The sequence below is a fragment of the Protopterus annectens genome, chromosome 2.part0, assembly GCF_019279795.1.
Source record: "Protopterus annectens isolate FY-2018-M chromosome 2.part0, PAN1.0, whole genome shotgun sequence".
Lineage (NCBI taxonomy): Eukaryota > Metazoa > Chordata > Ceratodontiformes > Protopteridae > Protopterus > Protopterus annectens.
In genome coordinates, this window is record NC_056728.1 from 514,341,926 (window position 1) to 514,486,104 (window position 144,179).

The window sequence follows — 144,179 nt, forward strand, 5'->3', positions numbered from 1 at the left end:
GTAACCATATTGCTTATTATAGCACATCAGTCTTCCTTACCTTACATTTCTGTGGATAGTGAACTGCAAAGAATTAAATAATTTGCATGCTCATGTGTGTATATATCTATATGTATATATCTATACACATACACACACACACACACACACACACACACACACACACACACACACACACACACACACACACACACACACAAACAGGTCTACTTTATTCCCGCAAAAGCTGAATCAGTCGAATACAATTCGCCTGACACATAACAAGCGAAACGAAAGTACGTCGAATGCACTAAACCGCAAAAGTGAAAAAATCGAATTTGCATAGTTGGCCCGTCCACGGAATAGCTCCATAAGGTAAGTATGCGATAGTTATGGACCTTAGGGTTAGGATGCGGGTTAAAGTAAGTGCATAGATAGGTAATGTATGTAAGGTTTAGTGTAGGGTTTTGTTAAGTGTACGTGTGTGGAATATTTAGCTAGTTTGGTTATAGCTCAGTAGGGTAAGTGTGCGGTAGTTACGGACCTTAGGGTTAGGGAGGGATTAAGGATAGTGCATAGCTAGTTGTGTATGTAGGGTTTAGTGTAGCGTTAAAGACTGTTGCTTTCCTCCATTTGCCAAAACATAGCCTGTTTGGAGGCTGATATTGAATCATTTTTGCAGGGGATTATTACAGGCCCTGTTTTAGGCTAGCCAGTAGACATCCGGTCATACCTCTCAATTGTCCAGCTTTTTACAGAATGGCCAGATTTATGCCTCATATTTTGATCTATTCCTCATAAATTCTGTGGTTTTCTGACTAATCACTGCGATGATTTCAGGACTGAAGTCACTAAATGGATGGCGCAGTAGTGCAGCGGTAGCATTGTTGCCTCACAGCAAGAGGTTCTCCAGTTTGGTTCTCAGCTGGAGTGCCTTCTGTGTGGAGTCTTGCATGTCCTCCTTGCATCCATGTGGGTTTTCTCCAGGTACTCTGGTTTCCTCCCAGGTTACAAAAACATGAATCTGGAGGTTTTCTCCCCGGATCTCTGCTGAAAATTGCCTTTGTTCCAAGTTGGACTTTCCCAGTAAATAAATGTTAAATAATAACATACTTTGAGTTTCAGACTTCAAATCCTTCAGAAAATGTATGTCAACACAAACTCTGTTACCATACCTCTCCAATGTACAGATCTTTGCAAAATACAAATTTATGCCTCAAATTTTTTGTCCATTTTTCATAAAATTATGTTTTTTCTGGCAAATTATTGGCAAATCATTAAAGATTGAAGTTAGAAAATAATGACAGACATTTGAGTTTCAGATGTCATACCCTTCAGAAAATTAATGCTAATGCAAAACCTGCTATTCTATCAAATTTCTAAGATTGTTAGAGCAATATTTAAAAATTGTCCCTATTTTTTTTAGTTTGTCCTAATTTTATTTATGGCTTTGTCCAGATTTCTTTCTCTAAGAGGTTGAGAGATATGCCTGTTACTCTATCAACTTTCTAAATTTCTAAGAGCAATATATAAAATCTGTCCCTGTTTTGGGGCCTTTGTCCCACCATTTTGTCAGGCTTTGTCCAGATTTCTTGAACTAAGAGGTTGAGAGGTATAATCCTGGTAAGTTACCTTGCTCAACAGAAGCAGTGCTCTTAGCCTTAGATAATGCCCTGGGTACTTCTTTTTGGGAGACTTGGGGGTGGCAGTGTAGATGCAGGTATGTGATCTGAAAATGTTGGGCGAGGAGGTGAAGTTTAAGCAAAATGTGTCTGAATAGGTGGCATTATTAATTCTTTGCAGTGCCAGGCATTGTTTTTGAGGTTTCTGACATAGTAAAAGAATGGTTAGTGGTTGTTTTTAACCTGGATGGCTATTTTTACCTCATGCCTAGCTTTGTTTGATTTGATCAAGGACCAGAGTTACCCGCTATGTTCAGCAAGAGCATTTTTGTAATGCTGTCAAATACATTTATTTTAATATGCACTGATTTTTTCCTCCTCTTGTAAAGCCTGTTTATATTTAGGTTTCACCACAGGGGTTTATTTAAAATTTAGCGTTGTATTTATTTAGGGGTGGGAGATGCCTTTATGCAGCTATTTACATGAGTGTAGAATTCGACAGTAAATGAGTCAGTATATGCAATGGGGGCTACAGGGGGAGATGGGTTACTGAATTTAGACAGGGCATTACTCAGTTTAAGCAGATTAGTCTTACCATAATCTTAGAATGCTGTGTTACTTGAAGGTGATTTTGGCTTCAATCTTATGGTGACTATGACTGATTTGTGGTCAGATTTAACAAGAGAGGATTTTACAGCTGGTACTGAGCACAGTTGTCCACAGTGGTAAGATCCAATTCCAGGATTCTGTTACCACTAGTTAGAGTTTCCAAGAATAACTAATAACTATATACAGTGTTCAAATAGACACACCTTAACAATTAAGTCTTTAACAATTGAAGCAATTAATTGAACCAATTAAAAATTTTTCTTTAAGAAGAAAGAACCTAAAAAATACCCTCATGTATATATCTCCTGTACCTATGTATAAAATAACAATAAAAACACATATAAATGTGGCAAGAGATGTATTCAAAAATCTGTATACAATATATATATATATATATATATATATATATATATATATATATAAAAAATGCATCATTAAATCTTTTATACTCTTAAAATAATTAAAAAACAAACTAATGCTTATAAAAACGAGCAGCTAAGAAGGGTTTTAAAGTGACCCTTTCATTTAGACCATGCCCCTTAAAACTTTGTAGTCTTATTATCCATTTATTCTCTCTTTCTTCAGTATAATTCTTAATGACTTAATTGTTAAAGTGTGTCTATTTGAACACTATATATAGTTATTCATTTTGTATAGTAGTCATTGAAGTCTGAAGAAGCGTTCTGGCAACGTGAAAGCGCTTACTTTTACTGCAGTGGAATAAAGAACAGTATTTTTAATTGATCGTGGTGAGCCTCTTTTGTTTCTTGGATACTGACTTATGCTAATGTGAAGAGGCTCTTTACCTGGTGCTGCTTTGTTTTTTCTACAACTAGTTAGAGTTTGTATTAATGAAATGTAGAAATCTCTGGGCTTACATATTAAGGAATGTGTATGTCTTCCAATTTATAGAGGAGTAGCTGAAGTCTCCTAGAAGAATGGTGTTTGGTTTGTTGCATAGGAACTCCATTTTCATCATGTCAGATATATGGGCCAGAGGGGATACACAGGAAGTACTACAGTTGGCTATGGTGTGATACTAGGTTGTATTAATGGAAAGTTGAATTTGGACCAGTTTCAGGTCATTGACCTGTCAAAAGTGTCTGGACATGGCACTTTGTTTAACAAATGTAGAGAGACACTTGCCCTTCGTGCCCTCATCTGGTGCAGTAGACCTGAATATGTGGTAAGAATAAAAGCCTTAAATGGATGTAGTACTTTCTATGGACTTGAACCACGTCTCTGTGCCAATGTATATACTGAGGTTTTCCAGAGTAAGAAGTACCTATAGGGAGTGAAATACAAGAGAAGAAGAAAGAATTTACTTGTCCGCACTACCCACAGTGTGAAAACAACTACCTTGGTGCTGCACTCAGTGTAGCTCTGTGCAGTAAGTATTAACCAAGATAAACAGACACATGCAAAATAAGTGAAATCTGTATCCCAAGTGTTCTAAGCTGCCCAGAACCTACAGCAAATTGTCTAATTCCGTACTTAGCTAAGTCACTGCACAGTCCAATATGGCATTTATACTAGACAAAACAGATTTGCACAATGCAGAAAATGAAATGCAGATTTACGAAGAAATAGAAAATAAAATATGGAAACGGTATCAGGCAATAAAGAAAGTGCATCTAAACTGGTAGATCAGTTAGCTTAAGTGCAGACAGAAAATTAACTTTCCTTGCTATTTACCCTATTTTAAAATCAGCAGTTAGTCAATCACTGGTGGCACATGGTACAGACTTCTGCAGTCTTATCAGACAGACAATGTTTTCATGCACTATGTTCTTCTTCTTTCAGCTGCTCCCATTAGGGGTCGCCACAGCGGATCAACTGTTTCCATTTCTTACTATCCTCTGCATCTTGCTCTGTCACACCAACCACCTGCATGTCCTCTCTCACAACATCCATAAACCTTATCTTAGGCCTTCCTCTTTTCCTGTTACCTGGCAGCTTCATCGTTAGCATCATTTTCCCAATATACTCAGCATCCCTCCTCAGCACATGCCCAAACCAACATAATCTTGCCTCTCTGGCTTTGTCTCCAAACCTTCCAACCTGGGCTGACCCTCATATATTTATTCCTAATCCTGCCCATCCTCGTCACACCCAATGCAAATCTTAACATCTTCAGCTCTGCCACACCAAGCTCTGACTCCTGCCTTTTTGTCAATGCCACTGTCTCCAACCCATATAACATAGCTGGTCTCACTATCCTCTTGTAGACCTTCCCTTTCACTCTTACTGGTACTCGTCTGTCACAAATCACTCCTGACACTCCTGACACTCTTCTCCACCCACTCCATCCTGCCTGTACTCTCTTCTTCACCTCTCTTCCACACTAACCATTGCTCTGAACTATTGATCCCAAATATTTAAACTCATCCACCTTCACCACCTCTACTCCCTGCATCATCACCATTCCTCTATCCTCCCTCTCATTCACACACACATATTCTGTCTTAATCCTGCTGACCTTCATTCCTCTTCTCTCTAGAGCATATCTCCACCTGTCCAGGGTCTCCTCCACCTGTTTCCTACTCTCACTACAGATCACAATGTCATCTGCAAACATCATAGTCCACTGGGACTCCTGTCTGATCTCATCTGTCAACCTGTCCATCACCATTGCAAATAAGAAAGGGTTCAGAGCTGATCCTTGATGTAATCCCACCTCCACCTTAAATGCATCCATCACTCCCACTGCAGATCTCACCGCTGTCACACTACCCTCGTACATATCCTGTACCACTCTTACATACTTTTCTGACACTCTCGACTTCCTCATACAATACCACAACTCCTCTCTAGGCACCCTGTTATATGCTTTCTCTAAGTCCACAAAGACACAATGCAACTCCTTCTGACCTTCTCTATATTTCTCCAACAATACTCTCAGAGCAAACATTGCATCTGTAGTGCTCTTCCTTGGCATGAAACCATACTGCTGATGACTAATCATCACCTCTCTTCTTAAACTAGCTTCCACTACTCTTTCCCATAACTTCATGCTGTGACTGATCAAGTTAATCCCTCTGTAGTTACTACAGCTCTGCACATCATCCTTATTCTTAAAAATCGATACCAAAACACTTTTGCTCCATTCCTCAGGCATCCTCTCACTTTCCAAGATTTCATTAAACAATCTAGTTAAAAACTCCACTGCCATTTCACCTAAACACCTCCATGCTTCCACAGGTATGTCATCTGGACTAACAGCCTTTCCATTCTTCATCCTCTTCATAGCTATCCTTACTTCCTCCTTGCTAATCCACTGCACTTCATGATTCACTATCCGCACATCATCCAACCTTCTCTCCCTCTCATTCTCTTCATTCATCAGCTCCTCAAAGTACTCTTTCCATCTGCTCAACACACTTTCCTCGCTTGTGAGTACATTTCCCTCATTATACTTTATCACCCTTACCTGCTGCACATCTTTCCTAGCTCGGTCGCTCTGTCTAGCCAATCGGTATAGGTACTTTTCTCCCTCCTTAGTGTCCAACTTTTCATACAACTCTTCATACGCCTTATCCTTAGCCTTTGCCACCTCTCTCTTTGTCATGCACCTCATCTCCTTATACTCCTGTCTACTTTCTTCATCTCTCTGACAATCCCACTTCTTCTTCACCAACCTCTTTCTCTGTATACTCTCCTGTACTTCTTCATTCCACCACCAGGTCTCCTTGTCCTCCTTCCTCTTTCCAGATGTCACACCAATCACCTTTCTAGCCATCTCTCTTACTAGCTCTGCTGTAGTTACCCAGCTATTCGGTAACTCTTCACTGCCACCCAGTGCCTGCCTTAACTCTTCCCTGAACTCCAGCTCACAATTACCATTTTTCAATTTCCACTATTTGATCCTTGGTACTGCCCTCACACTCATCCTCCTCTTGTTGATCACCAATGCCATCCTACAAACCACCATCCTATGCTGCCTTCCCTTCCCCTGCCACCACTTTACAGACTCCAATCTCCTTCAGACTGGCCCTTCTACATAAGATATAATCCACCTGTGTGCATCTTCCTCCACTCTTGTATGTCACCCTATGCTCCTCCCTCTTGTTAAAATATGTATTCACCACAGCCATGTCCATCCTTTTTGCAAAATCCACTACCATCTGACCTTCTGCATTCCTTTGCTTAACACCATACCTACCCATCACTTCCTCATCCCCTCTGTTCCCTTCACTAACATGCCCATTGAAATCTGCTCCAATCATGCCAACTATTGAAGAAATGAAGATGGATGGGATATCATGATAAGATAGATGTTATGCCTATACTACCTGTTAAAATCCAGCATTTGGAATTTTCATTTTGTACAGCACTATACCTATGGTTTTTCTTTTCTTTTCTGGTACATATTGACACGTATGTATATAGGTTATGATTTTTTTTTTTTTTTTTTTTTTTTTTTTAACCATTGATGTATTAAGGCTCGATCATAGCTTAATATTTGTGGTATTTGAATACTCTCTTTTTATTATTTCTGTTATACTTATCAAAATAAATAAAATGTGTTTTGAAAAAAAAGAAATCTGCTCCAATCATAAGTCTCTCACCCTTGGGTACAGTTATCACCAGTAAGCATTAATCAAGAAGACAAGAAAAGCAATGAAAAGCAAGTGAAATCTGAAGTTCAGTTGCTCTAAACTATCCAGGACCTTCATCAATTAAGTCTAACTCTTACTAAAATCAATCACTAGTTAATCCAAGATGGTCTCCACTCCAGGCTAAATAGATTTACTCAAAGCAGAAAATGCAATGCAAATTTAATCAACGTAGAAAATAAAATGCAGGTAATACAGAAACCAGCTCTAAATGGCTAGATCAGTTAGACAACTTAAGTGCAGGCACAAAAACTAATTTCCTGCTTTTTTTTCTCCAATTTTAAAATCTGATGGTTATATAAACAGTGAGAACACCCGATATAGGCCTCAGCAGTGTTATCAAAAAGAGAATGTTAAGCCATGCAGTGCTCAGTTAGTATTAACTAATAAAACAAAAGAACCAATGAAAAACAAGAGAAATTTGAAGCCCAAGGGCTCTAAGCTACCCAGGACTTGCAGCAATTAGTCTATCTTTCACTTAGAGCCATCAGTACTTAAGATGGCCCTTATAGTAGAGCAAACAGATTTACTAAAAGCAAAAAATAAAGTTTCAGACACTGAAGAGGGCAACTCTAAATGGCTAGATTAGTTAAGCAGCTTAATTGCAGACAAAAAATAGTACTTTCCTGGATTTTTCTCTGATTTTAAAATCCATCAGATAGTCAAACAGTGAGCACTCATGGTGCAGGCCTCTGTTGTATTATCAACAATATCAATATGGTATGCTTCTGTTATTAATTTTGCCAATTATATTTCAAGTCTCTTCTCATGTGTTGTTAAATAGTTAGTATATGGTAGGATTAACTGGAATATATAAATTCAAGAATGAGTGGTGATAGACAAGATAGTAATTTTAGCAAGAAGGACTGCAAACTGATTTAAAACACAGAAAAGAAAGTAATTATTAAGAGACATCAGTAGTTACTATTTGTACTCATAAGAGACACACTGACTGTCAAAGGAAATTAATATGCAAGTAATTTATTGCATGTGCAATATTTACAGTTTTGTGTTAGCATGTATGTTATTATTAGGTGACATTTTACAATATAGTTGAAGTACAGACAGTAAATAGAATAGGGTGAGTGAATCAGATAATGGGGTAATGCTGGTAACAGCAGCATATCGTCTGTTATTTTGGAGATGTGGTAGAAGTTTGCTTTTAAATTCTGGGAGTTTAGATTTGAAAAAAAATGTCTGGTGGTATGTTGTACCATACACTGGGGATCGAAAACTGAAAAGGCATGGCGGGAAAGTATTTAATGATGTCACTGGATAATGAAGAATAAGAGCATTGTTTGTTTGAGAATGAAAATGATAGGTGGTATTAGTGATAGTTCAGAGGATGTGTGTGTGTGGAGAACCTGCTTTGTACAATTTTCTTAATTACAATAATGAATAAGAGATCTGATGTTTTCTAAACTGGCAGACATTCTGTAAGTGATAGACACAGGCATTGGCATTCATATAACACAGAGATAGGAAGATAAATGTACAGATTCTGTTTGGTGGTGTTAGTAGGTCATCTAGGTTATTTTTTTAGGAAAGTGAAAGTAATACTAAAACATGTTTAAGATTGGAATGGAGCATGACCTTAGAAAATGGTGGCTCTACTTTCTGTAGTAAGGAATCTGGAAATGTGCTAATAGGCATTGATTGCTTTATCTTTGATTTTAGAAAGTGGATATAAGAAGATGTTAAAGTGCAGCATTAAAATAAATAACAAAGAGATTTACCTGTTAGTCTTGAGTCAAGAATAACACTTCAGGATGTGCAAGGTACACCTTTTATTATAATCAAACAAACCACAGTGATGGGAAACTGCCTTCACAAAATTTCCAAATCAGTCTCCCAGAGTAGAAGAAACATACAGTTTATATGCTATTTCTCATCAGTTACATTCATGTAGATTTCTGACATTACATATTGCTTAACAAATCAATAAACTAAAAAATATTTTATGCCCTCATGATTTTTGCTTTGAGCTTCATGTGGACACTTGACAATTAGGCTTCTCTAAAACATAGACCATCTGGATTTAGGAATCTGCTATCCAACTTTGTACCATTTAGTACCAACATACATTATCTTTACACTCATCCTTGCAATGACTCATCCCCCAGCCTGTGGAGGCCAGAACTTAAAAAACGATTTCCGGACACAATGTTTTCTTTTCTTCCCTTCCTTCATTAACATTTGTACCAGTCGCTTCAAAACATAGTAAACATCCCTTAACTCCTTCAGCACTTAGTTTTCCTGTCAGTATATTATAAAGTGACACACAGTTGTAAAACACTTGAAATATATAACTACAGCGTAAGTGAACTGTGATTCTGCATTGCATTTGATTTTTAACCTAAACATATTATAAACATTTTATTTAACTCATTTGTAAAGAAAACTGGAAGTTACTATATACTATGTGAAGAATAATGATAAGAGAATACATTTTCCCTAACAATTACCCCATTTGACACTATCAGTGTCACACAATACACATAATTACATGTTGATTCTTCTTAATAAAATAGGCTTCAGCATCATAGTATTCATCATCTGCAGTGATCGAGTTTTCATTGCCATATACTTTCATAAATAACATTTCAAGCGCAGTTGAGTTTAGATATTTTGCAATTACAGCCTTTAAAACAGAAAACATCAAAACAAAAGAATAATACCAATTATTGTAATGATACCTTGTAATATACTAGTTCCTAGTTTACCAAATACACTGCCCAACCATCCAAAAAGTGTCCATTGCTTAGATGTGCACTAATATAAGAACAACTACAACTTCTTATGAGGGCACATTAACCCCCCCCCCCATTTGCAGCAAGCATTATATCAAGTGCCGGTTGATTTTGTAACACCACAGTTTACATTTCAGTCATTTTTCAATTTGCCATCTTGATGTGATGTGAAGTATGGGTAGCTACCCCCTGAAGAATTTGAGTAAGCATGGTAATTTCAAACTTTGTCCTTTGTACTCCATACACAAGAACAAAGGCTGAAACTAGTTGCTCTGCCCAGTGGATTGCTCACTTATTTCTCAGTCTACCTGCTGGAGGGTCTCCAAAATGCTGAATATCAGGAGTAATATAGCCCACAAAGCAATATCCTGACCAGTTTGTGGGCAACCAGTGGTAGGCACAATCACAGCAAATGTAGTAACAATTCTCTATCATGCCCATGCCACATCTCCAGTCACAGCTTTTTAACTGTAAAGAGTTCAACACACTTTAATGTCTAGTGCTGTTACATTTGCTGGTACACTGGTACAGTCCCATTTCTAGCATAGCATGTGTCTCCACAATTTGTGGTTGCAAGCTAACAAGACAAAACTTTTGAATAATTAGTCATGTTACACTAAGTTAGATTAATGTCACTAAGATCTTTTTCAAATGTAACCTGTGATACAGGGATTGGAATCATGGAAATCCATGCCCTAGAACGATGAGGTATATGTGAGCACATCCATCAGTTTGTCACATTTAAGTTCACTACATATTGTTGAAAAAACAACAGGAAGCTATTTTTTCTCGACCAGTTTAAAAAAGAAAACAGCAAGAAAAATAAAACAAAAGTACCTATTGTCACAGGATTAATCATGAATTGCTGTTTGAATTGATCTTTTCTTAGTCCTTCATGGGGGCAGATGATTCATCCTTTACACTTCAGTCTTTCTTCACTGGTAATGGTGATTCATCTGGGAGCCCCTCACAACAGGGGGAGCAGCCTAAAGAGCCATGGATCTCCCCATTTATATCTCATAGGGACTCAGTTTCCTTGTAGTATTTAATGTACTTCTCATACTCATTAATGTTAAGGGGAGTGCCTCTGGCCATTTAAGGTTTGTTTAAAGGTCCTGTTAACATTCTCTACTAATCAAGATGATTGTGGATGGTTGGAACAGTGAAGACTCAACTATTATCAATAATTTTGCATAGTTCCTTTACAAGGGAATTGTTAAAATGGGTTCCCTGGTCACTTTTAATAATACAAGATACACCAGATCTAGGAATAAAATCATACATAAGCTTTTTTACAACAGTTGTTGCATCTGCTCTATGACATGGGTAACCTTCCACCCATGCAGAAAACCACCAGGATATATTGTAATTTATGTACTTTCGGCATCTAGATAAAGTCCAGCTGCACATTAACAAAAGGTCCCCAATGTGGTGGTAAACACGTAGCCTTAATGTCTGCATTTTTGCTAACATTATACTCTAAGTATATTTCACATTTATTAACATATTGAAGTATCAAAGAGGAGACATGAGGGGCATACCAACTTTGGGTAATTTAATTAAAAAAGGCTGTCTTACCTGCACAGGCCTGTTAATGATATGCCTCTACCAGGTATGGTAGCAAGAAGGCAGGTGCTACCAGTCGGCTGTTCGGATGTTGCCATAAGTCATCAACGGATTTGTTACATTCATCCTTGAGCCACCTCTGAACTTCTCCCTATGATGCTTCAGCTTGGTAAACTGACACTTTCTTAAAATCAGATGCATCATCACTGTTAAGAGTTTTGCAATAACATTACATAAAAGTCTGCCCAAAATCCTTCTATAACTTGTTTAGCAGCTTGATCTGCCAAATTATTTCTTTTGTAATCCTATCTATACCCTCTTGATGGGCACTACATTTGATTATGGCCAGCTGTCTGGGCAGTAGAAAAGACTCTAATAGATCATTCACATACACATCATTTTTAGTTTTAGTAACTAATGAAGTTAAGAAACCTCTTTGCTTCCAGACTTGCCCAAAATCCTGCACAACTCCAAAGGCATAATGATTTTCCCTTTAAATGTTGGCAAATTTGTCCTAGGCTTTGCAGATCCACCAATTCAGCTATATGGGCAAAATGAACACCTTCTAATCTTTGTTGAAGTAATATTTCATCTTCAGTACAAACAGCTATCTCTGTTATTGAATGTCCCTTTTGATTTCTTCCACTGGAACCATCCACAAATAGGTTCAATTCAGCATCGTGTATAGGAGTGTCCTTTAAGCCATTTTTAGGAGAAAGCAGATAGTCACACACACACAATCATGCTCTTCACCATCTTCAATAGTATGTAATAAAGATGCAGGATTCAGGGCAGCACAGAGTAGTAGAGAAATAGGTAGATCTGAATGTAATGTGTGCTCATATTTAGTCAGACATGCAATCAAGAGTGGTGGAGTTTTCATTCTAAGTAAGAGAGATGAAACAGAATGGGGGACGGCTACTGTAATTTCATGCCTGAGCACCAGTGATTGTGCTAAATTGATTAGAATGATGGTAGCACCAACTGCCTTTAGATGTGGTGGGAATCCCTTTGCAACAGAATCAAGTGCTGTATTATAATAAGCTACTGGACAGTAGTTGTCCCCATGTTTCTGTGCAAGCACACCCTGAGCAAATCCATTTCTTTCATGACAAAATAAAATGAAAGTATTTCCATAATCCAGTAACCCAAAAGCTGGAGCAGTAGCTAAAGCTTGCTTTAAATTCTGAAATGAATTTTCTTCTTCACTATCACAAGGGAGGAACTCTGGCATATCTTGTTTTAAAAGATTTGTCAAGGGGTTAGCAATTTCTGCATAATTAGAATTCCACTGTCTGCAATACCCTGTCATACCTAAGAAAGATCTAAGCTGACGTTGAGTAGTTTGATGTGGCACCTTAGCTATTGCCTCAATATGAGATGGCAATGTGTCTACTACCCTGGGATATCAAATGAGCAACATAATGTACCCGAGGTGAACCATAGCTGTAATTGTTCTCTAGATACCTTGTATCGTTTTTCCACATAAATAGTCAGAAGATGTAGGGTATCCTTCTGACAATGCTGAAAAGAGTCAGATGCTATTAGTAAATCATCTACATATTGTTCTAACACAGACCCTCCTGGAAATGTCACATCTTCCAAATCCTTTTTTAGAATTTGAGAAAATAATGAAAGAGATTCGGTGTATCCTTGTGGTAATCATGTCCATGTATGATGCAGTCCCTGATAAGTAAAGCCAAACATAAACTGACTTTCACAGTGGATAGGTATATAAAAGAATGCTGAATAGAGATCTATTAGAGAAAAATGTGTTACTGTAGGTGGTATGCAACTAAGTATCATTGCTGGATTTGGAACCATAGGAAAAGTTGGTAATACTAAATTCTTTACAGCCCTCAACTCTTGCAGAAACCTATAAATATCATTCCCTGGCTTTTTCACAGGGAGAATAGGAGTATTACAAGGGCTTTTAGCTGGCACTATTATTCCTTGTTATATCAAGGACTAAATTACAGGTACGATTCCCTACTCTGCTTCTGGTTTCAGTGGTTACTGCAGAGCTCTAGGGAGAGGTTTTGATCGATTTAATGTTATTTTTACCAGTTCTGCAGATTTTAATATACCTAATTTATTAGCGTGTTTAGCTCATACATTAGCAAGTATCTGCTGCAGCAGTTTTTTAGTTGTCTGTATGCCTTCAAAAGACTGTTCCTCAGCTTCTGCTAAGACTGATAATACTTCCACCTCTGATTCTGTTGAAATATCCAAATACACCCCTTCTGGTTTACAGTAAATATTACAACCTGGTTTGTATAACAGGTCTCTTCCTAGCAAATTTACTGGTGCAGTAGTACTTAAAAGAATGGAATGCCTTTTTTCAATCAGACCTAAAGAAATGGGTATAGGTTCTGAAACAGGATACATAGCAGTTGCATTTGTTATTCCAACTGCCTTAACTTTATATTTTAATACTGGTACCTGACTATCTGAGGTCATTTTTATTTCATACCTAGTGGCTCCAGTGTCCACCAGGAATGGAATTTTCTTTGAATTTATTTCTATCTTAACAAAGGGTCTCTTTTGATCTATTGGCAACAAAGGATCAAGATTTATTTCTGTCTCATTACCTTGAGATACTCGGTGCGGTGATTCCTGACTCCTCCCAGTGTGAAGAGATGGTTGAGGAAATGCAGCATTATTATAATTTGGCTGCCATTCAGTCCAGGTATCTTGGACTCTCTGTATTTGCCTGTGTGGACATTCCCCTCTCCCATGTCCTGCTTCTCCACAATTGAAGCAAAATTCATCAGATGAGGCAGGAGGTGCAATGCCAGCTCATTGTCGCCAACCAATTTCACTTTGTTCCCTTTGTCTAGCACTCTTACTAAATGGTCTAGCAATTCTTTTCCCCCTTCCCCTGCCTCTGCCCCATCCCCTTGGGGCTTCAAGCTGCCTTATCTGCAAAGTTAACAGGTTATCCTCAGTATCCTTTTTCTGTTTTTCCCGATACTCAGTACAGTGATTAGCAACACTTAATAAAGACTCCAAATATTTTCCCTGCTTTATTTGATTTTGTACAGGGGTTTACAGACCCTGTACAAAAGCTGCTGCAATAGCTGGATTAGCTTGTTCTTCTAGATCTGGTATCCCTGAGTGTCTAGGAAACAATGCTTTAAGATGACGGAAGCAGTCTGCAGATGCTTACCCGACCAATCAGTCCTAACTTAACACACTTCTGTAATTTTATTTAACAATGTTGTTCTTTTATCTATTAGTGCATTCCCTGTGAGAATAAAATCTGTTATTTTAGCCTACTCACTATTTTCTTATTTCCTCTGAAGTAACTAGCCTGAACAGCTGATTTAAACCTGTCAAGGTAGGATTATAACATTCTGTTATAGTTTTAATTTCTCCCTAAACCTTAAGAGATATTCTCTAATATTTGGAAAACTTTAAGACATAGTATGCAAATAAGCAGGGGTCCAAGGACAATGAACAAGCTCTGTATTATAAGCCCCCAGAATTTCCCTAAGAGGTGCTAAAATATCTACAGAGGCCATAACCTCCTCTCCTACCCTATCATGTGACCACATGTGATGAGCTACAGGAGTGCCAAATACTAATGCCCCCATTAGAAAAGTAGAATTTGTTTAAGAAAAATAGGAAAAAGAACCTCCAAGGTGAAGGTTGAACAGGGGAGCTAGTCTGAGATGTAACAGAATCATGCTTACTTGGTGTCCAGTGGACAGGTGACTGAAATATAGGGGTCTGGGAAACAGCAGAATCTAGTACAAGAGCCAACAGTACTGGTACATATGGGGGTGGGGGTACAATAGTTGCTGGAGGATTACCATCCTCTTCAAAAGTTTCTGCTTTTTGGCCATCCTCAGTTTGTTCCAAATCTGCTAAGGCAGGGTAAAGGGATCACTTTTTACTGGTCTGTACTGCTTTTTTAACTTCTTTTACCTGTTGCAGCAATTTCTTATTTGCATCCTGTAACCTCATTAATGCTGACTCATTTTCCCTTTTAAGGTCTTCAGTATACCAAGAATAAAATACTGACATTTGTTCTCTACTTACTTTGTTTTTCTTTTAATCTAAAATATTCTTCAGTTTCATTAATTTATCCTTATCATAAGTTCCATTTAATGGAAATACTGCACCAGAACAATTTTAAGTAAGCTGAAACCACTCATTCAAATGTTTACAACTTTCTTTACCATAACTGTGATACATAAAAGTGCAGGTGTTCCCTTTTTAGGGATTTGATCCTGCTTGCTTACTTTTGTTCCCATTTTTCCTGTTAAGACTTACCCTATAGATCCTGGATTCTGGTAATTCACAGGAAAGAAATTACTATATGAATCCACACACCATTCAGGGAGGGAAAGGTAGGGATTTTGTCATCATGTAATGTATTACAGAGGAAAGGTTTCAATTAGCCTTTTCCCACAGCACACCCTCGCTTTTTTCCCATCATGAGCTCAAAATTTACAGCTCCAGCATTGTGATCAAGATAACAGGGTTGATATGTACTGTGTCCAGAACTGACCACTCTTTTGGAAACTCTGAGGGTAGTTTCACGCAGTCACACCTATATCCCAATGTACTATGGGCTTATGAACTTGATTAAACAATATACACCTATGAAGCTATGGGCTCATGAATTTGATTTAACTTTGCACACACACACACACACACACACACACACACACACCTATGTCCCAACATGCTAATATAGCTCATGAATTTGATTTAACTTTGACAGATCTATGTCCCAACATGCTACAGGCTCATGAATTTGATTTAACTTTTCTTTTAAATTGTCTTTTTGTCTCTCTCTTTAATCATACATTGCACAACAATAAAACATTAATCATATATTAAACAATACAAAGCAACAGTCATACATCTTACCTTTTTGTCCTGAGGTTACCATCCTGGACAAAAAGGTGTCTCCTTGTGTTAAATTCCCTTTTTGTTGTATGCACATACACATTAATAAATGTTTCCTTATTTCCTGTGGGGTTCTTCCGCTTTACATATACCTAACAAGCAAAATTCTATCATTCAACAAAACAGTAAACACCATTACCTAACAAGCAGTCATTCAACAGTAAACACTATATACTTAAGCAAATTTAGTCATTCAACAAAAGCAAGTTATTCACTCATGTCATACCTTTTAACTGTAATTATCTAAAAGAGATAAAAGGGAAAAAAAATCCACACATTCTTTTTCCCCATTAAGTCTGGCAGCAATTTGCACAGCTTGAATAGTTAATTATTTGAAGCTCTGACTATTCCATGCAAAACAGTGTGGAGTTCACAGAAGAATTTTCTGTGCTGGGCTCTTGTAATTTATCCCATACTGCCCTACAGCAATACCAAAGTTCAGATCCCGAGCTCAGCACTAAATGTTAAAGTGCAGCATTAAAATAAATAATAAAAAGATTTACCTGTTAGTCTTGAGTCAAGAATAACACTTCAGGATGTGCAATGTACACCTTTTATTATAACCAAACAAACCACAGCACTGGTAGACTGCCTTCACAAAATTTCCAAATCAGTCTTCCTGAGTAGAAGAGACATAGAGAGTATATACTATTTCTTATCAGTTACATTCATGCAGACTTCTGAGGTTACATATTGGGCAACAAATCAATAAATTTGAAAATATTTTATGCCTTCATAGTTCTCACTTAGAGCTTCATGTGAACACTTGACAATTAAGCATCTCTAAAACATAGACCATCTGGATTTAGGAATCGCCCTCCGACCTTGTGCCAACATACATTATCTATACAGACATCCTTGCAATGACTCATCCCCCAGTCTATGCAGGCCAAAACTTAAAAAAGATTTATTGACACAATGTTTTCTTTTCTTCCCTTCCTTCATTAACATTTGAACCAAATACTTCAAAACATACAAAGCATCCCTTAACGCCTTCAGCACTTATTTTTTCTGTCAGTATACTTTAATGTGACATTAAAGACAATGCAGCTGTAAAACACTTGAAATATATGACTACAACTTAAAAGCAGAAATCCACCAGGTAGCTCAGAAAGAATCCACCAACAATTTGAAATAAGCCAGACCTTTAGCATAGAACCTTTTTATTCACTTTCATCACAACAGATTTCTTCAGAACAACTCAACAACTACTTTATATACAAAAAACAATTAAATACATTAAACAATTAACCAGTAAAACATAGAAAATGTATAGTACCACCTCTCTACTTCACCTGCACTGTGTTTCTTAAAAAAACCCTGACATAGAAAATATGTACTATGTCATTTAACCTATGCCAATATTCACAATTTCAGTCTTTGCCCTTTTAAAAAAAACACTTTATATTTACAGTGTCATTTAAACCTGGGAAAGTATCTGCTCCTAGTTTTAACTGCCACATGGTCTCTTTTTGTTCTTCTCTAACGTTATAGTCTCTAACCCCTCCTGTCCTTGGGTACATGTTCTAAGACAGCAAATAAAAATGTTTACTTTCTAAAAAGATCTTTCGTGTTTATATAAGGCGTTGTTCATATCCCTTTTCTTTATTGCATGCAAATGTTCACTGATTCTCATTTTAAGGTTCTAACAGTCATTCCAATATAAAAGCAGTCACAATCTCCACAGGCTGCAATATAAATAATACCCTCAGAAAGGCAATTAAATACTCCACTAACAGCAATAGTTCTATCTAAGTGCTTTAAATGTATAAACAAACCCACTAAAATAAACATACAGACTGTACAGGACCCATACTTATGCATTCCTTTATTCTTATTAGAGGTCATTCAAATTGGTGAAATAAAGTTAGAATCATGTAACTTATTTGGAGATGTCAAAGAGTCCTGACATGGGTGATAATTCTAATAATAATAATAATAATAATAATAATAATAATAATGGTAATATAAAGTTAATTAGATATGTAACAAAATATGATGTCAAAACCAATGGAATACTAAAAATTATTAAAGATAATTGTCATATTTTATCTGCCCAGCCAGGGATAAACAGGTTTATAGGTGATGTACCTCATTTTGCATTTAGAAATTGCCTGAATTTAAAACAACAATTTTGTTATAAGGAAATGAATTCCAAGCAAGAATTTGGGCATAGCAGGAAAAAAGGAACTTTTCCTTGCAATAATTGTACATGTCGCAAATATATTCTGAAATATAGATAGACAGCTAGATAGATAGATATTAACTCTGAGATCATCAATGGCCATCTTGAAGTTAACACATGTATGTCTGTTTTTTTCTGCCATTCAGCCTCCACATTATGGGGCTCACTATAGCAGGAGCAGACATTTCAAATGGTTACACTGCAAGTGGTTTTATTAGATCTCTTCCAGGTAGCTGAAGCTGAAAAAAAAAATAAGAATTACGATTATCCTGTGCTTTTCTTAAATCAGCAGATAGTGGGAAAGTGTTTGGAATTAGTCATAGTGGTTTATTGGTTTGGAAGGAGAAGGCTAAATCAGGGTCATTGATAGAGTAAAATTCAGCCAGTCAATATTTTGCAGTTCATTATTGAGAGAATAAATACTATCAGCTAATATTGATCATACTGTATAAAGAAAGATGGATAAATGATAAAAAATTTAAAAAGTGCCTAAATACAAATGAATAACCTAAGAATAAGGCACTGGAGGGTTTACCAGCTAGCAAAAACAACTTTAATAAGCACACAAGCACATATAAAGAAAGATGGATGCTTGGCCTTTTTATGGCCCACTCGAAGGCATTAGAGCACTGTACACTAAGATCTGGTGGATAGGCAATATGATATGATTTTCTGGGTTTATTAGAGAACATGATATTGAGGTATAGTGGTTAGCAGTAATACAGTTGGGTCAGGTGGGCTTGGACATAATTTGAATTAGCTGGAATTTGTTAAGGAGACCAAAGATGTCTTTTAATGTTTCACAAAATTTATACTGAAGTGATTTAATGTTAAGATTTTTTTGGAACTCAATTGGTTAAGTTGGTTGAACAGAGAGGTAAAGAATGAAGCTAGTTACTGGTGGTATATAACTGCCAAGGTGAATATAGAGTGCTGAGTGAGGCAGATTTCCATGAATAGTCATTTTGTCATAAATTCATCTACATCAGAAAATGTAATGATTATAGAACATATAAGATGCTCTTTTGAAGGCAGCCTCGCCACCACAGAATATGGGGTAGTCCATACAGATGAGTTTATAATTGGGGAACTGGTTGCCATTGTTTATGGCTTGGGATATGAACTACAGCAAAGTTGTGATAGCAAGTAAAAGAGTGCTTTCAAGCAGCAGTTGCAGGACCTACTAGATTAAACAGGGCATGAGCAGGTGTTTATTGCAGGACACTTAAATATTCATATCGGAACAGACAAAACAGAATATGAGGACTGCCTGGTTCCAAACAGGTGGGGCAACAGGAATAATGAAGGAGAGGGCAGGTTAGACCTCTATCTGACAAATGGCTTAATAGTTGGAATCTCATGAAGCTGGGTCTTACATTCTCATGGTAGTTTTTTTAGCCCTTGTATTTTGTATATAAATGACCTAGAGGTGGGTTAATAAAGGGTATGTTCTGACATTTACTTGTTGCCCCTTTCCATACCAGACTTGGTGCTAAGACTGGGGTGAATTTAAAATTCCTCATCCACTCATCCAAATTTCATTTGAAGAGACTAAGAGAAGTACTTTGTTTTAAGCTGAGTAGAAGACGATTTGATGATTCTATAGGAGTAATATTCTCTGTGATATATATCTATTGCTCCAACATGTCTTGTTTATGTTGGAAAAGAGAATGAGCTCCCTTGCATGTTTTTGCTTCTACTGGACATGTGAAAGTGCAATAAGTTTGACAGAATATGTCTTTGAAGGGAAGGCTGATTTCAGGAGCCAAGTATCACATCTTAGTAGGCTGTATGTTACCTGGAAGAAAGAGAAAGCCTTGAGATGGCCTGCATAGTTTTTTTATTTAGTCCCTAAAATTGCTTAGTGAGAAAGCATTGTGGTCATTACAGTTGTGCCAAGTGCATGGACAAGTACACACCAAAAGGGGCTTTATATTCAATGATCAGCCTAATCAAAACCTATTACAATCAAAAGATTATATGCCTTGATCTGATACTATATCTTGAAATATATGCTGTATGATGAAAAAGGACTTCCTTACAACAGTGGATATTTGATGATCAAAGGAGAGTTAATAGTCAACATAGGTTCCCAGATCCTTCACTAAAGGATCAATTTTAGAAGTATGTTGTTAATGTGATACTTGCAAGGGTTGTTATTCTTCCAAAGGATACTGTTATACATTTCTTGGCCTTTAGTTTTAGTCCATGGTTTCCATACCAACTATTTGTTCATGAAAGTTCCTCTTGGATGATCTTGTTGCCCTCTGCGGAGTTTATAATCATCTACAAAACTTGTCAGCCATAAGCCCTTAACTTTTACTTTGGCCTCTGAGAAGTAATTACCCAAGAAGAGTGACCCCGGGGTCCACCACTAAAGACAGGTCTTTTGGGGGAGGTGCAGCCACCCATCATAATTTCCTGGGTTTAGTTTATGAGCCAATTTGTTATCCAGTAAGTTACATAGGGGCTTACATTTAACTGGGAAAGTTTATCTGTGATACCTAAATGTGGGATGTTGGGATGGAGCCTAGATGGCCAACTGAGAGCAGTGAATTTTGCGAGCTCCATAAACTAGTATAATAATATAGGAAAATTTTATTATTTTCAAGTTTAAAACATCAGAAATCTATAGCTAAACTACTAAACTACATAAATATCAATTTTGGTCGAGGTATACAAAAATGTTCCTGTCAAGTAAACATATTGAGTCACTGAATATGAACTCAAGGAATTCTCATCCAGATGCTGCTTTCAAAAAAGAACTGCAGTTGATGGTATCTACCTTATTGGAACTATCTTTGAAGATGGATGGCTTTAAAAATGACTTAGAAAACCTCAAATTAAATTCTCAAAAACAGACTGATACTCTTAAGGAACTATTACAACAACACCATATAAAAATAACAAATATAGAGACTTCTCTAAATGACATTGAAAGGAGACTCAAAGAGGAAGAATTCCAAAAAGAATTTCTGCTTAAACAGAATACATGGCTGCTTAACAAAATATATGACTTAGAAAACAGGGAAAGGAGAAACAACATACGGATCTTTGGTCTGCCTGAAAACACTGAAGGAGAAGACATCATTTCATTCTTAACAACCTGGATTCCTGAATTTTTAGACTTGAAAGAGGCCCTTACATTTGGAATTGAAAAGGTGCATAGAGCACTGAGGAAACCCACTTCTAGCTCAACAAATACTCAACCTAGATCCATAGTTTTAAAATTTCTTTCATTTCTGTACAAGGAACTACTATTAAAATCTGCTTGGAGAAAATCACCCTTATAATACCATCAAAGCCTGATAAGGTTTGACAATGATTATTCTTCCAGAATACTAGAGCAAAGGAAAAAATTCTGTCCAACAATAAAACTGTTGAAACAAAACAACATTAAAGCACAGCTGGCCTTTTCAGCCAAGATAAAAATACTTTTTGCCAATGAGATGAGAACTTTTAATGACTTAGAAGAAGATACTATATTCATCAAAAACAACAACTTAGTGTATATCCCAGAAGAAATGGAATGGATGGCCCCTAATCTTAAAAGAATAAAAGAAACAAATCCTTGGAGTGATTCTAGAAAGAAGAAAAAAAATGATTCCAAGATAGCGGTCCCAAAAAATAATTCTTACAACTACATCTCTCAAAGTATCAACAGATATGGTATATCACTTGTCATCTGTTTTTATTATTTACTGAGAAACAGTAATGATTTATTCAGAATGTTCAGAGTCCAGTAATTCTTCACAAACAAAAGTAGGTCAAGATGGGTTACTATTTACATTATATATAAGCCAAACAAAGCAACATATAATATAAACATAGAAGTTTCTATTCCCCTACTTGAACTCAATGAATACTTATCTTGCTCATTTTTCATAGTTTTACCTATAATAATTTAAGTAATTAATTAACTAATTCAACAAGGTACCATTCATCAGAGTTCAGACTCAACTGTAACAAATTAACATCATATATAATAGCAGTAACAGTAGAGTGTTTTGAAAAAAAAATGCTGTCATGGAGACTAATACCTTCTTCAGTTAAAGTATGATTTAGACATGTCACGTATATAGGTTCATAGGTTCATAGGTTTATACTAGGCTATCTGCCCTAAGGCATTTATAAGCCTAGCCCAGAGTTTTGTGGCTTACGCCACCCCTTATGTTAAAAAATACTGTGCCCATTAGTTTGTTGTGCCTCTGTCCAGCAGTGACACAGAGATGATCCTGGTTAAATAATAGTAGCAAGCTCTTAGTACAAATGTCATCATTATTCTGTCTAAATATAGTTAATATCAATTATGGCAGGTATCACAGCTATGAGTGCTGTTTGATCAATCCTGATATGGTGTGCGTGGATGCAGCTCTGTCTGGCAGCTAGTACAAATGTCATCATTATTCTGTCTAAATATAGTTAATATCAATTATGGCAGATATCATAGCTATGAGTGCTATTTGATCAATCCTGATATGGTGTGCATGGATGCAGCTATGTCTGGCAGCTAGTACAAATGTCATTATTCTGTCTAAACATTGTTAATATCAGTTATGGCAGGTATAACTTTGAGTGCTGTTTGATTAAGCCTGACATGGTGTGTGTGTGGATGCAACTGTATCTGGCAACTGTTGTATGTTGCTGTTTTCATCTCTGGGAAGCTGTGGGTTGTGGCTTGTGATCGAGGTTTACTGATGCTTGTGCATTAGGAAGAGACAGTTGATGTTTTTGCCTGTATCCAGGGGAAGGGGGTGGATAAAACTGTGATTCGGGATATTTGGCAGAGAATAGTGTGTTTATACATCTGCTGAGTGAGAGGTGGGAAGGCTTCAAGAATGTTTAAGAATCGCTTGTTGGGAGGTTCTATTTTTTTTTTTTTTTATCTGTTTGCTCGCCGTTCTTTTCCTGGATGCTGCCTCACTGAAAGGGAGGGAATTTAGGCTTGAAGTTGCATTGAAGTGAAGCTTTGCTTCAGGTGCATCGTAAGCCTCTGGTATGCAGTACACAGACACATTAACAGAAACAGATGCTCCCAGGTTGCTATGGTAATGGAGACAGAGTGACGATAATGCTTAATGGCTCTGAGGAGCCTCTGAGATGATTCTCAGCAATGTTTTGGGTTTTTTAAAAAAAAAATATATATATATATATATATATATATATATATATATATATATATATATATATATATAAAATAAAAGGGCTCTTTTAAACCACATGTACACATATTGATGGTCTCCCAACACTTTGTTTAGCTCATTAAGTTGATTCTTGATAAAAAAATAAAACAATAATAAGCACAATTTTATATTTAAAATGTATTTTGGTCCAAACACATTAAGGAATTGCATAAGAGTTGAAGTCTGAGTTATTGTGAAAGACTAAGAGCACTTAGTCTTGTGCAGAACCCTTTGCAGTGGTCTGGGAGGTGTGTTTGCTTGGACATGTAGGGCATATGGGGATAGCTGATGCTGGGGGTGTTTGGGGTTTCCAGGTAATGCTAGAGAGTCATCGGATTTCCTTCGTGGAAATATCTGTGGGAATGGAAGGTGTGTTGAGTGGTTCACTGGCAGAGTGGCCACTGCATGGAACAGGCTGGTAAAATGGAACAGAACAAATATTGGTTTGGATATTTTAAGAACAGCGTGGAAACACACCACATGAACTAGTGAATGATATTCTAGCAAAACTGGATGGTTATTGTTGCCCATTCTTGAAGTACTGATATGTGTGTATGTAAGGATGGAAATATACTTAGAACAAATAAGAAACTAGAAGGGTCTCATAATTTAAAGTTTATGGACTGTATAAACATGTTTGGGAGGAGCTAATAATAAGAATAAGCATTGCAGCTTGTGGTCTCTCAAACAGCTAAGCAACAGCCAAAAAATAAAACCACACACACAATAGTTATGTAACGTATGATTTTAATAAATCTAGACATAAAATATATAATTGTCATATAAGATGAAGCAGTCTGTTGAATTTAGATATTAAAGACAGGATTTAATAGCATGGGCTTGTGTATAATAACACTACTGTCTTAACTTGTTATAAATGACATACACTACATTGAACATCAAGGGGAATCGTGATAATTTTCTTATGTAAATATGCATAACAAGTCATGTAATTCCTTTAACTTGAATTGTAGTTTTTGTAAACCATCTTGACCATATATAATACAAGTGGTTACCAAGGTAACTAATATTTATACATTACATCAAACTGACAAAGTTGTTCAATAGAAGCCTGAACTTGTAATGTCACAGAATGTAACAATCATATTCTGAACAAATAGTATTAAATTGGCAATAGACACTCAGTTTAATAACATGGCTTATGTATAATAACACTACTGTTTTAACTTGTCATAAATGATATGCACTATATTGAACATCAAGGGGTAGCAGGATGATTTTCTCAGATAAGTAAATGTGCATAACAAGTCATATAATTGCTTTAACTTAAATTGTGGTTTTGTAACCCATCTTGACCATGCATAATACTTAAGCTGTTACCAAGGTAACTAATGTTTTATATATGACATCAAACTGACAAAGTTGTTCAAGGGAAACAATAGCAGCCTGAACTAGGAATGTCACAAAATGTAACAATCACATTCTGAACAAATAGTATTAGATTGACAATAATCACTCAGTTTAACCTTTGCTGATTATACAAAATAGAATGTTGCCATTTAAGTCTAAAAACTTTCAGTATATGCCATAGAATGGCAATTTATGAATATGGAAAGGGAACTTGTAATCATTAATCATAATAAGTGAATTTGTTGTTTTTAAACTATAATTTCACTCATTGTATAATAAGAAATGACAGATATGAAAATCCTTTTGTGTAGGAAATGGGGGGGAAGAGGGATGCACTGATAATTTAAATTCACTAACTTTCATCAACGTTCAAATAAAACAAACTTGATGCTTTAAGTAAGTTTGCAACAAACAAAGTGATTGTTTAAATGCTGGCAAACAATAAAATATAACTTCTGATATAGCCAGTAAAATACATTGCATTATAAACATTATATATATATTATTACCATCTATTTATATTAAGTAGTAAGTTTTTAAAGACTTCATCAATAAGGGTGAATATGTTAAATAACTGTGTGTTATAATCATTTACTGAGGCTTTATATATGATACATCCTACTTTACTATGATTGAATTGCTTGTCATGTATCTTTCATGTAAATATTAATTGTTTATGTCATAAGTAGACATTTATATTGTATTAGAATTATGTCTAATCTACAATAGCACTATATCTGTTTACAATAATATAAATATTGCTTATTCCAATTACAAATGTTCTCCATATGATAATTCAATTTTTGGAGCGCAGATGTTCTGGGTTGTCAAGGTATGAGTGATAATCTGATGGATTTAGGCTTATCCATCAGATTAGGAATGATTTTCATTCCATGGCTAGTGTGGATCTTAGTTTTCTTAACATTTATTAATTTAAATTTATCATTTCACAAAAATATTTTAGTATGCCTGACCAAAAAATTACTTTATTGGTAAACAATCAAAGTATAAAACTGATAATTTCCTTAAAAAACTCAAATATATACTTTATAGTTATCAGAGGAAAATGTTTAATAGTCACAATAAAACAAAAAATACATAGTCTAAATAACCTAAGATGGATTTAACTTTATTAACTTTAAATACCATTGGCTTAAATAATCCTAGCAAGAGATCACATGTACTGAAATATTTAAAATTGAACAAAGCACAAATTGTCTTCCTTCAAGAAACTCATTTCAAAACAAATGACAATTACAAATGGAATGCTAAGCAATATATGATATTGGCACAATCCACTTATAAGACAAAGACAAAAGGGGTTACAATTTTATGGAAAACAAATGTGATTAACCTAGAAATCATTTATAAGTATGAAGATAAAGAAGGCCTTATGGCATTATTAATAGTTAAATATAATAACAGAATATGGACCCTAGCCCATCTACACTGGTTTCCAGGTATTGGAACAGGAACTGTTAAAAAAGCACTTGGATTTCATTTCCAATAATTATGAAGGCAACTTAATATTTGGAGGAGATTTTAACTGTATATTTGATATTTCTGAAACTACAAATAAAATACCACTACATACATCTGCTGTATCAAATGCTTTAAACAAGTGGGTAGACACCTTTCATCCCGTAGATACTTTCAAATTTAAATAAGATAAATCTTTGTTGTTTTCTCATCAAGATCACAGATTTGGTACCCAAACTAGAATATATAAAATATTTGCTGCCCATGACTTACACTCTAAAATCATTAATTTCTCAATCACTCCCTGCCCCTTTTCAGACCATAATTTATTGATACTAAAACTTCAAAATGGGTACAAACCATTAATCTTTAACTCCAGAATTCCAGCATATATAACTAAAATTAAAGAGTTCAAACCCTGGTTATTATCTGAATTACAGTTCTTCTTAAATATTAATTACACCACAAAGGTAAATAAAATAATAATATGGGACTTATTAAAAGCTTACATATATGGTAAAACCCTAACTTGGTATAAAAAAATCAGAGAATGGGATTCTGGATTTCTAGATCTATAATCCAAACTTTTGTGACTAAAAGCTGAAAAAAATCAAAATAATTTGGAGATGAAAAAGAAAGTAGAAGTATTAAACAATAAATACAATGAAATTCTAACACATAAAACTAGTTTAGCTTTAGAAAAACTAAAGATTAATACCTTGGCCACTTCTCCCAAATATCTACATAATTTATCCACAAGAATCAAAATGCAGTCAAAATCCAATAACATTAAAAGTATCTTCCACGAAAAGAAAGGGAAAAATGTGTCGGATATAGGTGACATTCTTGAGTCCTATAAAATCACTATATGGAACATTTCCAAAAAGAAAATATACATATCGATCAATTAAATCTAGATGAAAAGTGTTCTAATATAAAAAAAATACTAGAAAAATTAAAACTAGATCTGCAAGCACCCATATCCTACAAATAAGTTACAGATACAATAAAAGAGGGTCATCATCATCTTCTTTTGGCTGTTCTCGTTAGGGGTCACCACAGCAGATCATCTACTTCCATTTCTTCCTGTCCTTTGCATCTTGCTCTGTCACGCCATGGTTAAGGTGTTTGCCTTATAAACACAAAGTGCAGGGTTTGAGTCTCACAGAGGATAATTGGCTAGGCTTGAAATGGCTCACAAGGGCAGTTAGCCTAGTACTAATCGATGAACCAACCACCTGCATGTCCTCTCTCACCACATCCATAAACCTTATCTTAGGCCTTCCTCTTTTCCTGTTTCCTGGTAGCTTCATCCTTAGCATCTTTTTCCCAATATACTCAGCATCTCTCCTCAGCACATATCCAAACCAACGTAATCTTGCCTTTCTGGCTCCAAAGCTTCCAACCTGGGATGACCCTCTAATATATTTATTCCTAAACCTGTCCACCCTCGTCACACCCAGTGCAAATCTTAACATCTTTAACTCTGCCACATCCAGCTCAAACTCCTGCCTTTTTGTCAATGCCACTGTCTCCAACCCATATAACATAGCTGGTCTCACTACCCTCTTGTAGACCTTCCCGTTCACTCTTACTGGTACTCATCTGTCACAAATCACTCCTGACACTCTTCTCCACCCACTCCATCCTGTCTGTATTCTCTTCTTCACCTCTCTTCCACACTCACTGTTACTCTAAACTATTGATCCCAAGTATTTAAACTCATCCACCTTTGCCACCTCTACTCCTTGCATCCTCACCATTCCTTTATCCTCCCTCTCATTCACACACATATATTCTGTCTTAGTCCTGCTGTCCTTAATTCCTCTTCTCTCTAGAGCATATCTCCATCGTTCCAGGGTCTCCTCCCCCTGTTCCCTACTCTCACTACAGATCACAATGTCATCTGCAAACATCATAGTCAACGGGGAATCCTTTCTGATCTTGTTTGTCAACCTGTCCATCACCATTGCAAATAAGAAAGGGCTCAGAGCTGATTCTTGATGTAACCCCACCTCCACCTTAAACACTTTCGTCACTCCCACCGCAGACCTCACCACTGTCACACTACCTTCATAATATCCTGTACCACTCTTACATACTTCTCTGACACTCCTGACTTCCTCATACAATACCACAACTCCTCTCTAGGCACAGTCATGTGCTTTTTCTAAGTCTACAAAAACACAGTGAAACTCCTTCTGATCTTCTCTGTACTTCCCCATCAACACTCTCAGAGCAAACATTGCATCTGTAGTGCTCTTTCCTGGCATGAAACCATACTGCTGATTACTAGTCATCATGTCCCTTCTTAACCTAGCTTCCACTACTCTTTCGCATAACTTCATGCTGTGACTGATCAGTTAAATCGCTTTATAGTTACTGCACCCTTATTCTTAAAAATTGGTACCAAAACACTTTTTCTCCATTCCTCAGGCATCCTCTCACTTTCCAAGATTTCATTAAAGAATCTGGTTAAAAACTCCACTGCCATTTCACCTAAACACCTACATGCTTCCACGGGTATGTCATCTGGACCAACAGCCTTTCCATTCTTCATCCTCTTCATAGCTATCCTTACTTCCTCTTTGCTGGCTTAACCTAGCCACTGGGGATGCACAAGCCAGTGCATTTCTTTGTGCCAGTCCCAAGCCCAGATAAATGGGGAGGGTTGCATCAGGAAGGGCATCCGGCATAAAACTTCACCAAATAATTCATGCGGACACCAGTAAATATTTCCATACAATAAAATAGGGTAAAAATAATAAAACTTCTGGTATAGATAGCATAATTATGGAAATATATAAACTTTTTCCTTCAAAAATAATATCCCTCTTCCATAAAATTATATTAGAAATTCAGTCACAAGCTTTAATACCACCCTCTTGGAGATATTCCTTAATCACACCAATCATAAAGGAAAACAAATCCCCAAACCTCTGTACTAGTTTACTATCAAAAGGTTGAAATTAATTTGGTCTAATGTTCAGTTGGTCGACACATTTAGTTGCCTAATTAATATTAAGTAGTTAATTTGGTCGACAGACAGTGCTGTCGACCTTCTGTCAACCTTATGTTGACAACAGACAAGGATTTATCCTTGTCAGGACTGTTGTGTGATCCTGGAGTTGTAATATATAAGTAGCAAGGGGTGTGGGGGGTGCAGGGAGGCACAGCCCCCCTGCAAAAACACTAGTGTTAGTTTGAGGTGTGTGTTGACCATTTAAATGTAGACATTTTGGCATTGATATTATGACCTGTTGATGCAATGATTTTGACCAAATGAACGTTGACCAAATGAATTTCAATCTTTTGATAGTAAACTCTCTGTACCTCATATAGACCTATATCATTATTAAATAATGACTATAAGATATTTATGACAATATTAACTAACATAATGAAAATGCCCACTATCCAAAACAATAAATAATGATCAAACTGGATTTATATATCATAGACACACACATGATAATATTGAAAGGATCACTTCTCTTATAGATTATGTTAATAAAGAAAATAAAGAAACATTCATAATTGGGTTAGATATATAGAAAGCCTTTGATTCCTTGAATTGGGACTATTTATTCAAAATCCTAATGCTGTTTAAATTTCCTGTATCCTTTGTTCATCTCCTAAAGAATATATATACAAATAAATTAGCATATGTCAAGCTAGGTCCTTTCACCTCTGAATTTATACATATATCAAAAGGCACTAAACAAGGATTTCCCATGTCACCAGTTCTATTTGCTCTGGCTATTGAAATATTGGCACATTCAATTCGTAACAATATGAAAATCAAAGGAATAGATTTTTATGAACAATACAATTCTAAAGTAATGCTATTTACTGATGACATATTACTAACATTATCTAATACAAAAGAGACATTAGAAGAATTAGATATATTAATTGACACATTTCACATGACTTCAGGGCGCCATTTTAATAAATCAAAATCAAAATTTTTATTTTAAAATTAAAAAAGAACTGCAGACTAAGGAGGATCACATCATAGGGAAACAAGAATCTACCTTAAAATATCAAGGAACTGAGTTATGCAAGGATAATAATGAATTAGTCTCAAAAAACTATAATAATATCATCAATACAATTAAAATCTCTGTGGAAAAATGAAACAAAATAATATTAACATTTGAATAGACTACAGTTAATAAAAATGGTTTTACTGCCCAAGATCCTATATATAGCCTTGGCAATACAATTGTTACCAGAAAGAAATATACTTAAAGAAATAAATTCATGCCTAATAAATTTTTTATGGTTTCCCAAAAGAAACAGAATAGCTTTGATACATCATATCAGACCATGGAAACGGGGATGATTAAACTTTCCTGATATAGAAACATATATAAAAGCATCAATATCTAAAACAATCTCAGAATGGATAAGTCCAAATTACTCTGCAAACTGGAAAGAATTACTAACTGTAATATCAATAAATGAATTTGATTTACAAAAAAAATTTCAAATACCAGATAAAAACAATTTGCCATGGCACATATTATGTAGTAGTATGCAATATAATATAACTAAACCCATTAAAACTCGTATGATTAATTATTACATTGACTCATTAAGGAAAATTATTAATGCAAATATAGATTTAAAAATCTGGTTTGATCTTTTAACATAATTTATAGTCACAAAAAAGTTCCACATAAAATATATAGAGAAATGATTAATTCCTGGAAACAGAAAATATTTGTTTGTTGGCTCCAATGTATCAAAGAACTAAAAGCTTTAGATATGCAAGTAATAAAAACAACATAAAAAAATCCACAACAGGACTGGCTAACTTTACAGAGTATTCTGTCATATTCGCAAGATTTAAGTAGAATAATTAACAATTCTTCATTTAAAGAAATACCTAAATTTACAAAATACATATATGACTTTGACATGGGAAACAGTATTTCAAAATTTTACAAAATATTGATAAACTATAAAACAACACCCAAAACCTCATATTGGAAATATATAACAAAAGGACACTCAATACAGTTAACTGAAGATATTAAAGCAAATATCTTATTCGCGATAAAATATACATCCTTTACACAATACTGGAAAGTTTTTAATTGGAAATGCTTGCACAGAGCATTCTTAACCCCAGATAGAATCAGTAAAATTAGTTCTTCCATAAAAGGAATATGTGAGCAAGTACACAGAGCAGATTGGAACCACATTTCCTTTGATTGTGTTAAAAATTAAGCCACTTTGCAATGATATTAATAACTTTCTACAAGCTTTATTTAATGAATTATTTTATTTAACTAAAGCTCTTGTATTATTACATGTGAACAAAGATTCTCATTTGAATAGGTCAAACATGTATCTAGTATGGACTATGATTGCAATTTCAAGGAAGTGTATAACAAGAAGAAAGAATGCAAACACAATACCAATTTTGGAAGACTTCTACAGCCTATTGAATCCACAGCATTATAGGAAATTAAAACTAAAGAACTAAGAATTTATCCAAAGCCATTTATCAACAACCCTTGGGGAAAAGTCTTATTGTTAATTGACACTGCACAATGATTAATCAGACACTCTGATAATGGAATGGACTTACTTATGAAGTAACTGTATACATTAAGATATGTTATAGTGTCTGGCTAATGTAAATAGTGTACATAGTTATTTAATATGTTATGTATAAATACTATCAAATTCATTCAAATGTGTTTGAAAAATAAAAAAAAGTTTTGAAAAACTAAATGTGGGATGGTGCGGAATGCCTTTGCAAAGCCCAGATATAGTTATGCACTAATATGCCCTCATCCATTACTTCAGTAAACTTTTCAAATAAGTTGAGTAGGTTAAGTAGGTAGGATCCCCCTTTACAAATCTGAAATGGCTTGGGTTAAGAGTTTGTAGGTTGTCCATGCCCTTATTTATTAATTCCATAATGATCCTTTCCCTGGCTTTGCAGGTGAGGTTGATCAGGCTTATGGGTCTATAATTACCTAGGTCAGTTGTTGTCGAAACTTTGTGCAAATGGATGCTTGTTGCTGTTCTCCATTTTTCAGGCATGAAGTGTGTTTGCAGAATAATATGCAATAGACTTTTTAGGGGGTCTGGAAAGTCCAGTTTCAGGCTGATAAGAAGTGTTCCTTGTATCTTATGTCTTTGACCATTGACAGTACCTTGATGACTTTTCCTGGAAGATTTGTGGGCGAGTGTACAGGTGGGTGTATGATCAGAAAATATAAGACCTTTGAGCAAAATATGTTTGCTAGTAGACTGTCTATGTTCTCTGGAGCCAACTATGTGATATAATTTACTTTTAGCTCTGTGCAATGTTGTGCATTGTTTATGAGGTTTCTAATTAAGTTAAAGAAGGCTTTGTAGTTAACCTTTGCCTAGGTAGCTTTTTTACTTCATATCCAGCTTTGGTTGATTTTATCAGGGTTCAGAGTTCCCTGTTATGTTTAAGAAGAGCATTTATAGCATCTTGAGAATCAAATTTGTAATTGCATTCAATGATTTTTTTTTCTTTCACTATAGTCTATTTATATTTGAGTTCAAACATACATCTTAAATTTGGAGTTGCATTTACTATAGAGGTGGACAGATGCATCTGTGCAGTTGTTTACATGTACATAGAATTTGGTGATAAAGGATTCCACATAAGTAGTGGGATGATAAGGTTGGAATAGAATTTTGATTTTAGTCAAATCATTGTTCAGTTCTAGAAGATAAGCATTTGCATAATGTCTGAATATCGAGGTACTAGAGAATGCTTCTGGCTTTAGTTTTATGGTGAATGAGACTGACTTGTGGCCCAATTTGACAATGGAAAACGTATAACTTGGTAGCGAGTAAAGCTGTCTCACATTGTTAAGGATTAAGCCCAGTATTTTATCAGCTGTTGTTGGGATATGGACTAGCTTCTACAGCGAGTTTGCATTGATGAAGTCCAGAAATTTCTGGGTATACATGCTTGAGGTTGTAAAAGTCTCAGCTAATTGATGGATTTAAGAATCCAAGGAGAATGGTGTTTGTGTTAAGACATAGGGACTCCATAATGGTTAGGCAGGAAGTAAGAGCCGAAGGGAACATAGAGGGGGTCCTACAGGTAGCTATGATATGGAGTTTTGTTGATAATACTATGAATGTGGAGAAGTACCACATCATTATCATGTGCAATGAGTTTGGAAGTTACATTTTTTGAGAATATGGAGACACCTTTTTAATGTCTTTGTCTACTGTGGTGAATCTGAACTTGTAGTAGGCACTGAAATTTTACAAGAATGGAATCCTTTCATTGGTCTTGAATCAGCTCTTCGTGAGAATGCATATATCAGTGTTTTCCAGAGTTAGGATTTGTAGGTAGTGAAGAGTTTTGTTTAGGCTCCTGTTATTGAGCAGCAATATGTTTATGTTATCCAGATTCTGTTTTGTTGTGTTACAAGCTTTTGAAGACTATTGTTACCTAAAAAAAGAAACTATGTGGGAGGAAAGGATTTAGCCAGTATACAAATCCCTTGAGGAATAGGTGCAAGTCATACTTGGCAAAGCAGTTAGGACTGCCTACCATCTCTTCCCAGGCAGATATAAATTGCACCCCCTTAGAATGACAACAGAATTTAAGCCAGTTGTTGAGTTCCATAATTTTTGTTCATTTTATAGCATCATTCTTGGTGATACCAGAATGCTGCTCAAGGCTAGGTTCATACTTGCCTGGGACACACATTCCAAGAACTCTACCATATCCATCTTCATATGGTCCAGGGATGCATGTCTCAAATCGCTTATACCCACAAGCACTGTGACTGTGTCATATGTGTACTTGCGGTGCAGGGATTTGAGTGTGTGGGTGATGCAGGGAAACCTGGCACATGATAGGCAACTGATGTGACCTTTTCCTTGCATAGTCTTGACAGTGGTGAATCAGCTACTCTTAATATGGAGTCACCTATGACTAGGATATTGCACAGTTTGGAGGTTTGCCTTATGGGTTTTTGATTTGAAACAATGTGACTCATAGATGTATATTTCATGGTGTGTGTTTGTGAGGTTGCTGAGGGTACTTATTTCTTACATTGCATTTAGGAGACCTCTGTGGTTTAGGTAGGTTACTTTTAAGTGCCTCAGTATATAAAGGGTTACATTGTTTGATCTTAGCTGCATTGATTGGTTTAGTGTAATTTTGTGTGGTAGTGGCAACTTGCTTCTTGTCTGTAGTGGCTTTGTGTGAAAGTTTTACCTCCAGTAAAATTATGTAAGTAATCTCTCACACACAGTGTCAGTTTGTTTAAGTAGCAGGTGGTTATCAGTAAACATCACTCAACTGGTAAATTGTCTCAGAATACCAATTTCTGCCAAGATGGCTACAGAGACGGTTGGAAAGTGCAAATTCATGGTTGCAGATGCTTACAAATGTGGCTAAAAGAGGAATAGCACCTATGAGGTTTGGATTTTCTTTACTGGAGAGCTATCTTTCCTAAAAAATAAGCTGAGTCTACACAGGCAGAACAACATGCCTCTTAGCACAAACCAGTGCCACTTCACTCATCTACTGAAGAAAGCATTTTGGCATGTAATTAAGGTCAATATTTACATATGCCTGCATTATCTGTTTAATTAATTTGTTTATTTGTTGGCATTTGGTTTCTAAAAAGGTCCAGATATGTTATGTCGGCCATCTTTTCAGTGGAGGCCTAAACAGAAAACCTTCAAAAACATAATTAGTGAGAGAAAAGCATACAAAGAGATTATGGTAGACCCCTTGTGAGCGCAAACAATATTTGAAGTAAAGTGATTACACATTCAACATAGAATAGGTGTCTATGTCTGTGTGATAAGTGTCTGTTATCAAAGAAAGAAAAGTAAAAAAAGAGGGCATTGCAGTGAAAAAGGAAGGAGGTGGGGTAAGCCAGTTGTAGAATAGTGTGAATAGGAGTATAAGAAAGGAAAGAGATCAAGAGTTCAATGTTGACAGAGATCCAAAAATATTAAGATCTGCAAAATCTGGAGGACAGAGTGTAAAAGTGAATAGGGGAGGATTGCATTGTTAATTGCCTGATGAAAGCTACAGAAAAATGGTATTGATATGGGGTATGTTAGTAAGTGTGGATAGAAAAAAATCTGGTCTGAGTACCAACACTGGGTATTTAGTAAATAATTTATATAGACAAGTGATTAGATCGGCTTTAGATGTGCAATGATGTACTGCAGCCTAGCTATGCATTTTATACAGCTATAACTGTGAGGTGGAATTAACTAAGGTTCCTAAGAGGAATTGAAAATGAAACTGCCTATATCTGTCAGATATAGCTTTGTGCAGTGCTGTATGGGGAACAACCCACCACTGTTAAGCTGAGGAGCTAAAGGGAAAGAAGCAACAGAAAAAGCAAATAGGACTCCAGTCAGTAATTTCTACACCTCAGAAACAGCAGAATATTCATCCTCCTAAATGAGTAAATTATTTATTTATTTATTCAGCAAGGAATTATACAAAATAGAAGTGGGTAGCATACGCATAAGGTGATTTATACAGATTTGGTTTCCCACAGTTATCAATATAACCAGTAATTGCATATTAATAGCAGTAACTCAAGAATGGTTCCTTTGGCATTACCTAGAATGCTGGCATGTAGATGATGTCATGATTTGACACATGTACCCAGTGAATCTTTATCTGTGCAATGTACAGATATTGTCTAATTGAAGGTTTGCATAAGGTTTCAAAAATTATGAAATTTCCATATTTTAATTGATAACACAAACACTAAGCACGACAATGTCGTGTTAGGGAGTCTTGTCCAAAATAAACACTCAGAGAAATAACTATTTCTTATAGGTACAAGTAATTAATACTAGTAATATTCTAATATCAGGACCAATATCCTATGAACAGTATAGGTATGCACTCATGCGCACTCACAAAAAAATGCCATAAAAACGAATTGGTTAACAAGCACACCTTGAGTTGTTAGCTGTATTTCCCTCACAGTTATTAATATTTTTAAAACACCATTATTGAATTATCACTTGTGACACAAACACACTTATATTTATAATTAAAAAGACATATTAACTTCTTTGCAGTTACAAACATTATACATTACATCACATATCTTCTTTTGTACAATATAACCAGTCCAGCATTATTATATAAATTCAGTCTCGGACCATCTTAAAACTCATTCCTCCTCCAAAGCATGTTTCTGCATGCATTGGCAGAGTTATTAATATTAGTCATATTAGTATTAATAGCAGTATCTGAGTAATGGCCCCCTTTGACATTAGCTAGCAAGATGGCATGTAGGAATTGATATAAGTTGGTGTACATACACAATGAAATCATTACAGTGGGATGTACAGGTGTTAAATCATTGAAAAAAAGTGTTTGTAGATGGTTACAAAAATTATGAAATATTTTCTATATTTTCATGTATAATGCAAACATGGAAAGTAATTATGTCATGTTTGGGGACTATTCAAGCAGTAGGTGTTAGAAAAAAATTACACTAAGATAACTTGTGTAAGATAAAAGCATTCAACAATGCAACTGTTTGTTTTAGGTAGAAACAAACAGTACTCCTAAACCAAGACTAATTTGCCAGTAATGGTAGGGCTTGAATTAGTGATTAAGATGGTACCTTCAGGTAACATGATTTGAAAGGCATGCACAGTGAAACCATAACTCTGACACATACAGGACTTGGGTTATTGAAGAATGTTTACAAAAAGCTATGAAATATATTACATATTTTCCACATTTTGCAGAAATGGAGTCTGATGCAGTCATGTTAATGATGACACATATAAGCCGTGGTTGTTAGTTAACATTAGACATTATAATGTGGTGGATAATATAAAGTCATCTAGAGATGCAATGTTTGTTTAATAATGCAGTAATGAATGTTACCTATATTTCATATTAGAATTAAAATTATAAAAGCTATGTGGCTTACATGTGGACAAATACTGTCATCTTATACAGAATGTTAAGGCACACAATTTTGCCAGTCATAGTTGCACTCTTAACATGTATGGTTTTGTAGATTAATATTGCTGTGTTGAAATACTATGAAAATATGATATGAATATTTTGCATTAACTATGCAATATCACAGAATAGAGGTGTGCTACTCAGTTATGTACATCATGGGAAAGCTTTTAAATAGACAAACAATTCACTGACTGATATATTGGGTTTATCTTGCAGAAATGTAACCATTTGTTTGACCATAATACTAACAAATTTCATGAGGTACAATACCACTTTTTTTAATAAATTTCAGTGTCACTAGATAGACTTTTGTTACTAACACCAGTGGACTGGATTCCGAAAAGCTTCCAGAATCTAACGTATTTCACTGATATCAGTACAAAACTTGTGGATAATATTGTAATATCAAAATGCACCTCTAGAAATTCTGAATAGTTCAGAGCACAAATGAGCATCACAGTAGCAAAGGCATACAAAACAAATCCAAAAGTAAACTGTAAGTAATGAGAAATGGGTGCCAAAGTTATACAGACATATATAAAACAAAATATGTCCAGTAAGGTTAAAACCAACAATGGAATATAACTGACTCTATTATGATACAATAGAAAAGAATAGAATGCCTATTATGCCGATGAAAGCTGCATGGCATTTGCAATACATTTGTGAAAAGGTTGCCCAGAAACATTACAGACAACTATAGTTATTTCTGTAATTCGTTCATTAACAAAAAATACTTGCTTCAAAGCTCCAGTAATATCACCAATCTTTGCAGTAAGCTTAGAGACAACTATGGACATTTCCTTAAATCATGTACTAATATAATATGCCTACTTGCACTTTCAGATTCCAACTAAAGCCATACATTTTCTAATAAAAAAATTAAAGGTGAAGGGCGACCATGGCCACTTTGCCACAACTAATATTTGCTAACAATCAGTTTGTAACTTATATGTGGAGCACAAGTATCTCACATGCCCAAGGAAAGTGGGGGATAGAAAAGAAGATGTGAGGTATGGGTGAAAAAGAGGGATGCACAAAAGGGATGCTGGAAATGGAAAATCTGAGGCAAGTAGAGGGACATGGGCAAGTTTTCTTTTTTTTTACCCAGAGAACAAATATCACAACACAAGATAGACAAAGGTTGGAAAAAAAACAATAACAACACAGATGGCACACTGCACAATTTGGGCAAAGGAAAGGTATCAGACAGGGTGGAAATGCATACCAGCCATGGTGTAATGGAGAGAAACCTATCTACCTATGCACTATCATGTTACAACATGTTGAAAAATGTGTTGCAGTCATACATGGGATTGTAAGACCAATCGTAGATGTGTGTTGGAGGATAATAAATTAAGATCACAGTACAAATTGAATAGATAAACACATCTCCAAGTAGTCCATCAGCAGAGCAGATGTAAGCCAAGCTACATCACAGATGAGCAAATGCAGGTTCAATAATAGTAGATAACTCCAGCAGATGAGGGAACTAAACCTACAACCATACATGTGAAAGACAAACAACCAGCACAGAGAAAAATAGAAGTACTGCAGAAAAAAACAGGAAAATGTCTGGTACACAAGTAGGTGTACCTAACTCAAACAACAGTGTCATATAATGCATATATGTTGCAAACAAATGCCATATCAAAGGTAGCACACAGGTGTAAATGTGATTGTATGACTGTCACTGGCATAAATTGAACATACATGAAATCAAGGTAAATGTACATACACACCAATGACATGTGAGACTACAAAAAAATAACACTACAGCTTAATAAATACAGCAGGTTGTGCACATGGATGTCAACAAAGTACAGTAGTTAACACACACACATATAATGAGAACAAGGATGTATTGTAAGCAGTAGCCAGCGACTTGTTTGCAGATGTCCTGCATCATAAAATGGCTGTCCAGTTGACACATGTTAACCGTGTCAAAGGTAATACATGTCAATGATCAATAATTGCAACAAAGTCAGACATGTCTGTAAAATATAAAAGGGAAATATACAGGTGGAATGGAGATGGGCAGCCTGGGCCCATATAAGGGAAAAGCAGGACAATAAGTTGGCACACTGGAAATGCATGTGTATAGTACACAGGGTACTGTAGAAGACAAAGCAAAACACATTTAACCACTTGGAAAATGCATATCACAGGGACAGAATGACTGCTGATGTCCACGTAACTGGCCATGTATAAAGCACACATCCACAGTACTGTGTAATCATGTCACATCAACATGCATAAATAAGCAAGCTAAGAATTTCAAGCACATACACATATACTGTCATGCAAATGTCAAATAAACAAACACAAGAATATGTCACACAACCTGCTCATTACTGAACAGAGGACACTCCTGTGAGCATCATTATAGCACATCAATAGTTTGCCTCAGTAAAAAAAAACACCTGTTTACAGGCTATGTCTTGCAGCACTAGCTGCAGGTTAACTGCCAGAGTGCATGGACAAGTGAATATCAGAGGAAAGCAACGTATTGATGTGTGTCATGCACACATTGAAACAGAAGTAAATGCCACAAGACAATAGCACATAAACATCACAGCTATATGGTATGCATGCACAAGAGTGCATATACAGTCAAATCAATTATATGGCAATCAGCATGTTGGCAGCATACTATAAGGGGAGCACACAGACAATGCTTACAGACCAGAGGGCCCAGGCTGATGGAGCTAAGACTCCCAAATGACTTCACAAACTATATGTCTGAATGAATCTCGCATAGTCCATGCTATATCCTGAAAGTCCCCATCATGTCCCTCATCTGTATTTGGAACACATAGGTCATAACCTCCCAGATCTCCTCCCAGTAATCACCTCAGTTCTGGTCATGTCATTTCTCCAGCTGCAGACATGATGGCTTGGTCAGCGGACGGTCTGGCTTCCTCCTCTTCATCATCATCATCATCATCACCATCATTATCAGAAGACTCTGGCAGTGGCCTAGCATATGCTCGTTGCCGTCTGATAGGGATAACATCGATAGATACCATACTCTGTCAAGATTAATTGCAAAACACAACAGAAAAGGAAAGCAAATGTGTATTATGTCGAACATCCTCATGAACAGTGTGATGATGCGAGGTAGTGCTAGCTAGGCCAGAGAGAGAGTACGGCAGTGCATGTGCAACATATTTTAGCACAGCTAGCTGGAGTTTTGCAAAGAATTATATGCCATTTGTATATCACACTGATTTTTACAGATGCTTGTGTTGAAAAATGTATTTGTAATGCTGCTTGTGTTACAAATGTACCAATCAATGTCCTGCTGGACAGAAACGAAATGCACCTGTATGCCAAACTGTTGAAATAAATATATTGTAACAGTGGATACTGGAAGAAAAGGGATTAATCTTGGTCAACCTATCTTTGAAAAATAGTCTGAAATTAAATTGCCTGGTTTAGGCCATAAATATTGAGTCTTACAGTTTTGATTGCAGCCAGAGATGAAATATCTGTAAAAATCAGGACTAGAAATCCTACTGTCTTGTCCTTAGGGATGAACTAATTGCTAGTGTGGAAGGGTGAAAGTCTTTGAAATGGTTTTATAGCTTAGAGATGCTATAATACATCTTAACAAAGCTCTTTGTGTGAGTATTATGACACATATGTGCTAGTTTCTGCTTCAGGTTCTAGTAAAGGGGTAGTGTGGGAAATAGAAATCAGGTGACTAGATGTATGTGAGGTCATTCTGTAATCCACTACTGAAATTATATTTTAATACTAGATGAGACAGAAGTCTGAGGGCAGTTTCGTTTGGAAACCTGACAAAGAAGGATTACTCACCCACTTCATCTTGTCTTGCTTTACTAAGTAACCAGGGAATAGTCATTTTTTTAGATCAGTCCGGAAAATATATTGATATTAGTTAAGTACTGTTTTTTTTTCTATATCTGTGTGACTCTATCCATCTGTATTATTTTTAATATTTCCTGTGATTGAAACTCTGGCATTTACTGTAAATAGATATTTTAGTATGTTCATGTTCTTTTATTATTTGTTATTAAATATATTTAAACTTTTCATTGTGGCTGGTCTTTTAGAGAATATTTTAACCTTTGAGAGTATTTATATTTATTTGATGACACTGTGGCTGCTCTTGAAAGACTGGCTGTATTGGCCAAACACCACCATTTGTGTTAGTATTAATTTTACTCAGTATAGCTGGGTACCCTTGTAAGAGCCGTAGAGTAGCTGGCTTTGGAGTGTTCTGGTGGCAGCACCTACCTTATAGTCTGGGCAGAGAGACATAGCCAGTAAATCAGTGCCAACCTTTCCCAGATGTGTGCGTGTATGTGTGTGTGTGTGTGTGTGTGTGTGTGTGTGTGTGTGTGTGTGTGTGTGTGTGTGTGTGTGTGTGTGTGTGTGAAAATCAAATCTCAAACAGTGTGTGTCAGCTACTTGAAGCAGGGACACAGACCACTGGTTTCACAGAGAGGGTGGTAGAGGAATAGGCTTGGAACACTCGGCCGAGGACTCAACTCTACAGCTATGTCTGTCAAGAGTCTTATTTGGAGGTCTGGAGAGAGCGAAGGAATCCCAGCTTCAAGACAGCAGTGTGCTCCCTATATGCTTGTAAGGGAAATTGTGCTTGGTACAGAGAACTTAATCTGCAAGTACTGTGTGTATCTATTTTTTCCCAAGTGAGCATCCCTCACCAGTGTCCATGGTGAGTATTAAGACTCCTTGATCACTTGTCCAGAGGAGGTACATCACAAACAGCATAGCAGAACTTAATATAATAATGATGAAGATTTACACAGGGAGTGACACACGTCCATTATGGACAGAGGTAGCTTATAAATGCCTGCCATTCGATGTCCTACTCATAAACAGGATGTCAGCATTCTTTTATGAAAACCTGTATAGGCTTACAGATGCACACCAGGGACATTAGTGGTGTAAAAATGTATAAATGTTCAAATCTAGACATTGCACAGCCTGTAGGCAATAATTTATATAAACAGCCACCAAGTGTCATTGTTAAAATGAGGAAAAAGTGATATGACAATATTGTGGTCAATAGGCAAACCATATGACAAACATCTGAGCCAGGAAGCAACATTGGCTGAAAATATATCAAGATAATGAATACAACAGTAACAAATAATTTCTATATTCAATCACTACAGTTTGTGACATATGATAATATAATATATATTGTAATAACAGTATTGTATGTGTACAAATGTATACATTATCTACCTACAATTGGTAACAATCAGTAGCCTGCAAAATGCAAACATTGTGATGTTGCTTGTTGATTATGAACTACTGCCAGACAGCTTAAAATAGAAAATGGATACATTTAATTCAGAGTACTGGGCATTGAGCAAACCCGGTAAGGGAAGCTGTGCTAAGCTAATACAGTCAAATTAATAATGAATAGTGATACAGGAGATCTTATGTAAATAATTGTGTGGTGACAGCTGTTAAGCGTAGGAATGGAGTGCAGGTAGTTCCAGGGCCTAGTACAGGCTATGGAACCTTTGCTTATACTGGTATCACATTGCAGCATATAGTTGAGGTGTAAGTATAACAGTGGTGTGCAAGTGGTCATTAGTTTGAATACTGTGTATTCCATGCACATTTTATTCCTCCTCCTCGTTAAATTCTATTTACTACTGAGTCCTCAAGCAGGTTTTCAAAGCATGCTAATTGTAATTTAAGCAGGTGAATTGCATGTTAATTAGCCAATTCCATGCTGGACGCACTCCAGAAATGTGCATGCATTCAGCCTACATTCTGGTTTTCCCTTAATACTTGAAGACCACTGGAGTAGAGACTTGGAAATTTTAACTGAGATTATGCTAGGGACTGCTGCAGCTATTCTATATCTGCATGTGCTAGAGGCTGAAGTCAATGCTGCTGGTACTGCTGACCTTAGTCCTAGGCTGAGAAGGAGAAGAGTGTTCTGGCCCAAGGTAACCATTCAGCAGCTACATGAGCTGAAGATTGTAGAGTGATACAAGGTGGACAGGGACATATTACAAGAGATATGTGATCTCTGCCACCCTCAACTCAGAGCCTCAGCCAACTGAGGGGAGCTCATCCCAGTGGAAACTAAGATATGTGTAGCCCTTAGGATATTATCTACAGGTACTATTCAAAGACCAACTGGAAACATGATAGGGGTGTCACAAGCATCAGCATCCAGGGTACTCCACCAGTTTCTGGATACTGTGCTCATACATACCAGTGAGCATATATCTTTTCTCTTTTCCCATAAGGAGAGGGCCAACAATATGCACCAGTTCTACCATGTAGCACATTACCCTGAAGTACTGAGTGCCACAGATTGCACTGATGTACACATCAAGGCACCACCTGGTGAGCACGGTAGATCTACATTAACCACAAGGGCTACCACTCCATCAACTGCCAAGTTGTTTGCAATGACCAGGATTTTATCTTGAATGTGTGTGCTGGCAACCCTGGCAGTTACCATGACTCCCATATCTGGCACTCATTACAGCTAGCTGTACCAGATGTTTTCTAGGGGTGACATCTCACAGGGCCATTTACTGGGGGATGCAAGCTATTCCCTGGAACTGTGGATTATGACACCTATCAGACATGGACATGCACCCACTGAAGAAGCCCATAATAAGGCACAAACACAAACTAGAAACATCATACAGTATGTGTTTGGGCTTCTGAATTCATGGTTCTGGTGCATATATATAGCTGGTGGAGTCTTGCACTATACTCTACGCACATGTACACAAATATTCACAGTATGTGCTATGCTCCACACTCTGATCCTGTAGAAACAGCTGCAGCAGGATCAGCAAGGGGAAGAGACATACATCCCCCCACCAACAGCTAGGTCACCATAGCCACAGTCACAGGAGGACTTGAAGGAGGAAACCCCAGTTGCTGTCCCTGTAGCCATATGTAGGTGTGCTCAGTATGCCCTTGCTTTGGCTATGAGACAATGCATAGCACATTCACTGACCACTTAGGGACCTAGGGACTAATATCTTTCTCCTACAGAATGTGCATATATTACAACCTGTACCTATCCATATATAGACTGTGTACTGCTTGCATCAGACAGAGTCAGCACTAAAATGAAATTGTGTCAACTGCTGCATTTGCAAGGTAGGTCCTTAACCTACAATGTATTCCTGTGCAGTATTATAACATATCCTGTATATCTATGAACTCGGTGCATAATGCAAGTAACTAGTGGTGTACTTGTATAGTAAATAAATTAACATGTGACTACCAGACACAATTGTAATATTACGTGTCCATTTGTAAGCAGTAGGCCTCATGTGTGAAACATTCATACAGTCCTACTGCAGCAAATCACTGGTTTATCTTTCAAGAGAGAAGTTAAAAAGTGAGGCAACGCATTGCAGTGTCAAACTTCAGACATTTTTGTATCCTAGCAGTAAATGTGGTTTGATCGCCCACTCCCCAGGAAAGGGGTGTCCCTTTGTAACTGTCATAACATTAAGTGATATATGCTACCAACCAACCCATGATAGATGGGTATGTGTCACAGTTATTCTACACCATAGCTGAAGAAAAAAAAAATAGATATGATTATAAATTGTGAGTGTTAGGTAAGTGATGAATAGCAGTGTACATTTCTATGCATGTGGTTGTGTGATGAATGACCTAGCCCTGTCAAGCTGCTTCTCTGGCCAAAATAACTAAGGCAGCTATCCTTTCTGATGAAGCTGTAATGCTGCTGAGGGTTCTAATCCTGATATAAGCAGATGTTTTTGCAGTACACTTGCAATGGTTTGTGTTTTACAGACTGTCAGTCTACGTCCCATACTGCTATCAACTTTGTCTTGTTTAAATTCCACATTTGCATGTTGTGCTGCATGTATAAAACATTTTTGATAATGCTAAGCCATTTTGTGTGGCACGCAGCAGTACAGAAACAATGAAAGAGGAAATAGGATTTATGCTAGACTGGCAACCACAGACACTGGATACATTCAGTTATTGCTGTTAGTAATTTGGAATTCCCGGCCTGGAGTAGAAACAGGAGTGGGCTGTAGTAGCATGTTTACATTACATAGTAGAAAATCTCATATGTGAGCAATGCGCCTCACATTTATCCACTATTTACCTATGCGCAAACAGGTAAAAAAGGCAAAATGCGCATGCATGTACACTTAGTTAACCATAGCAAAAATCAGAGGCCTCTTGCGCTATTGCTATAGCTATCTATCATTTATCTGTGTGTGTGTGTGTGTGTGTGTGTGTGTGTGTGTGTGTGTGTGTGTATATATATATATATATATATATATATATATATATATATATATATATATATATATATATATATATATATATATATATATATATATATATATATATATATATATATATATATATATATATATATATATATATATATATATATATATATAGAGTTAGGTATAGAGATAAATGCACACATGCCCTTAGTGCCCAAAATAGCTGTCAAGCTCTTAGGCAAGAAATCTGGACAAAGACATTAATAATGGGGGAAAAAAGGCCCAAAAATAGGGAAAATGTCAAATATTGCTCTTAATTAGACAGCTGCTAGAATAGCAGGTGTTGCATTTCATGAATGTTTTGAAGGATATGACATGTCAAATTAATATGTCTGCCACTATTTACAGATATCATCTCTCAATGATTTGCCATCAATTTTCCAGAAAACCACAAGTTTGTGTGAAACAGATCACATATTTGAGTCAAACCTCTGGACATTCTGCAAGCATCTGGACAGTTGAGAGCTTTGTTTCCCTATCATTCTCAGAACCCATGTCTCCCCTAAGAGTACATGTGGAAACAATGCAAAGTGAGGGCACAATATAAGTATATATACATATACTGACAAGCCATCCATGTGTATCCCCACCAGCAACAACACCAACAATCACAATAATACTGGGTCACCCTGATTTTTCAACACATATATCAACAAGTGTACAAGTTGTAATATATACATTGTATACTCCCTCATGGGAAGGGCCAATTGATGGTGCTCACAGCCTTGCTCATTCAAATGCAAACAAAAACATAACCAAAAAGGGTATTGTAGTTACACATCTAGGCTAATAAACTGTATTTGTCTGCTAGGCTAATAGCCTAAAATGACACTATGGAGCAATGTGACTATACAGGCCTCCCAAACTGTTGCTCAATACATGTCTTGGTTATGTCATCTAGTACAATTTCACCTGCCATCCTAATTAAATCAGACTTGTGCTGTAGAACACGTGTTAAGTACTATGAAATGTAGTTCATCAACTTAGATAGGTAGGGGTTCTAATCTCACTGCAGACAAATGTGTGTGTTTGTAATCAAAAGTGGACATGTGTATTCCAATCTAACTTCACAAATGGCATGGTTTTCCACTGCTTTCCTACTTCCACAAACATCCAGTCTAAGCAGTCCTACAATATGTTGTCCCCCACATGGCCTGCTGATGTCACCTACCATAAGATTACATGAAACACCATTTAAAGCACACTTCTGCTGTAGAGCATACATTAAGTACTGTGATCTGTATTTTGCAAGTTTAAATATGTAGGGGTTCTATTCTCACTGCAGCCAATTTGGTGTGTGTGTCTCCCTAAAGAATGGTGTATGTAGGTATCCCACACTAACTAACCAAATGGCATGGTTCTGCACTGTTTTCTTGCTTCCACAAACAGCCAGTCTAAGCAGTCTTACAAACTCTTGTACCGCATGTGGCCTGCTGATATCATCTACCATACATTCACCTGAAGCCCCAGGTAAAACATACTTCTACTGTGGTGTGTGCATTTAGTACTGTGGTCTATAGTCTGTAAGTTTAGATAGGCAGGGATTCTCTTCTCACTGCAGTCAACTTGGTGTGTGTGTGTGTGTGTGTGTGTGTGTGTGTGTGTGTGTGTGTGTGTGTGTGTGTGTGTGTGTGTGTGTGTGTGTGTGGGCGAGCAGTTGGTAGATGTTACACAGAGCATTTTGCAGCAGCCTGTGGGATAATATCCACTTGTCTCCAAAATACAGTTTTATACAAATGCATTGTTTTGCCTAGCTACACATTTGCCTTTGTATAATGGTGTACATTACTAACTGATTGCATTTTACATTGTTTGTCCTTCAGAGATGCTAATTACAGCATACACAGCTGAATTATGTGCTAACCAAGCAGTCCTGTGGAACTAATCAACAAGATATAAGGCATCAATGTAGAAACCATTCCCTTTCTTATATGTGGCATGAGAAAATACTGGAGTACAGATACAATGTGAGGACTGACAGATTGTAAGTAGGAGCTACATTTATCATAAATTTGTGTGCACTACAGGCTGAAACCAATGCTGCTGCTGCAAATAGCCAGACAAACAGAGAGGGTGAGGACTAAGCAAGCAAACAACACAGTAGAGGAGGTTTGGGACCACTGTCTGCCTTCAGTCAGATACAGAGAAAAATGCAGGGAAGCCATCCCAGTGGAATGTAATGTATGTGCTGAAATTATTCTGTTAGTCACCGGTACCCTTAACAGACTACCAAGTGACATGCTTGGTGTGTCATAAGCATCGGCACTCAGGATCTGCCAAACTTCCTGCATGCAATGCTCAACAAGTCAAAGAGCACATATATTGTAACACCCAGTATTACTGCTGCACAGGTTAAAACAGCACTGTCCAAGGTCAAGAATACAGTCTTTATGGGACCTGACAGTATCCCTGGCTGTGTTCTACAGGAACTAAAGAGTGAACTGGCACCTCACCTGTGTGCCCTGTTCAATCACAGCCACACCTTAGGCTTTGTCCCCACCAAATGGCAAGGTGGTTTATACAGCCTACCTTGATCTGGCCAAGGCCTTTGATACCATTCCCCACTCAGGAATCATACAAAAACTTGCTAAACTAGGCATCAACCCCTATATCACTAGGTGGGTTGCAAACTGGCTCATAGATAGAACACACAGTGTGAAAGTAGCTGACTCCAAGTCAGACTGCCAACTAGTCATGAGTGGAATCCCACAGGGTTCAGTCCTGGGTCCTCTCCTGTTTGGTATCTACTTCTCTGAAGTCCAGGCCAACACAAAGGGACTCTGGCTGACAAAGTTCGCAGATGATTGCAAGTTGGGAGCTATTATTAACTTCCCAAGTGATGCTGACATCCTACAGAAAGGCCTCAATGAGACCAATGACTGGTGTCAGAACCATGGCCTTAAGCTCAATGCCAAAAAAAGTGTCTTCATCCCCTTTGGAAAAAACCTGGTTCCCTTGAATTACCACATTGATTGTAATCCACTGAACACAGAAGGCATTATAAGAGATCTGGGAACACAGGTTGACAGCTATCTCTCTTTTGACCACGACATTGCCATTGTGGTCAGAAAGTCCTTTTATGTGGCACATCTCATTACTAAGGGTTTTGCATCCAGGAAGAAAGAGGTCATTGTCTCCTTCTACTCTTCCCTCATTAGGCCAATCATCAAGTACAATGCCCCAGTTGGCATGTACCTCGCTAGATACCTGCAACAACTGGAGAGGCCACAAAAGTAGCTCACAAAGAGGATCCTAGGTCTTAAACACTTGTCCTATATGGACAGACTGAAAAAACTCCAACTATTCTCTGTCTCATATTGCTTACTTAGAGGCAATCTCTGCTTGACTTACAAAGCCCTGTCTGACCCAGCTCTGTTAGAAATGCTACATCTAAAGAAATCACAATCCCTCCACACCACATGCTCCAGAGACCCCAACCTCACTACCACAAAAAACAGAACATGTTGGAGGGACAGGTTCAGAATCCAGAGACTGCCGATGCTATGGAATAGACTTCACATACATGTCAAGCAGAGCACCTCTCTGGCCCTCTTTAAGAGAAATCTTGATGAGTGGATAGGAAATAGAAAATTCATCCCATGGATCACTTCAGTGGCTCTACTCGACAGAGGCACTAGGAACTAAGGTTGGGTGGCACGATGCCAGGCTAATCCTATGGGCTAGGCTTGCAAAGACTCCAGGGCCATTAGCCTAGTACACACCTATGAACCTATAAGTTCTGATGAGAGGGTCAGACATCTGCCACAATTGTATCACAGCAATCTCCAATAATGTCTGCTGTACATCACAGTCATGTACACATGAGAACAACACCTGGGTAACATAGTAGATTCTCGATTAACCATAAGGTCTACCACTTGAAAAACTGAAAAGTCATGTGTAATGTCATGGCAATCATTTGGAAGGTATGTGCTGCAAACCCTTGCATTTAGCACCATATATATATATATATATATATATATATATATATATATATATATATATATATATATATATATAAAACACATTCCCCAAATGCACCAGAGTTGTGCTATGGGTTATATCTCCAAGGTTAATTTGGTTGTGGATGTATGCTATGTGCTGGAGTCATGGCCAAGGGAAACCATCAGAGATGCACAGAGGAACACCTTAATGAGACACACAGTCCAACCAGAAATGCCATAGATCATCTTTTCCAGCTACCACACTCAGAGTGGCAGTCATACATACTCATGGCCAAGGACATTTTTAATATCCACTGACATGTCGCTCAATGCTCATTGTATGTGCCATGCTACCCAAGTTAATGTAGTGTGAACAGCTGCAGCAGGATCATGAAGAGGATGGGGTACACATCCTACCAACAAGACCAATGTAACCACAGCCACTGGACAATGATGACTCATAGGAAGGACCAGCAGCAGGTGTGTTTGTAGGCACACATAGCCATACTCAGTAAGTTTTTGTCTTGGTTATGAGACAAGCCATAACACAGACTCTGCACCTAGGAAATTAAAACCATATTCATAAATCACTTCTTCTCATAAAATTGTGGCTTTCTGAAAAATCACTGGGAAATCGTTGTGAAATGATGTCAAGAAATAATGACACACAACTGAGTGAGAGACATCATATCCTGCAAAATACTTATACTAATGCATATCTTGTTATTCTATCCACTTCCTAAGTATGTAAGACCAATATTTATAGTGTCCCTTTCTTAAGCCTATATCACCCCATTCCTTGTGCCTTTGTACAAATAGTCCTTGCTCTGACGGGTGGAGAGGTATTGTGTTGGCTGCCTGTTGATGCTTGCAACAAAGATGTATGTTTGAAACACAGGGTTAAAGAACTCATCCTGTGTTTGGCATGTGCATTGTATGGTGGATTGGATTTTAGAACTATGTGTGAATATTTCCTGTGTAGTAACATAGTCTAGCAGTGTATGTGATTCATGTTTTTGTTTTTAATATTCTGCCTATTCTCGCTTGTATTATGGTAATATTTGAAGTGTGTAACAGTGATGTCCCCAGGATAAATAATAATGCAGTAGACTTTTTTTGTAACCTCTCCTGTAGCTGAAGATGTTACGTGCTGGACTGAAGTTCACCTTGTCCTAGGTTCTAATGCAAGGATCGCCACTTGTATTTTACTAATGTTTCCATACATTATATTGCAATGTAATGAAACATACAGGTGTATTCTTGAAACCTTCTACTGGCAACAGCTTTGAGTGTAGGACTACCGTGATTAAGATCCTGGGTTCTAATGCAGCTCCTTCCTTTTTCAATGGTGTCCCACTTCCCATTATCACCCTCCATTATATCTGTTGACCTACTTTGTCTTATATCTTAGGTATATTACAGATGGATGACACACTAATACTGTCATTTATGTACTAATATGATAATAGCTGTAATGATTCCCGTAGCACAAACATGTTGCCTGTGTTTTCGCAATGCTGAGATCACCATTTTCAAATGTTGTAGATTGCAATGCTCTGCATTCTCAGTATCTGTCATAACTGTACATGGAGGGGAAAGTCATTTGACATTGTTTTTTAGCTGCATTAGACATGGCTGGCATTCAGATTGAAGTTCTCAGATTTTTTTCTCAAAGGTGGGGTGTGCAGGAGTCCAAGGTGCTTGTTGGACTCCTAGTAAATGATTATGATCCCTGGCTATTGCAGGAGCACTATCATGGATCAGATTAAAAAATGGATGCATGGAATAGTTTGGCCTGGGACTTGCCCAGTGTTACCGGTATCCCATGCACTGGCAAACAGTGTACAAATCACTATCAAGGCCTCAGGTTGAGGAAGAGGGACACCCTCTGTCATTAGCTCTATGAATGCAGGACTGATGGCATTGCACAAATGTGTAAGTATCTCTTACAGGCAATGCTCGAATGATGAAGCAGCTACATCTGTTTATGGTTGCTGTTCTTAATAAGTTTTTTTTTTCTTTTCACAAAGCTAATGCAGAACAAAGACTGAATATGTAAGCTTATGAAGGAAAATTGAGACGGATGAGAGATGCAAGTGGTATGTATGCTTCCAAACAGTACTCTTATTTTTGCATTAGGAGTAAATACAGCTTATTGTGTTAAACACTTGTATCACATTGAGTATGCATTTGTCCATTTTAAAGAAAAAATATGAGTATGTTTAGTAAAACAACAGTCCAGTGTTACAAAGTAGACAGGGGTTGTCATTTAGAAAACCACAAGTCAAACTATACAGTATATATTTAAGTGGAAATATATATTTCAATGTAAATCATGACCTATAAATGAGGGACACCAAGAGCATGCTGTAGATTATCAGTATAACAGTCAACCTGTATCTATAAAGTGTGAAAGAGAATAGTGTGGCATTATTCACCTTCATATAAGATCACAACTTCAGTGATAAAGAACACTATAAATGCATCATTGTATGTTGATCTTCTATACTCTGTCCATTGATCTCTAGTATTTTCTTTCTTAGGTTTATGTGTGACCTTAGTACCTATTAATATAAACTAATAGTTGTATCTAGTTTAGTCTTATATTAAGTTTTCTTTCCGTAATAGAATACATAATACAAAATCCTAGGCTTCTAATATGTTATAAAGATTTGTAATGCACCATTTCTAATGCAAATGTCTTAGTCTTGTTCATCTATTCGTAGATAAATATTTCTTTCCCTACTGAAATATAAAATATATAATCTTAGGCTTGTAATATTTTTTAAAACTTCTTATGTACCAAATTCTACTGTTAATGTCTTTGTCTTGACCTTTTATGTTGTTGTAACTTGTAGTGCTTTTCTCCCTGGGCCTCCACTGAAAATGGACATATATCCAGCTAGACTAGCCCGGTCAAAAAATGTAAAATAAAATAAATAAAATAAATAATTATGCTGTATTCCAAATGGAAATTACAGTTTTGCATTAGTCATTGCCTGTGAGTTCGAATAACACACTCCCCAAATTTAAGGCCAGTACTGTTTCAGCCTGTCATCATTAAATTTCAGTAGTGCTACATATTCATAATGATAGCAGTGGAAGTGCAGAACTCTATACCTGTGCTTCAGATGGCCTGCTGTCAACTTTAAACATTGTGCATGCAACATGCATATGTTCAGTATAGGCAAGCATGGATGATTGCTGGATGCATTCTGATCTGTAGTATAGTGTGTCTATGTTAGCAATAGGGTAGTATTCAGCGTAATAAAGGTATTTATTAGCATTTGTTATTGTTATAAGTAAAATGTAACAGAATATAGTAAATTATTTGTAGAAAGCTTTGTATATTATCTGTGCAGTTACTAATATTCTTTCTTTTTTTTTCTCTCACCCCACCCCTTCTCTTTTTTATTATGTATATAATCATATTTCCTATTATAATAATTATTTTTAATTACTTATGCTCTGTTTAATATGTATAAATTTATATTGTTTTGCTGTTAAAAGCATATTAATTTCTTATTGTGTATCATTGTTTGTAATTATATTTTGTAGTTTTATATTAATTTGTTATATCTTAAAATTATATGGAATGTTATTTTTGTACATTATTTTGTGTTATGTTTATTTCATTATTGAATTGCAATGTTTTTTATTATTACTACAGCACAGCAGGGTAGGACAGTTCCCTGTGGAACACTTACACTCCCTCTACCAGCTACAGCACCAAGGCCCAACACTTCTAGGCTGCAGCCTGGCAGCACCACCCTGCTGCCCCTGCCCTATGTGGACATTCAGGTAGTTCTGCTCCAGAGGACAGGCCTGTGGTTCTCTGTGGGAGCAGAGGTGGGGGGTAATTCATCCTTAATAACACAAGAAGACACAGACATCAGACACATTAGTCACTGGCACAGTGAGGTGACAGTGATGATAGTCTGGTAGGTGGGGATTTGATTCTCACTGTCACCAAACATGATGTCCATAGGCTCACGATTCCCAAACCCCACACAAACCAAGGTTTTCACCCTAGTTGTGTCCTTCACTGATCTTGTCCTTGTCTTGTATGTCTTGACTGCCTGCAAATATTTCCTCACTTTCCCAACTTGCCTGCCCCAGACTTGCCTATGTTCCTTCCCTAAAATTCCACTCTCTCCTTTAAAAACAAAAGGGCACCTGCCCACCAAAATTATTGTCCCATAAATAGCTCTCCATTTTGCACATGTGTCTACCTGACACATATAATATGGCCCAGTTGGCTTCACAATGCAATTCTGTTGTTGTCACCCCTCTCTCCGGAGGTGACAGTCCACATTCAGTTAAAAATCTGTACATGTGCCCAGTTGCTAGTGTTGAAGAAATGGATAGCTATGTTTTTACCTACCCCTTCCTGTACATCCCTGCCTTGTTTTCACTTTGTCCCCCCCCCTGCTTGCTCCCCATTTCACCACTTTCCTATCTTCCCATTTTCTTTTCTTTAAAGAATTACTGTGTGATGGTGCATGATGTGCAACATCGTGTAGCAATGGTAAACAGGAGCTTATTCATTTTTATTGGATATTAATACCATGTAGTACCACACATTTCATCATTATTGCATTGAGTGCATATACAGCTGATGTGGAAAATTCATAAACTGCAGAATTTATAATCTGGATGTACACAGACAAGTATCTGGCATGATACACCTGTATCTGAACCCAGTACCATCTGGACCAAAAGAAAATAGCAGTGCATTTAAAAGGTTATGCTACAGATTCAGTTGAGTAACAGGTGTCTTGCACACATGTTCATGATAATTGCTCAGTAGACTGCTGTTGCATACACCTGCTACTTAACTCATTACATCTGAGTGACACCTCCAGGTGCATATGCAGTTACCTCCTACTGCCACCTCCAGGCATCAAATATTGCATGTTGATATTTGCATCAATACTTCCAAAACTATGCCATGTTCAAGTTTTTAAAATATTTCATGTTAAAACTTACACAATGGCAAATAAAACTGCATTAATATTTGACCTCTGTCTGGTGCAGGTAAAGAGATATTAACTGTTGTTTTTATGATATTAAATTATATAGATATAATTTTCACATTTATCTAAATATCTCAAAAACCAAGTAACACAGGCAAAACTCCTTAGCCTCACATGAAACCTCTCAGCTAGATGAATAAAATGCTGCTGACAATATGTGTGCAACATGAGAGGTTGCTGAGATATTGTACGTTGGTTACAAAATATTACAAACATAATAGTTACTGGCTGGGATTCACTAATCCTCCGTGTAAGACTAACTAAGTCTTACACGGAAACTGCAGTCTAAGAGTATGATGTCAGTGAGTCATGCATATTCATGAGGGTGCGCTGACTCAACTCTAAGGCTTACACAGAGCGTGCACCAGTGCAGGGGGTGTGTCAGACTGCCGAGCAGTCCAAATATCCATGCCCCTGCAAGTGCCTAAACTGCAAATGTCAACTGAAATGAGCGAGTCTGCTCAAATGTCCACATACCCAACACTACAATCCACCACATTCTAAATCCTTGTACAAGTTTATAATGTAAAGGTTTCCTTTTTTTTATTATTCCCAATGTAGCTGCTTGTATTTGCGCGTGTATGCGTGGGTTTGCCCATTGCTTAGCTACAGTTAGCAGTGTAGACATCGAAGAGGATAATAAGCTATTTATATGCAAATTAAGCCAAATAACAATAGTGTAGTGGTAGAGCCCTCGCACAAAAAGGAGGCATTCCCGGTTCGTGTCCCACCACTCCCCTACCTATTTTCTGTAGGAAATGTGTGTATAAAAAGAATTCCTGACATTTAACTTTTAAATGTCAGTAAAATGCATTGAAATTGCCTATGTGGTAGTGAATGATATTTTATATATATATAAGAAGGTGGAATGGTCATGCATACTGATAAATGCATACGTAACGTATCTTAAGCAATGTGAAGCACTACTAAGCAAAGTTTACTAGTATTAAGCACAGTTAAGTACAATTGCTCATAGCTTAGCACTGCTATAACTAGCGCAATAGTTTTGCACGGAGCTGCGCATCGCGCCAACTAGCACAAACAAAACATGTTCACACAGAGCTGGACACCACGCTAACTAGCACAACATCAGGCAACGTCGGGCAACGTCAGGCAGCATAGAGCAATGTAGAGCAACGTCGAGCAACTTTGGGCAAAGTTGAGCAAAGTCGGCTAAACACAGCCACACCTCCTAGCTGGTCTGGCCAGTAGTAAAATAAAAAGCAATGGCAGGCCTCAAACCCATGATACTGTACACCATAATCACAGTACTAAACCACTAAGCCATGACAGTTTTAAATATGGATGCATTTCCAACACACTCATATATATCAATGGAAGTCTACCCATTGCTAAGCAGGTTTGCTTTTTGCTTTTAGCTGAGATTTTTCAAAACTGGCTAATCACAAATAAGTGTAAGAAATGAGGTATATTTAAGCTCCATAGGTGGGAATAATTGTCATAACTGTAGTTGTAGCTCCCATCTGCAGACAGTATGGCCGGTGTTGGAGAGGGCTCTCATTTTCGAGCGCAACGGTGGGGCATTGAGGAGTCAAAAGTAATGGTTTGGCTCCTCATCCATCATCATGATGTAAGACTCCTGCAGGGCCAGTTTCTGGGCACTGAGTACAAAGCGGAAGCCTGGAACCATCTAGCACATGATCTCACCAGTGCCACAGGCGTCCCTCGGACTGGTGAGCAGGTTAGACACCACTTCTCAGACCTGAAGAGATGCAAGGAGGACTGACTGAACCAGTGGATACAGGAGGCCCGTGAAATGGAAAATGCCCCACTACTGAGTATGTAGCCATGGAATGAAGTATGTAAGAATTGCTATTGTTGTCTATGTTATAGATAGGTATGTCTCAATATCCCTTAATTTACTTCACAGCTGCAGATGTCCATGCTGCGAATCAGCAAGCCTATGCAGATAGGCTGCTAAGGCTGCGCCACCAGGCAGGTTAGTAATTATTCTGCATGTGTTGTCATATAAAAGAAGTGAGAGACCCTGAAAAAGAGTGTTGTAACCCATTAATAAAGGTATAATGAGCGTTGAATAACTTCTCTGCATTTACTGTTATATAAAATAAGTGAGACAGCATGAAAAGGTGTTGTAACCCATTAATAAAGGTATAATATGTCTTGAATAAAAGACCTCTGCATGCACTGATATATCAAATAAATGAGAGAGCCACTAGAAAAGTGTGTAATGTAATTAATAAAGGTATAATTCCTGGAGTGTGTCCGTGTCACTTTCTTCGATATGTTGTTGTACCCTTGCATTATAGAAATAGTACTGTTGTATTAAGGGCAGTCAACCCACACATGGGTAGGCCCATATAAAGTGGATGAAGGGAGTGCCAGTAGCTGTTAAGCATATATACAGTCCTCAACTGTCGGTTTATGGCCGGCCTGTACAGGTTAATCTGGCACATGAGTAGCTTGTTATTCTGTTCCCCAGAAATGTCAGTGTGCTGCTAGAAATGTAGGGGGCTGTCAACATATACCTGATAATGTCACCTGAACACATCCAGACATGTAGATATATAAATATAAATGAAATATATAAATATGTAGCAGTAACATCTGCACCCAGGACAGTCTGTATGTCAGATACAGGTCAGGTATATCAAGAACTAGCAAAACCCATTTTACAATTTAACGGACATTGCCCAGTGTAATAATACATGTAGGGGATATATAACTGCAGTCAATAGGAATGTAGTGTAAACTATAAGTATATATAAGTTGTTAATGGAGGTATCTTTTTACACCCTACTCTATGTGCATAAACAATGCAATTCCACACCTCAATGCGTATGTCTAATCTCATAACATTTGTTGGGACACATGTCCTATTGGTTGATAAATATCTCCATTTACTTTGATGCATGTGCCTGTTCACATACCACAATCTTGGTGGCCTGTTGCCACCAATCAATCCTGCATGCTGTTGTAATATCCACTGCTCTTCTATATATGCATGTGTTATGCTTGCTGTTCAACTGTTGGAACGCTGGTATGTTGGGTTAATGGGAATACTACTGTATGCTGTTACAATTAAATTGGAATGCTGTTGGCTATTACTAACCCATATTGTCATTAAATCCTCCTAAACATAGAACATATGGGAAGGCCGGTCCCAGCGGACCCACCTGTCCCACCTCAGCTGGCGATGGCACCTGGCACGAGCAGGTCCGGTGCCTAGCCCGGGACCTCCTCCTCCATTGGTCCTGTGCCACCTTCGGGTGGAAGCACTGCAGGGGATGGAGCTCGTCCCCCCATGCAAGCGTGGCTGGAGGAGGGCCACCTATCACCCTCTGAACGGTCTGGGCTGTGGTACATAGGGAGATTGAGCGTTCAGTTGCTGATCCTCTATGCCAGCTCAAGGCAAGAGTGGTGCAACTCACAGGTGAGCCTGCCCCTCCTACGCAGCCCCCAGTACAGCCACCCTCTGGGCTATGAAGGTGCAGTGGTGACTGCCCATGGGTGGGGATCTCAGTTCCACTGTTGCCATCTGTGGGCTCATGGGCATGCGATTTCCAAACACCCTTCCCCGTTAATGGTGTTCACCCTCCCCATGTGTCATATTCTGCCCCTGTATGCATCTTGTTTGTCTTGTCTGTTTACCTCCCCAACCTACCTCCCCAAATATACCTACTTCCCCTACCCCACATTCCACTCTCACCTGAAAAAAAAAAAAATGGGCAATCTGCTCCCACAAAAAAATTACGCCCCATACATAGCTGCCCATTTTGCACACATGTCCACTGGACACATAAACTGAAATTTAATTGGCAGTACAACATACTTCGTTGTCCTCACCCCTCTCTCAGGGGTGGAAGATTTCAAATTTCCATTCAAATTACTAGTATATGCACAGCTGTTGCTGTTAAAGAAATTGGCAGCTATGGACCTTCCCTACACCCGTCCTGCACATCCCGAGCTGTTTTCCCTACTGTCTTTCCCTCTTTGTGCCCCTTTTTCTCCACTTTCCTATCTTCCCATTTTCTTTTCTTTCAAAGAAATGAGCGCGAGGGTTAGCTGGAGTAAGCACTTTTAAGCAGTAGTTAGCGGTTTGAGTGAGTGTGCGCCTGTGTGCACTTAGCTAAGTATTGCTAAACGTCACGCAAACCCGTGAAAACCTGCTTACAACTGCTTAAAAGTGCCTTAGTCGCCCTGCATGTGAGGGGCCTTGTTCTGCTCAGCAGCAAAATAAAACACCAATGTCAGTCTTGAACCACAGACCTTGGACACACTAGACTGCATGAAGTACCACTAAGCCACAGTAGATATACAGCAAGTTGTTGCTGAAATATATATATCATGCATCAGAAGGAGTGAATGTAAAGGTAAGATAGGAATGCCATAACACAAAACCTGTTCTGTGGAACTTTACAAGCAGTTGTTGTGGAATAACATTACATGACTGTGATAACAGAACCAGCCATTTTAGCAGAAAATAATGTTATAGCAGCACTTTACAACCCCCACACAGTATCATAGCAGTACAATCCCCACCCAACTGTACAAAATACCTGTGTGTTCAAGGTCCAGCAAGGATGTAGGTAGGCATACTCAGTACTGGAATTGTCCAGTTTTCATGAGCATCCTGTGCTAATGTCAACAAAAAAAAACACAAACTGTGCAGAAGTGAGTACATTAATATCCACAGTATAGCAGTTCACAAACAGTTCATGTGCCAAATGAAAACATCTCAATAACTACATATGTATGGCAGCTAATTGTATAAGTAGAAAAGAAACTACATACTCCCATGTATCTTGTGTTAGCATTTGTATGGGTGAGTACAAATCTACACTGTCAACTGTGTACTGGAAGTGGCAACATTCAGGTCTAAGTACAACATTCAAATCACTGGCTACACCCCTAGCATCAGTCATAAGAAGTATACCAACCGTTTGACTTACACAACGGTGTCCACAGCAAACAAGCATGGTCCCCACTTCAGAAAGCTGAAAGGGCTATGCCTTCCTGACTTAGCAATTTATAGCATTGGGTTGCTATGACAGTGAGTACTGCAAGTACCACACAGCAGGCTGCATGCAATTGCCAAATGGTGGCCACCAACTGGTGTAGAGGCCATCACATGCACATGTGCAGATACCCATAAAAGCAGGCTGTACTTGTGTCCACACATGCAATCATTTCATTGCAGCTACGGAGGGAGAGAGAGAGAGAGAGAGAGAGAGAGAGAGAGAGAGAGAGACATGGATGCAGACGCAGACAACATCTGCAGAAAAAAAGAAAAAAAAATATTGAAAAAATATATAGACAAAAACAAATATATTGAAAAAAATGTATTTGAAAAAAAAAATTAATATATAGAAAACTAAAAAATATATTGAAAAAAGATATATATTGAAAAAAATATATTTGAAAAAAATATATATTGAAAAAAATGTATTGTAAAAAAGAATTAATATATTGAAAAATAACTAATATATTGAAAAAAACTTATATTGAAAAAAGATAAATATATCTCAAACTATTAATGAGATATAATAAATACATCTAGCAGTAAACACACGGAAATGAAAAATATGAACACATACAAAGGAAAGGTATGTAACAGCTATGTATTTACTGGCATGTACTAGATGTTTATGAAGAGTACTCTAAATAGTTTGAATCATCCATATGTGGCAGCAGTATGTATCTATGCACAGATGCCCTGCATAACTACTGGCATGGAGAAATCAGTGTGTAGCTGTGTGCAGTGGGATATGACTGTGACATATGTAGTTCAGCATTAAATGTCAAACATCTGATCCATGTACAGTAGTGTGTACAATGTCTGTTTGGGGGAGTAGCGCATACAGTTATATAAACATGGACGTGACAGAGTAACAAATGCATGATAGTCATATTAATGTGCAGTTTAGCATTGGCAACAGCTGTACCAGGCTAGTATGCTAATCTAGCATTTGCAGCTATATATACACCCTCTAATATTACTGTGTCCTCACATGTGACACCTGTTCATGTTGCAGCAAGGCCCAACAGGTCAGCCGTGAGGTACACGAACTTACAACAGTGTGGACCTTGTGTGTGTGTATGGCACACATACATATGGAGAGATCTGTCTGTGTCAGATATATTAGCATATGTACATGTGCATAGAGCAAGGGACATATTGCAACTGTTTGTGAAGGGTGGACATATATATGTTGTTGAAGGTTATGTGCATATTTCTATGTAGGTTGTAGTGTGTGGCAAACAAGATAGCATACAGTGCTGGTATATGATATGTGGTGGTTCAACGCTGTGGGTATGATTTGTCAGGTTTGCAGGGTTGCAGCCAGTGAGGCCTGCTAAAGCTACATGGGCTGAGAACACCTTCAATGCATTCTGCCCAACACTGTGCAATATTATGACATAACTGTATACCTCACAGCCTTCACATAAGTGAAATCCCCACCATTACATATATACATATATATATATATATATATATATATATATATATATATATATATATATATATACATATATACATATATATATATATATATATATATATATATATATATATATATATATATATATATATATATATATATATATATATACAGAGAGAGAGAGAGAGGGAGAGAGACAGGGACATATTTACTGCAACAGATGCCTGGTGACAAAGCCATGGACTCAAGCTCAATGTTGACACTGCATTGGCATCCCTTCTTGCAAAAACTCTGTACCCATTAACTAACACATAGGTGGTAGTCTACTAAACACCAAAGGTGTGATAAGAGACCATGGGACACAGGTGGACAGTAGTCTCCCCTCTGATAATCACAGTGCCACACTAGTCATGTCATCTGTCAATGTGGCACACGTCATCACAAAAGGTGTGTCATCCAGGGAAATATAGGTCACTGTTCCCCTCTACTCATCACACATAAAGCCCATTATAGAGTACAATGCCCCATGTGGTATGTATCTCACAAGACATCTACACCAACTGGAAACGACACATACATACCTCACAAAGAGTAATACCAGCCTCAAACAGATGCCCTATGCAGACCGTCTCACAAACACACAGCTAGACTGTGTCACATACCGCCTACCCAGAGGTGACCTCTGCCTAACATACTAAGCTATGTCAAACCCACAGCTGTTGGACATGCTCCACGTAAACAAATCACAATCCCTACGAGCTACATGCTTTAGGTTACATAAACCTTGTGACCTCAATAAACAGCACATGCTGGATGGATAGGTTCCTATCTCAGAGACATCCCATACTCTGGAACAAACCACCTATCAATAGCAAACAAAGCTCCTAATTACCAGTCGTCATAAATAATCATTATGATTGTATGGGAGATAGGAAATACACCCCTGGAATCACCTCTGTGGCACTGCTTGTCAGGGCCACGTGAAATGTAATTACCTGTGTGTCAAAGGCCAGGGTAGCATATGGCTAGACCTCTATAGGCCCTAGGGCCAGTAGCCTATTACCTACCTATGAAGCGATACATACCCACATGTACTTGTTGCAATAATTGCTATGTGAGGTTGACTGAGTGTGATGGTGAATCTGTTGGTGAATGTGACTGTGTTCTGTATATATGTGATAGCTTAGTGGGAAACTGTTTCTGTCATGGTAGTATGTGTCCTAGCTGTGATCCCAGCAAAAGATGTGTATGCAATTGCTATGCGGAAAAAGCAGTATGCCATATGGTCTGTCGTAGTCCCTTAGTGTTGACTGGGGTGTCCCATTGTAGGCTAACGCCATACATCTATGCTTATTGAGTGTTACTGCTGGTGAATACAACTCCTGTATGAACTGTAGTTCTACCTGAAGCTGTATGTCTAAACAGCACAGTATGGTGTATGTCTACATTTCTTGGAACCACTGTTATGTGTGTTCCTTGTAGTCCTCACAGATTACATACCTCAGGCATAAGTTTTCATAACTACTGACACACAGTACTGTATGGTACACAGGTAAAGGTCATCTGGGTTACCATACCTTTGTGTCTGGTATGTATGTCTGATGTGTGTGTGGGTATGCCTGTACCATGGCCTCGGTCATATGTGTGTTACAGGATATAGGTGCGTATCTAGAAACATGTATAGTATAGTACAGCAGTATGCCACATATATTAACAAATGTGCACATTTGTTAGGCAGGGGTTTGCCATCAATGACTAGTGTGGTATACTCGTAATACTGTAACTGGACTGTACAATTATTGCAATGGATGACATATTTCTTGATGCATTAGCTTGATATATACCTCCTGTGGCTAGGTGGTGCATTGTGTCGCATACAGTGTGCCATGTACTGTTGATAGTCTTACATACTGGTTTATCTTTGTTGCTGTGCAAAACATGGTTTGATATATAGGGTGGGCCCGGCACTGTCAGGCAGTTGTGGGCTGAGCACTGATATGTGGTATTGAACGTGTGTATCCTCTGACAGCCAATAGGTTGCTATATATGGCAGTTTATTGATATCTGTACTTTAGAATGTTAAGTGTGCCACATGACTTGCTCACACATATTGTTTCATTGTTTTCCAGGGTCATGTCCCACCATCGTAACCCTAGCTATAGCCCAGCAGAGGAGGAAATAATAACAAGCCTGGTGCAGCACTATGCCCTGCTGTTCTCCAGAACCAGTCAGGACCAGCATGAGCGGACTGCACTATGGCAAGATCTTGTCCATAGGGTAAATGACATAGGCATGCATAACCGGACATATGAGCAGGTACTCCATCACTGCAGTGATTTAATTAGACATGTCCGGCAGCGTGCGTCTGATAGCCGTGGACAACAGCTTGCCACAGGTGGCGGGGTAGCCATCCATCCCCCCTCACCAGAGTGGAAGAGCTGCTCCTGAGCCAGGTGGCTCCTGGCCAACAACAACAACTAACATGTGTCATCATGGAGGCCGGAGCCACACAGCAAGTTGACACAGAGCGTGGAGGTAACATGGCATAGCTGTAGACTACTTATACCTCTATTATTAGAGCATGCTTATGTGAGATGTGTACTGTGTAGTTAGAAGATGTGGTGCCTAGTGTTGTGCAATACTAATAATTAGGAATATAATCTGTAGGCCTGTGACTGTCAACCGTTGTACTACTGTAACATTGCAAACACACAGTAGCAATGCCACAGTTGTTGCCACTGACAAACTGTCTCATATCCTTGTAGGTCTCTCTGGTGTGACAGCAAGGCAGCAGACCCATGCTGGTGAGTGTGTTCTACAAAAATTGCTAATTATATGTGCATGTCATAGGTGAGGTGTAGGCCATGTACACGTATCACACCTACGCATAATGCATGCTGTGCATGTTTGCTGTGAGACTATGTACATCCCAGTAACATGGGTAGCTGCCTAAAACACATACAATACACAGAGCATCCCACACAATTGTGGCAACACTGTAGTGGACATTGGATAGGCAGAGTCGAAACACATGCACACAACATACACAACTTTGTCATATGCAGTACATGTTAACATGCTACACATGGCGTATTCAGACACCTGCTGTAAGGTCACACTCCAGTATCCCAAATGTCATCCACACAGCACACATGATATACCTGAGGGGTAGATGCCTCTCATGTGGCTGTGCGACGCTCTTCAACACATGACACATTCATGTTAGGCAATGCCCCCTATTGGGCACCATACAAACCCATGTAACAACTGGCTGTGAAATGGTGAATGTAGCCATGGTATTGCAGTTCCAGTACAGCATGGTATGTGCCGGTCTGGCACACATTAGTAGCCTTGAGTGACCACATGATGCTGCATGATGATGGCTCATGGTACTACACCCCATCCAGTTACAGTGACCACAGTACCACACATAGCATTAACTGCTATGCTCCTCAATGTTGTGTGTGTGCAAACATATGCACTGATACACATTATGCATAGCAATCACCATTTGTACAAGGTGACACATATTTGTCTTGTAATGCTATTGAGTGTGTAGGTCACATGACACACATTGTGTATGTGTGAAGTTTAATGTTGCAGTTGTGTTGTAGCATGCCATGTCATGGCTGGCACTGGCATGTCCACAATATGTCCTACACTCACCATAACCACTGTACAATGGCTATGTTGAGCAATGGTATTCCATCAGGTATACATGCACTACTCATCCTGTGTGTATACATACCATGCATGTGCTAAACCTGTGTCCACAATCATCTGCTAAAGACACAGATGCTCTAATCAGAAATGGATATCTATGTGACACACAGATACACATCCAGCCATGGTATGTATACATGTGAGTGATGGTGCACAGGACATTGCAGAGCTTTTAATACTTGCACAGCAATGTTGTGTCCATGTACACATTGCATTCCAGGATGAGGCCAATCACTGAACAACAACACACATGCATCAAAGCCATGTATACTGTTATTAGCAAGGGCTGTCTACACCCGCACTGCATGCTGTTGAGCAACACACGTCCTGCATGCTGACACGTGTGATATAACTGTTTGCCTTGTGATACTGTACCCCACCATCACCCACTATTGAGTATGTTCTGGACTGCTGGTGGTGTGTGTGTGTGTGTGTGTGTGTGTGTGTGTGTGTGTGTGTGTGTGTCTGTTTTAGTGAGGAGTGCATTTGTGTGCATGTGTGCATGTGTTCATGTGTGTGTGTGTGTGCATGTGTTCATGTATTCATGTGTGCATGTGTGCATGTGTTCATGTGTGCATGTGTTCATGTGTTCATGCGTGCATGTGTGCATGTGTTCATGTGTTCATGTGTTCATGTGTGCATTTTTTCTAGTGTGCTTTTTCCTAGTGTACTTGGCACATATTTCCTATGTGCAGTGTTCTGACTACTTAGTTCACATTAGGGTAACCACAGTGGGTGATGCAGCCTAACTCCAAGTGGCTGTTACCTTGCACATGTACTGAACTGTTTTTACCTTGCATATTTATTGAATTATTTTTTTTACTATATTTACTAGAATTTGTCTTTTACTGTGCTACTATTGTCTTGTTACCTTTACCCCTACCTGATTCATATGTTGTTATCTTTCTGATTCCTCCTAGCTCTCTTCCTCCTATCCTGCACTAAAGAACCTGCCTGGTCTTTAAGGACCCCTTTCATCCTTTTCCAGCCATTCTAAAGCCTGGCCAAAGTTTCTGCTGCCCAGTGATTTGTTTTTCTGACCTGCTCCTAACGGACTAGTAAGTATGTCACACCCTAGTCATAGTTCTCTACGTGTATATGCTTAATTTTACACTGTAGTTTGTATAAGTGGTTGACTGTTTCTGTGCAATTTTTATCCTGTATCATGCAGAGATAGTATTTAAGCCACTGAGTCAGGTTACCAGCAGCCATACCCCCTCACTATCTGTGTTCCTACTGCCCTTTTCCCATACCCCCTATACCCATTACCTGTCGCTCCCCTACACAGCTACCTTTATTGCAGTTACCTTGTTGCATTCTGCTTTCTGCCCACTAGGTGGTGCTCCTAGGTAACCTCAGGCTATTACTTCTTCCCCCACTTTTTCCTAACCTCTTCTCTGGATCTTGTCTCAGACTGCTCCCCTTGACTAGCTGCTAAACCTCCTGCTTTTGTGTTGCTGCTCTTATCCCTTTCCTTTTACACCCTATAGCTCCATTATAACTCTTCTATCTCCTCTCAGTCCTCTATCCATTTCTACCTCCAACCTGCCCTACCAAACTCTACTTGCCACTGACCACCTTCACTGCACCTGGAACCTACTTCATCTCTGATTGTCTCTGCTACCTCTTCCTCTACCTGCTCTAACCCGCTCCATTCGCCCTGCGGGCTCACTCCACTCTGCTACCCTACCCCCAATTCCCACCCCAGTGCTGTCAGCTTTACACATCAACAGCCACACCCTCTTCCCCTCACCCTCCTATCTCACACTACTTCTATTTAATACCCCCTCCCCCATCTATAATTACTCCTTAAAGGTACTTAACACCTTCACTACATCTCCCTTACAGCGCCTTATTACAACTTTCATTCTTTCTAATCTAACACTACTTCTTTTCCATGATAACCTTATAATAACTCGGAATGCAGTTTTTTTTACTCTATTCACCCTACAACTTAGAATCTCTCCCTCCTACAGGCACCTTTATTTATTTTTTCATACCAATAACCTCTCTTTTCTACTCATTCCAATACACCTTCCTTCATCTTACACCACACCTGCATACTCATCCTAATGGCCGCTAAACATAACACTATCTACATTCACCTTTTACTCATACCCACTATACTAGCTTCCCTAACTCTAGCATTCTCACTAACCTTTTTTGAACATTATTCTCTGCCTGAACATCACCACCCCCACCAACAAACTCAACCACTATCACAAATAAATTCCCTCACCCACATTAACATAACCTCAACTGCTAGCTATATACTTCCAAAGTACCATAGATCTACCCATATCACTTACTTCCATGACAAGAAACCCCCGACCAACTACCATAAAATCATAAAACTACTACAAAAGCCTCAACAACATCCCCTATTAGATGGTGATATATATCCTAACCCTGGCCCCAATACTAGACTCCCCAGTGACACACCTAACAAGAAACCCCACAACACCTATACCCCAACAAGTTCATCTAACTCTCTCCTGATAGCTCACCTTAACATCTGTAGCATTAACAATAAAATATCCCACCTACATGCACTCCTAGCTGTACATAAATTTGATATCCTCTGTATTACAGAAACTTGGCTAAAACCCTTAACCAAGGACCATGAAATTTCACCCCCAGGTTATAACATCCTGAGATGTGACCACACTACCAAAAAAGGTGGGGGAGTAGCCATGTTCTACAAATTTGAACTCCAAGTTTCTCTCTTCAATATACCACTTCCCACTAATTCTATTGCAGAAACCCTTACAGCTAAGCTTCAAATCAATAACCATAAATCCATCTATATAATCTGTTCATATCTTCCCCCCGGAAACAATATCAACACCCTTGAAAATATACTTAGTAACCTATCTACTCAACTACCACAAGAAACAATTGTGTTAGGTGACTTTAACATCGGCTGGGCTACCTGTAACTCCCCTAATCCCATTAACCACATAAATATTTATGGTTTCTCTCAGATGATAACCACCCCTACTAGAACCCACAAACTAAATGGTAAAGAAAGCACCCTAGACTGGATTCTCATAAACAGTCACCCCACAACTTATAAGCCAGGAACCCTTCCAGATGACATCCGTGACCATGCTCTCACCTATATAATTAAACAAAAACCTCATAGTCCTAATGCTAGATTTTTCAAAACCTCCCACTCCAAAAAGAACTTTCATCCTCATAACTTCCAATCAGAACTGAATTTGTGTGACTGGTCACCACTGCTCCTTCAACTTGACAAAGCAGTCACCTACTTTAATACTAAATTCCTTCAAATCCTCGACTACCATGCCTCCATTCACACTTCCCGTATAAAGGCCAAACCTGCCCCATGGCTCACAAAACAAACTAAGCAAAAAATCCTTCTAAGAAATAAAATCTGGGCCAAGTGGCGAACCTCTAAAAGCCCATCTGATCACCTCTACTTTAAACAATTAAGAAATTCCACCAAAAAGGAGATTCTGCTAGACAAAAAAAAACTTGTACCTCCAACTCCAGCACACCCACAAATAAAAACCACAAAAGTTCTGGTCAGCTATGAACAAACTACTTCAGCCAGGGCACTCCAAGACTCCTACCCCATCAGGTATCACCCATAATAATCCTAAGCTAATTGTAGATTCCTTTAACAGCTACTTTACAGAAACCATCCAATCTCTAGCTAATACTCTGCCACTCAATAGTACCCTCCCACCTAATACCTCAACAAACCCAGTTCCTCCCTTTCACATTCAACCAGTACCTACATCTCTCATTTGTAACCTCCTCCAAAAACACAAGCCATGCACCCCTGCTGCTGACAGACTACCAGCAGAATACCTGCAAATTGCAGCCAAAGCCATCACCTACCCTATTTCCATACTTATCAACAGAACTATCTCAGAAAGTAAAATCCCTTTTATATGGAACGTCTCTCATATCATCCCACTACATAAAGGTGGGACATCAACTGATATTTCCAACTTTAGACCAATCGCCCTACTCTCTCCAATAACTAAAATAATGGAAAAATATATTCACCAACAACTTCTTGATCACCTCCTCCGAAACAACTTACTTGCTAACTGCCAACATGGCTTTAGACCATTCCACAGCACTACAACTGCCCTGCTATCCTTTTCTGACTGTATAAACAAAAATTGTAACAATAACTCTCTTTCTTCTGCTCTATTTATCAACCTTTCAAAAGCCTTTGATATGGTCAACCATTGTTTGCTCCTTGAGATACTACAAGCCCATTCACTAGACACACAGGCATTACTATGGTTTAAATCTTATTTAAACAACCGACAGCAAGCAGTCCTTTGGAATAATAAGCTCTCAACTCCCCTCTCTGTAAACATTGGAGTACCTCAAGGCTCAATCCTAGGCCCTCTTCTCTTTTCTATGTTTATTAATGAACTAAATACCAAAATTCCTCAAGCCACCTGCATACAATATGCTGATGATTCAACTTTAATATTCTCAGCTAGAACCTCAACTTTACTCCAGACCCTCACACAATCGGTTTTTCAGACTGTGGAAAATTGGTTCATGCAACACTGTCTCCTCCTGAACCCCAAAAAACAAAATTATTACTCTTTGCACCTACTCAAAAATCACCACAAATTCACTTCACAATAACCTCTAACAATGGAACCACCATATCCCCTGATACTACAACCCGTCTCATGGGGATCACCATAGGTAACAACCTCACCTATGACAATCATATTAACACTACCATAAAATCTGTCAACAAAAAACTAGGTTCCCTGTATAGAATTAAACCATTTCTGACCCCAACAGCTAGAACCACTATTGCCCAGACCCACCTGATCTCTACCCTGTACTATGCTTCTGCCATTTATACCAATCTTTCTAAAAACAACCTTAAACTTGCAACTAGCTATAATAACATAGCCAGATTTGCCACTGGTAAACCTTTCAGAACCCACCACTGTCTCAACCTCAAACAATTGGGATGGCTAGAACTGCAGCACCAGCTACTCTGTCACCAACTTACTATAACCCAAAAGATACTTCACCACCCTAATAATACCCCTATCCTCACTAATCTGACTACCCCATACAAAAACCTTACAACTCTTCGCTCAGCCAATAGGAACCTAGTCTCCACTATTAAATCTAACAACAAAGCTGGGGACTCACTTATCACAAACATAGTGGGAAAAGCTTGGAACCTGCTACCAAGGGAACTGGCTTCTCTCTCCTCCACACATCTTTTTAAAAATCATCTCAAAGAACATCTTAAAACTCACTGGTTGCATCCCTGTACTAACCCTGACTGATTATCCACTCCACCCACTCCTGCTCTCCTTTTATTTCACTTCTCTACTGTAGTATATCGCTCAAACCTTTCTCTGTCCTACACTACTGAACTATGTTGCCTGCCTGTTCTCACAATTAAGCTAACCTCTATCTATTCCTCTGTAAAAAAAAAAAAAAAAAAAAATTCACTATCCTTTTTTTCCCTTATTCTTAGAGTGTATTTCATTGCGTATTTCCCCTCTAATATTCTACATTATTCTATATTTTATGTTAGCTCTCTCCTCACCAAATAATCTCTGTACACTTTTATTCTCTCTTTCTCTCAATTATGGTTATTATCTGGACTATAGTATGCAGCTTAATATTTTGTATTTCATATTAATATTGTTGATGATATTTTTGCCTATACTTGGAGCTTTTCTCCCCGGGCCTCTACTGAAAATGGACATGTATCCAGTTAGACTAGCCCGGTCAACAAACGTAAATAAATAAATAAATAAATGTGTTCATGTATTCATGTGTGCATGTGTGCATTTGTGCATGTGTTCATGTGTTCATGTGTTCATGTGTGCATGTGTGCATGTGTTCATGTGTGCATGTGTTCATGTGTGCGTGTGTTCATGTGTTCATGTGTGCATGTGTTCATGTTTGCATGTGTTCGTGTGCATGTGTTCATGTGTTCATGTGTGCATGTGTTGAGCAACACACGTCCTGCATGCTGACACGTGTGATATAACTGTTTGCCTTGTGATACTGTACCCCACCATCACCCACTATTGAGTATGTTCTGGACTGCTGGTGGTGTGTGTGTGTGTGTGTGTGTCTGTTTTAGTGAGGAGTGCATTTGTGTGCATGTGTGCATGTGTGCATGTGTTCATGTGTGTGTGTGTGTGCATGTGTTCATGTGTTCATGTGTGCATGTGTTCATGTGTTCATGTCTGCATGTGTGCATGTGTTCATGTGTTCATGTGTTCATGTGTGCATGTGTGCATGTGTGCATGTGTTCATGTGTGCCGACACCACATACAGGTCGTAAAGTGTGTTTCCTGTCTTCCTCTCACAGGTGCTGACTTTGGGCTGGGTCACTGCAGTGGGAAACCAATGTCACTGAGCAAAGTAGTGATGATGATGATAGGTGTGTTGAGGCACAGGCATGTTTGCCAGGGTCTGTCGTTGGGCCACCAATCGACAGTACACAATTGTCCACCCCATCCATGCACACAGTCATACTGCCAATACATCCATCACCAATGCCCTTAGCTGAGGGACAGCATACAGTAAGCATTGGCCAGGACAGTGTAGTATCCATGGCACATGCATCTCAACACAGCAGCCATACCCAGATGTCTGGAAGGGTACCACATAGGCAGATGTCCAGGGGTTCTCATTGGAACACTGCTGCTCATTATGCCACTGGCAGACGTGCCACAGGTCTGACAACGTCACGCATGTTCTGGGCTGTCATGGAGGCACAGGCACGTATAAAATGGTACACCAGACAGGGACTAAAGGCACAGAGGGCACATACCACCATAATTGACAGTATCCGTGACCTAGCAGGTGCCATCCATCATTACACTGAGGTCACAGATAGACGTTGGGGAGAGACATTAGATGTCCTCCGCAATGTCATGTCCATATGTCAGGACAGTGTGGGATGGTTGAGTTGTCGACGTGGACTTATGCCAGCAACATCAGCAGCTGGCAGTCACCACGGATGTCCCTCAAGCCACAGCCACTCCCGTAGTGCCAGTACCAGCCCCAGCAATGTTGGGGATGGGCTGTCCATAGAACGTGCTAGAAGACCACATGCACGTGGCTCTGGACAGTCCCAGCAGGGACCTGGGTCCAGTGTACATCCATCTACCTCTGGGGATCATACCCAGTCTGACTTAGTACCTGATAGTGTCAGTAGCACCCCTGCCAGGCACAGGTACCATATCCATGGCCAGAGACGGTGATCTGTAAAGCCTGGCAGGTACAGTCTGTGGCTGTCCCACAAATACCCATATATGGCAGCCACATGGTGGAACTGTGTGCATGCAGACACACACACACATTAACCACACACCTAGGGCTAACACATACCCGCACACATTACATAAACATTGGCCCATAGCAGTACTCTTGCCACACACACACACACACACACACACACACACACACACACACACACACACACACACACACACACACACACTCACACATACATGTCAATTGGATGGCTCACTGTAGGCCTCTGGCAAACCAACAACACACCCTGTGCATATGATGAAACCTGTGCCACCTCCTGTCATCTGTAACATCGATGCAGGAACAGGCTACCATGGTGCTGATGCACAGGGTGACTTTATAGCAGTATAGTAATGTTACCATGTTGTCAGCAGTAGAGTGTAATGATATGCTTGAAGGTGTAGCTGAGCAGGCATGATGCATTAAAGCTATGATTGTCATTGTAGTATTGTTTATACCAGTGTTAGTTAAAATAGTGTATTGTCAGCCCATGTGCCACTTGGCTCATGTGTGTAGTATTGGCAGCATGTGTTAGAGAGTGGACAGTATGTGTGGGATGTGTGTAGCACAGATTTGCAGGTGTACATCTGTGAACATGGTGGAGGTGCACTGTCTGCATGTACGTGTATAGTGGACACATGGGCAGGGTGACACACCCTGTATTACACAGTAACACTACATAGTTTCTATTGGTGGCCAGTATGCATTGCACTACACACATTTCGGAACCTGACTACACATGTGTGTATGACATGGTTTGACACTGTGCTGTGGGTGATACTGTTACTATCTGTCATTGTTCTGCATTCTGATAGTATACATAACTTCAACAGCCTGACCATAACCAATCATTAGATGATGTCTTCACGACTGACACACAGCTGTTGGACACACAGCAACATTTGGATCCTTCAGGTACTGTACTATGCCAGTAACCAGTGGTATTCACCTGCACCCATTACTGAGACCACTCCTGTTTGGCATATAGCTCTCTTAGGTACAAGCAATCACAGTAGGGATATGTCCGTCCACATCTGGTAATGCATACTGTGGCCTATAATGCATTTTCCAGATGGCACACACATCCTCCACAAGGGTACCATACAGACAGATTACTGTTGTCAAACCCATGCTGTAAAGCTATTAGCCAAACTAAGCATAGTCATCCACCTTTACGGAACATAGTATCCCCACAGTACCACATACGTAGTAGCCACCAACATGATGAACAGGTACTGATGCGTACATGCAACCAAGTGTTACATCATCTCTCCTTTGATAATCACATTTCCTAAGGTATTTTGAAATACCTCGGTGGATCACATAAGCAATAAGGGGTTTGCATGCATATCCACAAAGGTTGTTGTACACCTATAATGAATAGTCATCATTGACAGACTTTGCTGCATTAGAACAGGTCTAACATATACCTCGGCCATAAACCCTCACTCACACAATTCAATAGAAACCGTAATGAGTGTGTGTGACACGGATGACCTAGGTCAGGGATCACTGCAGTGGCTGGCCTTGTCACAAGCATACAGATGTGACCTAAGGTCTGGGAAGCAGCAGCACAGTCTGGCAAAGATGACAGTTGTGTTCTTGGAGAAATCAGGGTTCACACACATGCAATAATTGAGGTAACATGTGCGTATGTGTATTTACCACACAGCTACCTCACATGTGCAATGCATACTGATATGTCATACAGTAGTAAAAGCAAAACCCACTACCCATTGACCAACAGTGCCACACACATAGAGCACACACACTCACTGAGTGCAGGATTCAAACCCCTACCTAACTGGTTTATCATACTACAGTATGCATCTACATGACGCACTATACACATTATTGTGAGTTTGCTTTTCCACAGGTATATTTGTAGGATGGTGACATCATCATACCTGACAAATATAAGTATACCACTTTTAAGGTGTTTGAGTACTCTCCAAAAAGATTGCTCTCTCCAAGGAAATCACACACAAACAGACACACACACACACTTGTCAAGTGCAGGATTCAAACCCCCACCTAACAGGTTTATGATATTACAGGAGTACGCTTATACACAACACATGATACACATTACTGTGAGTGCGACTTTCCACAGGTATATTTGTAGGTTGGTGACATCATCAGACTAGACAAAGTGGGTTACATTAGGTGACATTGGGTGGGCTACATAGAAGGAATGTCTAAACACTTTGGCCATGTGATCATCAAAGAAGAGTGTACTATCTAACTGTGTCCCCAGGGCCTTCATGACTTTCTTCATACATACTGGAGTACCACCTATATGGTAATTTGTTTGCACTTTGTTTTAGCCAAAGGGGATGACTATGCATTCTTTGCCATTCTTCGTGGGGCATTGTTTTCATAGGTTCATAGGTTCATACTAGGCTATCTGCCCGAGGGCATTTACAAGCCTAGCCCATAGTTTTGTGGCTTACGCCACCCCTTTAGTATGGGGAACTATACTCATTATTTTGCTGTGCCTCTGTTGAGCAGTGACACTGAGGTAATTCTTGGGGTATATCTGCGATCTCCCATCCATTGGTCAAGATTTCTCTTGAACAAGGCCAGCGAGGTGCTCTGCCTCACATATACCGGGATTTTATTCCACAGCATAGGGAGTCTTTGGGTGATGAATCTATCCCTCCAGCACGTCCTATTAATAGCCGTGTCGAGGTTTAAGTCTCCCGCCCTTGTGGCTCTGACGGATCTAGATTTTTTGAGGTGAAGCATATTCATCAAATCTGGGTTTGACATGGCCTTGTATGTTAGGCAAAGGTCACCTCTGAGCAAGCGGTAAGCGACTGAATAGAGCTGGAGTTCTTTCAGTCGGGCAGCATAGGACAGATGTTTGAGACCCTTTATCCTTTTGGTGAGGAACTTTTGTGGCCTCTCCAGCTGCTGCAAGTGTCGGGTCAGATACATTCCAAATGGGGCATTGTACTCAATCATTGGTCTGATGAGTGATGAGTATAGGGAGACTATGACCTCCTTGATCTAGATGAGAATCCCTTCATGATAAGGTGGGCAATGTAGAAGGTCTTCCTAACTACTTTAGCTACATGGGTGTCGAATGACAGGCTACTATCAACCTGGGTCCCCAGGTCCCTGATAACTTCTTCTGTGCTCAGTGGATTGCCACCTATTTGGTAGCTAGGGGTAACCTTGTTTTTCCCGAAGGGTATGACTATGCATTTTTTGGCATTTAACTTTAGGCCATGGCTCTGGCACCAGTTATCCATTTTTGTGAGACCCTTCTGAAGGATATCTGTGTCAGATGTGTTTTCTACTATGGCGCCCAGTTTGCAGTCATCTGCAAACTTTGTCAGCCATAACCCTCCTGTGTTTGCTTGTACTTCGGAAAAGTAGATGCCAAACAAGAGTGAGTCCAGGATTGAGCCCTGTGGTACACCACTTGTGACAGGCTTTGAGTCTGACATGGCGCCAGCAACTCTGACCCTGTGGGTTCTGTCACTCAGCCAGTTTGCAACCCATCTTGTGATGTATGTTTTGACACCAGGTATCTGTCTCTGTAAGCCCCTTCTGGAGGATGTGTGTGTCAGCCATAGAGTTGATTATGGACCACAGTTAGCAGTCATCTGCAAACCTGTTCAGCCATACTCCTCCCATGCTTGCCTGTACCTCTGAGCAGTGTGTACTGAACAGGTGGGGCCCCAGGGCCAAGACCTGTGGGATGCCATTTGTGACTGTCTTAGAGTCAGACATGGCACCCGCAACTCTGAACATGTGTGTTTGATCTGTGAGCCACTTGGCCACACATCCTATGACATAGCTGTTGATGTTCAGGCTGGTAAGCGTGTCCATGATGACAGAGTGGGGAATGGTATACAAAGTCCTTAGTGAGGTCCAAGTGGGCTGTGTGGACTACTTTCACCTCCATCTATGTCCTTGGTAACTGTTTGTAGTAAGTCAACTATGTTTAGGAGGCAGGATCTACCTTTAACAAGGCAGGGTTGTGTAGAGTCCAGTGTCTGGAGGTCCCCAATGTCACTGTTTATGGGTTCCATGACAATTTGCTCAATAGCTTTGTACACCAGGCTGAGTAGACATATAGGGCAATGGTTTCCAGGCTCTGTTGTGGCACCCCCTTTGTGGGGCTGGATGACTGTTAGTGTATGCCATTCTTTGGGTACATACCCTGTGGTACGATTAAGTCTAGGCAGTGAATGTAGGTGAGGGTGTATTTCCTTTTGGGCCTAGTGTAAGACGTAGTCTGGGACACTATCCAGTCCCATTGATGCTGTGTTCTTGGCTTTGGAGAGGGCTATCTTTACTTGCATGTCCATGATGTCTGGGGCTCTGCATCCTTCTGTGATGGACACAGGCCCTTTTGGAGGTGATGGAGGGAAGTTTTCACTGAACTTGCCCCCCAGGATGTGGGCAATGAAAGTTGGTTTTGTATTCCTTGCCATTTGTCAGTAGCTGACAGCATATTTGGAAGTTGACACCTACATGTCTTGTATAGCTACCGAAGGCTTTGTGGTTGTCATTCTTACAGTCCTTGGCAATTTGTCTTTTGAAAGTGTCCTTGAATTATTTTATGAGCGATCATTGCTTCTTCCTAATAATGATCAGTGATGCCTTTCCTTTAGTGAAGTTGGCTCTATCAGGTGTTAGTTTCCTCCTTCTGTTGTCTAGCTTATTTATGGGCAACGATCACCAGATTGTTTTTGTATTTTTGGAGGAGTGTATCTTGGTTTTATTTGTGATGTCTCGATCCATGCATCCCTGTAGATGCTCATAGGATTCACTTGCAACTGATTCGTCAGATTGTATACCATTATCCTACAGCAAGAGGTCTTTGGAACTTTCCACTTTTGTCTTGGGACGTGTGCAGTTTGCTTTTGAAACTGTCTTCATGGTGGTTTCATTGACTGGTTGGCGGGGCAGGATGTGGATGTCCAGTGTGATTACTTTATGATCTGATATTACCAGCGAGGGCTTTATCTCTGTTGTGGAACACTGGTAACCCATGTTGGTGATGATCATGTCCAGTATGGTGTCACCTCTAGTGGGCATGGTGACCAGCTGTTCCAGGGTGTTAGAGCTTTTAAACTCTAGGAAACATTGGGCAAAGGATGTTGTACACAAGTAATTATCCCACTCATTGTTTGGGTAGTTGTAATCACCTCATATAATGGTGTTTGATAGGACCTCTATATTTTCCACTGTTCTCAGGAATACTGAGTGAGGTTCCTGTGACAAGGTAGGTGATCTGTAGCAGGTTACAATCTGATGAGCAGCTTTGCCCAATGTTAGTTGCACTTGCATGGTCTCCAAGGCCTCATGCTGTGCCACTGACCTGAAGGTGTGGGTATCCATAAGGTCAATGGGTACACCCCTTCCTTTTGTATTTCATTCGTGGTTTTGAGTCCGAAGGTCAGAGGGATTGTGAGTGTTTTATGTGGAGCATGTCCAACAGCTCTGCGTTTGACATAGCTTTATATGTTAGGCAGTGAACACATCTGAGTAGGCGATATGCAAGGGAATACAGATGGAGCATTTTGAAATGGTCTGTGTATGGCATGTATTTCTGGCCACTAAAGCTCTTTGTGAGGTATTGCTGCAGGCTTTACAGTTGTTGTAGTTGTCTTGTGAGGTACATAGCAAAAGTGGCGTTGTACTCTATTATAGTTCTAGTGAGTGATGAGTAGTGGGGAACAATGTCCTCTTCTATTCTGCATGAGACACATTTTGTGATGAGGAGTGCCACATAGCAGGGTTTCCTGACTACTGTGGGGATGTGATTATCACACTTGTGTACAGTGTACACCTGTGACCCAAGGTCTCTTGTCACACTTTCAGTGTTAAGTATACTACCGCCTATGTTGTAGTTCTTGGCTACAGAGGTTTTAACAAAGGGGATGACAATGCACCTTTTGGCATTGAGCTAGAGCCCATGGCTTTGACAACAGCCATCTCTCTCAGTGAGGCCCTTTTGTAGGATGTCCACATCTTTAGTGTTTACAATTATGGCTCCTAGTTTGCAGTCTTGTGGTAACTTCTGTAGCCACAGACCTTCCATGTTAAAGTTTACTTCAGGGAAGTAGATACTAAACAGGACAAGACACAGGACTGGACCTTGTGTTACTGCACTCATCACTGGTCCAAAGTCATACTTGGAGTCTGCTACTTTCACAGTGTGTGTTCTGTCAGTAAACCTGTTGGCAACCCATCTTGTGACATAGCAATTTATGCCTAGTTTAGTGGGTTTATCTATATTTCCAGAGTGTGGGGTGGTGTTGTAAGCTGTGGCAGTATCAACATAGGCTGTGTGAACCACCTTACCCTTGTCGACGGTTCTGTTGACTGCTTCAATGTCATCTATCAGGTTTAGGTGACATGATCTGCATTTTACAAACCCAACATGGTTGTGGTCCAGGGTTTGGGGATTACAAATGTAATTCTTTATATGCTGTATGATGATACATTCCATGGCCTTGAAGAGCAGGCTTGTCAGGCTAATGGGGCACTAGTTCCTGGGGTCCGTGGTGTCTCCAACTCTGTGTAGTGGGATAACCATCAATGTGCACCATTCAACAGGCACAAAGCATGAGGTGAGGCTATGACTACACATGGTACATCAGTGTGGTGCCTGTTCATTCTGTGGTTTGTGTGGAACACAGCCTGTGAAGTTATCTGGTCCCATGGCTGCTGTGATACTGGCTTTGGACAGTGCTTTTTAGCTGTGCAGCCGTGATGACAGCAACTTTGCAGTCTTCCATTATAGAGATGTGCTCTTTCATGGGTGAGAGGGGAGTCTAGTTAACACTGATTCTATCTGCCAGGATGTTGGCAATATCAGTTGGGTCTGTATATTTAGTGCCACTGAGCTGTAACTCAGTAGAGATCTGAGTGTAGCCATGGCATGGACCTGTCTGTTGAACAGAGATCTCCTGAGTAGACAGTATGCAACAGAGTACATATTGGGTTACATTCAGTCTTGTTGCATAGGGCAACTGTTTGAGGTCAGTAATCCTCTTGTTAGGGTACTTCAGTGGTCTTTCTGGCTGCTGAACGTGCCTAGTCTGATTCATCGCAAGTGTGTTGTGGTACTCTCTGATGGGTCTGATGACTGATGAGTACTGGGAACCTCCTTTGACCTACATGCACAGACCTTGGCAGTTTATGTGAACACATAGCATGATTTTCTGACAACTTTATGAATGTGTTTCTGGAAGTAGAGATGTCTATCCACATTTGTCCATAGATCCCTTATTATCACATCCGTATTTGGCATAAGTGTGTGAGCATGCCCAGTATGACCTTTCAGTTTGTTGTTGCCTGACATTTGCTTCGTTTTTTAAGTATGTGAGCATGCCCAGTATGACCTTTCAGTATGTTGTTGCCTGACATTTGCTTTGTTTTTTAAGTATGTGAGCATGCCCAGTATGACCTTTCAGTGTGATGCTGAATGAAATCCACTACATTTGTTGGAGTGTGTGAGCATGCCCAGTATAGACATTTATACTATATGTGTATGGAAAGTCAAGTTGTATCTTTACAGCAGGGTTCACCTTTGTGTCATAGATCAACAGGGATCATGCTGTGCTTGCAGGGCTTCCATGAGACACTTTGCATAGACTTATCAACATTTCTACATACGGGGGGGCAGCTATTCTTTGTACATTTCTACCCAGGGGCACACTTGATTGTCATGTGGGTGTACATAGGATGAGGGTTTCACCTGACACTTATACACATTTGCTATACCTGTACTGCTATGTACGGTACACCATTTTAGTCTGTACTGTTGCTTATTGTACTGGCTTGAGGCATACTACTGTGCTACAGATCCTAGCAGCCAATGTCACGTATATTAGATTGCGACTTCATAGCCTACACAACCCACATCTCACAACCTGGCCTGATGTTCTCTGTCTGCATAGGCCTGTGGGAGAGGTTACCCATATGCCTCTTTAGGGACATGATACAGCATTTCTTTGTGTTTGCATTACTGTACAATTGTCCTGCTGTGTCTGTGCCACTGAAATGCTATCATGGCTTAGTGGTTCAGTACTGTGACTATAGTGCATAGTATCCTGGGTTTGAGCCCTGTCACTGCTTTTTATTTTCATGCTGGGCAGACCAGACTTCTTAAGGAACAGTAAAGCAAATATGAGCATGTTTACCTGACTGCTCAACTTTGCATGACTTTGCCCAACATTGCTCAATGTTGCCCAACATTGCGTTAGTTAGCACGGGCAATTTTGTTTACATATACTAAATATTGGTAAATGCTGCTTAGCACTGCTTTATATTGCTTAAAACATGGCAATCATGCCTCCAGTGGTGCTGCAGGGCTGCCTATGTCAGATGCACATACTACACTCCCTATACATGTTTGAAAACAGGTAGTGTCAAGTTAGGCATCCCTTTTATTTTATGTGCAGTCAGAGAGAGGTATCATTTCCAGGGTTCCTACTGAGCCAGTGTATGTGCTATGCGTTGCCTCTTTGCCAAGGCCAAGGCATACTGGGCATGCCTCCTTCTGCCTACTGGGGCAGGCTCAGGTTGTTCCTCCTCCGAGTCATGCTGTGCCTGTGCAGGCCTTGGCAATGGTGGGAGGCTGTTTGGCTCTACCCTATGCTGTTCCTACTGCAGCTATTTTCGCGGGATCATATTGTGTAGCATGGCACATACCATGACAATTTGGGTACATATAGTTGGTGAGTACTGCTAGGCTCCACCGGATGTGTCCAGGCACCGGAACCATGACTTGAGCATCCCAAACACACGCTCGATTACATTTCATGTTTGTGAGTGTGCCTCATTATGGAGTTCTTGTTCAGGTGTGTGTGCATTTCTGATGGGTGTCATCAGCCACGGCTCCAGTGCGTATCCAGCATCCCCCACTAGGTGACCATCAGGGATGTCCCCACTGGCAAATGTCTGGTACAGCTGCATCAGATGCCAGATATGGGAATCGTGGTAGCTTCCAGGGCAGCCAGCACACACATTCAGTATTATGCCCTGGGCATCGCATATGACCTGGCAGTTGATGGAGTGGAAGCCCTTGCGGTTGATGTAGGCCCTACCCCGCTCACCATCTGGTGCTTTGATGTGTATTTGCGTGCAGTCAATTGCACCCACTACCTCAGGGTATTCCGCTATTTGCTGGAAGAGACACATATTGCTGGCCAATACCTCACGGGAATTGGGGAAACATACATGATCACCGACATGTGCTGACATGGCATTCAGGAAGTGGTGCAGTACCCTGTATGCTGATGCCTGTGAAATCCCCATCATATCACCAGTTGGTCTCTGGAAGGTACCTGTTGCTAGTATTCTTAGGCCAACACATACCTTGGTTTCCACTGGGATGGGCTCCCCTCTGTTGGTTGTGTGTGTGAGGCGTGGCCTGCACAGCTCAACAATTTGCTGTAGGAGCTCTCTGTCCACTCTATGGCGCTCCACTATCTCCAGCTCATGTAGCCCATGGTAGGTTAACCTGGGTCTGTACACTCTTCTCTGTCTCCTCACTGTGGGTTGCTCAGCTACATCTGCAACGGCACCACCCTCAGCATCTTGCACATGTTGACTTATAATAGCAATGGCAGCCCCTAACATTTTTTGTCTCAGTTAAGCTTCTTAAGTTTTTACTTCTCTTTGTATACTGCAGTGTTGCAGTGTTTCTGAGTAAAATATGGGGGAATGTTGTTTGCAGAGTTTTAAGTGCTGAGCTGGGCTGGACTAGTGTACTGCCTGTGTAATTAGCTGATTCTGATTGATTTCACCTGGCAGCTCTGCTAGTTTTCCTTGGTTAACTTCCTACTACTACTTTTCCTTCCTTTTCCCTTTTCTGTTTCCACAGGGGGCGGTGCCAAGCAAACAACCGCAAACACGTGCACGTGAGCACACATGCGCGCACACAGCCTTACACAGGCTTAGGCGAGTGCAGATCCATGCACATAGGCTTACACAGCCTTACACAGGCTTACATGGGTGCACATATGCACACACAGGCTTAGACGGGTGTACAGGCGCACGCACACAGTGTAAGCATCTTTACAAGAAACTTTGGTGGTAGCCACAGCGAACACCTTCGGTTTTTTAGTTTCAGTTCAGACAACTGTAGACACGCCTCTTCCAGTCCTGTGTAACTCACAGCAAACACATGCCACTCTGCCCCAATAAGCTTACAGTCTTTGATACATACCCCCCTCATGATGTCACCTATCTACTACTCTGTTACTCCCCTAATCCTACTCTTACACTCTAGGGACATGGTTCACATGGCAGGGAAAATTGGAATTCACTATCCTTATACTCATTTGCATAGGATTGCCTACTAATGCTTGGTTACATCTCTCACACTGAGCTTCTCCCCTTAGCAACCACTACTCAGTAGCCATGTTGTCTTCAGCCTGCCATTCACTTGCATGGCAGATGGATATTTTTAATAAAATGCCTATTTTTGGCTTTTATTTATTTATTTTTTTTGGTTTTTAGAGTGCAGCACGTTTGTGTGATGCTGCGCTATGCTTAAACATCGGAGATCGGGAAAAAAAAAAAAATTGTTATTATTTTGCAACACATATAAATGCCAATGGCCTTATATTTTGCCATTGGCATGCTTCCTTAAGTGGATGCATCCTTTATTTGGAGCTGTCATTGCTCCGTTTTGCTATTTGCAGAACGATACTCAGTTACCAACCGAGTACATTTCTGCAAATAACACTACTCTTACTTGGACAGGTTAGTGTTTCCTGGATCGCAAATTTACCTCATTTGCATAGCTTTCAGCAGCAAATGAGGTAATTTGCATAACCTAACACTGTCCGTGCAAGAGTCATTTTAGGAGCTCTCATGCACGCCCCTGCCGGCTGTTCCTGGATCGCTTGGCAGACATATTGGCTGTCTGGAGTCTTACACTACTCTTAAACTCCGTGCAAGCCTTCATGAATCTGGCCCACTGTGTTTACTGCGACTTATAAAATTCAGTTTAAGACCTACAACTTGAAGAATACTGCCTCTATAAAAATAGTTTGTGCTGGAATTTGCCATTTATACTTTTTTTATAACCCCTATGATTCCAGACATATGAACATTCATTTGAAATGTGAGGACAAAATTTAATTCTGTCAAAAAGCTTAGGCTCTGCCCATTGGAAGTAACAGTGCAAACTTCCAGAGCTCCATTGGAGTGAATAAGTTAAGTAAATCAATTAATAATCATGCAATACCTGTTATTCTATCATGTTTCTAAGTTTGTAAGAGCAATATCTGCAACGTGTCACTTTAGTGATGGTCCTATGTCCACCCATTCTGTATGGCTTTGTCCATATGTATTGTTCTGCAAAGTTGAGACATTTGTTCCTGTTATTGAATTAATATTTTTTCAGACTTGCTGAGCAATGCTGATTTATGTGTAGCATCGTGCAAGCACACTTTATCGGGAATATGTGATAATTACTTTTGAGTGTTTAGTATACATCCACTAATTAACTGACTCTGTCGCTTGATGGATTAATGCATTGTTGATGAAGTCTGATGGTGCTGGTTTTGACATAGGGTGTGGGCATAAATTTTACAAGGGCATACTATATTTTGACATACATTCACTGATACTACTGCCACTTAATAGTGAATAATTCTTTAAAGAAAAGAAATGAGGACGACAGGAAAGTGATGAAATGCGGAGCAAGAAGGGGGGAAAACAAAGTAAAAACAAGGCAGAGATGTGCATGAATGCATGAAGTGTGTAGGTAAAAGCCATAGCTATTCATTTCTTCAACAGTAACAACTGGGCACATGTACAGATTTTTAACTATATTTGGACTGTCACAGAGAGGGGTGGTAATAACAGAATTGTGTTGTGAAGCCAATTAGACCAAATTACATTTGTCAAGTAGACACATGCAAAATAGAGAGCTATGTATGGGACGATATTTTTTTTGGGACAGGTTGCCTTTTTTTTTTAAAAGAGAGAGTAGAATGTTGGGGAAGGGACATAGACAAATCTGGGAAAGGAAAGTTGGGAAGGTGAGGAACCATTTGCACAAGGACAGAGTCAGTTAAGGACACAAGAGGGGGTGAATACCTTGGTTGGGGGTGGGCTTAGGTTAATTGACATTCCATGGATGTCAGCACAGTAACAGTGTGACTCATGCCCTTACCCATTGGACTGTCAGCACTGTTCCATCACTGTACTGCTGGCTGCAGTGGCCGTCATCTGCACCTTTAGCCAGTCTAATGTACAGGGATGGAAAGCATGTTCTCCATCCAGAGTAGGTGTGTGCCCACAGTCTGGTGCACAATCCTGCACACCACATCTGGCAACTCCACATGGGTGATGCATGCACCCCCTCTGCCTCTGTTCCTAGATGGGACCACACTCCTGGCCCCTGGGGTTGATCTACCTGAGGGTCCAAGTAGGGCAGGGGCAGCATGGGGGTGCCACCAAATTTTAGCCGAGAAGAAATTAAATCAAAAATAAAAAATAAAATAAAAAATAAAATGTGTTATAAAAAGTGTTAAATAATAATATGACAAACAGAATGATGTATAATAAAAATGGGAAAGTATTTAACCACGCAAGATAAAATTATACATAATAAACAAAATGTAACAAATAATAGAAATTAACATAAGGAGAAATATCATTAAAAATATTATAATAATAAAAACAAAGAAGTCATTATAAAAATAAGTAATCCAGAAATAACAAAATGAAGAATAATGAGAAAGTAACAGTCAGCTGCCTGTCAGGTGCCAGGATCCACCACATAATGCATGCACTCAGGTCCCTCAACAACAAGTACAAATATGACTCTGTCATTGTACATGTCAGTGTAAATGACATGACATGTACCTCCCTGGACTACATGAAGAGAGACATTGAAGAGCTCGCAGATTATGTAGCCCAGGTGGGTATGACCCTAGCCCTAAGCAGCATCCTACCATCACCCAGAATGATACCACAGTACAAGCAGAAAATTATTGATTTCAACAACTGGCTAAGTTTCTGGTGACATTCTAAGGGGATCCAGTATCTGCCTGGAATGATATGATTGACAGACCTCAATGATTTGCCAGAGATGGTCTGCAGCTGTCACCCCTGGGCTTCCAGATACTGGCCAAGGCTCTTCCCACCCCTATAGTGCCTTTTTTTAGGCAGTGTTTCAAAGATCAAATTACCACTGTAACAGCTACAAACAAATGCAATCTGAGGGTCATGCTGCTCAATGCTAGAAGTCTAAATGTCAAAATGCACTCACTTGAAGCACTCCTTAAAATGGGGAACATCGGCATTTGTGCCATAAGAGAGACCTGGTTCAAGGCAGCAGAAAGCACCCCTGCACTACCAGGTTACAACTCATTCCACACCTTTTAGCCCCAGAACTTGGATTGAAGCTCCAAAGGCAGTACTGTTTCCATATTCATAAAGGGAGCGCACACCTCCAGACTGGTAGCCCAACATAACGCATCAGAGATACTTCAGGTGCAGCTAACATTGGGTAAGACAGTGATTCAGGTTGTAGCCTGCTGTAGTTCCCCAACCATGTCCCAAGACTCACACTCCACATTCCTAAGCACCCTGGAGAATATTAGGGTTCAACGTAATATCCTCATTCTGGGTGACTTCAACAACCCCTCTATTAACTGGGAAAGCTACTCATGTACCATTACACTTGCCCAATGTTTCCTGGAATTCATTAATTCCAATGCCCTGGACCAGCTTGTTCTTACCCCCACTAGAGGTAGCAATATCCTTGACCTGGTCATTACCAACATAGGCGACTGTTGCTCTACACCAATAGTCAACTCCTCCCTGGTTTGATCTGACCACAAACTAATCACCTTGGATATCCACATCCTCCCCCCCCACCCCTGCAAAGGAAACCACCATGAAAAACTTCTCCAAAGATAATTTTTGGGCTCCTAAAAACAGAGGTGGCTAACTTCGCGGCACCCATGCAAATGGAGAATAGTTGCATGACCGTCAAGTCATACACCAATGCACTGTACAAACACATACACAGATGCATGGATCTCGCCATACCCAATAGAACCAAGACACTCTCCTCCAAAAAAAGGAAGCCAATCTGGTGGTCCCCTGCCATAAACAAACTCTAAAAAAGAAGGAGGAAACTGATGCAGAATAAGGTGAAGTCCCAAGATTGGAAAAACTCCCTTATCATCCTCAACAAAAAGTTGAGATCCATCATCAAATCCTCCAAAGATAGCTATGAAAACAGAATTGTAGCAGATAGTCAAGACAACCACAAGGCCTTCTATAGTTATGTAAGGAATCTCCAGGGCAATACCCTGATTTGCTCTGAGCTACTGCACAATGGTACCTCCTATACCGAGCAAACATATATTGCCAATATACTGGCCAACAGATTCAGTGCCAACTTGACCCCTCTTCCCCCCAGAGGACCATTCACAATACAAGTAGATTGCCAGGCACCCAGTATTACTGCTGCACAGGTTAAAACAGCACAGTCTAAGGCCACAAATACAGCTTCAGTGGGATCTGACAATATCCCTGGCTGTGCTCTACATGAACTACAGAGTGGAGTGGAACCTCACCTGTATGCCCTGTTCAATCACAGCCTCACCTTAGGCTTTGTCCCTACTGAATGGTGCACTGCTACAGTCATCCCTCTCCACAAAGGAGCATCGACTATAGACCCTGGGAACTATCACCCCATTAGCCTGATGAATCTGATATGCAAAGCTATGGAATGCATCATCATGGACCTAATAAACAAGGATATAGGGAATCTCCAAACTCTGGACCCCACACAGTTTGGCTTTGTGAAGGGTAGATCATGCCTGCTCAATTTGGTCGACTTCTTTGAGTCAGTCACCAGAGCTGTGGATGAAGGCAAGGTGTTTCATAAAGCCTATCATGATCTGGCCAAGGCATTTGATACCATTCCCCACTCAGGAATCCTAGAAAAACTCACTAAGCTAGGCATCAACCCCTATATCACTAGGTGGGTTGCAAACTGGCTCACAGATAGTACCCACAGTGTGAAAGAAGCTGACTCCAAGTTAGACTGCCAACCAGTCACAAGTGGAGTCTCACAGAGTTTGGTCCTGGGTCCTCTCCTGTTTGGTATCTACTTCTCTGAAGTCCAGGTCAACACAAAGGGTCTCTGACTGACAAAGTTCGCAGATGATTGCAAGTTGGGAGTTGTTATTAACTCTCCAAGCGATGATGACATCCTACAGAATGGCATCACTGAGACCAACAACTGGTGTCAGAACCATGGCCTTAAGCTCAATGCCAAAAAATGTGTTGTTATTCCCTTTTGGAAAAACCCATTTCCCATGAATTACCACATCGATGGTAGTCCACTGAACACAATAGGAGTTATAAGAGATCTGGATACAAAGCTTGACAGCAACCACTCTTTTGACCACCACATTGCCACTGTGGTCAGAAAGTCCTTCTATGTGGCACATCCCATCACTAAGGGTTTTGCATCCAGGAAGAAAGAGATCATTGTCTCCCTCTACTTTTCCCTCATTAGGCCAATCATCGAGTACAATGCCTCATTTGGCATGCAGCTCACTAGACACCTGCAACAACTGGAGAGGCCACAAAAGTACCTCACAAAGAGGATACAAGGCCTTAAGCACTTGTCCTATATGGACAGACTCAGAAAACTCCAACTATTCTCTGTCTCATATCGCCTACTTAGAGGTGATCTCTGTTTGACTTACAAAGCCATGTCTGACCCAGTTGTGTTAGAAAGGCTACATCTAAAGAAATCCCAATCCCTTCACACCACATGCTCCAGAGACCTCAACCTCATTACCACAATCAACAGAACATGCTGGAGGGACAAGTTCATAACACAGAGACTGCCCATGCTATGGAATAGACTTCCCATACATGTCAAGCAGAACACCTCACTGGCCCTCTTCAAGAGAAATCTTGATGAGTGGATGGGAAATATAAAATTCATCCCAGGGATCACTCCAGTGGTTCTGCTCGACAGAGGCACTGAGCACTAAGGTCAGGTGGCACAATGCCAGGGTAATCCTATGGGCTAGGGTTGTAAAGGCTCCAGGACTATTAGCCTAGTACATCCCTATGAACCTATGAATCTAAGATATGGGGTGTGGTGCAAGAAAAAATGGAGAACATTAATAACGTCAGAGATTATGCTTTAAGCTTTCAAAAATTACTTTATTATATTCTGTTGCAATCTACGTTAAACAATAACAACTGTTAAGAATTTTATTTATAACTTGGACTACATGTACAGTGATTACAATTGACAGTAGGCCATTCAAGCCTCAGGTTTGGTGGTCTGCACTTCAAATGGTATAATGATGACAACATAGCAGTACTGTATTTTGTATTGATGAAAAGCTAACACAGTATTGTAGTCAGATGAGTTTTAACGTTGGACAGTGTGATATTAGAACTCACAAGGAGTGACTACTGTAATACTCTACTATTCTATTGGAATGCAAGATAATGCAAGCACTCCTTCATTTTACATTTAATAGACACATGGTCAGTGTTATCTGAGAATGTGCAACTGTTGCTTTGTGTTATAGGCCATACCTTTCCACCTTTTAGAGCAGGATATCTAGACATATAAAATAATGAGTGTACAAGGACCCATAACATGGAACATATTTCAAATATTGCTGTTACACACATGGATAGCTGCATACAATTTGTGTTAATTCTGACACTCATTATTTATTGACTTCAGTATAAATTACTTGCCAGACAAACTTGAATCCTGCAATGATCAGTGCAAAGCAGTGATTCTTAAATCTGGGTATTTGGCAGTAAGAAGTAGTATTGGAAGCTATGCCACAGAGTAATGCATGCATACTTGCTTTTGCTATTCAGATATGTATTTCCAAATTCCTACAAATGTATACTATAGCAACTAAACCATTTATAACTGTTAGGGCTACAATAACAGTGCTTTGGATAATTATGCTTACTTACCACATGCTTCTTTCATTCTTGATAATCGCCTACCATGGGACCTCACATTCAAGGCAGTCTCTCTTCTGCAGCTGTAGAAAAAGGGGAAAGAAAATGCATTAGGAATACCAGTGTTTACCATAGTCAGTTTGAGTATCTGTAGATAATACATGTAAATCATACTTACACATCTCCAGGTTGCTCTCTGCCTGGCAATTCCTGATCCACTGATCAAAGGTATCCCTTTTACTTCTATGGAGATCATCATAGTGGTGACAACATTGTGCACCAACATGAAGAATACCAGTAGCACTGATGAAAGCCCTTGACAAACTATCCCAGGCTTTGGATTTGTACTGGGAGCTGGTATAGTCTTCCTTCAACAGGCATGGGCCATGATCCCTAACCAGGAGCCCAATAAAAAACCTTGAACTCCTGGATATCCCAGTGCTGTGCTCTAAATCACACACGCTCTCTGACTCCAGCCATTGCTGCACAAGTTAAAGCTCAATGTATAAAGTGCAGTCCCCACCAATTCATTTTTAAATACCATGTTTTCCCACCAATTGTGCTTACTGACTGTTCACACTGTCTGCATTTTGATACATTTAAACAGGGTGTGCACCGCTTAGCATCGAACAAATGCTAAGCAGCACGCACTTTTTTCAAATGTATCAGCAAAAACTGTCAACCAATACAAAATCATGGTTATTTCCTTATAGTACTGCATTATTTGAATAAGCTACAATGCCACAATAGTGTAAGAAATGTTTGCATACACTGGACTTAAATCCAGGACCATCTGCACTCCAGTCCAGCACTTAACACCTGCCACCATAGAATTAGTTACATGATCAATCTATTTTAAGTATTCATTGTTAACTTGATGGTATGAGCATAGCATGGCACCACTTACCAGGTTTGTGTAATGCACAGTGTTGTCCAGTAATACTAACTGAAAGCATGTAGTTTCTATTTTTGGATGTCTGGGTCACGTGTGATATATGGGTGGTCCTGCTGTGCAAATGGGTTAAGCATCTGCAAGGCTGTAGTGCATTGCACAAACGTGGGCAAAAAATAAAGGAGAAAAGCCAGACATAACAAACATTACTTCTGGCAGGTTTATCAGGGTTTTGCCTTATATTTTTAAGATGTTCCTCATAAACTTTGTGGTTTTGAAATAATCATTCAGGATGGATGTAACTAAATAATGATAGACGTTTTCATTTTGGACTTTATACTCTTCAGAAGATGCATGTTAATGCATACCAGATTATTCTCTCAGCTTTATACATTTATAGTCCCCTATTTCTTGGGCTTTGCTCCACTTTATTTACTGGCTTTCTACAGATTTCTTGGTCCAGGAGGTTGAGCGGTATGGGAGCAGACTGTTGGTGCTCTCATGTACATGGATTTATTATCCATGTTGTTCTATGAGGTTTCGTGGCCAACATTACTGGGACGTGCCACAAAACCTCACTTAGGCATGACAAGCATTATTACTATGAACTGTGTGTTGCCAAGAGCACTTGGCCATGTACATGGATCCAATCCATGTAGGCTCTACATGGAGCCTACACGGAGTTTACTGATTCTGGGGTTAGTCTGGGGTGTTAGGGTTTGGTGTGTTTCCAGGTTTACTAATTACTAATTTTATTTATTTTCTGGAACACTTTTTTGCTTTATTTTTCAGAGAACTGCAACAGATACATTGTCATGTAGTACTAATTCACCACATACGTTAATATTTTGCAAAAATGTTTAGGTCTTTCAGTCACTTTCTGAAACATATTGATTTTACAATTAATTTAATTTCTAGCTATAATCCTCATGCTAGAGTTCAAAGTGATTTTGAAAAAAAAAATAAAGGTTTTATTGTGTTGTTTGATTTTTTTTAATTTTGCTGTTTATGCAACTTTTCTCTATGATCACAACCACAAATTAATTTCTTGGCAGACATTGAGGATTAATTTGCATACATCTGCAAAACCTTCTGGTTAAGCAAATATAACATAATTCTTTACATTTCATACTTACATTGTGGTTTCACTAGTGTTACTACTAGTGCTTCTAGTGCTACTGCTACTATAACTACTACTATTTATTTATTATTTATTTAACATTTGTTTGCCAGGAAAGTCCGACTTGGAATGAAGCCAATTTTCAGAGGAGGCCCAGGGAGAAATGCTCCAGATGCATGTCTTTGTAATGTGGGAGGAAACTGGAGCACCCAGAGGAAACCAGCACGAATGCAGGGAGGATATGCAGGCTCCACACAGAAGGCTCCCCAGCCAAGACCTGAAGTAGAGAACCTCTTGCTGTGAGGCAACAATGCTACTGCTGTACCATTGCACCATCCAAACTGCTTTTACTACTAGTGGTACTACTACTACTGCTAGTACTAGTACTACTACTGCTACTACTACTGCTAGCTACGACTGCTACTACTACTAGCACTATCACTACTGCTGGTACTACTGTTAGTGCTACTACTACTGCTGCTGCCACTACCGCTGCTCCTACTGCTATATCTACTACTACAACTGCTACCACTACTGCTACTACTACTAGTGCTACTATCAGTACTACTACTGCTTCTTCTTCTACTACTATGCTACTACTGCTGCTACTACAACTACTACTACTAGTACTACTACTACTGCTACTACAACTACTACTGTTACTACTACTGCTACTACAACTACTACTGTTACTACAACTGCTACTACAACTACTACTACTATTACTAAACACATATAATTCTTTACACCTCAGACTTACATCGTGGTTTCATTGCTACTACTAGTGTAAGTACTAGTGCTTTCAGTACTACTGCTACTATTATTACTTCTAGTACTATTGCTACTACTACTGCTAACTACCACTGCTACTACTACTACTACTAGTGCTTCTACTGCTAGTGCTGCTACTACTACTGCTGCTGCCACTATTGTTACTACTACTGCTACAACAACTACTACTACTACTGCTACTACTGCTGCTACTACTAGTGCTACTATTACTACTACGTCTACTACTGCTGCTACTACAACTACTACTACTATTACTGCTACTACTGCTACTACAATTAATATTATTACTACTACTGCTACTATAACTACTACTATTACTACAACTACTGCTACTACAACTAATACTATTACTACTAGTGCTACTACAACTACTACTAGTACTACTAGTAGTGCTACTACTACTGCTACTAATAGTGCTGCTGTTGCTGCACCTGCAACTGCTGCTATTACTACTACCTCAACTAATGGTCAAAGTAAGGTGTTCCACCTATAAGACTTAGTTGACAATTTGTCTTTCTGAGAAGGAAGATGCTCCAGCTGATGAATTTACCATGGCAATAAAATAGCCTATACAATGACATAGGTAGTGAGACTTTTTGTGTTCAGTATTTAATTAATTCTAGCAGAGGTTTTAGCAAAATGGAAAATTATAGGAATGCTGTCCTTTTAAACAAAACAAAATACAAAAGCAACATTTTGCACCATAAACTGTATAATCTGATACTGGATATTGAAATGAGGTTATGTCCAATTTCAAAGGTTTATTACTTACACTTACTTCAGAAAGTTACCAATGCAGTTTAATCAGATCAGCCTGAAATATGATGCACACTATGCAATTAGACAAATGTATATGATATCCTATTAAACATATTTGTGCAGTGATATAGCATAGTAATTTAAAGTGAATAGTATGCATACTCACAGGGTGGAATCCTAATATAAAATGCATCTGTATGAATTAAAGCATTCAATACTCAGGCCACCAGATCTATGGCAAAACTGTTGCAATGTGTGCCCTTATATGAATAGTTCGCACAAGTGAATGTCACCTGCTTCTGTAGACCACATGCATGTTTCCATCAGTGATTGTATAAAATAGAGTTCAAAGTGACAAGCTAGGTGGCACAAGCGTTTTCGCCTCCCATTTATATATTTGCTGATTGATACCTCTAGCTGATGCAGAAAAATAATGTGTCAGAAAGACATCAGTCATCACCTACTGGATCTGTTCCCAATAATCTATTGTTGCCATCATGGCTGCCTTCTCCTCTGGGGTGCAACAGGGATGATAGCACATACAGGTCCAGCTTCATTGTCATCATCATTGTCTCCATCATTGTTGTCATAGTCACCAGAGGACTCAGGCGGTGGTCTGGCATATGCTCATTTCTGACATCTGATGGGTGCATGTCCATGAGTCCTATGCTTTGTCAGGGTGAATAACAAGACAAGAAAGAAAGTCTACATGGATACCTGATACTATACGAGTCTAAAACATAACCTCTGTGACACAATGCTAGGAAGAAAACAGTCAGTATGAAACTTTAGAATGCGGAATGGCCATAGTCAACTGTGCTATCATATGCAATGTAGGTCAGTAAACAAAACCATAACAATGAAAACCACATGTCCACCAGGCCACAAATTCCTGTGAAAATTATACCTGACATTAAATGGAAACTGATGTTCACATCGGAAATATAACAGACATCCCATCAACATATAATGTCTGCATATGAGAATAAAGGTATATCAGCATTCATTGCATGTATCATTAAAACCACATTCTCAGATGAAATGGTCTAAAATGATTATGTGGGAGAGGTATAATAAAAATAATTGTTGCTTGTGGATGGATCCTGAAAAATGTATTTTAATTCGCAAACTCTAACAATTCCCTCTTTTTTATAGGAAACACATTAGGAAACAAAGCCTTTAGTCTTTTTTTGATACAAGTCAAAATGCAACTTTACATAGTTAATACAATAATATTAAGTATTACTACCAAAACTGAATTTAACAACTGTTTCTTTTGCAGACCATTCTGTGAAAATCTTTCATCAGTAATGAGCTGTGTCTGCTTTAGTTTTATTTTTTAACTTGATTAATTTATTATTTTGCAATCACATAATTTAATTTATGACTTAGAACTGTTCCATTAACTCTTTACTTTTATTATATAAGATACAATAACTATGTGCTACTGCAAGCATTTATACACTGCTGAAAATATGCAGTTTCAAGGTCATTTTAACCATAACATTGTTTTGCCAAAAACATATTAAAATAGTGACCAGTCTTGCTATTAGAAACATTTATGCCTTTTGCATATCTTTATTCTCTCTTATATAGCTTTAATAAAGCAATTTTAAACCCATCTCTTGTATAGCTTTGCAGTTTAACATGTTGCAAATACAATTTAATACTAAACAATACAATAATAACTAGCATAAAATATCTTGGACTTTCAGATTTAATCTGTTTACCAGTGTTTCTTATGTACTAATACATGTTTTTCCCTCCCCCCTAAAAGAGTATTGTCAAGAAGGAATGAGATATTATTTTTTTCTGTAGCGTTATTTTAGACCCTTTTTGCAATACATACTGCTTACACAGTCAATGTAAAATTGAAAAAATACCCCTCCCCCTGTAGTATTGCACTATTGTTTATCTGCTTTATTAGGTTAACATACTATGGACCTTTGTCTGATTTGATCATTTTTATAAAGCTTTTGCTGTTTATTGCCACTAGTAGGTATTTATACCCTCCTATACAATTAATTTGAACTGTATGTATACTATAGCCCATCTGCTGGCTGTACTTGATGCAACTGAGGTTTTTTTTTTTACTTTTAACATTTACTTGCAAACAGATTATTAGTAACATATATGCACAATTGTGATGTTTTATTACAATTACCAAATAGTGTTGCATGTGAACATTTTAACAATTATGTTTTAATAAAAATAATGTTTTAGAAAAACTCAAGTCACTTGTCTGACAATTAGTCTTGTTTTTTTTTTACCTTATCTGCTCAACATTTCCTGTAACTATTCATTCAGTCTAGAAAGGTCTGAGCTCACATTTTAGATTCTGTAGACCATAGTTAATTTTTCTTTAAATCATTTGTTAATACACTTACAGTTGTATATTAGTAGAAATATAATAAGTATATGTGATTTGCATAACTATGCATTTATACTACATAAATAGACATTATTTTACAGTTAGCTTACATCGATTTCAGTATTTTTTTATTTATTTAACTGCCCTGCCATTAATTTTACAAAAACTGTTTGACTAATACCATCTGTGATTTTATTTCTTTTTAAAATTCATAACTTTAACTGTTTGGTGTGATGTTACTACACAATTATAAAATGTATTTATTTATTATTTATTTGCAGTTGTTTTACCAGGATAGTCCATTGGGCTTTGAGAACCCGTTTTCAATGGAGTCCTGGGGAGAAAAGCTCCACATTTAGATTATACAAGGATTTAATAGCACACTTGATTGCATGATGATTACAAAGACTATCATTTGTACAAATTGGTTTTATAACACTTAATCTAGCAAGTTTACATTGAGAGTAGTATAGACACAGACCAAAAAAGACAAAATGAAAGTTAGAAGGTTTTTTTTTTTTTTTTTTTTTTAGGATAGATAGAGAGCTACGAAATTACTGGTGTAGTTAGGGAGATATATGCTTCAGGCAGGCATGCAAGCATGCCTTTGCTATAAGGGATTTAAAAGAAGGAGTAGAGAAAAAGTTTTGTAAAAAAGAGCAGGTTATGAAGGATGGGAGCAGGAGCATTCCCAAGTGGATGTTAGGTGAGAGTGTAGTGATTTTTTAAAAACTGGGATGCTAGTGATTGTGCGAATGGTGGGGGAAGGGAGTTCCATAGGTGTGCAAGTAAGAAGGATAGGAGGTTTTGTCCTGGGGCGTGGAGGAGTCTATGGACTTCAATAAGGTTTTGATTGTTGGATCTTAAGAGTCTTTGTGTGTGGTGCATTTTAAAGGTAGTAGAGAGGGAGGGACAGAGGTGTGGTTGAAATATGAATTTATGGGCATATGTGAGCTGGGTATATGAGAGGTAGTTGGGTAGTTCTAACCAGTTGAGTTTGTGGAGAGGTTCACAGTGATGTATAGATGATTTGGTACTGGTGGCGAATTTGGCTATTTTATAATAACAAGAGGATAGTTTGGTTTTGAGTGATGTTTGTATGTTTGTTAGAAGAGGGGCACCGTAGAGAAGGGAAGGAAGGAGAAATGTAGAGGAGAGAGAAAGCTTAGTAGATTTGGTGAGGAACCAATTGTGTTGATAGAGCATGCCAAGTTTTTGGTGTTTTTTTTTTATATTTAGTAATAGGTGGGAGTTAAATTTCAGTTTGTTGTCGATTTGGACTCCTAACAGTTTGGATTAGGATACTAGCTGTAGAGGCGTATTATTTTGGCTGGTGATGGGGAATGAATTTTTATCAAAGTTATTGGCTTTAGAGGGTGTAAATATCATAAGTTTAGTTTTAGTGGCATTGAATGCTAGATGGTTGTGTTTCATCCATTGTTCTGTTGTGGAGAAGGACTCTTGAATAAGTTTTAGAAGAGTTGGAATGGATGAGGCAGCACAGATGATTGTGGAATCATCAGCATAGTGTATGATGTTTGCATGAGAGATAGAGAGGAAGAAGTCATTTATGAAAATATTAAAGAGGAGGGGGCCTAATATAGAGTCTTGTGGGACACCTGTTGGGGTATTGAGAAAGGAGGAGGTTGCTTTTTTCCACTTGACAGCTAGTTGTCTGTTGGAAAGATAGCTGGTAAACCAAGTAAAAAAAACTATAAAAAACAAAATTGATATTAGCTTAAGTAACACATGTTTATATTTACATTATTTATATTTGCTGCTGTCTGCCTGTTATTCTTGTGCATTGTAACAGATGTATTTTAGATGAAAAGAAAATACATGCATGTCAGTCTTGTGATTTTAAATCTTTATTCAAGCATGTCAGTCTTGTGACTTTAAATCTTTACTCTTATTAACAATTTTTATTTGATTTTTATACACTAAAACTGTTGTGTACCTTTTGCCTATGCTATTAGAATAGCAGTTATATGGTCTACTTACTGTACTACTGATAAATGTCTTGCTTTAACTGAATGAAAGTAAAACATTTAACAATGATTTGTCCATACATCAGATATCATGTATGCTTAAGCATTTTCAAAGCATAAACATATTAGAAAATATATTTCTTTTGTACAAATCAGCTGTAGTTTCTTGTTCTTTTTAAGCTCAGCTGTTATATGGAGGAAGTCAGTTTCTGTCAGTTTAGCTAATTTATTTTCTTTATCCTGCAACTGCTGTTCAAGAATTTGCTCATAGTCTGCCTGATATGTCTCAGGAGCCTGCTCTGCTGAATCTGAAACTCCTAAGCACTTTTGAAAAAAATGTATGTATAACTTGTCTAAGCTTCCTGAACTCACTGTGTCTGTCTTTTAAAAGTTTACTAAATTCTTTTATAACAAGATGTACTAGAGTTTCTGTCAATAACTGATTTGACTGTTGTAACTCTGAAATAAACCCTTCACATCTGGTAACAGAATATAACTGTCCAACATCTGAATATAATGTAAGCATATTAACTTTTTCTGGTTTTTACCATTAAATGGTTTGTCTGTACAGTCTAACCTTTGAATAGTGGCATGCACTGTATTTTTATGACATTGTACACACAATGAACATTTTTTATACCACATATGATTTTGTTTCAGATACCAGTCAAATATTGTAATCCATTTGCCTAATGCCTTACTATCAACTTGCCCTAATAAGGTTTTACATTTGCTAATATACTGTATATACATTTCATTCTGTTATTATTATTATAACCTCTATGGCATTCATACTGTATGTAGCACAGAAACATTTTCTTACCAGTCAACAGAGAGGCAGATGGCCAGGCTGTTTTACTGTAGATGGTTGAAAAGTCTCTGTAGTCACTTGTGAAGTTGGTACAGCAAAACTGGCAGTTTCAGTCTTACAACTTTGTATTGCACCTTTTTTGGAGAATTTATGGCACTGCTCACCTTCCTGCACTGCAGTCTTACTCTGGATTCAAACGTCTGATGAACTGTATTGCTACAAACTGTAGAAAACTGAAGTACTTCACATAAACGTTAGTTACTGTGCTTTTACAGGAGTGACTTTATACAAGGCATTACCCACTCCCCCTGTTTTTGGATACAGGTTAGGAACGTTCGTTAGGGTTCCCATTGAAAAATGTATTTTAATTTGTGCTGCTTCTATGCTGTGCTGGATCCAAAGTCTTCTTAAGACACAAAATCTTGCTGGCTGTTTACTGCTGAAATCAAAGTCTAGTTATCACAGTCTGTTGCCCACAGAAACTTGTAGAATATACACTGATGCAGCATCTGACTTTAAGAGCAGTAACCAATAAATAGCTTTTTATAAACAAACCACACATACTCTTCTGTTAGTTTGTAGCATATATTTACAAAGTTTTTCTATACAAACAGTATAGATGATGACTTTCCTTTCTCCATACAATACCTCGAAACAAGTGTGTTTCTACCAAAATACTTCTAACATATCTGAATTAATACAGTTATATACAGTTCTAATCATGTACATAGATTTTGTTTTTTCCTCTTGGTAGACTTTTCTATTGTCCTTTCATGATTTACTTGTAAGCACTTTTCCGGATGTGAGGATGCCATTAACAGAAATCTGAAAGGAAACATCTGTACAAGCTGTTCTGCTACTGTTCCTGTCTGTTAATGGCTATTTGTAAACTGTTCTGCAAACATGAGAAAAGCATATAATACTTGCTTTCCAAAATTGCTTTTCTAGGCTTTTTTCTGATGATTCTATAAAAAGCCATGTCCATTTATCTGTGAGGAATTACATCACTTGTGCACTACACAATTTCTGTGATTAGGCCATGATTAAAAAGTCCACCCTTGCGATCATCTAGTCCAGATCCCCTTCAAAAAAATCAATAAATAATACCACTTCCAGTAGGTTCAATTATTCTTATTATTTATTGTCTTCCATCCCCCCCCACATAGGACACAACTTTCAAGAGAGAAACTGTTCCTCACAGAGAGGGGCAGGTGTAGTAAATTTATTTAGGAAAGACAGAGATACAATTAGAGTCAGAATCAGGGATGTCCCTGAAAATCAGAGACAATAGAGACCTATGATATACTATAACAGGAAAAAAAAAACAGAAACAGTTACAAATGTCTGGCATTATGCAATTATTATAACTACCATTTTTAGTTATAAAAAACATTATTTTTTGGGGGGGCTTATAGAAGCGCACATAACATTGTAGCATTGTTTCCCCATAGAAAAGTAGAACAACAAATGTTCTTGTCCTAACTTGTAAATGGGTAGTTACTGAGGTTTCGTACAGTTAACTGCTAAATCTGACTGTTACACATATATATTTTTAGGGAAGTAATTGCAGTTCAGTGAAACACCTTTTCCAATCTGTTTTCAATGAAAATACACATTAAAACAGTGAACAAATGTCATAATTTTCCATATCGGATATTTTGTTTCATATTTAGCACACTATCATACTTGGAAACATCTCAAGTTCATTGTAATGACTTTTCACACAGTAAATCATAATTTGCATAGTCATCTTCCATCCCATAATGATCATTTTGACTTCCTCTCAACTGTACAGATTTTTGCAGAATGTCCAGATTTTGCCTCATAGTTTTGTTGTGTTTCTCCTAAAATCTGTACCTTTCTGGCAAATAGCTGAGGACTGAAGTCATTAAATAATGACAAACATTGGAGTTTAAGACTCCACATCATTCAGAAAATTTATGCTAATGCAAAACTTATTATTCTATCAACTTTCTAAGTTTATAAGAGCAGTATTTAAAATCTGTCACTATTTGTCCCCCCATCATTTTAGGCTTTGTCCAGATTTTTTGCTCTAAGAGGTTGAGAGGTAATAGGAGCTGGGCAGGAACTATCAGAGCTAACTGTTGTGAAAGAAGTGCGCAAAGCAGCATGTTACACTGTTGGTGATAGGTGAGTGTGCGTTCCTCAATTTTTAGCAGTTGGTGAGCAGCAAGCAAACTTTCAACACATATGCATTTGACTATTTGCATGAAACATATAATATTTACTGGATGGTACACAGTCAACAAAGTGTCTTATTTAAAAAAAGTGTTTTTGAAAACTAGCATCTTTTATCTTTTCTTGACTTTTTATTGTACTGATTTGTAATAGTTTAGAAGTATTTGTCAAGAGACATACCATTTCTTTCCCTTTCTTATTTTCTGTAGATGCAGGAAAGTGCATTTTTTACGCACCGGTTTTTATCATGTTGAAGTACTTTGCGGGTCACTTTGTTGCAGGACAAGAGATATGCCCCCACCATCTACGCCTACTGGTTCACAGAGAAAAGATTGCTGAAGTATATATTGTTGACTAACATTTCCTCATTTTAAAATCAAAAGTAAACAGACTAGATGCAACATTTTTTTTCTGACCTTGTGGGTCCTTTACATGGCTACACATTTAGTATTGTTCTGCTTGTTAATCTCAAACAGTCTGTATCTCTTCTAGCTGTTGAGTTGATAGAAGCAGAGGAAGTGGTGGTGCATTCTTTTAGTATGCGTAATCCAGGGTGTAGGTATATGTATGTCTGGTTTTGTTTGATTACTAAGGATTTGCCCTCATGACCAAACCATAAAAGCCATAAGAAAACCCTGCACTCCCTGCAGCTCAGCATAGCCGGCTTTAGGCACCAGAGAACCCTGCAGTCGCTGGGGGCCACCTGGTCCTGGGGGGCCCAACCACTGCAAGTTATGTTATCTTGTTATTTAGTAACATGTCTGCCAAACCAGCAAAAGCTAGTACAGCGAGCTTGTATACTTAATAAAGCATGTAAGTAACAATAACTCTTATTTATTATCTCCTTTAAAATTCAAAGATCTTTAATTACAGTAACAATATTTTGTCAAGTAAGAAGCTTTACAATTTTATTAAATATTTTACCACCGACAGAATGCCCCTGGCCTAGTCAAGCCCTGTTGGTGGACATCCTCTTCATTAAATTAACATAACCAACTTTAGGTACCTGCAATAGCTGTGGCTGCAGGGGGTACCTTAATCATCATTGGCTTTGTTGGGGCCCCATAAAAGCTGCTGTTGGTTGGGGAAAAATGAGGAGAAAAAAATGTATTAATTTTCAATTACACCCTTTAACATGAACAGGACTGTGATATGACCCTGCTAGGGCAAAGCTGTAATGAACATAAGCAAAGTAAGCACTAGAGAGATCAGCAGCCCAGGGTGACCGATCTTAGTGCAAACCTTGGAGCTTAAGAAGAGCTGATGCTACTAATCTTCAGGGATGGTTTCTCTTTCAGGGTTTTTATACATACTTGCAGAATACCTGATACTATAACTCTCAACATTTTTGCTGAAGAATTCTGTTCAGTGATATAAATGATAGCATAATAAAGTCTTAAAATGAGGAACACATTTTAAATATTACTCTAATTCATTTAAAAAGTTACTAGACTAAGACATTTTGCATCAACATGATTTTAAACAATAAGTATAAAACTCTGATGACTGGATTTATTGTGACACAGCAAAATTATGAGGTAAAATCAGGAATATTTTTGAAATCAGGAATAGTAATAGGTATTAATTTACTACTCATTGAGGTAAATAAAAATGACTTATTCCTGCTGCTGTTTGATGATAGCTAAACATCAGTCACTGCTCTTGTGTAGCAGTACTAGTGTTGTACAATGCATTTGCTGAAATAAGTACAAAATTAGCATTGCTGTGACGTGCATCTGTGTGTGTAAAAAATATCACTTATTTTTATCAATGCACACATCCGATAATGCTGGGACATGCACATTATTCTTCTGCGTATCAGTAAAAAATGTAGTTAAAAAGTGATTATATTTCAAAAGTAAGGCATAAAATATGTCACAGAGCATTCAGACACTTAGATCTTCTAGGAATCTGGTGGTCCCCACTCCCCAGACTGTATAAATGGATGCAGGGGGGCTCCTTTAATCATCCTTGACTTTGGGGACCCCAAAAAGCTGTTTCTGGTTGAGGAAAAATTAGGAAAAAATGCTTTCATTTTCCGATTGCACCCACTCCTGAATGGAGTTGTGATATGACTCTGTTAGGATAAAACTGATAATGGCCTCTGCCCTCAACCACAAACATTCTAAAACATCCCTGCTCAGATGTTTGTGTACAGAAATTTACCATAGGTTATGTGGGTGCTGAGAATTGTGTAGTCATCCTTTCCTTTACTTTTCTAACAGACTTCAGAGGTATACAAAGAAGGTTACTTTAGCTCCTGTAGGGGCAGTGTACTGCCTGGTAGCAGCAAAGTAGAATACATTATTGTAATCATTATTTATTTTCACTTTCCTCACAATCAAACATCAAGCACATATACATCTGGTTACCTTTGTGTGTTAGGCTTGAGGAGTAAGTATTGCTGCTATTTATCTGTATTTCAGCAGTCACTTGAAATACATGACTGTGGCCATTTGAACCTCTGCTTTCATCCCAATCTAACACCAGAGGTTTGCATAGGCAGTGACTGTCTTTTGGGGGGGAATAGGGAGGCAGACAGTATTCCTATACAGGATCTGTGTATCCTCATAACAATTGACTTGCTAATTTATTTTCAGCTACTATTGTTGTCAGCTTTGAATTTTAAGCCTTGGGTACAACTTATGTCTTCACTGAAAGAAAAAAATAAGGCTGAAATTCTTTTTCTTACTCGAGGTTTTTGTTTAGACCACTTTTGGATTAAAAGGTTGGGAAATGCTCTAAAATGCAACCCAGAGCATTAGCTGAGTTGAGCTCAGTGATAGGTATTGCTTAAACATGAAGACCTCCTGTTCAGTAAAAATAATGTGATTAAGGAGATTTTTAATGTAGTGGCTGCAAAGGAGAAAAATAGAAGTATGGATTACTTGTCACAACCTCAATGAATCATCTGGAGAAAACTGATAAGTCTACAGCAAGGCTACCAAAATGATACCAGACAGACTATAGGGACAAATCTAGATTACACCTACATGCCTCTCAACTGTCCACATTTTCACAGAATGATTGTCCAGATTTTTGCCTCATATTTTTGGCCTGTTCCTCATAAAATGCATAGTTGTCTGGAAAATCAATGAGAATAGAAGTCACTAAATAATGACATACATTTGAATTTCAGGCTTCATATCCTACAGAAAATGCATGTTAACATAAATCCTGTTTTTTTTTAGCAACATTCTAAAGTTATAAGAGCAATATTTAAAATCTGTCTCTATATTGGAACTTTGTTCCCCCTTATTTTAAGCTTTTTCCAGATTTTTTATGCTAAGAATTTGAGAGATATGTATACTGTATAAATTGATTTTCTTTTAATGATCTCCTCATGGAAGGGTAAGTATAACTGGGGCACTAGGGAGAAACTGTTCATCAATTTGTGTTTAAAAGTTGGTATCCCACAATTCCATTGGAGTGGGTGGGGTTACACAATTATATATGCACATTTTATGTTACTCAGCATACAGATTTTTGGCCAGTTGTACCTTTTTTCATGGGCCTTTGTCCAGATTTTTTATGATTCCAGGTTGAGAGGTATGTTAGCTATGTCTTATTATCTATATTTATGAATGCTTTCAATACAGGCCCATGCCAGGACCACTGTATCCATCATAGAATGTGAGCAGCTTGCTCCAGGCCATGCCATGGCACTCATAGTACAGCTTACCAGTGGCAATACTGACATTACCTGAACACTTGATTATTAGCCCTCATTATCCATGAGCCAGCACACATACATAACCTGATATTAGCATGCAGTGACACTGTGTCATGCAACACTGTCATGAGTCTAACTTGCAAAACAACACTGTAAAAATGGCAGCATAACACAAGTCCTGTGATCTGCAGTGCTTAATATTTGTGATGTATGATTACAGCATTGGCCATCAGACTCAGAGAATATCACTATTTCCATGTTTCCTGTCTTGTATGTGTGCCTTGCACATTTATGCTGGTGTGCAAATGTCAGCTGTAACTCAGGTGTCTGTGCATGCAATGAGTCATATGAATAGTTACCAATTAACATATTGGTATAATGAAGATATACTGAGATGACACTCCAGTGGGAAATATAAAAGCCATATGCAAAAGAGATGAGCAAAGCAAACATCAATTATTTGGAATGCAACACAACACATTAGAAATAATGTACAATCATAAATACAGTGACAGCCTGTGACATATGACGATGATATATGTTGCTTGTAATATTGACAACAGCTGTAGAGTATGTCCTGATTTTGTTTCCTGTTTGCATCTTTTGATAGCAGACAGATATGAATGGGTTTCACAGAGATATGTCTATTGATGGCCAAAAACACATACACCACTATGAGTTTGTATGCATACTAGAGTCAGTTGTGGCATGACTTGATGGTCTGTGTTATAATAAATTGGTATAGTTCATACTGTTATATGTTAGCATTGTGTTAGTATGTTGGATGCTCAGTGTGTACATCTACTGAGCAATTTCCATTAGATGCAATCTGTGCTGCTGTGGTGGGGCAACATCTGAATTTCAGTGTGTAACATGTGTATTTCTGTATGTGTGTCAGATGCTGCCATATCACCTAGGCCTGGACTCATGGTCATACCTTATATCTCCCATGCGTGTTTCTTAAGTTCCCTGTGTTCTCTTGCTCCTTTTCTGATAGCTGTGGGATGTCATCTTCAGACATCTGGGGTTCTTAGGGTAGTTCACCCACACCTGCAGCTGAAAGATCAGCAAGTGTTATTAGCATGTTGTCTAGCATGGCACATGCACTAATAATCTGAGCTGCCTTTTCAGGTGTGTACTGCAGTGTACCCTGGATGTGTCCAGACTTTTGAACCTGGCTTTCAGTTCACCAAAGACATGCTGTATGGTATTTTATGTTGCTGCATGTGTTCTATTCTAGGCCTCCTCTACAGGGTTGGATGGTTCTCTGTATTGGGTCATTAGCCATGACTTGAGTGGATAATGACAGTCTCCTGTAGTGTGGAGTGGAAACACATATGTTGCCATCATGAATAATGTTGAAAGGGATGTCTTTAGCTTATATCCTAACTGTGTCCCTGTAGTTACCCAGTAGTATTCCCTCAAGTATTTTACCTTGTTGAAATGCAGTCATCAGACCACTTTCTCTTCATGAGGCAGCATCATGAACACTTGCAGGGTGTGTCACCATAATGTTTGTTATGATTCCCTCTGCTGTACACACCACCTGGCAGTTCAGGGATGACCATGCCTTTCTATTGATGTACCATCTGCTTTTTGGTTCACAGAGGGCTAAATAGGGATGTAGGTATAGTTTATTGCATCAATTACATGGGGGAAGTTTGCAATGTTATAGAAATGGTGCATGACAGTTCACCGCTCCATAGGCGTAGATGTAAAGCATATGTATCCATCTACCTTAGTCCACATTGTGTCAGTATATGATTAGCAGCTGTCTGTGACACTCCTACTGCATCTCCCATATGTCTTTGCAATGTCCCAGATGCCAGTACACTTAGGCTGAGATACACTTCTGTTTCAACAGGGATGGGGTTGTTGTAATATCTACACAGACATGTGGGACACACATGTTGCACACAACCTGCACCAGCTGTTTGTCTAAGAGGTACCTGTCAATGATTTCTTGATCTGAGGGTTGGCATAGTTGTAGCTTGGCTCTCTGTCTAGCTGGCTGCCTTCTAGTATGCACTGTCAGATCCTCCTCCATAGCTTCCAGTACCACAGCCTGTTGCAGTCCATTCACTGCAGGTAGCATTTTTTTTTGTCTATATTTTTATTGATTCCATAAGATTTTCTGGAAATAGCTTCCTTTCCTTGTGTTGCAGTATGGTATTTGCCAAGGATTTCTGAAGGATTTCTGAAGCAGAGTTGGTGTTGCAGTTTGTCTCATTTAAGTTGTATTGGGAGAACTTAATATGTTTTAGAGTCCATAATTATCCTACGGTGAATAATTGTGTACTCAAACAGCTTGCAGTGTACTTGCTGAAATCGTGTCTGCAAATGATGCACTGAAATCTTCCTTTGGCATGCTGTGTTGTTCACAGCTAACTTTTGAAATTCATTCTTTAGTCTTGTCTTAGTGTACTTTATGAAATCACATATGTCTTCCTTCAGCATGCTACACTGTCCTCAACTTACTTTGGGAATCTGCCCCCCCCCCATGTAATAAATTATATATGCAGTAATCAATTTCCATGGCTAAGTGTTGGAAAATGGCATTGGAAATAATAAAAAAAAAAGTTGTCATCCCGTAGGTGACAATAAGAAATTTCTCTTACTAACAAATATGAGTAAAATAAATGCCATATGATTCCCAATGTATCAGCATTATTTATACCACCCAGGGATACAAAATTATAAAATAAACATAAGTTGTATATGTTCATTAAACCCTGGTTAAAAAAATACCAATAATACACTCCTGCTTCTTTTTTCAAGTGATAGGTATTTCTGTGTATTAGCCATAACAATACTCACCATATAATCAATGCCAACAAAGGTATAAATGGACATAGTGTGAAATAATTAATGGTGTGATAATAGTGTACTCCATTCCTATTTACAATTAATATTGCTAATATGTACATATATGCAATGTTTCTGTGGTCTAGAGGTCTGTCCAATGTAGAAGAAGCCAAAATTATATGTAATCCATTCTATATGACATGTAATAAGGCAATTTGGTAGGCCCTAGAGGAAATAAAAAGTAAAAAAAAAGGCTCACATGGAAAAGAACTTTAAGGTCTTTCAGTGATGTGTCCTTTTTTTTTCAATTTGACACCCGCCCCATTCTTGTAACACCTTAAGTGTTGTCATAGGTTCCTTCTCCTCCTATATGAAAACAAAACATTATCAGAAAGTAAATTCTTAAAGGAGGATTTTTTAAACAATAAACATCTTTATTAAATCATTGCATATGGCATAGGCAATCTTACATTTGTATAAATGAAAATAAATCATACCAACATCATTTCATTTGCAAACATTATACATTACAAACCACTTTGACACCACTGTAGTTGCAAACATTATGCATCACTTATAATTTATCCAGTTATTGTTTGTCAAACATTACATAGCTCTTTCAAATCCTGACTTATTGTAAACATTGTTCCTCCTCTGCATGTATTGTTCCCACAATTTCCATTTTCTTCTATGTAATTTGCTCCTACCCTTTTCTAAAGTTCCCATTTTCAATTGTTTTATCTCTGTTACTGTATTTGCTATTTCTAGTAAAGTTGGTTTAGACATTGATTTCCATGTTCTAATAATTGTTTTTGGTAGCCACCATAATTAGACTCAGCAGGGCCTTACTATGTCTAGATACTTCCTTTTATCATGTCCCATAAATATGGATATTGCTGAACCTATTCATGTGCAGGTACATAATTTACCACTAGTGCCTTATTTTGTCTTAATATGTGCCAAGGTTTTGCAAAACCCATCTAATCTTCTAGTTATTGATACTATAATTGGTAATAAATGAATAGTGTTTTGTTTTCCTCTTTGCTGATTGGATTTATACAGTAAAGCATTTCCCTTCCAATACAGCTCAGAATATCAATAGCTGAATTAATGGGATTGTTGTATCTTCAACTCAGAAAACGTATAAAACTATCACTGCCGTCTCTGTTAGCATGTCTGGAAGGAGAGTTGTGTATATTCTCAGATTAATTTGTTTTGCATGCCAGCATGTCTAATTGTGAAAATGTAAATAAGTTTCAAAATGTTAAGTATCTCCCTACTTACACAGAATGTTTAAAGAATTTGACAGTGTTTTGATACATTTCTAGTTGCACATGTTTGTGAAGGAGATTCTAAAGTACAAACTGTCAGAGGAGAAGTAGCTGATCAGTCGGTGATGTCATTAGAACATTCATGGTTGCTTTGTGATAATTTGAACAGCTGATTGACAGGAAAAAGTACTTTTTCAAACAGCTGACTGTTATTTTTAAAATAAGTCAATTGCTGAGCAGTTAGGGAAGAGTTACAGTCAGTTACATAACTGTGCAGTGGATATCAAGAAAAAGGACTCACCAAACAAACTGTAACCCTCCCTGCCTTTGCCTTGCTGTTATGTTTCAGATTAGATCAGGGGGACTGTATTCTCTAGTTAGATTAGGAACGTTTAATTATTTAGCTATATTTTTTTTTCTATGATGATGGACTTCTATCCTGCAGTTTAATTTTATATTTCTGGTGATTGAATTTGGGTGTTTATTGAAAGTTACTGATTTACATTCTTGTAATCATTTTACTTATTATTAAATGTTTTTCATTAGGAAAGAGTTACAGTCAGTTACATAACTGTGCAGTGGATATCAAGAAAAAGGACTCACCAAACAAACTGTAACCCTCCCTGCCTTTGCCTTGCTGTTATGTTTCAGATTAGATCAGGGGACAGTATTCTCTAGTTAGATTAGGAAAGTTTAATTATTTAGCTATATTTTTTTCTATGATGATGGACTTCTATCCTGCAGTTTAATTTTATATTTCTGGTGATTGAATTTGGGTATTTATTGAAAGTTACTGATTTACATTCTTGTAATCATTTTACTTATTATTAAATGTTTTTCATTACTTTACATTGTGGCTAGACAATCAATGTGTTCCTTACAGATTAGAGAGTGTTCATTCCTGTTTGATACTCCCATGATCACCTCAAATGCCTGTCTGCTTCTGGTCATAGTTATTATTTATTTTGATATTTAATTTTTCAATAATTGATCCCCTTTGAAGGGCATGTAGACCTGTCTGACTCTGGTGGCAACACTGCCATTTGTTTTGGGGAGGGAACACAGCTGGAAATCTGTGTCACGCTTCCCATAAGTGTTTGAGTGTGTGAGATTTAAATTTATTTTGAGTGTGAGTGAGTCAGAGGTCTTAAACTGGAACACATTTCTCTGATGTGTATGATAAGGGATTTCATTAGAGGAGGACAGAGGTATACAGTCTAGTTCCAGGAAAATAGAGCATGTTCCTGTTGGGGCCTTATGGGAAATTGTAGAATTTTACTCTTGTGTGCTCTGTGCTTTGGTGTTTTCCGTGATGCTGACATACTTGAGTCAGTGGTGAGGATTGAGGCTCCTTAATTACTGACCCTGGTTTTAAGTGGGGGACATTACATTTAGTAGTGGCAGTCCAGTGGGATATTAGCCAAACATCACACCTTCTGATACAGCTCAGCATATCAATAGCTGAATTAATGGCCTTCTTTTTAACTCACAAAACTATTTTTCAATTCATTTGTCTCTTTTGACAGCATTCCAGAATTGCTGCTAACTCTTTAATCCTCAAAAATGTAAAAAATAAAATATTCCATTTGGTATGGGGGTGACAACTTTGCCCTTGTAAATATCCATATTTATGGGATGGTTTGCAATAAACATGCATTGAAGTAGTCCCATTGGTTAACTTAGTCACTGCAACATCCATAAATGACTAGTCTAAGAGAACTTATTATCAAATAATGGGAGTTTAACCAAATAATACATTTCCTAACCAAACCACCCAAAAATTATGAAGCTATCAGTTCCATAAGGAAATGCACTCCCTTAAATGTTTTGAAGCAATTCCAAAAATAACAATAATAATAATAATGATTCCAGATAACACATGAATTGATCTGTATTAAACTGGGGGAGTACATCTCATTGTGGTATCTATTTGTTCTAGATGGCAATGGCCTTTGAAGTAAAAAAAAAAATTCTTTTTTGTTAAGAAGTAATTCCAAAAGACCAACAGTAAAAATCACAAAAACAAGACCATATTGAGTAGATTGGGACATTAAGTACTTAACTGCTAAAATACCCTGACCATGTGGAATGGAACTATACAAAGATCGCATATTAAGAGAGCACATAGTTACATTAGCATCAGTTTCCATATGTTGTGTAAGTTATAGAAACTATTTAGCATCTTTGCTCCTACTAAGTACCATGGAAAGTAAAAGTCTTAAAACACAACTCTAAAATATTGTGACAATGGTTCAGTGAGCAGCTGTCTGCCAGATAATTTCAGTCTAACAGGAATGAGTTTAACATAATTTGTATTTTTTTGAAGGAGATAAAAATATAGTTTGCCGGTGTCTTTCACAATAATCTGTCTTTGAAGTTCAGCTACAATAATACCATTATGAACTGCCTCTGAAAGGAAGCCATCATTTTTAAGTATGGTCTGAGGGCAGTCTATTGTAAAAATGGCATTGGATAACTGTGTATTTATCTTATTATCATATTCTGATCTACCCCATAGCACTACTGCCCCTCCCTTGCCCACCTAAGTAACAAACCAATGCTTCATTAGGTTTAAGAGACCTAAATGTTTCCTAGTCTGCTCATGAAAGATTGAGCTTGCCTTCTCAATAAAGCTGTTAGTTGTTGTGAAATTCCTGTATCACCTGTGTTTCAAATGTTTTTATTGCTGGGTGATATTGTGGACTAAAAGGGCTAGATTCCAAAAGAAAATTATGGACAGTGTAGTATACCAAAGCAAAATGTCAGAGCAACAGTGGCAGATGCAATTGTATAAAGTACACTAAAACAAGAGTAAGCAATTATCTACTCAGTGTAGGATAATTATGGACTCCTCACATGTCTGAAAGATTCCAAAAACACAGCATGAATGCCCAGCACAAGTTAAGTGTGACAAAGTGTTTTGCTGACAACTTCATGAAAGCACTCAGTGGAGGCCATATGTGCTGTATTTATATGCCATGATATTAATAAAGATTATTACAGAATCCTGCAGAATCTGCAGCATTACTTAAAAAAAAGCAGCTGAGGCTACTGAAAGCCATAGAGGAAGATATGTAAATGCATCCTAGAAAGCAGCCAGCTAGGCACAGAGCAAGGCTATATTTAAGCCAGCTGTCTGATCAGGAATTAACTGACAGATACCAAACAGACAGAAAGCTGGTGCAGGCCATGTGTAGAATGTATACCCTGCACCTGCATGTACATACTGAATGAGGTAACCCAATAACTCCTAAAACCAAAGTTTATCTGAGGCTAGGTATACTGGCATTATTTCAGCAGCACATGCAATAGCAGTGTCCCTGACAGCTCCCAGTCACATTGTCTGACATTTCCTGGTAGTAATGTACACCAAGGTGAATGAGTATTTCCCCTCACAGTTACAGCTATAGAGCAAAGAACTGCCATGCAACAGTTTTATGCCATAGCTGACTTCTCCTGTACCCTTGTGCAATAAACTGATCTCATGTTCCAATTAAACACCCCGCTGTAACTGATGCAGAACTGTACATAAACAGAAGGGGGTTCCCATTGCTCATTTGTCAGGTGGTGTGCTAAGCAGAAAGCCTGATTGCAAATATCATTGTAACACACCCTAGTAGTTTCCATGATGCTGGAATATGGAAGGAAAGTGGTTGGAGGGCTGCTTTCTTACATAGGTTCATAGGTTCATAGGTTCATAGGTTTATACTAGGCTATCTGCCCTAAGGCATTTATAAGCCTAGCCCAAATTATTGTGGCTTACGCCACCCCTTATATGAAAAAATACTGTGCCCATTAGTTTGTTGTGCCTCTGTCCAGCAGTGACCCAGAGATGATTCCCGGGGTAAACCTACGATCTCCCATCCACAGGTCTAGATTTCTCTTGAACAGAGTCAGCGAGGTGCTCTGCCTCACATGGACCGGGATTTTATTCCACAGCATAGGGAGTCTCTGAGTGATAAATCTATCCCTCCAGCACGTCCTATTTATATCCGTGCTAAGGTTTAAGTCGCTTGCTCTAGTGGTTTTGGTGGATTTGGATTTTTTGAGGTGGAGCACGTCCATTAATTCCGGGTTGGACATGGCCTTGTATGTCAGGCACATGTCACCTCTGAGCAGACGGTATGCGACTGAATAGAGCTGGAGTTTCTTCAATCTGGCAGCATATGACAGATTTTGGAGTCCCTTTATCCTTTTGGTGAGGAACTTTTGGGGTCTCTCCAATTGCTGCAGATGTCGGGTGAGATACATCCCGAATGGGGCATTGTACTCGATCATTGGTCTGATAAGTGAAGAGTACAGGGAACAATGACCTCACTAGATCTGGATGTGAATCCCTTCATGATCAGGTGGGCAATGTAGAAGGTCTTTCTAACCACTTTAGCAATGTGAGTGTCAAAGAAAGGCCACTGTCAACCTGGGTCCCCAGGTCCCTGATAACCTCTTCTGTGCTTAGTGGATTGCCACCTATATGGTAGCTTGGGGTTACCTTGTTTTCCCGAAGGGTATGACTATACATTTTTGGCGTTTAACTTCAGGCCATGGCTCTGGCACCAGCTATCTGTTTCCGTGAGTCCCTTCTGAAGGATATCAGTGTCCGATGCACTTTCCACTATGGCCCAGTTTGCAGTCATCTGCAAACTTTGTCAGCCAAAGTCCTCCCATGTTGGCCTGTACTTCTGAGAAGTAGATGCCAAACAATAGGGGCCAAGGACCGAGCCCTGTGGGACACCACTTGTGACCGGCTTGGAGTCTGACACAGCGCCAGCAACTCTAACCCTGTGGGTTCTGTCCTTAAGCCAGTTTGCAACCCATCTTGTGACATATGGGTTTACATTTAAGCTGGTAAGTTTTCTACAATACCTGAGTGGGGTATTGTGTGAAAGCCTTTGCAAGGTCAAGGTAGGCTGTATGGACTGCCTTTCCCTCATCAATGGCCTTGGTGACTATTTGAAGAAGTCGACCAAGTTCAAAAGGCATGATCTTCCTTGACAAAGCCAAACTGGGTCGGGTCCAATGTTTGCAAGTCCCCTATATCTTTGTTTATGAGCTCCATTATGATCCTCTCCATAGCTTTGCAGACTAGACTTGTTAAGCTTATGGGGCGGTAATTACCAGGGTCCGTGAGGCGCCACCTTTGTGGAGTGGGACCACAGTTGCCGTCACGCCACTCCTTGGGCACGTATCCTGTGGTAAGGCTGAGATTAAACAGCTGCCTTATGTGCGGGTTTAATTCCTCATTTAGCTCATGTAGCACACAGCCGGGACACCATCTGGTCCCATTGATGCTGTGTTTTTAGCTTTAGAGAGCAGCTTTCACCTGCGCATTTGAGATGTCCGGGAGGCTACACTCGGCTGGGATAGTTATCTCTCCTTTAGGGGAGAGGGGTGAAGTTTGCACTGAACCTGTCTGCCAGTATGTTGGCAATGTCTGTGGGTTCAGTGATTTTTGTATCATTTTGGACTAATTCTGAGCATATCTGTGAGTTTCCACCCAGGTTCCTAACATAGCTGAAAAGGCCTTATGATTGTCCTTTGAATCCATGGCAATTTTTCTCTCAAAATTGGCCTTAGTTGATTTTATGAGTGCTCGTATTTTTTACTAATAATGATCAGGGTGACTTCCCTTTTATGGATTTTGTTCTATCATGTAATAGCTTTCTCCTCTTATTGTAAAGTTTGTTAATGGCTGGGGTCCACCAGACTGGACGTTTGCCCTTTGTGGAAAGAGTCTTGGTTTTATTTGGGATTGCCTGATCCATGCAGTCCTGGAGGTGTTCATAGAAGGCATTTGTAAGGGCTTCTGCAGCTTGGGTTGTGGTTTCCTCTGACTCAGGGGCCTTGAAGGATACCACACCAGTCTTGAGTAGTGTGAAGTTTGCTTTAGAGAAGTTCTTCACTATGGTCTTTTTTGTTTGGGGTGGGGGCGGGATGTGGATTTCCAGTGAGATTAGTTTATGATCAGATCTCACCAATGAGGGATATACTTCCAGTGTGGAGCATTTTGTCCCCATGTTTGTGACAATGAGATCTAGTATATTTTCTCCTCTTGTGGGAACAGTGACTAGCTGTTCCATGGCATTTGAATTTATGAACTCCAGGAACATGGTAAAATACCTGAAGAACTACCACTTTGTAAGAACAGGACCACAGCTATGATGCAATCAAAATCAAACAGTAAACATGAGGACATGTTATCTTCTTCCCACAAACAGGTGACTGTGGTTATCCACTTGAGCCTTGGCTAATGATTTCATACAAAGCTACATTAAACCCTGCTGAGGACACATACAACAGATCACACAACGTGACAATAAAAACCATCAATCATGCGTTTGTGTGTTGAAATCCAGATTTAGATATTTAGACACATCCTGGGTTGTACATCAATACACACCAGAAAAGGCAACACAGATGATTACTGTGTGTGCCATTCTACACAAAATGATAACAGCAAAACATGGTGGCTTGCCAACTGCAGGTGTGGGTGATCTACCCTAAGAACCCCAGATGTCTGAAGTTGACATCACAACTGTCAGAAGATAATCATGAGGACATGGGGATAAATTAAATAGATGTGGGCAATGGAGGATATGGCCATTTGTCCTAATTCAGGCAACATGGCAGTATCTGACACACGCCTTTGAGTCATGACAAGCCACACATACAGAGAATAAATAGTGATGTCCATGTGTTGCCCACAACAGCAACACAGATCACAACTAATGAAAATAACCCATTAGTTGACAATATTGAACATCATTCATAACATAAGCTTAAGGTATACCCACAAGAACATATACAAAACATTCAGAGGAAACATCAGTGCAGGAAGATTGCCTGCAAGGTACATCACCAAAAAGGAACACAATGGCAAATGGGTAGGATGCACAACAGACGATATCATTGGGCAGGCAAGATATCATCATATAGAAAACTACAATGGAATATTACCTGTCAAACACCCACTATCACAAGAGATCTAGGTGCATGATATATATAAATATATATATATAGGTCTACTTCTAAAGACCGAACCAATGATTCCCCGACACAGAAATCACCGACGCCAGAAAACCGACAACACACAAACCCGACAACGCGAAACACCGAACACCATAACACCAACACACTACATGTAAACAACACAGTACACTACAACACATATCCACTAGCCCTAACCCAAACCCTAACCCTAAGGTCCGACACTACCGCACACTCTCCCTACCTGCACCCTAACCCTAACTCACTTACACACCCAACCCCAAGCTCCGACACTGCACACTCTCCCTACCTGCACCCTAACCCTAACTCACTTACACACCGAACCCCAAGCTCCGACACTACCGCACTCTCCCTACCTGCACCCTAACCCTAACTCACTTACACACCCCGAACCCCAAGCTCCGACACTACCACACACTCACCTATCACACACCCTAACCCTACATCCCTGAGTATTGCACACTTACCTGTCCGCTCCCTACTCCTAAATCCCTCACTATCGCATACTTACCAGGTCGCGCTTACACATTTCCCTTGTCGGTCTTCTGTCTGTCGGGATTCGAGCGTGTCGGTCAACTGCGTTGTCGGTCGTTTCGTGTCGGTGATTTCACTGTCGGCGAATCGGCGTTTCGGTCATTAGAAGTAGACCCCATTCCATATATATATGGAATGTATCAGCAAATACATATACAAAAACAGGGGTAGTACACTAATGGTGCTGCATCACTTGCACATGTTATCACTGCAACATCCTTCTTCATTAACTCCATACAAAATCTAATTAAACCAAACAATGATACCTGCCTCGACTCCACCCCCATCCACAAAACTCCTTTCTCTATCAAGCCTGTTCCCACCTCCTTCATCAGATCACTAGTCTGTAAACTAAAATCCTGCTCCCCTTCTGCTGACACCTTGCCTCCTGTATACCTCAAACTCACTGCCCCTTCTATTGCCTATCCTGTCTCCATCCTCATCAATAGGTCAATTCAGGAAAACTTTGTCCCTAATATCTGGAAAAAGTCTTATATTATACCAATGCGGTGGTGCAGCGGTAGCATTGTTGCCTCACAGCAAGAGGTTCTCCCGTTCGATTCTCAGCTAGTGTGCGGGGAGTGCCTTCTTTGTGGAGTCTGCTTGTCCTCCCCGCGGGTCGAGTGGCATTCCGAAAGACATGCGTGAATGGGTGTGCCTTCGTTGAAGGTTGAGCATTGAGCTGGCAACTCGGCACCGTGAAAATCTATTGCCAGTCATTAGCAGACCGGAGTTCCGCTGTGGCAACCCCTAACCAGGAAAAGCCGAAAGACAACAACAACATAAAGGAGATAACTCCACTAACACCTCCAATTCCAGGCCTATCGCAATTCTACCCACTCTGTCTATGATTCTGGAAAAATGCATACACAAGCAGCTCATCTCATATCTCATTCGGAAAAATCTCTTCACTCCAACACAACATGGCTTCTGACCACACCAAAGCACAACTACAGCCCTTCTGTCCTTCATCTTAGGTTAGGACTGCTTTAGGTTCCCTGCCCCTCCGTTCGTTGTGCATGCACAGCTAGAAATGACGTTTTGTTGCAGCATTTCCTGTGTATTTAAAAGGTGGTAGACTAACTGCTTGCACTTGTACCTCTGATGAAGCTGCTTTAGTGTAAGTGGCGAAAACGCTGTTATTTTCTTAAATAATAAATTCTGCGTTAAGGAAGATTTTTGGTTTTGGCTGTTGGCTGTTGGCTTTTAGACTTAAGGTTACCTGTGTTTTGGAGGATTACTGTTTTCTCTGTTTTTCGCTTTGGTCTGACTTTATTGCTTACTTCTTTGCTGTAATGGAGCTTTTCTCCTCAGTTATGTGTAAATACTTTGATTGTAAAAATTCTTAACTATTAGGGATTTTTTTCTCCTCAGGTCTCTACTGAAAAAGGGCACCTACCCAGCCAGACCAACCCAGTTAACAAATGGCAAATAAAATAAATAAATAAATAAAAACATGACACTTCCAGATAATATAGCAAACATGCAGAGCATCAATGACAGTGACCACACAACATACATGAAGCAAACATCAATGTCCGTGCTGCCAGCAACGTAAATATATATATATATATATATAATATATATATATATATATATATATATATATATATATATATATATATATATATATATGTGTGTGCGTATACTTATTTTAGCTTACCTGTGGTACTATCCTGACCTTACCCTGTTTAACTCTAATGTGTTTTGGCATGTAACCATTGTAAATAACTGTATGAGTTAATAACAGTATTCTTATCTGACTTGAATTACTTAACAAATACCTAATCTCAGATTCCCATTAACCCCAGAACTATTATTTGCTTAGGTATGCAACCTCTGTAAAATTGTATTCATAAACTTTTCTGCTTGCTTAGTTATGTTCACTACTGTATATACTGTATTTTAGGGTCTATATTATAACATCAAACGCTCAGAATTCCGAATGCTATAATATCGACTCATTTCAGTCGAACAATCATAACATCGAACACTCAGAACAATTAATTTTTTCCAAGGGAAAAAATTTGCTGTTCCAAGAAACATACACACACACAATACAAGCACACCAAAACAACTGCAATCCACAAACATACACTTAAAATCCTACATCTAACCCTACACTAAACTGTACATACACTACTATCTATCCACTTACTTTAACCCAAACCCTAACCCTAAGGTACGTAACTCTCACACACTCACCTCACCCACGCCCTAAACCTAACTCACTTAACCCGCCCATAACCCTACAGTCTGTCACTATCGCCCACTCACCTCACCCTAACCCTAAAGTCCCTAACTACCACACACTCACCTTACCCCAGTCCATTCGCTCACTTCCCTAAACCCAGTCCGTAACCATCACACCACAGTGCTGTAAATAGCAAAGCCACGGAACTGACCACTGAAATTTTACCCTAGGTAAACTTTTGATGTTTTGAGGCATCGCTATTGGCAGCTTTCGCTCTAAAGGGTTCAATATTATAACATTCGAAGTTTTAAAACTTCGATGTTATAATATAGACCCATATTTTATTCTAATTTGGTGACCTTGGAGCTTTTCTCCCCGGGCCTCTGGTGAAAATAGACATGTATCCAGTCGGACTATCCTGGTCAACAAATGTAAAATAAAATAAATAAAATAAAATAAAATAAGTGACTGGAAATGGAAATGGGTACACAGAAAAGTGGAGAGCTGAGAGGGTGAGACATGTGTAATACCATATTAAAATGCATAAGTGATACAGGTATGCATGCAGAGACATAGTTGTGCATTGTGGAATGGCAGACAACAAGGAAAAGTGCAATGTAAACATCAATCCTATGTGTACACTAGCCACTGATGCACACATGGATGCATGATGTCATAGATTGTATTACTATCATCAATAACAGTACTAACATATGCCAATGCCAAAAAGGCAATACATATCACAAATTGAAGATAGACACCTAGGTCAGATAAATCATCTGAAGATCCTGTGGTATCAGATATTTGAAAAACCATCTGCAGACTAAATAGTCAGTAGTAAGTACTGCTGTCATCCTTTCCATAAGCCAGAATGACACAACAGGACACACATTGGCTCAGTTGTCACTGTTACTCTAATGTAGTCTAGGGCCCCCATGCTGATGGCTTACACAATGACCCTGGATGCCCCTGCCACTTCTGGAAAAGCTCAGTCCACAGTGCTGTACTGAGAAGCTGGATGTGGTGACACCAGCATGTGGGGAGACAGTTTTGGAAGGAGCATGACTCTGATGTGCCTAGTTGGATGAAACTGCTGAGCTCACATTGGAATGGCCACTGGCAGATGTGTGTACATGTTGCAGCACAGACATCAATGTCTGATGGCCAAGTGTAGGTTTATTGAAAAGCGGTCTGCCTCTCCCCACTGCAGGTAATCTGCTTAGTATAATTAAAGCAAATAACAACCAGTTAGCACTGTGGAATTGCTTGAGCACCACTCTAACAAGGCTTTCAATGGAGCATACAACAGATAACACACTGTCATGCTGTGCAGCCAATGCTGCCATGAACTCTCCATGTCTGAGCTCCTAACCTTCATGTAACACACACAGCTGGTGTGCCACGTGATCAGTGGCACAGACAACTGCATGAGGGTCAGATCCATGCTATCACTGAATGTTCATTTGCCTGTAATATTAGGCAGGCACCATCTGACATGCTTCCATGCATACCAGCTACACTTCCATGTATAGTCCAATGGGAAGTAGTGCTCCATCATGGAGAAGAGTCACCATCATTACCAGACTCTACATGGGACAGTGGTCCATGTTCATCATCATCATGTCCATTATATGATATTTCTACATCATCAGAATGGCCAGTCACATTATCCTCCATATCTGAGGATACAGCATGACCCACACATCTATCCCATTCTGGGCTGTATGATAAAATCAAATCAGTGGCCTGTGTGCCTTGAACCATGCTATCATAGTGAAGCACATGTTATCTCACCTCAGGATCAGTGGATTGGCTACTGGGAAGGCAGGCAGTGGACCTCCTACAAGAAAAGGCAGATGACAGAAGTCACATATACTCATGTAAATCAAAAGATGCAGCTTTGTAATGAAATATGGGATAATTATATGACTACAATGACAATGAGAGATATGGACTTACCAGGAAATCATGGCTGTGCTTGGTTCAATGACACTATGTAACAGAGAGATGACATGGTCATTACATATCAAACATATGACAAATGAGACTATTATCAATGCTAAAACCTACTTGACATGTCCTCTTGTGACTCCACCACCAGAGGTGGTGGTTGAAATGCAGCTGTCATGTGGAAACATAGACCTAAAACGTCACCATTAACCACATGACAGTCATCATGCATCATTCCAAAACAGGCATAACACACAGGAGATTATATTGACACATACTGGATGGTGGACTCTGACATGTAAATTGAAAGTGTCCTAATCAGGTGAAGGAGAACACAGTAGTCATGAAGCGCCCAGATAGAATTATCAATAGTGATATGCAGTAAACAGATGCAATGTCTTACCATATATGTTTTCCTTGTTTGTGAAGTGCATCATCTGCCATCATGTGGATTCTGTAGTATAACAAGGCACATAAACATCAATGTGTGTGGATATTCCACAGTTATGACTGCAGGCAGAGGCACAGAATAACTGTGGCACACACAAACAGGATATAGAGACACTTATGTGACAAATGGCACATCATCCAGATGTACCTATGCATGGAAACAGACAACATGAATATCATATGTCACAGGTGTGCTAGAAAATGCTCCTTCATATAAACAAGATGGGCAGCTCTACCTGGTCAGTCTTTATGTGCATCTGTGAGGCCTATATCTTACAAAGATGTATCGGTAGGTTAAAACATTTCAAAAAAAAAATCAACATGGGAGTATACTCCACTGTAATGACAGGAGTCAGAGGCACAGAAAGCTATGTGTCACACTTACAGTGTATGGAGATACTTACTTGATATGTATTGCTGCTGTCTAGATGTTGATGGACATATATAGTTGAAGACAAAAACATCACAAATATTGCTGGGAGTGTTATGCATGTACTGAGTTGCTAAGATAACATGTCATAACACTTACTTTGTGATCCCTTATCATGTTTATTTCCATGTTCATGGCATAATTCTGCTGCTGGAAAACAAATATAACAATATCTTAATATTTGTGAAATAAAAATCCTTAATGAGGTTGTGGGTTTACTGCATTGTTTTGGAATTTAAGCCATATACATATTTCCTGGAATAGCTGTTCCTATGTTTAATACCTGTCTCAGGTATCCAGTGATCAAGACTGATGGTATGACGCAATGCCAGGAACACCACTGTGTCATCCGGGGAAGCAAGGGTGACCTACCTCCAGCCGCATTCCTTAGCCTCTCATAGCAGTGTAGTCTGTTAGCTGCACAGAGCTTCAGGTCAGAGTAATATCACTGACAGGCTGTCCTGAATCTATTGTGACCACCCAGAGCACCGATCATGTTTGTCAGGTCTGTCCATACTTCATTCCTCCATACAGTATTTCCCGTCTATGCAAGAAGGTTGCAGCCATGCTGGCACAGGACCTCTTTTATAATTTAATTCTCTCTGTGTAAGAAATTTTCTCTCCTACATCTGATTGATATCTGGAAGACAGTGTGTTATGCACATATTATGCTTTATATGGGGGCTCACTTATTGAAATTATGGCATTACAAGCATGTCAATTGACTTGCTCACCTCTCCTTTACAGTGCAAAGCTATGCAAAAAAATACATTTCATGGATATTATTGTTATGTATAGAAAACTAGAATGGATATAAAAACAATGTCTGAATATGTAATTCATGTAACATCATAATCACATGTAAAAATCTATTGAAATGTATAAGTCATGTGTGGGATTTGAACACATGGCAGTCGGTATCATAACAAGTAAAATACAATTACATAAACATTATACCACACACCCATTGCTATTATGATGTGTTTCCATGGTTACATGCAAATGTAAAGAGCTTGTGTACCCCAATCATGTCAGATATCTGTTATATACAACTGCAATTAGTGACACACATTGTAACAAATGTTACTGTCATTATATGTTACTTAACATTCATAATGCAAGTTATACAGAAACAGTAAAGAAAAGAGTATACAATGTTAATCAGACATTACTATGGATATATTTTCATTTTGTCCTTATTTATTTTTCACCGGGTCTCTTTCCTTTTTACCCATACCACTGCATATGGGGAAAATGTACTTATCACTAATGTTCATTTACCCATCTGTATACATATTGTTCAATTCTATATGCCTCCATTATATTACAGTCATATTGTAATGCAGACAATTTACCAAATAAAGGACCGATGACACGTATGAGTTGGTTTATGCAGATTAAAGATGCCATAGGTATATGAGAATAGCAATCTATTCCACCACAATAATACCAGTAGATGATAGTTTACCTTTGAATCATCAGCATCAGCTATACCTTAAAGTGAGTTCTCACTCACTATATCAGATAATATAAGAATGTTGTTTGTCTTGATCAATGTGCAAAAGCAACCTTTAAAACAGGAAAGCTACACCACCAAGAAAATATCATTCGGGCACAGGAATGTGATATAAAAGAGGGTGTATAAATGTTTGGGAATTGATAAAAAAACAACAAAAAAACATGAAAAAATGTGAATAAATCTTACTAAGGAATATTTTAGAAAGCTAAAATTAATACTGAAAATGGCCCTGACATCCAACCAGTCCAAACTATAAACCAATTTGCTCTTCCTGTATACCATGATTATATATTTCCCATTCTGAAGGAGGTATGGGTCACCTCAGAATTGATTACATGTATATATCTGCAATTGTAGGACTGCATACATATCTGTTGACCTCACAAGATCTAAACATAGTGAAAGTTTTGAAACATGAGGAGAATAAGTCTAAGATGACTTCCCTGCTTAGTGCAGCAGGAGCATATTAGTGTCAATCGGGAATTGATATCAAACCAAAAGTAGATAAAAATCTGGCAGCAACTGAATGTGCCAAAAAACAAAAGAATGTATATAAGGTGAAGGATCAGATGAGAAGGCAAGAATGTGGAAAATTCATAAATATAGTTGCAAGTACAGAAAACTCATTGAGGAACCTCATCTTGATCAGGATTTAACACAGGAATGGATTGGCTATGCACCTGTCTTAACCCAGACTAACAACTCTTGTCTTCTCACTAAATCTCTAAATCTTAATGTCTGTATAATGTACCTGCATACTTGAATCCAGAAGCATAACTTGTCTTTTAACTAATCTGGACTATCTCTTATATCTTAATATCTCTCTTATGTCACTCTAGTATCTTATGTTAACACACTTCTTTCTAGCATGTTCCTGTACTGTACTTATTTACTTACCTGTTACCCAACTATTTATTTCAATATGTTCTTTTTTGCATAATATAGCTAAATTGTATATAGTACTTCTATTTGTTAAACTGTGAATTTATTTACTGTTTTTATTTGATTAACGTCATACTTTGTTTTGTACTCTCGAGGAGCTTTTCTCCCTGGGCCTCTGCTGAAAATGGATATGTATCCAGCTGGACTAGCCCGGTCAACAAATGTAAAATAAATAAAATAAAATAATAAATAAGGTGAGATGAATTTAAACCAAAAAAGAAAGGTTAATATTGGCAACCAAGGATAATGGACTATGTAGACATTGGTTTACAAAGTCCATTGCACATGTTGGAGAAACAGATAAATACAGGTTTCGTAAAACAGAATTGGAAACAGTCGCACATCTTGTTGCTGGGTGTGAAACACTAATGGCAGAAGGACTGTATACTGAAAGGCATAATAATGTGGAATGACTGTTGCATTGGGGATTGTGCAAACATTATAATACTAAAGTAGCTAAGAAGCATTGTAAACATGAGCCACAAAACATTATAGCAAAATGATGAAGTTTATATCACATGGGATCACCCATTACCGACATTTAAGATAATAGATGTGAGGAAAACTGATATAGTAGTCCATGAAAAGATGACAAAAGTAGCATTGATCACTGAAATTGCTACACCCAGTGACTACAGTGTCTTATGTACTGAGAGGCACAAAGTCATAAAGTACCAGGATTTACAGACAGAAATGAGAGCAATGTGGAAGAGGGATACCCAGACAGTTCCAATAGTAATAGGAGCAATGGGTCTCATAAAAAAGAATTTACAGTCGTATTACATATGTTACCCATACATGTAACTCTGTCTGAATTGCAGAAGGAGTCATTACTGGGCATACTGCGGGTGCTGCAATGAGCAACATATCTGGCTAACATCAAAGATTGCAAAATACTAATTTCATGAACTTTAATTATATTTTGACTTAGAAATAGGGTCCATTCCTGTCATGGTATTAGAAATCCAAAAGACTTGGAGAAATTAAACCATGAGTTTAAATATGTGCACAAAGAAGTATCATTTGCATCATACATAATTAATAAGATTCATTAATATTCAGCGTTTTGGAATCCCATTTGTGCAATTCTGTGTAAGTTCTTGAAATTTGGTGCATTAACCAATAGCTCAGCGGAACTAGAAGGTGTTCATTGCAACTACCTACTAGGTATCAGTTACTGGAAATATCTGTACCATGTGCCTAATGCCCTCCAATAGTCTAATACCACCCTGTTCACCAACTTTAAAATGTGATATTGAATTATTTATCACTCATACCATTGCTACCTGCAGACTGACTGGACTTCAGTTAGCATTTCTGTGAAGGTGTTTTTTGTACCATTTACAACTGTAATAGTGCAGATGTTGACTGAGAGCAACAAACTGCACCAAGAAAGAGACCACCTAGATGCTCACTGTCTATGCTGGGCATGAACAGGGGAGGAGAGCACAACCCAGGAACTTTGTGATGACCAATATCTGGAAAAAGGATGGCAAGGAGCACTGCAGATGAACTAAGATCTACCGGACTGGCATGCAAGTCCGTCACTACTATGATGACCTGCATCAGATGGACACAGATGATCTTCACAGGAGGATCACGGAGATCTGATGCCAACCAGCAGATGCCTACAATTAGTTGTATAACCCACACCTTAACACCTACATTAAAATAAATGTATTTGTTATACATATCTGTTTCTGATACTGTTTCAACTGTATTTTATGGATGTCTGTATTGATAATAGGTCTCCATATTGAAATATCAATACTCAAAATGAAGTGCCAACAAGACAGAAAAGAAAAGACCAAAAACACAGGACAAGAGCAAATTTTGAAAATCTTCTCCTTTAAACTACTTTTTGCAGGGGATCAAGCCACCCTGCAATCCCCATGTGGAGGGAAAGCTCCCCACGCCCCAGAAAGGAAATATATACCAACTTCAAGATCACTGTACACCTGAAAAAAGGGAATATTCAATGAAATGGCATCTGGGACTTAATATAGGAAGACCATTCTGCAGGCCATTCAGTCTCCATATTTCGGGACTCTGTTTAGCAGATCCCAACATTTCAAATGGTTACAGATAATAGTAATGCAAATGAAGTTAACATTACCATCTTGACACCTTCTGAGGTTATCAACAACTATAACAGGCCAACTTATTAAATACGCAGATGATACAACTATCACCAGGCTCATCAGGAATGGTGATGAGGCTGCATACAGATGGGAGGTTGAGCAGCTGGCCCTTTGGTGTAGTCAGAATAATCTGGAACTGAACACTCTTAAAACTGTGGAGATGACAGTGGACTTTAGGAATGGTACTACAATATTATCCTCCCTGTTTATATTTAATACTGGTGTGTCAGCTGTGGAATCCTTCAAGTTTTTGGGATCTATAATCTCCTGGGACTTGAAGTGGGAGATCGATGTAGGGGTCATCATTAAAAAGGCAAAACAGCGAATTGACTTTCTGTGACAGCTGAGGAAGTTCAACCTCCCACAGGAACTGTTGATTCAGTTCTATACAACAGCCATTGAGTCTGTTCTCAGCTCATCGATAACAGTTTGGTTTGGATCTCTGTCTAATCATGACAAAAATAGGTTACATTGAATAGTCAGGTCTGCCAAAAGCCTCCAAGGATTCTGCAGTATTGTTTACATATTGGGCCGGATTCAGGAAGGCTTGCACGGAGTCTAAGAGTAGAGTAAGACTCCATGCAGCCAACATGTCCACCGAGCGATCCAGGAACAGCCGGTAGGGGCATGCAACAGAGCTCCTAAAATGACTCTTACATGGACAGGGCTAGGATATGCAAATTACCTCATTTTCTGCTGAAAGGTATGCAAATGAGGTAAATTTGCGATTCAGGAAACCCTAACCTGTCCGAGTAAGAGCAGTGTTATTTGCAGAAATGTACTCCGTTGACAACTGAGTACGTTTCTGCAAATAGCAAAATAGAGCCATGACAGCTCCAAAACAAGGATGCATCCAGTCGAGGAAGCATGCCAATGGCCAAAAATACAGCCATTGGCAATGTCCATCGATACAAAAATAAAATAAATTCAAATAATTTTTTTCCACGATCGCCAATGTTTAAGAGTAGCGCAGCGCCGCGCAAACGCGATGCGCTGTAAAACCCAGAAAACCAATAATTAAAAAGCATAAATGTGGATTTTATAGTAATTCCTAATATACAATGCAATGGAATGGCAGTCCAAAGACAACATGGCTAGCGAGTAGAGGTTGCTAAGGGGGGAAGCTCAGTCTAAGAGTTGTAACCAAGCATTAGTAGGCAATCCTATGCAAATGAGGGTAAGGATAATGAATCCCAAGTTTACATAGCAAAAGAGCACAGTCAGTGTAGTGTAGGAGTAGGATAAGGGGTGTAACAGAGTAGAAAATAGGTGACATCATAAGGGGGGTATGTCTGAGAGAAGTGAAGCTCATTGGAGTAGCGTGGCATGTGTCTGCTGTCAGATATTAATCACTGGAAGAGGTGTGCCAACAGGTACCCTAGCTAAAGGCTAGAAATTGAAGGTGTATGCCGTGAACAACATCAAAGTTTTTTCTAGAAATGCCTGCACTGTGTATGCGCGCATGTGCGCACCTGTAAAACCAAGTAAGCCTGTGTGTGCGCGTGTGCACCTGTGTGCATGCGTTTAAGCCGGAGTAAGCAAGTGTAAGGATGTTGAAATCCGTGTAAGCACATTTGCACCTGTGTGTGCACGTGTAAGCAAGAATAAGCAAGTTAGAGTCCGTGTAAGCATGTGTGCGCGCATGTGAGCTGGTGTGCGAGTGTTTGTGCTTGTTTGTGCGGCGCTGCACCCTGAGGAAACAGAAAGGGAAAAGGAAGCACAAAAAATAGTAGGAAGTTAACCAGGGAGTGCTAGCAGAACTAGCAGTTGAAAACAATCAGAATCAGGCAATTACGCAGGCAGCACACTAGCCCAGCCCAGGTCAGCACTTAAAACACAGCAAAAAACATTCCAGTATGTTTTTTCTCAGACACACTGCAACACTGCAGTAAGCTAATAGAAGTGAAAACTGAAAAAGCTTTACTGAGACAAAGAAATGTTAGGGGCTGCCATTGCTGTCATAAGTCGACATATGCAACATGTTGAGGGTGGTGACAATGCAAATGCTGCTGAGCAACCCACAGTCAGGAGACGGAGAAGAGTGTACAGGCCTAGGGTAACCTACCAGGGGCTACATGAGCTGGAGATAGTGGAGCGCTAAAGGGTGGACAGAGACCTCATGCAGCAAATTGTTGAGCTGTGCAGGCCATGCCTCACACACAGAACCAACAGAGGGAAACCCATCCCAGTGGAAACCAAGGTATGTGTTGGCCTAAGAATATTAGCAACAGGTACCTTCCAGAGACCAACTGGCGATATGATGGGGATTTCACAGGCATCAGCATCTAGGGTACTGCACCAGTTCCTGAATGCCATGGCAGCACATGTCGGTGATCATGTATATTTCCCCAATTCCTGTGAGGTATTGGCCAGCAATATGCGTCTCTTCCAGCAAATAGCGGAATACCCTGAGGTAGTGGGTGTAATAGACTGCACGCACATTCACATCAAAGCACCAGCCGGTGAGCAAGGTAGGTTCTACTATAACTGCAAGGGTTACCCCTCCATCAACTGCCAGGTCGTGTGTGATGCCCAGGGCATAATAATGAATGTGTGTGCTGGCTGCCCTGGAAGCTGCCTTGACTCCCATATCTGGCATCTGACACAGCTGTACCAGACATTTGCCAATGGGGACATCCCTCATGGTCACCTAGTGGGGGATGCTTGATATGTACTCAAGCCATGGCTGATGACACCCATCAGAAATGCACACACCTGAACAGGAATGCCATAATGAGGCACACGCACAAACATGAAATGTAATTGAGCGTGTGTTTGGGCTGCTCAAGTCACGGTTCCGGTGCCTGGATACATCTGGTGGAGCCTTGCAGTACTCACCAGCTACATGTACCCAAATAGTCATGGTATGTGCCATGCTACACAATATGATCCTGCAAAAACAGCTGCAGCAGGAGCAGCAGAGGGCCGGGCACAACAGCCCACCACCATTGCCAAGGCCATCACAGGCAGAGCGTGACTCGGAGGTGGAACAACCTGAGCCTGCCCCAGTAGGCAGAAGGAGGCGTGCCCAGTATGCTTTGGCCTTGGCAAAGAGGCAATGCATAGCATATACACTGGCTCAGTAGGAACCCTGGAAATTATACCTCTCTCTGACTTGCACATATAGTAAAAGGGATGCCTAACTTGACACTACATGTTAACAAACATGTACAGGGAGTGTAAAATGTGCATCCGACATAGGCAGCCCTGCAGCACTACCTGAGGCATGATTGCTATGTGCTAAGCAATATAAAGCACTGCTAAACAGCTCTCACCACTATTTAGTATATGTAAACAAAATTACACACACTAAGTAGCACAACTACAGGCACTGTTCAGCAATAGTGTGCACTGTCCAGCAATGTTGGGCAACATTGAGCAATGTTGTGCAAGTCTGGTCAAATGTGGGTATAGTTTAGCAAAAGCAGGTTAACATGTTCATATTTGCTTCACTTTACTTGAAGCAGTCTGTTCTGGCATGTATGAAAACATTAAGCAGTGACAGTCCTCGAACCCAGGATACAGTGCACTATAGTCATAGTATAGAACCACTAAACTATGACAGTATGTCAATGGTCAGCTGGTATAAAAAAGTGTTGATAAGTCAATGCTAAGTATCTCATGGAAACCTTGCAGGCATAGCATAATCCCTGTCGAGTTAAGACACAAAGATGAGACCTGCAGTAATAATAGAACCTGATATTCAACACACATATAGTATAAATGTTAATACTGGTAATGTTCACACACATCAACAAATGTAGTGGACCTCAGACAGCAACATACTGGAAGGTCACAATGGGCATGCTCACACACTTGAAAGCATGAGACAAATGTCAGGCAACAAAACACTGAAAGCCTGAACTGGGTATGCTCACACACTTAGGGCAAGTTTGAGTACAGCAGTCGGCCACACATATCCCTCAGTTGCATGTGTCAGCCCAGGAACTTCGCACTATTCACCAATCTGCCATGTGCACACAGTGATATGACAACAGACACAATATAATATAGTGAAATCCTGTCACAATCAAATATGTTATGCATAAACCTAGGTTGTTCATAGGAAGTGGTAAAGCAAAGAAGAAACAAAACCTGCAATCAGTGCCATCACTGAACAATGTGCATCCCGAACATTAGCATAGGTTCAGAGGTTGACAATAGGCTATCTGCCTTAGGGTATGTAGAAGCCTAGCCATAGTGTGTTTGTATTTTGCAACCCCGCTAGATCAATAGACTGTGCCTGTTAATAGTGGGTCACACAAGATATCTCACATATGTTCATTTGATTCTGCCTCTGTCTAGCAAGGACCCATAACATATCCCAGGGCTAAACATACGCTCACCCATCCACCTGTGAAGATGTCACTTGTAGGTGGTCAGCGTGGGTCTGTGCATATGTGGGACTGTGATCACATTCCCAAGTGAGTGGAGCCTCTGTGATGGTAATATGCCCCTCCAGCATGTCCTGTTAACATCATTGCTCAGATACCTGTCCCTGGAACATGTAGCTGTAAGGGACTTTGATATCCTCATGTGGAGCCTGTCCATCAATGCTGTGATGGACATGGCTTCAAACAAAAGACACAGATTGCATCCAAGTAGGCAGTAAGCAACTGAGGAGAGCTGGAGTCACCATAGCCAAACTGTGCATACCATCTGTGTGAGTCCCTAGATCCACTTGGTTATGTAAATCTGTGTACATTCCAGTTGCTGCAGGTGTTGGGTAAAGTACATCCGAAATGGGGCATTGTATCCAAGCATGTGCCTGATGACTATAGGGTCACAATGACCCCACCTGATCTGGATGTAAAACCGTTTGGGATAAGGTTGGCTAAATAGAAGGTGTGTCCAACAACATTGGCAATGTGAATGTCAAAGGTGAGAGTACTAAGTATTCATGTCCCCAAATCACAAATCACACACACTGTATGTGATGTATCATCACCTATGTGGTAATGTGTGTGCACGATATTACTACCAAAGGTGATGACTATGCATCTAAAGGAAGGTAGCTGTAGGCCATGGCTCTGGCACCAGTCATCCATCTCTGTGAGACCCTTTCTGAGGATGCTTGTGCCAGCTGTGAAGTCGATTATGGCACACAGTTTGCAGTCATCTGCAAACATGGTCAGCCATATTCCTCCTGTGTTAGCCAGTATGTATCAGAAATATATACAGAATAAGAGAGGTCCCAGGATGGGATGCCACGTGCAACTGGTGTATAGTCAGACATGGCACCTGCAATAGTGACCATGTGTGCACTATCCATGATCCAGTTAGCAATCCATCTTGTGACATATGTGTAGATATTGAATCCGGTGATCTAATGTATAAAGGCCAAGTGGGGTATTGTGTAGAACTGGTGTGCGAGCTCCAGGTAGGCTGTGTGGACAACCCTGTGTACGTCTATGACCTGTTAACTGTTTAAAGATATCAAGCAGCTGCAAGAGGCAAGATATGCTCACAACAAAACAAAATTGTGTAGGATCCAGTGTCTGTAGGTTCACAATGTGTATGTGTATGTGTTTCATGATGATACACTCCATAGCATAGCAGACCAGGATAGTTAGGCATATATTGGAATAATGTCCAGGGTCCCTTGTTGCACCAGCACTGTGGAGTGGGTACACTGTAGCTGTATGCCATTCCATGGGTACATATCCTGTAGTAACTGTGATATTGAACAGTGACATAATGTGACTGTGAGGTTTGTCATGAATCTCGTGTATGCCACAGTCCGGGACACCATCTGGTCCCACTGATGCTGTGTTGTCTGCTATGGAGAGGGCAGCACACACATGTTCATCTGTGATGTCAGGGAGGCTACACCCTGTTGTGATGGACATGTGCACTGCAGGGGGGATGGTGGGGAAACATTCCCACTGAACCTGTTGTCCAGTATGTTCGCAATGTCAGTGGGTTCACTGTATCATTTGTAATTGTGCAGTAACTCACAGCATATCTGTGAGTTCCCACCCCTGGTCCCTGACATAACTAAATAAGGCCTTGTGATTGTCCATAGTGTCTGTTGCAAGTGTCCATTAGAAGTGGGCCTTAGATGAATCAACAAGTGATTGTAGCTATACCATAGTACTGATCAGAGATGCCTTCCTGATTGTGATTGTGCTCTATAATGTAGTAGCCTCCTCCTGTCCCTGTATTGCTCAGTAATGGCCGTGGTCCACTAGACAGGTCCCCTGCCTTTGGAGGAGTGAGTCTTGTAGTTATCTGGGATAGCATGATCCATGCATTCCAGTAGTTGTCCATAGAATGGGCTTGTAAAGTATGAAGTAGTCTGAGCCGTAATTAACACTGTCCCAGGGTCATTGAGGGATACCACCTCAGTTTGTACAAGTGTGACATATGCTCATGAGAAGTACGTCACTGAGATCACATAGGATGTGTGTGTGTGTGTATGGGATATGTGTGTCTAATGAGATGAATGTATGTTCCGACCTTAACAATGACGGGTATACCTCTGTTGTGGAACATAGAGTCCCCATGTGGGTGATGATCAGGTCCCACATGTTTTAACCTCTTGTGGGTGTGGTGACCAGGTCTGCCATAACATTTGAGTGTAACAATCCTAGCAACTGTTGTGCAAGGGTGTCAGTGCTTGAGTAGTATACCCAGTCAATGTTTGTGTATTTGAAGTCACACAATATAATGGTGTTTGGTGAGACCTTCACATTCCCCAGTGTTCCCAGGAATAACGAGTGTTGTACCCAAGTTTGGGAGTGTGGTCTGTAACAGTCTACAAACTGAAATGCAGTTTTGCCCACTCTCGGTTACCCATGTACGTTCCTCAATGCTTTGTGCACTGCTACCAACCTGGAGGTGTGTGTATGAATGATGTATATGGATACCCCCCCTATTGTTGTTGTCTGGTCCGAGTCTTGTGTCTGAAAACCATAGTATGACATAAAACCTGTTAGTGCTGCTGTGCTATTGTGAGCCTGAACCAGGTGTTTGTTACTGCACATATATCTACAGATTCCATACTGATGTGAGTTCTAAGTGCATGCATTCTGAGGGTTAGACATCAGTTGTTGAGCACCATCACTCTCCATTTCCTGCACCCTGTAACGTGTATGTCTGTGGTTATGTCTTCTGACCCTCACTTCAAACAGCCACTATGTGTGTGTCAAGAGCCTAAGGCAGTTTGTGAAAGCCTAGGGGTGACAGGTGCATGGCGTCCATAGCGAATGTACGTGGCATGTTGAGCATGTAATCCCAGGCTGACAGACACTGGATCCCCTGTGAATGACAACAATATGGTAGGAAACTGTTAAAAGTGATCATTTCATCTGTATACTGTGACATAGTACTTGGTGAGGGTAAGATGCTACACAAGGTCAAGGTCATACTGGCCTGGGCTACATGATCAGAGAGCTCCTCTATGTCTCTTGTCATGTAGTCCAGGGAGGAACATCTGTGGGTTTACACACCAGCATGGTCAATGATGGAGCCATATTTGTACTTGCAGTGGACTGACAACAGTGCATGCATCATGTGGCATATCCTGGCACCTGACACACAGCACAAAGTGACCTTCACCTTGTTCAGCCTGGTGAGTGGGATGTCAGTGTGACCGACAATTACAGTCACCTAATACATGTGTATGAGGTGTGTTGTGTAGGCCTAAGGGCAGTGACTGTGTGGCACAATGACTTTGTGAACTATGTGATATGTGTGTATGGTTGTGTGTTAGCAGTTGTTTGTGTGTCTGCTTTGGATGTGTTTGCTGCTTAGGCAGAGTATATTTAGATGCTCCATGTGTGTCAATGTATATGGTTTACTGTTGTCATAGGTCCATGTGCGACTGTATTTGTGGTGTGTGTGTGGTTACCTTCACCACCCGATAGACTGTGCCAGTCATGGCTTGGGAGAGCTCAGCCTCCTGTCTGTCTATACAGTTGCACCTCTCACATATATCTGAGTTTTTTGGTAGGAGGACAGTGTTCCCTGTGTACATAAGGCAGTTGTAACAATGCGTCAAAATTCCAATATGCACCAGCTGGACTAGAGAGTACACACGAAACCGACCTTTGGACATGTCAGGATGTAATGATGACATACACTGTTGACTGATCACAAAGGATCAGTAGTGTGTCAAGTGTGTAAAAGAGTTTAACAGGGGTTTAGTGTTCAGGTATGTTGTTGCTGTGGAAAGATAATCTGCAAAGGACTGCAGACAGAAACATTACGCCTCCTTCAGCTTTCTCAGGAATATCGATGTACACTCGTATATGTCCTGAGTCAGGGTCAACTGTACCTGATTGACAATGTCGACATCCTGTCAGACAGGCCCATACATACATATACCCACCTCCCAGTGACAAAAGGCCCTAACATCATACCAGGAGATATCACATGTAGAATGTGTAAACCAGTCCTCCCAATGCCAAATGAATGACATCACGTGGATAACATTGTTTTCCCATATGTGTCATAAGTGAACAACAGGACAAACAGACACTGCAGCCGAACAGTCTGTTGAGCCTCACACTCTCTACAGGATTTTACACCGTTGTATGTGTTACAGCAACATGTGGCACACCCCACAAGTGTTGGTGCACAACACACCATGGGAACTATAGTCCTATAAGCCTACGAAGTCCAAAATGCTAGTCAATGGAGTTCATCATGATTGCAGTCAGGAACAGAGATATTGTAAACTGACAAACACACAAACTAAACATCTGTGGTATGTTAATGAACACATCATGTTTCCCAAACCTGCTAGATATCTTGCAAGGCAGCCACCCAGGGCATACATCACTGACAGGAGCAACACAGGTCCCAAATAGAGTTTGAATTGCCCTCTACCAACATCACTGACACATTTTGTATCCACAAAACCTACAATCCGTGCATGAATATGTATTATCATATGAAGGAATGGTAATTTGTCCACAGATAGATCACACAAGCTATGAATTGTGTATTCCTGTTCAAGATATTCACACCTGCTGACCCACAAGGTCCATTCCTGGGATTGCATAACACTAAGTGCACACACATTACCATGTCCAGTCTGATGATGTCAGCAACCTACAAATATAGCATGTGAATAAAAACTGCATAATAAAGCAAATAGTGTGTCGTGTTAATGCGTATCTCACTAGTATCATAATATAAGTAGGTAGGGGTTTGAATCCTGCAATTGCTGAATGTGTGTGTGTGGGATTTCCTATAAGAGGAGTGGCCTTTTTGGAGACTGTATAAACACATTAGGAGTGGTGAATACCTCTTTGCCAAGTGTGATGATGTCAGCATCCTACAAATAGAGCTTTGGAAATAAATGAGCCCAGTAAAGAAAATAGTGCATCGTGTTAATGTGTATTTCACTAGTGTCATAACATAGTTAGGTAGGGGTTTGAATCCTGTGAATGTTTGTGTGTGGGATTTCCTTTGAGAGGAGTGGCCTTTTTGGAGACTGTGGAAACACATTAGGAGTGGTGAATACCTCTTTGCCAAGTGTGATGATGTCAGCATCCTACAAATAGAGCTTTGGAAATGAATGCTCCCAATAAAGCAACTAGCATATCGTGTTAATGTGTATCTCACTAGTATCATAATATAGTCAAATAGGGGTTTGAATCCTGCAAATGCTGTGTGTGTGGGATTGTCTTTGAGAATAGTGGCCTTTTTGGAGACTGTGGAAACACATTAGGAGTGGTGAATACCTCTTTGCCAAGTGTGATGATGTCAGCATCCTACAAGTAGAGCATTGGAAATAAATGCTCTTAGTGAAGCAAATAACACGTTGTGTTAATGCGTATCTCCCTAGTGTCATAGTATAGTCAGGTAGGGGTTTGAATCCTGCAAATGCTGAGTGTGAATGTGTTTCTATGGGTTTTCCTTTGAGAGAAGTGGCCTTTTTATAGACTGTGGAAATGCATTAGGAGTGGTGAATACCTCTTTGCCAAGTGTGATGATGTCAGCATCCTACAAATAGAGCTTTTTAAATGAATACCCCCACTAAAGCAAATTGCATGTTGTGTTAATGCGTATCTCACTAGTGTCATAATGTAGTCAGGTAGGGGTTTGAGTTCTGCAAATGCTGTGTGTGAATGTGTGTGCGTGGGATTGCCTTTGAGAAGAGTGGCCTTTTTGGAGACTGTGGAAACACATTAGGAGTGGTGAATACCTCTTTGCCAAGTGTGATGATGTCAGCATCCTACAAATAGAGCTTTGGAAATGAATGCCCCCAGTCAAGCAAATAGCGTGTCATGTTAATGCATATCTCACTAGTGTCATAACATAATTAGGTAGGGGTTTGAGTCCTGTGTGTGTGTGTGGGATTGCCTTTGAGAAGAGTGGCCTTTTTGGAGACTGTGGAAACAAATTAGGAGTGGTGAATACCTCTTTGACAAGTGTGATGATGTCATTATCCCACAAATACAGCAGTGGAGATTAAAGCACTCAGTAAAGCATATAGCGCATCATGTTAATAAGCATCTTGCTAGCATCATGACATAGTTAGGTAGCGGTTTGAATCCGACAAATGCTGAGTGTGTGTAATCCTATGAGAGAAGTGGCCTGTTTTTGAGAATGTGAAAACACATTGAAAGAGGTGAATACCCCTTTTGCTGGTTTGATGATGTCAGTATCCCACAAAAACAGCAGTGGAAATGTGAACACCCAGTAAAGCATATGGTGCATAGTGGTAATCCATGTGTGTCTAGTACCATGACATAGGTAGGTAGGGTTTTGAATCCTGCAATTGTTGAGGGTGTGTGTGTGACACTGTTGAGCAAAGTGTTGTGTGTTTTGCTACTACTACTGTATGACATAACAGTGAAACAACAGTATGTGCATTGCACACTGCTGGCATCTGTGTGGCAAATACATGTATGTACATGTGACCTAAATTGGTAATTGTGTGGACAAGACATATATGTACATGTGACCTCATTCACGTCACAGGTGTGAAGCCTGCTGTCAACAAACCTACATCTGTCACCATTGTCATGTGCTGCTTCTTGGACCATAGCTCACATATGTATGTATGTATGTATGTATGTGACAGGTCCAACCACTGTAGTGAGCTGTGCCCTAGGTGATCTGTGTCACACACACACATGACAATTGTTATACAATAGTGTGAGTGTGGGTGTATGCCTGTGGCATATGACAGACATGCCTAAACACAACACAGTCTGCCAATAATGGCCATTCATGGTAGATATACAACAAACCTGTGTATATGCATACAGACACCTTATTACTTATGTGATACACTGAGGGACATCAGCATAGCCTTGTGGATGTGAATATCAAAGGACAGATGAAATCACATGTGGCTGTCTGTACACATCGGTACCCCTGCTACACGTTGTGTGCTACTACCAATGTGGTACAATTAGGATACTATGTGTAGCAAATGTGGATGAGTATGCTGTTGTTGGATCATAGCTTCACAACATGTGTTTGTCAACAGGTATGTGTCTGTATGATACCCTCATGGAAGACAGGTGTCTAATCCGGGGAATGCTTTGTAGGCCACTGTATGCATCACCAGATGTGGATGTACATATCCCCAGTGTGTCTGCGTGTATCTAGGATGGACACATGGCAAACAGGAGTGGTCATGGGAATGTGTGGTGGTCATTACCACTGGTAACTGGTATAGTACAAAACCAGAATGATTCTAATGCTACTGTGTATCCTACAGCTGTGTGTCAGTTGTCAAGACATCATGTAACAATTTGTTAAAATCAGGCTGCTGAGGTTATGTACACTACCAGAATGCTAACCAATGACCGATATTAACAGTATCACCCACAGCATAGTGTCATACCATGTCATACACACGTGTACCCAAGTTGTGACATATGTGTAGTGACATGCATATTGGACACCAATAGGAAATGTGAAGTATTAACACAGTGTAGTACAGGGCATGTAACCCTTTACATGTGCCCACCATGCACATACATGCAAACAGTGCACCTCCACCATGTTCACAACTGTACACCTTGTAATCCGTACAGCACACATCATAGATGTTACATCCACTCAACAACACATGCTGCCAGTACCACACACATCAGCCAACTGTCACATGTGTGGACAATCCATGTTTGGTATTAACACTGGTGTATACAAAACAAAATTGATAATCACTGCTGGGATGCAGCATGCCTGCTCAGATACGCCTGCAAGGATATCATTACCCATTACTGCTCACAACATGCTAACATTGATACACTGCTAGTAGGTCACCCTATGCATCAGAACCGTGTTTTCCTGTTCCTGCATCAATGTCACAAATGACAGGAGATGGCACAGTTTCATCATATGCACAGGGTGTGTGGTTGTTTTCCAGAGCCTGACAATGACCCAGCCAATCAACATGTGTGTGTGTGTGTGTGTGTGTGTGTGTGTGTGTGTGTGTGTGTGTGTGTGTGTGTGAGGGACAACAGTACAGTATGGGTCAGTATTGATGTGATGTGTGTGTGTGTGTGTGTGTGTATGTGTTAGCCCTACGTGATTGTAGTATGTGTGTGTGTCTGCATGCACACAGTACCCCCTTGTGGCTGCCAATTATGGGGGGTTGTGGAATAGCCACAGACTGTACCTGCCAAGCTGTACAGATCACTGTCTCTGGCCATGGACACAGTACCTGTGCCTGCCAGCGGTGACACGGACTGTATCAGATACTAAGCCAGATGGAGTACTATCGTCAGAGGCAGAGGGATGTTGACTGGACTCATGTCCCTGCTGGTACTGGCTAGAGCCACGTGCACGTGGTCATCTCGGACAGTCTACCGACAGCCCAGTCACAACATTGCTGGGGCTGGTACTGGCACTATGGGAGCGGCTGGCACTTGGTTGTCGACAGCGTCGGCTGCCAGCTGAGGATGTTGCTGGCATACATCCACTCAACGTCCCAGCCATCCTGCACTGTCCTGGCACATGGACATAACAGTGCGAAGGACATCTAGTGTCTCCCCCCAACGTCTATCAATGGCATCAGTGTAATTGCGGATGGCACCAGCAAGTTCACGGATACTGTCATTGATCGCAGTGTTATGAGCCCTCTGTACCCTTAGTCTCTGCCTGGTGTACCGTTCCATACGTGCCTGTGCTTGCATCACAGCCCGGAACATACCTGAGGTTGTGAGACCTGTGTGGGCATGCCTGCCAGAGGCATTACGCCCAGCGATGCTCCCACGAGAACCCCTGGACATATGCCTATGTGGTACTGTTCCATGTGTCTGGGCATGGCTGCTGTGTGGGGGTGCATGTGCCATGGATACCACACTGCCCTGGTCAACGCCTACTGTATGCTGTTCCTCACCTAAGGCCATTGGTGTCGAGGGATGTAATGGCAGTACGTATGTGCACATAGATGGGGTGGAAAGCTGTGTACTGTCCACTGGACCACCGACAGACCCTGTCAAACATGCCTGTGCCACTACACATGTATCATCATGGTCACTATTAGTGGCAGTGACCTCAGGTACCCCGCTGCACCCATCCAACATTACCTCAGCACCTGTGAGAAGGAGACAGGAAGCACACTTTGCCATCTGTACAGGATGTTAACACACATGAACACATGCACACATGCACGCATGCACACATGAACACATGAACACATGCACACATTAACACATGAACACATGCACACATGAACACATGAACACATGCACACTAATACACTACACATTCAAGTTGACACACACACACCAACAGCAATATGGAACATAGTCGTTAGTGATTGATGGTGGAGTACAGTATCACCATACAAAGAGTCCTCTCACATGTGTCAGCATGCACGATGTCTGTTGCTCGACAGCATGCAGTGCAAGTGTACAGAGTCCTTGTAGTTAACAGTATACATGTCATTGATGCATGTGTGTTGTTCATTGATTAGCCTCACCCTAGTACATAATGTGTACATGGACACAACATTGCACTGCAAGTCTGAAACACTTTCCAATGTCGTGTGCACCATCACTCATAGGTATACAAACCATGTCCGGATACATACAACTGTCAGATGTCTAACGATGAATGCTATGTGTAGTACTGCAGGTACTGTAACTGGATGTAGTGTAGTACCATGAGCCATCATCAGGCATCATCATGTGGTCACTCAAGGACACTGATGCATGTCACACTGGCAACTATCTTGCTGTACCTGACCTGCACTACTTAGGCTACATTAAACAGTTCACAGACAGTCTTTGCATGGGCATGTCAGGTGTTTAGTAGGGAACATTGCCTAACATGACTGTATTGTGTGTTGACACGTCACACTGCCCCATGATAGGGCTCTACCCCCAGGTATAGTATGTGTGCTGTGTTGATGACATATGGGATACTGGAGTACGACCATACAGCAGGTGTCTACTTACGCCATGTGTATCATATTAACACATACTGCATATGACAAAGTGGTGTATGTTGTGTGCATGTGTATTGACGATGCCTATACAATGTCCACTACAGTGTACCCCACTTGTTTGTGATGCTCTGTATGTTGCATGTGCATGAGTCAGCTACTCATGTCACTGTGAAGTGCATAGTCACACAGAGAACATGCAGAGCATGCACTATGCGTAGGTGTTTAACATGTGTATATGGCCTACAACTCTCCTATGACATGCAGATGTTGTATGCTAAATTGACCATAGCCCACTCACCAGCATGGGTCTCCTGTCTAGCTATCACACCAGAGGGACCTGCAAGGATATGAGACAGTATGTCAGTGTCAACAAGTATGGCATTGCTGCTGTGAGTCTGCCATTCTACAGTAGTACATGGGGTGACAGTCACAGGAATACAGATAATGTCCCGAATTATCAGTATTTCATGACACCAGGCACCACATATTCTGCATACACAGTACACATCTGATTAATGCATATTACAACACTTTGGATAACAGTGGTCTACGGATATGCAATGTTACCTGCATGCTTGTTGTCGCTGTGCTGGGTGACTCTGGCCTCCATGATGACACAGGTTTGTTGTAATGGTTGGTCAGGAGCCACCATGCTGAGGAGCAGCTCTTCCTCTCTGGTGAGGGGGGATGTGTGGCAGCACCACCACCTGTGGCAAGCTGTTGCCTGTGGACATCAGAGGCATGCTGCCGGACATGTCTGATTAAATTACTGCAGTGATGGCATACCTGCTCATAAGTCCGGTTATGCATGCCTACATCATTCACCTGATGGACAACATCCTGCCACAGTGCAGTGTGACCATGCTGGTCCTGGCAGGATCTTGAAAACAGTAGATTGTAATGTTGGATGAGTGCATCTCTGATGACATCCTCCTCCTCAGGGGTATATGATGGCTTAAGGTTATGTGCCATAACACTGGAAGACAATTAAACAGTAATTGTGAAAAAGACATGTTGCACACTCAACATTCTAACATACAGACATTATTGAAATGCCATATATAGCAACCTATTGGCTGTCAGCAGATACACACTTTTAATAACACATATGACTGCTAAGACCACAACTGCCTGACAGTGCCTGGCACATGCTAAATACAAAACCATGTTCTGCACAGCCACAAAGTGAAACCAGTATGTAGGACAATACAACAGTACATGGCACACTGTATGCGACACAATGCAACACCTAGCCACAGGAGGTGTATATGAAGCTAATGAATACAGACATTTGTCTTCCATTTAAATCTATGTACAGTATGGTTATGGTACTAGCAGTACACCACACTACTTGTTGATTCCAAACCCCTCAGTAATATATGTGCACATTCCACACTATAGATGGCATACTGCTGTACTACAGTGCACATGTTGCTAGATACGCACCTATATCCTGTGACACACATACCACCGAGGACATGTTACAGGTATACCCACAGACACATCAGACATACCTACAAGACACGAGGGTATGACAACCCAGATTACAGTTACCTGTGTACCATACATTACTGTGTGTCAGCACATACATAACCTCATGCCTGAGGTATGTGATGTGTGTGGACTACAGGTAACAAACAAAAGTGTGTTACCAAGCCATGTGGATATAAACCACACTGTGCAGTTGAGGCATACAGCTCTAGGTACCACTACAGTCCATACGTGACTTGTATTCACTAGTGTTAACAATCAATAAGCATACATGTACTCCTTTAGCCTACAAAGGCACACTCCATTCCACAACATGGGACTACATCACAACGTATGCCATAGTGATTTTCAGCCATGACAATAGCATACGGACCTTTGGATGGGATTAGAGCTACAACAATACATACCATGGTATACACAGACTCCCAGTAGGCTATCACACATATACACATCACTGATACATTCACATACACATTCTCCATCACACACAGTCAACCTTACATAGCATGTGTTGCAACATGTGCATCATGTCCTAGGTAGCTGATAGGCTGTTATTCATAGGGCCTATGGAAGCATAGACATATGGTACCCTGCACTACGACACACATGTAATGTAGGTTCCTGTGCCCCTGTCATGCAGAGCCACAGGGGTGATTACCGGGTTGTGTTTCCTATCTCACATGCAGTCATCATGGTTATTGATGGCAACTGCTAATGAGGACCTTCATATGCTGTTGATAGGTTGTTTTGACAGCATGGCATGTGTCTGTGATGATGATGTGCCAGTCAAGCATGTTCTGCTTTTTACATTACAAGGTGTTGGGCAGTAGAGTGTGTATCTTGTCTGGTGTTCCATCTATTTACATGGAGCACGTCCAACACCTGTGGGTTTGCCATAGCTTTGTATGTTGTCCAGGGGTGGCCTCTGGTTAGGCGGTATGCGACACAGTGTACAATTGGTTTGGTAAGACAGTCAGCATAGGGCATCTGTTGTAATCCGGTACCACTCTTTGTGAGGTATGTGTCTGACAATAACTGTTGCTGTGTATGTGTTCTGAGGTACATACCAACAGGGACATTGTACTCTATGATGGGTGTTATGACTGATGAGTGGAGTGGAACCCTGACCTCTGTTTCCATGGATGACACAAATTTACTGAAGACATATGGACTGTACTAGTTTTACATGACTAGTGTGGCACAGTGATCATCATTAGGGACAGTACTGTCCACCTGTGTCCCGTAGTCTCTTATCACACCTTCAGTGTTGAGTACACTACCACCTATGTGTTAGTTCATGGATACAGGGCTTTTAACAACAGGGATGGCAATACATGTACAACATTCAGCTGGGCCGTACATCTCAATATCTACTGGTGTACACAATGATATGCATATCAGCACATATACAGTCCACCTTTCATGGTGGGAATATCAATAATGCTAAGGTTGAGGGGGATACAGTTATGTAATGATATTGTACAGTCTTGTGCAGAATGCATGGTAGTTGTTCTCAGCCCATATATGTTTAGCAGGACCCCAAATCTGGGAGACTATATACCTAACAAAGCACACCCAGGGCATTTTAACAACACATGTCATATGCCAGCACTGTATGCTGTCTTGTTTGACACACACTACAACCTACATAGATATATGCACATAACCTGCACCAACATATAAATGTCCACCACCTTTCACAAACAGTTGCAGTATGTCCCTTGCTCTATGCACATGTTCGGATGCTCAGAAATCAGACACACATGTATCTTGACATATGTGTGTGCCATACAGACACAAGGTCCACAATGTTGTAAGTCCATACACCTCACGGATGCCCTGTAGGGCCTTGCTACAGGTAGGACAGTTGTCATATGTGTGCATACACTAATAGTACAAGGGTATACATAGCTGCAAATGATACATCACTATGCTAGCCTGCTACAGCAGTTGCCAATGCTAAGCTACACATTATGTGACTATCATGCATGTCTTACTCTGTGACATCCAAGTTTATCTAGATGTTTGCAATACTCCCCAAAACTGCCATTAAATGCAGTATTATACAGACCATAGTTAACATGTTCAGATGTTTGACATGTACTGCTGACCTACAACTGTCACACATATGTCCCACTGCACACAGCTACCCAACAATTTTTCCATGGCAGTACTTATGCATGGCATCAGTGCATACATACCTACTGCTACCACATATGCATGTATCAGAGGATCAACAGTACTAACCATAACCATCTACTACCTACAAACTGTTACATACCTGTATGTCCCTTCCGGATCCATCTGTGTATGTAAATTTTTTTTTTGTGTACTGAAACGTACTGGTTGTTTTTTTTTTTTTTTTCTCCTGCTTGCTGTGCAACTTGCAATGTAATGATTGCATGTGGGGATAGCAAGTCCTATCTGCTTTTATAAGTATCTACACACATGCATGTAATGCCCTCTGCACCAATTGTTGGCCAGCATTTGGTAAATGCATACAGCCTGCTGAGTGATAATTGCAGTACTCACTCTCATAGCAACCCAATGCTATAAATTGCTAAGGTATGTAGGCATAGCCCTTTCAGATATCCAGAGTGGGGCCCATGCTTGTTTGCTGTGGAGACTGTTGTGTAAGTCAGACGGTTGGCATATGTCTTATAAATGAAGCTAGAGGTGTAGACAGTGCTGTACATGTTGTACTCAGACCTGACTGTTGCCACGTCCAACACTAAGCTATCAGTGTAGAGTTTTACTTACCACTACAAATGCTTACACGACATTTATGTGACTATACTGGAAATATTAATGTACTGACTTCTGCAGGGTTATGTTTTTCACTGTTGACATTAGCACAGGGTTTGCAGGACAACTGGACAATTCCTGTACTGAGTATGCCTACCTACACAGTTGGTAGACCCTAAATGCACAAGTATCTTTTAATTGGGGGGGGGCTTACATACTGAGAGCATTATGCATTAATGTGTGAACATTATCTTACTAGACTTGTAGGATTGGTGTGTACCTATGTGTTTATCAGGGCAGGTTGTCTGCTTGGTTCCCACCTGTGAACTTACCCAGTTGGTAGCCAGAGGTTACACTGTCATTTTTTGTCTATGCAACTCACAGGTGTTTTCAGCACTGTTACAATGGCATTGTTATAGTCAGTTGCTACCAGTACATGGCTACATCCATTTGTAGTTCTGTGTTACACTCCTACATAGGGGTATGCTTGGGGAGGGCCTTAGAAAGCTATTTGCAGAGTGTGTAACAGCAGTATAGCCTATATGCATGTGTGTTTGGGCCTCTCCCGGGCCTATGGAACAGTCACATACATCTTTGCATGGTGTCATGGATATGTAGTTGAATGTGAGGTACACCTTACACATAATAGGAACAGTAGGTGTATACTTCAGTGAAGCAGTGCATATGGTTTAGTACTCCTTTCATGACATACAAGCAGTGTCTACTATAATTATTGTCAGTATTCATTGCGTAATAGC